Raw genomic sequence first — 144,179 nt, 5'->3', positions numbered from 1 at the left:
ATGCGGTATCTGTTGCAATGATGCGTACTTTGCTGTAATAGCATAAAAGACATCACAGATAATATATTAAAAAACGTGGCTGGGTAAAGATTGATGGCGAATCCATTAGGGTGGTTGGAAAGAAAGCCAGGTTTGGAGGGCCAAATGATTTTATGGGGAGATGAACTGAATTTTGAAACAGTTTGGAAACATTCAAATGGAGATGGCTGATATGGGAGGGCATGTGGGGCTATAGACCTGGGTCTAGGTAAGAGCTTCAATTTTGAAACTATGAGAGTGCAGTAATTAGTAAATGAAGTTAGGAATGTGATGCATTACATCTGGAGGCAGAATGTGAAGAAGAAAAGGCAAAGAAACCAGGGTAAGCCTTGTATAAAACTTTCAGTTAGGGTAAGTAACAATTAGAAGCTTGTCAAAAAAAAAAAAAAAGCATCTGAGAAAGAATCAGAAAGGGGTAGTGTCTGTGAAACAAAGAGAGTTTCAGGAATAAACGGGTGGTCAAGAGAGGTCAAAGGGAGTGAAGAGTGAGACCAGGTCACGGAGATGGCCAGTGAGGGAGACATTGTTCTAAGAATGTCAAACTTAGCCTTTAGGCAAACTCTCCTGTTTTACACACATTCAAAATACCTTCATAATTAGAAACAGTGCAAAGAGACACGCAGCAACATTGCTTAGCAGTGAGTGTAAATCTTTTTGCTAAATTTATATTTGTCATTTGTAGAAGAAAAATCAACACCATCTACAATTAGCATGCGTTTTACTCTTTCCAAGGCTTCTTGGTAACTTTTGGAAAAGGAATTTGTTGGGAAATAACAACAGTGAACAAGAAAGCAATACAAAAATGTTGTAAGCATTTGAGGCAAAGCCCTTTTTTAATTTCTAATTAATGTTTTTAAAATCCAAATGTGGTTTCCATTATCATATCTGAATTATTTTTAATTAACACATATTAATTGTATATATTAATGATATTTCTACACATGCATATAGCATGCACTGATCAATTCCAGCCTCCCTTTCCCACCCTCCCTCCCTCTACGCCTTTCTCAATATCTAGTAATCACTATTCTACTTTCAGAGGCTTACCTGAATTTTGAGTTAAAAAAAGAGAAATTAGGTTCTTGGTTTTTTTTTTTTTTTTTTTGGTGGCACTGGGGATTGAATCCAGGGCTGCTTTATATCTCCAGCCCTTTTTATATTTTATTTTGAGATAGGTCCTTTCTAAGTTGGCCAGAATGACCCCAAACTGGTGATCCTTCTGCCTCAGTCTTCCTAGATGCTGGTGTGCACCACCATATCTTGCCAAGACTTTTAGTTCTTAATATATATTTATTGATTAAATTTAAGCGTTTAATGCAGCGTATATTATGCAGGTCTGTGGAAATGTCTTCTAAGATGACAGAACCAGAGTTTCAAAGTGGTCTCCTCACTATTACATTCAACAACTCAGCCATCTTCCAAGATAATAGTTATTCTTCCAAGGCCTTCTTTTCTATTTTTTTAAAAATTAAATTATTTATTTATTCTAATTTGTTATATATGACAGTAGAATGCAATTCAATTCATGTTACACATACACAGCACAATTTTTCAAGCTTCTGGCTGAACACAAAGTAGATTCACACCATTCTGTCTACATGCATGTACTTAGGGTAACGATGTTCATTTCATTCCACCGTCGTTCCTACCCCCATGCCCTCTCCCTTCCCCTCCCTCCCCTTTGCCCTATCTAAAGTTCCTCCACTCCTCCCATGCTCCCCGCTTCCCCCGCATCCCCATTCTGAGTCAGCATCCTCATATCAAAGAAAACCTTCGGCCTTTGGTTTTTTGGGATTGCTCACTTCACGTAGCGTAACATTCTCCAACTTCGTCCATTTACTGTAAATGCCATAATTTTGTTCTCCTTTAATGCTGAGTAATATACCTCTAAGTACTTCTATTTATCCCCCAGTGGAAAAACTTAGAGGTGATGCTGCCGAAGGATGATGGAGAGATTAGACAACACCTCAGGGGCTTTTGCTTACAGGCTTCTGATTTGAATACATTTGGGAAGACATCTGTATGAGTTTGCTAGAGCTGCGGTAACAAAATACCACATACTGGGTGGCTGAAACAACAGAAACTTATTTCTCACAGTTTGGAGGCTACAAGTCCAAGATCAGGGTTCCAACAAGTTTGGTTTCTTCTAAGGCCCCTCGGTGGCTTACAGATGGCTATTTTTCTGTGTCCTCACGTGGTCTTTCCTCTGTGAGTGCACATATCTGTGTTCTGCAAGTGTCTATGTCCTGATTCCATCTTCTTATAAGGACATCAATCTCATTGGATAGGCCCATCTATAAAGACTCATTTTACCTTTTAAAAACCTATCTTCAAATATAGTCACATTTTAAGGGCTGGGGTTGTGGCTCAGCGGTAGAGTGCTCGCCTAGCACGTGCGAGGCCCTGAGTTTGATCCTCAGCACCACATAAAAATACATAAACAAAATAAAGGTATTGTGTACATCTAAAAAACAAAAAATAAAAATAAAAAGATTGCCCATCCAAATATAGTCACATTTTGAGGTAGTGGGGCTTAGTACTTCAACACATGAATTATTGGGACATGATTTAGCCCATGACAACATCTACATTTGCACTCTATGACTTAAATGGCATTTTGCAGATGTATTTACCACACATGATTACAGTTCAGACTCTATAGTTTTGTGCTAATTTGCTATCTTGGGCAAATCATTTGGGTTCAAATAATTTAAAAAAATGTTCACAGTTTGTTTTGTGTGCTTGGTAAATGTGTGCTTGGTAAATGTGTGCACATATATGTGTATATAATATATACACATATATATCTTTTATAAATGTATATATTTTTATAGAAATCTTTTAAAGTTAATTGAAAGTAAAAATATCATGACATATATCCCTATATGTTTCATTTCCTGCATTTCTAAAATATAAGAACATTCTCCTACTGTATTTGCAATTGAATTAAATGTTTATTTCTTCTCAAATGTATGTATTAAATTTTGGTGTTTGCTTGAAGTGCTTTTGCTTTCTGCTTTTCGTCAGGTGTGCATCATATCTACTAGGCTAGAGTCTCATCAACAATTCTAAAGCATTCCGTGGTTGAATGAGAGGAAATGCTGCTGTAGGTGTGTCTGGAGGATGTGGTTATGTATCATCACACATCACGCCAGACACTCACTGTGTTGGTGTTAATCACTGCAGGTAAAATTTACTCAGGCTGTAGTTTGTGATTTCTGTCTATGTGAGATTTTAACAAAATCATGCCTTGGCGATACTAAGTTTTACAAATTGTTTTGGATAAAATTTTAAACTATTTTATTTTTCACCCTGACCTACTTTTTTACTAGAAGATGTTCTGGCTGTGTTAGTGTTTTCCTGGAAAATTTATTTATCTTTATCCTTAATATCACATAAGAACTAACTCAAGGGTTCTCAGGGAAGTTCTATCCCCTTTCTATCTTTATTTAGAATCAGTTTGGCAATTACAGAAGCATTGTGTTATTTGCTTGTGTCTTAGTCCATAAGTTGGGTGACTTATATACAACAGACATTTATTTCTTGTAGTTCTAGAGGCTGCAAAATCATGACCGAGGCACCAGCATATGTAATCTCTGAGAAAGGCTTATTTCCTGTTTCATAGAGGGTGACTGCTCACTATAGAAGTTAGAAGGAGCTTCCTTGTAATGGCACTAATCCTATTAACAAGAGGCCTGCCCTCTCGGCCCTTCCTAAACACCCCACTTTCTACCACTATAACCTTGAGGATTAGGAGGGTCAACATATGAATTTGGGGGGCACACAAACATTGAGACCATAGCAGCTTACATCTGCCCTCCCATATGAGAATCCTGCAAGGATATTCACTTTCTTCTACCCTGAACTTCACTAAACAAAAAGTTCTCCTATTATTTCTCCATCACCATTGCAAATTGAAACTCCATGGTCTGTAGTTATTATTTGTTATAAGTAAGGTTATTTGTGGAGCCTTTTGAATTTAGTCAGACAATGTATATGACAACTTTCACCCTCTCTTGCTGCCAAGTCAAGCCTTCACACCTGCCACTATCTCTGACCAGGATACCCGCCCAATTCCTTTTCAGAAGCACACTCATTCTTTAATCACAAACTATGACTCACCTCACTAGTGGGCCCTTTCCAGACTTGGCCGCTAGAATCCATATATACCTCTCACTGTAAGGGACTCATATGCATTCATTCTCTGTCTTCTAGACTACTTAAATGTTGGTTTAATTATATTTAGTTTTTCCCTCTTATTTGGGTTCTATAATAGAAAAGAACACAGCAGACATAATCTCTGGTCCCACAAAATTTAAAAGCTTAAAAGAGGGGGACATATATAGCCACCATGCTATCAACTTTAGAACGCAATATTTCCAGAGTATGGGCTGGATTTTTTTCTGAATAGTTTATATTTAGCTAATTTAATTTTTAACAATTATATTTCTAGCCATTTTAAAAAATTCACAATATTCCTGTAAGACAGTTGGGCAGGTATAGGCAAAGCTCATTTTCTTACTGGAGTTTCTTTAGAAACTACATCATAAAGTGAGTCATTATGAGGAAATTCTATTTTTCCCAAAGGGACAATGTTTAATTTGAGGGTCATATATCTTCTTAGAGACTCCCACTTACCTTAAAGCTATTCTAAAATCGATACAGTAGGAGCTCATTATGGTTTGGTTCTAAAAATGTCACCCAAAGAGCTCATGTGTTAGCTCATGTAGCAATGTTCAAAGGCAAAATGATTAGATTATGAAAGCTATAACAGCATCAGTGGATTAATCCATTTGATGGATTAATAGTTTGAATGGACCACTACGTGTTACCTGCAGGCAGCTGGGGCATGGTTGAAGGAGGTAGATCACTGGGGGTGTGTTCTTAGGCATTATCTTTTCCCTGCCTCCTCACTCTTTCCTTTTGCTTCCTTCTGAGCAGCTTTCCTCTGCCACATTTTCTGACATGATATTCTCTTCACCATGGGCCCAGAGCAGTGGAATCAACTGACCATGGACTGAAACTGTGAGTCTGAAATAAACTTTTCCCACTTTAAGTTGTTCTTTTCAGATATTTTGGTCACAGTGATAAAAAGTCAACTAACATAGAGTCTAATTTAAAAAACCTGAGAAAAATGCTTTCAAATTGTTTTTCTTACTGGTAATATGCTTTAAAATAAAGGACCAAGCCAAAGAGCTTTATATTCATCTTTTCTAATATCTTTAATTTATTAAAAGTTACTAATGAAGTTGCTTATACAGATGGATGAAAGCTTGCCATCTTTAAAAGATACTGGACCTCTAGACACTTCATTCACAAACATGAGCTGTCAGAACTACTCATTCTTCATGGATAGTCTATAAATATCATTGTTAGGCTATAGGACCAGAATCTTAAAATGGAATATTATCACAATAGTGATTCAATGGGAGTACTTCAACATGTACTTATTTGAAGTATGATTACTTAAGCCTATAAAATTAATGTACATATTAATTATCATCACATGAATATAGGATCTAGATCAGAAATTTTGTAAAATTAATTTTATTTTATCGAACTTCTACTGTGGTCTAGACAGTGAGGTAACAATCCTGATCAACAGATCTGCCCTGATGGAGCTTATATTCTAGTGGGGAAGATACACGATTGACAACTCAAGAATATATACATAATATGATTTTAGTTAGAAATGTAAATCAGAGCAATAAAGGTTTTTATGGAAAGGGGATGACTTTAAAAGTGGTATCTAGACATGTTCCTTTGTAGTTGTGACATTTGAGCAGAGGTCTGAATAAAAGAGGATGTAAACTATTCAAAGATCTGGGATAGAGCATTCTAGGAGAAGAATTGGTGCCAAGAAACCCAGCAACACCATTCAACATGTTCAAGGGACAAATGCAGGCAGCACTGATAGAGAAATATTTTTTAAAAAAATTGTTCTAATTATTTATGCATGACAGCAGAATGCATTTAAATTCATTGTACACAAGTGGAGCACAACTTTTCATTTCTCTGGTGGTATATAGTGTAGAGTCACACCATTAGTGCAATCATACATGTACCTAGGATAATGATGCCTGTCTCACCCCACCATAGTTGCTACTCCTATGCCCCCTTCCCTCCCCTCACTCCTCTCTGTCAAATTCAAAGTTTCTCCATCCTTCCCATGCCCCCCCTCCCCCATTATGAATCAACATCCACTTATCAGAGAAAACATTTGCCTTTCGTTTTGGGGGATTGGCTTATTTCACTTAGCATGATATTTTCCAACTCCATCCATTTACCTGCAAATGCCATAATTTTATTCTCTTTTAATACGGGGTAATAGTCCATTCTCTCTCTCTCTCTCTCTCTCTCTCTCTCTCTATATATATATATATATATATATATATATATATATATATATATATATATATATATATCACGGTTTCTTTACCTTTATATGAAATTAAAGGCATCTAGGTTGGTTCCACAGTTTAGCTATTGTGAATTGAGTTGCTATAAACATTGATGTGGCTTTGTCACTGTAGTATGCGTATTTTAAGTCCTTTGGGTATAGATGGAGGAGTGGAATAGCTGGGTCAAATGGTGGTTCCATTCCAAGTTTTCTAAGGAATCTCCATACTTCTTTCCAGAGTAGTTTCATCAATTTGCAATCCCACCAGTAATGTATAAGTGTGCATTTCCCCTCACATCCTCGACAACACTTACTGTTGCTTATATTCTTAATAACTGCCATTCTGACTGGCATGAGATGAAATATTAGACTAGTTTTGACTTACATTTCTCTGTTGCTAGAGATTTTCATACATTTGTGGGTGGATTGTATATCTTCTTCTGAGAAGTGTCTGTTCAGTTGCTTAGCCCATTTGTTAATTGGGTTTTTTTTTTTTTGGTGTTGAGATTTTTGAGTTCTTTATATATCCTAAAGATTAGTGCCTTATCTGATGTGTGTATGGTAAAACTTTGCTCCCATTTTGTAGGCTCTCTCTTCACCTCAGTGATTGTTTCTTTTGCTAAGAAGAAGCTTTGTACTTTGAATCAATCCCGTTTATTGATTCTTGATTTTATTTCTTACTCTGAAGGAGTCTTATTAAGCAAGTTAGGACCTAATATGACATGATGAAGATTTGGGCCTGCTTTTTCTTTTATTAGATGCAGGGTCTGTGGTCTAATCCTACGCTCTTGATTCATTTTGAGTTGAGTTTTGTACATGGTGAGAGATACGAGTTTAATTTCATTTTGCTGCATATGGATTTCCAGTTTTCCCAGCACCATTTGTTGAAGAGGCTATCTTTTCTCCAATGTATATTTTTAGTGCCTTTCTCTGAAATAACTATATTTATGTGGATTTGTCTCCATATCTTCTATTCTGTACCATTGGTCTACATGTCTATTTTGGTGCTAATACCATACGTTTTTGTTACTATAGCTGACAGAGCACTATTTATAAGGCAGAGAGAAGTGAAGCAGCGAGGAACCAGGTAGCAATGCAGACTGGGTGTGGGTCTGAATTCTCCAAGAATCAAATGTAAAAATGGGATTAAACATGGAAGGGTTTTATTCAGTGGATACCTGGGTGGGAGAAAATGAGGAGGGTCCAGTGAAGGTTGGGAGAGGCCTGAGACTGTGATACTATGATGCAAATTGACCTTGGGCAAAGAAGAGAAGGAGGAAATATGGCTGGAAGTGTCCTGGACCGCTGTGTGGTAGAAGAAGAGCTCATCAAGGTCATTGACGAGTCCTTGAGCCCAAGATGGCCATCAGAGGAGTCTTGTGTTTCCCAGGAGTGAGTCTTCTTTATTGTCAGTCACTGGCTGGGGACAACTGGTACAAAAGGTGTCCTAATGCAAAACAGTGATGAATTTCAGAGTGTAGAAGCAAGGACTTTCAATCAATTAATTATGTGCTCTGTGACTGGAGATCTGTGTGTGTGTTCCATGGCAGGCACAGCATGGCTGAGAATTTGGATGTATTGTCAATTGAAGGAAGTCATTGGAAGGTTTTGAATAAGGGAGAAAGGTGGTCTGATTTACTTACAAAAATGTCACTCCGACTCCTCCATGAATAACAGACTTTTGGGGTATAGCAGGATATCACGTGAATCTAAGTTGAAAGGTAAAGACTTTTGACTAGAGTAGTTGCTACAGAAATTAGGAGATGGAGTAAGGTTCTGGAAGATTTTGGAGACAGAGCTAAGAGCCTGCCAATGGATTGAATGTTGGTAGTGAAGAGTTAAGTATGACGTTGGAGTGTTGGGACTGAGCAATTGAATGATGCTATCTTTTCCCATTCGCTGAGATAGTAGTCGGGGAGTCTGGGGTTAAATCAGGGACTCAGTTGTATGTATGCTAGGTTTGAAATACCCAGTAGATACTTGGTATTTATGGAGCTATCTGGACGTGTGAGTGAATGAACACTGGAGAAATTTCCAGGGTAGAAATGTAGGGAGAGAATAGTAGAGAGACAGAACTGAGGACAGAGCCTTGGGAACTAACTCTTACAGGTGAGGAACAGAAAGAGGGCAAAGCAGTAGCTAAGTGATGTGGAAGAACTGGAAGCCGTGGTGTCCCAGAGAACACGGGAGGAAAGTGTTTTAAGAAAGAAGCGATCAACTATGTCACGACGTGCTGTGGAGAAATTGATGAGGGCTCTAAACAGGATGACTTTGGGATTAGGCAAGATGAAGGTCTTGATGATCATGACAAGGGTGGGTTTATCAGAACAGTAGGAGAAAAGGCAGATGGGTGGAGAAGGGGCAGTGAGCAAGTGCAGACAGAGAGCAGAGACAGTTGTTTGGAGGAAATTGTGATAAAGGGAGCAGAGAAGGCAGTAGTGTTAGCATGTTTCTATTTCTGTGAGAATGATTCAGAGCAGAAGGGAAGTTGCATATGCAGAAGAAGGGGCTCCAATTGTAGGAGCTCATCTTTGAGTAGCCTTCTGGAAAAGGGCTTTGGAGCACAAGTGGATGAGCTGACCTTACCTAAGAACAGGGTGAGATGGTTCATTGAACAGGAGGAAAGCTCAAATGTAGAGGCGCTGGCACATAGATGCTGGTAGAACAAAGAGGAAACTATTTTCAGATTCATAATGAAGTAAGAAGTAAAGCCACTAGATCAAAGTGAGGACTGGGGCTGATCTGATAGAGGTTTGAGAAAAGAGGGTAAAATAATAATCTCCAGTCCTAGACTTTCAGAGAGTGGGAAATCTTTTGACGAGGAGATAACGTGAAAAGGCCACGGCTCCCTTCTGTGAGTATGTGTGTCCACTGTGGATGTCTAGAATGAAGTAAGACCTCGCGGTGCTTCTCCACAAAGAGGGTCCATCTGAGACGGTTGTTAGCAATATTGGCAAGAGGCCATCCGAGGACACTGCTGGGTGCTCTTCTTTTTCCGTTGATCACAGCTGTGGTTCTCAACTGGAGGCAATTTGTCACAGGACAGAACATCTGACAATGACCAGGGACATTTTTGTTTGCCACAACTCTGAAGTGGGAGGACAGTTCTACTCACATTAGAGGCTAAAGATCTGTGTGGTAGATTCTTTAGGCAACCATAGCACAGTAAAGAATTTGGATTTACTGTTAAATTGATGGGAAGTCATTGGAAGGCTTTGAAGAAGGAAGAAACATGATCTGATTTATTGATAAAAGTCAGGCCAGGGATATTGCTAAATATCCTACAATGCACAGGATCATCCTCCACAACTAAGACTCAGGTGCCTCCCAAATTTCCATAGCATCTAGATGAGAAATCCTGGTCTACAAGTTCATAGTGCAAGAATTTTCTCAGATATTAATACTAGGTCAAAATTCAAGGGTGCCTAAAGGAAAGAGCTAACTGTGTCCCATTATTTAAAACAAAACAAAACAAAACCCATAAGTGCTTTATTAGTGTTTAACGTATACATCATGTTATCAGAGATTCCATCCATTTAGTCTGTATGAATATTCCACAGGACACTTAAAGTGTTCTTGAATTGCATGAGCTCATCCACCTCCAGCTTCTAGTGGCCACTTAAGATCAGGCTGATCCCAATGCCATGGGGATGCAAAGATTAGGAAGATCCACTATTTCCTTGGTTCATGTATGTCCTTCACCTTTGGGGTCATAGAACACATTATGGAGTTGTGTGTGTGTGTGTGTGTGTTTATCTACATATAAGTCTCTGTCCATATCTGTATCTGTGAATCTGTATTTTTTATAATTAATTAATTTATTTTAATTAGGTATATATGACAGCAGAATGCATTTTGATTCATTATACACGATTGCAGCACAACTTTACATTTCTCTGGTTGTACATGATGTAGTGTTGTACCATATGTGCAGTCATACATGCACCTAGGGTAATGATGTCCATTTCATCCTACCATCTTTCCTGCTCCCATGCATCCTCCCTAGTGAATCTTAGTTTAAATATGGATTTCATGTTTTAATTAGCATGCCTTTAGATTTCATTTTGATATTGACATCATCATTCTTCTTATTATTACCAATTATCAATTGTTAGGCTCTCGTTTTGTCATATTTATTATTACAAGTAAATTTTAGAATCACTTTTTCAAGTTCCACTGAAAATACCTTGGATTTTCATAAGAATTGCATTGCATATCACCTTAGCAAAAATTGATATCTCAACCAATGGAATCTGTCTAGACACAAAGGAATAATGTATTTTGGTATTTATTCACAGTTTTACAGAAGAGTTTTATGCATTTTCTTCTTGTTTGATCATTCTTAAATACATGTATATAAAAAGCTTTCATTATTGCTATTAAATATGATCTTTTATTACATTTGGTGGATTCTTATTGCTGATTTTTAGTAATGCCATTATTTTGGTATACTTGTCTGATATCTTGATCCTTCAGGAAACTCTTTGTCTCTTTGGTACTGGTGACGGAACCCAGGGCCACATGCATTCTAGGCAAAAGCTCTACCACTGTGTTAATATATTCCTGGGCCCCTGGAAATTCTTTTATTAGATCTTGCAATTGTCAAGTGGTATCTGGAGCTGTCAGTCTGCTCCCTTTTGTGAGTATGTGTGTCCATTGTAGATGTCTAGAATGAAGTAAGACCTTGCTGTGCTTCTCTTTTGTGGCCTCTTTTAGGAATTCTGCCTAGTTAGGTCCTCTGGAGGGACTACTTCAGCCAAAAGATATCCACAGTCATGCAGAGAAGAGATGCAGCCGCTTCAGCATTCTGCAGGTATTTCTTAATTTATGATCGCGATGATCTCATAGTTTTTCTGCTTCCCCTATTTGTGGCTCCAGAGCCTGCAGTTTCTCTCTGATGGAGTCCTTAGAGAGAGTGACTCTTGGGGAGATGGCTTTCCCACACCAATTGTGTCTGGAAGTTTTCTCTGGTTTGGCTTTTCTATCGGTCTGATCCCATCTGCTTTTTATTTCCTTAAAATTTCTGGTCTACTGATTATACTTTTCCTTGTTTCCAGTGCTGTTAGGGATTTTTTTTCTTCAAAAAGACCTTTTTCATACCTTCCTATGGGGTTTGGGGAGGAATGAGATGCAAGCATATGTGTCTCATCTGTCACCTTGATCTGAAAGCATTCTGAGCTCTGATAAAGTAGCAGTCATTGCTGTTGCTTTATTACACTAGTTAGGGCTTGGTCTCTTTTCTACCAAACATAAGCTACATAAGCTTTTTCTTCTACTGTTGATGAGTTAGTAATTAGAGATTGTTTTTTGTTGTTTGATATGTACTTTGAATGCAGTATTGGCTAGTGATATTTCTATGCATCATTTCTAAATTGTTAGACTCCATATTATGTCAGAAGCATGGACTTCGGTAGCCTATTTGGAAGGCCAGTCTGGAATGCAATCCCTAGGTAAACTAACAAAGGATTGATTTGTAAGCCCTCAGAAACAGGGATAGCCTGAGGAACCTACTGTCTCCGTCTTAGATCCCTAAGTGGGACATTAAGTGATGTTATAAAAGGACCATTGGGCTTGGAATTTGGAGTCCATACCTCAGATATTGCCACTGGCACTTACTAGCTGTGTGATCTTGAGCAAGTTCTTTAACATTTTGGAACTTCAGTTTTCTTATCTGAAAAATAGCAATGATTGCCTTTCTCAGAGGATTCTTGTGACAATCAGATGAGAGAATTGAATGTGAAGGTCCTTTAAGAAACTGAAGGGAGGGAAAAGGTTTGTATTACACATCCTCATCCCTTACCAACGATGATTTTCAAAAATTATATTTTAAAAATCTCAAGAATCTCTGATTCTCTTAGACATGATTCCTTGAATTCAAATATTTATTATAAAGGAGACTTTAAATGTGAGAAAAAGACAAATGCAGAAAAAGTGTTTTGTTTAATAAAATGGAACAATTTATTAGATCTGTTGAAAAGTAAAGGTTTGTTTTCATTAGTGCTTCAAAATTATGCTTCCCAAAAGGAACCAATTTGGAGATGTTTTCATAAAAACATCTGGATAGTGGGCTAGACATGTTTAGAATGTGCCTCATCTGAGAATACTTAATTTTTATTCTGGCTGGGTGATCCTTTTCTCTAGATTAGATGTTTGGAACTTCACCTTCCCTCTGTTCTTTACAACAACCTAGTGTCACCTGAACAGTCAGTTCTTTCAATTAGAATGCTTAACTGGGCAGTCTATGTGAGTCAGTTTTCAATTTAAGAATTCTGCCAGGCAGGGAATTGTAAAAGAAAAAAAAAAAGTGAAGGCAGGCCATGAAAACTCAGAATTTATTTGTGCCTGGCTAATTTGCCAGGGAAAATAACCGTGGGGTATATTTTTTGTAGAAGAAAATTAAGCATTCTAATGGATCAGGATTAAGCTTTTGGAAAAAGAAAAAGATTCATTAACCAAAAAAAAAAAAAAAAAAAAAGAAAAAAGAAAAAAATTCCTTTCCCAAGCTTCCCTTGACCTGAAGTTATGGAAACAGAATGCTCCAAAGAACAAAAAGTGTTGAAAGTTTGTTTGTGGTACTTTGAGGGGAATGGCATTCCAAAAAAAGTGGAACAGAATAACACCCTTGCTGGAAAGCCCAAGACTCTGTCCTGTTTTCCAGTGGCTAAAACTCTAGATGCTTAAAAAGTGATTCTTAAAATTTAAATATGCTTCCTAAATTTATCAAATTTCTTTGGATGATAGATGGTGCACATTTAAATGTAGAATATAACTGGTTAACATGTGAGTTAAGTTAAAACAACACTTTTTTTGAACATTTTTTGGGGGGTGATTCTTTCAATAAATTGGGAGAATATTTAGTTTTTTAAAAAAATAGAGATGGAAGGGTTTATTTTTTTAATTGACTATTTGGAAAGAATGCAATTGTGTTCCTTCACTTCATCTGCCCTTCCAACTAGAGCTCTATGCCTCTGCTCACCTTCACAAAAATTCTTAAAAGAATTGTCTATATTCACTGTGTTCAATTTCTCTTTTTTCATTCTCTTTTGAATCTACTCAATGTGAACTGGTCCCGACTGATTTGGTCATGTGTGACTGTTAGATTCCTTTGGGCAGATAATGGTAGCCATCAAGAGGGGTCAAGATGGCATTTCGTCAGCACCTCATTGCCAGCAAGTCTTAGGACACAGTGGAAATGTGTAAATTCTATTTAAAGCAAGCAGGCACAAAAATGGTATAAACCCCAAATCTTTGTCTTTCAGGTGTTCTGGCCATGGGTTATTTGAGAATGCCATTAAGGCAAACATGACAATATTCTAGAGGCATCATCCAGATGATCCAAATCCGTGAAACCAAAGCTGGATCCAGGCCAGTTAGAGGCACTGGGCTGCCATTCTGAAGTGCAGACTGAAGGACACACAGATTTTTATATTCTTCTTCAAAAGTGGGGGCAAAATAGTTTAGGCAACACACAATACCACAACCCTCACTAACTTCACCTGTGAAAACCCAAACACACATAATGATTCTAAGCAAGATCTGTTATTAACCAGAGATTCAGAAGAAATAAAACTGCAAGAATTTCAGTATCTTCATTATATTGAAATGAACAATATCTTTCAATGTACAAAGCCTCACTAACTTCATGAAAGTTTGTAGTTTTAAGTATAAAAGAATTTCCTGGAAGACTTGTTAAAAGATTGCTGAGTCCCTGACTCCAAGTTTCTGATTTAGTAGGAATGGGTGGGGCCTGAAATTTTTCATTTTTTAACACATTCCCAAGTATACTGTTTCCTGTCTGTGATCACTCCTTCAGAACTGTTGATATGATGCTTATAAGTAAATTCAAGTTCAGTATTTCTCCTTGAGTTGATTTTAATAAATTTAGAAAATGATATATTTCATCTCTGAATTTTCTTAATTTTTAATTATGACATTAAATGCCTAGTTAAGTATTATTTTATCTGTCATGCAGAACTGATATGTAGGTTTTGGTCAGCATTCAGTTATAAGTATTATATAATTTCCAATATGATTTTTATCTGCACCATAAATTATTCAAAACTGTTTTTTAGTTTCTAATTTTATTTATGTAAGAAGGAGCGTCACTAAGTTGCTGAGGTTGACCTCCAACTTGCTATCCTCCTACCTTGGCCTCCTGTATAGGTGAATTACAGGCACATAACACCCATGCCCAGCTTCTCTTTTTTTCCCTTTTTTCTTTTCTAGACTTCTTGTTGACTTCTAATTATGTTGTTTTGCTTTCAGAAAGTACTATCTGGATAATATCATTTCTTTAGTGTCGGATGAAACTTCCTTTGTGGTATAGGGTGTGGTGAAGTAATAAGATTCTGATGGGATCCTGGAAACAATTTCAGGTCCAGATATCTTCCTCTTTACTTAATCCTCCCCTGTGCTTGCTAGCAATTCTAGACCAGTGGTTCTCAAATTTAAGTATGCGTTACCTCCAGGCTGGAGACATGTCAACACCCCCTCTCTGGGCCCATCACCAAGAGTTTTGCGTTCAGCAGGTCAGGTGCAATTCAGGAATTTTGTTTTCAGCTGATGCTAACCTACTGGTCTGGGGATCACACTTGCAGAATTGCTGCTCTACACCATAACATCTCCTCTAATTCTCATGATTTGGGGGGTCTAATATGCCACTCTTGTCTTGGCAGCCCATTTCTGATATTTTGTGTCCCTAACACCTCCACCTGTTTGTTGGGGTTATTTCTTCCAAGCACTGAGCTCTGTTCTGCAATCTGACTTTCACTCCTGATTATTCTATTTTCTTTTTTCCAGACTTTGAGCGGTAGCTCTACAGATCATCTTGTCCCGGGTCAGTAATTTTCAACCCTCATTTTTACAGTCGAAAGACTCATGGGGGATTTTAAGCATATGCACTCATGAACTTCTCCTTAGAGATCCTAGATCGTGGTTGTCACCTGTGAAATTTAAATGCTTCATAGTTTATTCTAATGTGTAGTCAGGATCAAGATCTATTGACTGTGGGCTAGAACTCAATGGCTGAGATGTGATGCTTATTTTTGTGCTCTTTCTCATTTACCTCTTCCTTCCCCAAATCACTTGTTCAAGGCTTTATGTTTGCAAATTTGCCTTATCACCAAAGTCTGCAAACTAGTTCTCCAAGCCATTTGAATCCATCTTATTGCCAGATTAATCTTCTCAACTGACACTTTGATAATCTAGTTCTTGTTACAAGTTTCAGTGGATATTTTTTTTTAATCATGGTGATTACTAATAAGATAAACCATCCAATCTTTCAATCTCTATTTCCCCACTCCAGGCGAACTGTGGTTTATCTCACCAGTTTACTTTTGCTTATACCCTTCCCCACTAGTTGGTAGAATCTTTTCCAGCCTTGGAAACATAAATCAAATCTTATTTTTTTTCCTGATAATTGAACCCAGGTGTGCTTTACCATTAAGTTACATCTCCATTCCTTTTTGATTTTTATTCTGAGACAGGGTCTTGCTAAGTTTCTAAGGCTGGCCTCAAACTTGCGATCCTCCTTCCTAAGCCTCGTGAATTGCTGCGATTACTGGCATGTGCCACCCTGCCTGGCTCAAATCTTACTCGTTTTGGGTGTCTTCTTTAGGTCCATACTCTGAAGCCAGATGTCTGGATTCAAATCTGCTACTTTCTGTGTGACCCTGGACGAGTTAATTTAACCTTTCTGAGTTTCAATATCCTCATCTGATAATTGGGACAATATTACCTATCTTGTAGGTTGTTGTGAAAGTTAAATAACTTAATTAGAGCACATGATAAACTCTTTACACATGTTAAGCATAATGTGGTAATGGCCATGATGACAATGAAGCTGTACGTCTTCCCTGACGAACTTATAGCCTTCTTAGCTCAGCACTTGTTAACTAAATTACACATCTAGTAATCTATTCATTAAGGAAGGCAGAATGATGTCTTTTCTTGTAATTATCTTTTAAACCATTTGAGTATTATGTCCTTATTTAGATGTCAAACTTCTTATATGTCTGGCACTTAAAGATGATTCAAAAGGCCTAAAAACACCTACGTAGTGTTTGTGGATTTAAGTGAGACTGACAGTGGTCACTAAATGAAAAGTTGAGAAATCGGCTTATAAAGTAGAACAGAGTACTCTGACATTTTCCTAAGATGACCTGAGTAGATGTAGTTGCATATGCTGATGGAAAAAATAAACACAACCAAAATCCAATTCTAAGTATTATTTCTAGTGTTTTGGACTTTGTGATAATGAAAGAAAGAAATGAAACATGTTCTTACACTCTACAAATAAACACATTCAACATTATGCCTCATTGGAGGGAACACATAATTTCCTCAGGGGGGAAAAATGTCTTTTCTTTTCTTTGAGAAATTCTTTCCAGTCACAATTAAAAAAAATAGCAATCAGTTTACAGGGCATAGTAAAGGATCTCTGTGATTGCAGCTGCTAGGATTTGGCTGTAATCAGGGAAAAGGTACCAAGAATCCATGGCTGCTAAGAACTAATGATTCTGGTACTAATTGACATGTCTGGGCTAAACTGTCTTCAGAGACAGTGGTTAAAGTAACAAAGAGGTAATAATTATTTACTCCCCCAAACTACATGCCCAGTCTTGGCAGTCTAATAATGAATCAAGTATTCAATAGATTCTTTGAATTTAAGTGGAATATGAAACACTATCCATTAAATAAATGGAGGAGGAAGTCTTTAAGTGACTAGGCCCAAAACAAGTAGGAAAGTCAGGTGATAAGTTTTGGGAAATTTAGGCCAGCCAAGCTAAGGCTCATCCTCTATAGTTATAAATAAATTAATGTCAGACAAACAACCTTGTTTGACATTAATTTTCTTTTCTAAAGTGAGCATAAGCTTTGTCGGAGAAAAGACCTATTGACAACTTGCAGAATGACCTTGAGCTTGTACCACTTGAGCTGCAGTTGAACCAGCTGCAGTTTCACCATCTGCAGAATTGGAGTTGAATTCAGTAACCTTGAAAGGGGCACTTTGAGTCAAAGACTTCCAATGGTCCTGGGCTCTCTCCTCTAGCTCATTAGACTCTGTGGTTCTTTTCAGGCTCCCCAAAAGGCATTTCTTTCCCTTCTTTCTTCCTTCTGTCCTTCCTTCCTTCTTTCCTCTTTTTCTCCCTCCCTTCCTTCCTTTAGATCTTCATTTAATTTGCATGAAAGCACACATAAGTGAACACGCGCTCTGGGCACCTACCCTGTAACTTCGTCTTTGATTTCTTACCCTTTGTCAGAAAGAAGGTAGTGGTTTCTGTGTGTGGACTCTTTACTTCTCCTCCTTCTCTCCCTTCCTCTCTCCTTCCTTTTCTTCTCATCTCTCTCCTTCCTCCAGTGCTTTCTAAATGTGCCAATAATCTTTCTTGTGGATGGCACCATGTTAGATATTGTTCACATCATTCCATTTAATTCTCCTTATAAATTCTGTTATCTTATGAGTGAAGATCTGAGCCTGCAAGTTTTGTGGCTTGTCCCCTGTCACAGAACCAGGGGTTGGTGAAAAGAGGCTCACACTCAAGTGAATGACATCCAGTACTGTGTTTTGCTATCTAAGTGGCTGCTTTTTGTCTTTCTTGGTTTTCTCTATTTTGGTACCAAATCAACTATAGGATCCTTTTCCTATACAGTTCATGTGGCTGTGGCAGCAATAGTCACAAGGCCTTAAATCCTTCAGAGGATAGCATTGCTTCTGTTCTCACTTAATATATATATATTCCAGAATTGTGTATCTTTCTTCAACCCTAGGTGACCCCTTGTGTTTCTAGAATTCCTGTAGTGTCTCAATAACTAGTTGTTTTCTATTTGTCCTTTTTTTTTTTGGTATTAGGAATCGAATCAAAAGGCACTTTATCATTCAGCCACGTCCCCAGACCTTTTTATTTCTTATTTTGAGACAGGTCTCGCTAAGTATCTTAGGGAGACACATAAAAATTACTGAGGCTTGCCTCAAGCTTGAGATCCTCCTGCTTCAGCCTCCCTGAGTCACTGAGATTACAGGCATGCACCACCACACACGGCCTTCTATTTGTTCTTGAGTTTCACATTTAAGCAGAATTTTTAGCAAAATTGATCATTTCTTCCTAAAATGCACCTTTCCCCTGAAAGTCTGCTCATGTTTTTCCCTGAGTCCTTCCTTGGATACCTGCATCCCTGTTTGCCGTTGGCATATGCCTCTATCTTCCTCTCCTAACCTTTCCCATGGCCTCCTCCCATGTGCCAGTGTCACATTGGGCAGGCACACTTTTCTCTATCATTTCATGGAAGAAGAATAAACCCATCCTTTACTTCTGACATTAAAATGGAAACAAGCCCATGGCCCTCCCAAAAGCTTTGAACTATAGTAAAATATGAGAAGTACCTTAAAATCCCATTGACACCACTGTTCTTTTTGAACCCTTGGTGACAGTTCTGTATACCCATTAATGGATCTGAAAATGAAAACCAGTTCTATTGGATGCCACCATGGACTGGCATCTATCTTTGTTTAAAATGATAATGTTTGGGTGGGGCATATAGCTCAATGGTAGAGCACTTGCCTAGTTCTAGCATGCTTAAGGTCTTGGGTTCAATCCTCAGCACTGCAGAAGAAAAAAATAAATAAAAGTAATATTTGCTTATGAAAACATTTCAGTAATACTGTCACACTTTGTCCATGTTCCCGTATGTTTTTCTGCAACTGCACAATGGTAGCATCACCAGCATACATATTAACCTCTCTTACATAAGGGTTGAATAGTAAATTTGTCAAGATAAAATATTTGCCATCATTAAGAAATCCAAATGCAAGCAACTCCTTCCACAGGACCTCGACTGTTATCAATTATTGTTTAATCCGGCGATGAATGCTTTTTGGAAGTTACTACCAGAAACAAAGATTTTCTCCCTGGAAGCATCTGTATGTTTTTTTCTTTTCATTGGCGTTATATAACTCACTGTTTTCCTTTGGTCTTAGCTGCCAAGAAGCTTGAGGCCAAACGTGGAGCTCAGTGACAGTAACCGTATTATGCTTTGTGGTCAGAATATTTGTTTCTTTCTTCTTTTCTGGTTTTAATTTCCATTTCAACAGTATTATTTTATACCTGACATTAACAGCAAACTATATTAAATTCTTTCTCTTTAAGTATGCAAGTAGAAGTAAGAAATAGATAAAAATGGATTTACTCTCTAGATAAAATACAATTCACTTTTGTTTTTGGTTTTTTTTAGAGTCAAAAAACTTACTTCTAAGATCTACTTGTCAGGCACTAATTTGGGACTTCATTTAACTTTACCCTAAGACACGTGTGCACATGCTTTATAGATCAGTAACTAAGTCTTTAATTTCCTACCTTTTATCAGAAAGGAGATAGTGGTTTTTCTATTAGGTTCCCTTAATTATCCTTGGCCTCTGACCTTCCAAATGGCTTTCTTCAGAATCAAAGGGCCCAACTCTTTTTTGCTTCACTTTCTGATGGTTAACATCTGAGGGTAGCAGGATAGGGGTGAGTGAGGACAAGGTGCCCCTTTACATAGTTTCCCTCATCTGTCTTTTCAGACCAGCCTGGAGGTAAATATCATAGCAACCTAATCACTTATTCTACTCAACAACTTATCTCTTTAGATAGATTACACAGTTTAGCCTGGTGAATTCAAAGTTCACAACCTGCTTTAGATCTTAGGTCTTTACCTGTGCTCTTAAGGAAAATTACATACATACATGTTTTCATTTGTACTATAATTATATAGAGACCATTTATGAAAAACCTATAGCTAGCATCATAATCAATGGGGAGAACCTGAAAGGCTTTACTTTGAGGGCCGATATGCACTTTTATCCACTCCATTAAGGATGCCCACGGTCTCCACATCTGTTCCACATAGTACTGGAAGTACTGTAAAGAGCAATCAGACAAGAAAAAGAAATACAAGTCAGAAAGAATTAAAATTGTCCCTGTTTGCAGACGATATGATTCTGTATGTAAAAAAAAAACACTGAAACTCTTAGAACTAATGAATGAATTCAGTAAAGTTGTTGGATATAAAATCAACATACAAAAATCTATGGCATTTTTATATATAACATCTAGTTAAAGAATCACATTTATGATAGTATACAAAATGCTTAGGAATAAATGTAACCAAGGAGATGAAAAACATGCATATTGAAAACTATAAAACATTGATCAAAGGAATTAAAGATTCCACAAATACATGAAAGATGTTCCATGATCATTGGTTGGAAGAATTAATATTGTTAAAAGTCCATACTACCCAAATTGGTCTACAGATTCACCACAATCCCCATCAATAATTACAATGGCTCTGTTTACAAAATAGAAAAACGAGTCCTAAAATTTGTAGGGAACCAGAGGAGACATAAAATAACTGAAGTAATTTTATGTTCTTATGAAAACATGAATGTTCTTATGAATAACCTTGCCATATGTTTTGGAACGTCATTCCTTCCCAGCCTATCATGGCCACGTAGCCATAGTATTTTTGTGGTAATTTCCCTAAAATGTCACAACATTGAATTAAGTGTACTAGCCGGAAAGCCATGTCCACATACAGGGAGTGCTGTTTATGACTAGACATCCTGGATTTTAGTCAGGAGACATTACTTTTTCTCAAAGCCAAATGTCTTGAGGTTACATATTTTGAGAAGTCAAAGACCCCAACCCTTTCTTTCTTCCTGAGAAATTCATCCCCCCTCTCTACCCTCATTGGAGCATTGACCCCTGGCTGGGTTCCAGGAGCTCATCTCTGTTTGCGGCATGGAAAGGTCCCTCTCTTGACTTGGATAATTTTAGTTCCTGATTATCTCTGAGGGGTGTGTCTTAAACAAGCAACATTTCTGCCTCTAGAAGGAAAGATTCTATGCTTCTGCAGAAATCTGTATTGACAGGTCACAGTAAATCCAGTTCCCAGGAGCACCCTCTCTCTCGGTCCTTCATTCCTTGCCTCACCTGCACTTCCCTTCTCCCACATTTGGGATGTCTTGCTGCCCTGGCCTCCCTAACCCATGAGGTGTTGGGGTAGAAGAAACAAATGGTAGTCAACAGATGGAAACCTCAGTCCTATAAGGGCGAGGAGAGTGTAGCCAGCACCTCCAATTCCGAAATGGGTCAATAAAGATCTGGATTATAATTATAGCTGTGGCATGTGACTTTGAGGAAACTATTTGATCTCTAAGACTTTCTTCATCTTTAAAACAAGTGAAACAAATTGGACTCTGTCTATTAGTGTATCTAAGAATGGGATGTGGTAATGTAAATGGAGGAGGCTTAAACATGACTTACTTTATTAATCAGCTGTAGTTGGGGGTAGTCACCAAGGGCAACTATAGTAGCAGAGAGAGTGGATTTTTCTTTCAGGAATAGGATAGTGGAGGCAATTCTGAGTTCTTGTTATAGTTTCACTTGACTGGATCTCATGTCCCTTTCTATTTCTTTATTTCATTTCTCTAAGGACATTTTCTCGCCTGCTTTGGGGGTCCCATGGGTTTGAGATACTGTGTTACACTGTAGAGACTCTCTCGTCCTTCAGAGGAGCTGGATCACAAGCTTAACTTGGACCTGTAAAGCTGCCTCTCGTTGGAGCTATTTCCACTTCTTTCCATCCTATCCCATTTCTAATATTTATTTTGGCATGTGGTATGTTCTGGGTGGGAGAGAAAGAAAAACAACACAGTAAATATTTTAGTACAAATTCACAAATAATGAGAAAGATATATAAGTAACCCCACCCTGAGATGTGATAAAGACAAATTCTGATAAAGACAATGTGTTCTGAAAGTACAGAGGAAGAGAGATTAATTCCAAGTGATTAGCTCTAGAAATGCTTTGGGGAGTATATGGGGTTTGAGTGCTAAGAACCTAGCTGATAGGACTTAAAAAATTCTTTTTATAGTTGTAGACAGACAGAATGCCTTTATTTATTTTTATGTGGTGGTAAGGGTTGAACCCAGTGCCTCACACATGCTAGGCAAGCGCTTTGCCACTGAGCCACAACCCCAGCCCCTTGATAGGACTTTTGATGAGACTGTAAATGAGAATGGGTAGTATCAGCTCAAGGGGAAAGACAAACCTGAGAAGATGTGTTGGAAGATGGTACCCAAGGGTAGCAGGGAAAGTCTAGAATGGGAAATGTGGATAGTGGCCAACTTGTAGATGGGGTATGTTTATTTCTAGTGTTTTTTTTTTCTATTTGAATGAATTTACTAGTTTCATTCTCTAAATTTATATCAACTACTGGAACTAAGTCATTTTAATAATATACAATTCTTATGCTTCATATGATATTGGATTATGATGGGAGTTGGTCTTTAGAGTCTTTTGAAGTCAGCATCAAGAGGGAAAATGAGCCAGTACTTTTATGGGCTTAAATAACTCCACTTTTATCTTCTTGTCAAGAGCTAAGAATAACTGGTGATCATGGAGTTTAATGATATCTCATGGAACAAGATATCAGATACAGAGAACAGATACAGAGAATGTGGCTTACATTACAAGAAGGGCTGAGTCTCAGGCAAGAAGCTTAGAAAACATACTCCAAGGTCCAGCTGAGGTAACGGGGAAGAGCTGCAGTGGTTTTGTGAGTTAGATAGCAGTGGCAAGACTTTGAAATAAGCTAAGGAAGGAAATCAAGCAAGAACATTGCTACTGAACATTTAATATCATTGTGGAGAGGAAGGATTAATAACCCAGTTCTTCTTGCTCAGATGGTACCACTCTGGGCTATAAGTTCATCTGTTATGAATGCAGAGTTAGGAAAGTTAAGGCAGAAGGAAATTTTTAGGCAAAAGTATAACCATCTCTTTCAGCAAACTGCAAGTATACAATAAAGTATCACTAATTACAGAACAGTGATCAAGTACAGTGATCATGCTGTACATGAGATTCCCCCAAATTATATCATCACTGAAAGTTTGTACCTTGAGAATATATGTTAGGTGGTCTTGACACACACACACACACACACACACACGCACACACACACACACGGTAACTATGTGAGGTAATGAATATGTCAATTAAGATTGTGACAATCATTTCACAATGTGCGTGAGTATCAAAACATTACATTGTAAACCTTAAATATATACAATCTCTACTCAGTTATTCCTCAATAAAGTTGAGAAAAACATCTGTCTTATAAACTACAAAGGACATGTTTTGAAAGAATTATTCTTCTGGAAGGTCAGAAAATTATCTTCTCTTTCTATCTATCAAAGCCACAGGAAATTCAAGTTTGGTTTAGAAGCCTACAAAAGCTCTTTTAATGACACCTTCCCCCAACACTTACACCAGCTGTGCTTGGTTTTTGAGATGCTCAAAGTAGTTAACAAACATCTCTTTTATTTTCCAAATTTCTCAAGGGGTCATAGAATCAGTAAAGTGCAATTTAAGTTTTCCGTCTTGGGAAGGCTGAAGGGGGAGTTTTGGGGAAAGAGAGGTCATGTTCTCCACCAACCCCTTGTTTGAAAGCAATTATCAGTGTTGATGTCAGATGCCCAACCATTCTGAAAACTCATGGGGACTTCACAATCGTCAACAAACAATGACAGGCAGCCACCCGCAGCTAAGTCTGCCATTGTTACCACCATTGCCATTTTTACAGTCTCTACTAGTGTTGCTCCTGAAATTTGAAGAAAGTGCAATAAAGGGGCTCAACTAGTAGCCTCTATCACCCTGTGAATGCTATTTGCGTTCACTCAGCTCAACCTCTTGGCATTCAGTAGTTTGGTCAAACATCTTCTAGGTGTTGCTGTGAATGTGTCTTTGAGATGTGCTTAACACTTGATCATTTGACTCTGAGTCAAGCAGACCACCCTCTAAAACATGGCCGGCCTTGTCTAATCAGTTGAAAGCCTGAGAAGACTGAGGTCCCTGAGGATGAAGGAGTTCTGCCTCCAGGCTGCCTTCATCAAGACCATAACACCAATGCTTCCCAGGGTCTCCAGCCCCCTGGCCCATCCTGCAGATCCAGACTTCACAGCCCAAAATCACGTGAGTCAACGTCTTCCATATCCCCCTCCCAGGACATACCTTCTGTGGGTTCTGTTTCTCTGGAGAACCCTGATTAATACATCTCCTTGGTTTTTCTTTGCTGTTTGCTGTTGCTTGGGCGTTCCTGATAGAGCTGGACATTAAGTGTGCTCCACGTTACTGGTACTTTTTTCTTGCTGGTGTTGGTTTCCCATGAGGTCAAGAGTCTGACTGGTGAGAGGAGAGGGGGATGCAGGGGCTATGCGTGGAGCAGGCTGAGCAGAGAGCCTGTCCTGCTTAGCTTCAAGGATCTCTGTTGCCCATCTTTCTCTTTGGCCCATTAATGTCACGTTCCTTTTGAGGTTGAGCTGTGCTGCTCTTTGCTGGGAAGAAAGAATGTAAGCTTCTTTTATTAATGGCGCTCGTGTTGTCCTGACCTTTCTTTGTTTTTTTTTTTTTTCTTCTGAAGAAAGATGGCTGGAATTTTACAGAGGACAGTTCAAGATTTCACTTTTATATTTGTTTCAAAGTGAAATAAATCTTATATTCTCTAGTGTTTGTTTGATAACCAACCCTTCTCCAGTCCAGCACTGTTCAAGAGAATAATGGAAATGCTCTCCCCTTTTGTCCATTATGGTAGCCACTGGCCACATGTGGTTACGGAGCCCTTAGAATGTGGCTAATGCAACTGAGGAACTGAATTTTAAGTTTTATTTAATTTTAACTTTTAAATGTAAATGGTCACACAAGGCTAGAAGTCACCATATGGCACAGCACAAAGCCAGCTGAGATGCCAAATATCAACTTCCAGTTGACTTTTACCCAGGTCAAGTAATGAGTTATATGTAGATATAGATAGTATAAACGTATGTGTCTATACATTTGTATGTATCATCTGTCTAATCTGGTTTTTACCACTTGTGAGGTCTTTGGACCAGCACCATCACCATCATCTTTAAACTTCTTGCATGTTTAGAATTGCAGGGTCCCTGTAGACGTGCTGAATCAGGATCTGCATTTTGTCAAGTTCCCTAGTTGTGCTTATTAAAGCCTGAGATTGCGGATACAGAACATTCATACAAACAATCTAAGTGCACAGAGAAGCAGGATTTCTTCCCACTGACCTGTATGATTTCACCATGAGTCCTCCCTACATGCTCAGGGCCCTCCAACACTCGTTCTGGCCTGACCTTTTAGGACAAGTCTTACAATTTCCCTGTCATGTTTTTGGTTTCTCAGAATGTTATGCCCGATCAAAAACTTCTGATGTTTTTATTCTCATTTTCATGGGAAGAGGAGGAAGCAAGTTTGAATCTGAGGGGTTTCTTTAAACTAAAAATCACTGTTCCTGAATAAGCATCCAGTTGTGCTGTGTGATGCCGTCTGTGATACAGTTTATTGATAAAAGAGTTCTGCAAAGTACACAAGAACATCTGCATGGATTTTCTATTTATTATGGAGCAAATCAATAGTATCTTGCTGATAGTATTAAGTACAATGTTTACTGACACACACACACACACACACACACACACACACACACACATATATATATATATATATATATATATATATATATAGTAACTATCATATATAATGCCATTTTATAATGATTTGGGCTGTGAAAATTACAAGATATAATGGATACTAGAAATGGTCTACTAGAACTCAACCTGCAACCACACATTTATTAGCTTCTAAAATTGATTCTGAACGACTTGAATTTCCTGACCTTTTGGTGGGTGCATGTAAAGCAACTTGTCGCAAAGCCATCCTGACTTTTCAGGAAATAACCAGACAATAAGCAATAGATCATACTGACTTAGAACTTGAGTGGAATAACTCTAAAGCCTGTAAAACTTCATGAAAGAAAGAACAGCTATTGCATGGAAGGATGTCACGGCCTGTGATTTTGTGTCCGTCTCCATTCCAGCAGAATTTGGGGTCTCTTCCATTGGGTTGACTTTTCTTTCTGACCGACTTCAGATTCATATTATCTTGTTATATTTCATGCATCTTTGTAAGTTATTTTGTGGTAACAAAGTAGGATTATAAATGAAGAAATAATATTTTGCATAGAAAGTCTAGATTTATTTAATTCTGATTAAAATTAAGAAGAGCAATCAGATCCATGGATTCATCCACAGTGTTATTTAAGTACAAATTATAGGCAAACACTAGTACAGGACTTTCCTCACCATGGTCTCACCAGGGATTAGATGGAAAGAAGATGGAATTCTTCATATTCATAGGTCACAGGTTGAATTCAGCCTGAGATGCACAGTCTGATAGATTGGAAACCTGGCTTGTGCACTTATCTGCAGAGGAGTTAGCAATGCTTAACCTCAGGAGCTCCAGCTGTCACAGAAAGGACCGGAAGCCTCCTCTGTTCCTCCTAGGAAGTGGCCCTAGTAATTTAGAAGTATCTGGAATATAAGATTTTGATTACTGAATTTACATACAAGGTGTGATATTATGATTTTTTTGGGGGGAGATTTGGTCCCAGCTGTTAGTGTTAATAACTTCAATTCCAAGATAATCTACACGATGAGGAAACTGGAACTCCGTGCTCTGACTGGGGACCCAGTGTATGTCTGGGTTTGTTTCAGGTTCTTAAAACTGTTTGGCAGAAAAGTGAAGTTGTCTGAAATGTCACTACTTAGAGATAAGGTTTAAATTTTTGTATGTTTAATTTCAGGTTTGAGGGGGATACATTTACACATACACACACCTAATCACATGTGAATTGTATTGTTCTTTGGCATATTATATTGTGCTCTTTAAACAGTACAAGAAATAAAGGAACATATCCGAGTGTGGTGGTACACACCTGTAATCTCAGTGGCCCTGGAGGCTGAGGCAGGAGGATCATGAGTTCAAAGCCAGCCTCAGCAACTTAGTGAGGCCCTAAGCAACTCAGCAAGACCTTCTCTCAAAATAAAAAATATAAAAAAGGGCTGGGGATGTGTCTCAGTGGTTAAGCACCTTTGGGTTCAATCCCCAGTATTAGGGGGAAAAACAAAAACACCTAAGAAAACTTGGAATGGAACCACTATTTGACCCAGTCATCCCACTCTTAGGTTTATACCCAAAGGACTTAAAATCAGCATACTAAGTGATGCAGCCACATCAATGTTTATAGCAGCTCAATTCACAATAGCTAAACTATGAAACCAACCTAGGTGCCCTTCAACAGATGAATGGATAAAGAAAATGTGAGATACACACACACACACACACACACACACACACACACTGGAATATTACTCAGCCTTAATGAAGAATGAAATTATGACATTTTCTGGTAAATGGATGGAACTGAGAATATTATGCTAAGCAAAATAAGTCAATCCCAAAGAATCAAAGACTGAATGTTTTCTCTGATATGTGGATGCTAATTCACAATAAGAGGCGGGGTGAAGAATAGAGGTAATTTGGACTAGACTGAGGGGAGTGAAGAGAGGGGAGGGGGCGTGGGACTCAGAATGATAGAATGAATTGGACATTATTACCCTATGTGCATCTTTGATGGCAGGACCTGTGTAACTCTGCATCATGTACAATGAGACGAATGAGAAGTTATGCTCCATTTATGTATGATATGTCAAAATGCATTCTGCTGTCCTGTATAACTACTTAGAACAAATTTTAAAAAAAGAAATAAAGGAACATGGAAATTGCATATTATGAAACATTTTCTGAGAACATAATTTTTAGTGGCTACTTTCTTTTTCTATTATAAGGGGGTTGTAGTAACTCAACATGTTCTGTTGACCTTTGGGTGTATTTCTCCATTTGTTCACATAAATAGTACTTCCTTGCTACTTACTGTCTTATATGGTATGAATTTTTTCTTGATGCATATTGCTAAATTCAATTCCAGAGAGGTTGTGTCAATCATGCCACCAGTAGCAGTAACTGAAAATATGTATTTTCCAGGATTCTAGCAAGCACCAAGAATTAACATTTAAAAGGTGTCCATTTGATGAGAAAATTAACTAGCCATCATAACCACTAATTATTTTAACTGATTATTTGAATTGTACATCTTTACCTGGACATGTGAAACTTTGTATTTATTCTGTGAATCTTACTTTTGCCTTTTTCAAAATGTTTTTAGTGCATGATAGCTATATGTAATATTGGGGTTCATTTTGTCATAATCATATATGCATGGGATATAATTAGCTCCCCTTCAGTCCCCAGTGTTTCCTCCTGCCCCCTGCCCCCTGCTTCCCTTTCTCTACAATATTGGTGCCTTTTAAAATGCCATTACATGTATGTCAATTGTACAAGGACTCAAGAGTTGCCACAGTCCCTCTTGGACTGAGGTGCTATTAGCACATGTGATAAAATGTGTCTTTTTCTTTCTTTAGTTCACTTTAGTCATACATACTATTAGGGTTCATTTTGAAATAAATATGCAAGCATGGACTAGGGTTTGCTCTAGTCGGTCTCCAGTCCCTCCCTTGCCCTCCTGCCTTCCCTCCCACTGCTCCTTTTCCTCTTCTGACCTTTCTTCTATTTACTTACAGTTTTTTTAAGTTAGTGCCTTGTGAATATATATGGAGGTGGGATTCACTGTAGTACATTTATATATTACAATCACTATAGAAAGTAGTATGGAGATTCCTCAAAGAACCAGGAATGGAACCATCACTTGACCCACCTATCCCACTTCTTGGTATCTATCCAAAATGAGCTAAAATCAGCATACTATAGGGATGCAGCCATGTCAATATTTATAGCAGCACAATTCACAATAGCCAAGCTATGGAGGCAACGTAGGTGCCCTTCAACAGATGAATAGATAAAGAAAATGTGGGGCTGGGGATGTGGCTCAAGCGGTAGCGCGCTCGCCTGGCATGTGTGCGGCCCGGGTTCGATCCTCAGCACCACATACCAACAAAGATGTTGTGTCCGTCGAGAACTAAAAAATAAATATTAAAAAAAAATTCTCTTTCTCTCTCTCACTCTCCTCTCTCACTCTCTCTTAAAAAAAAAAAAAAGAAAATGTGATGTCGGGCTAGGGTTGTGGCTCAGTAGTAGATTCCTTGCCTAGCATGTGTGCGGCAATGCATTTAATCCTCAGCACCACATAAAAATAAATAAAATAAAGGTCCATCAACAACTAAGAAAAAAAGTAAAAAAAAGAAAATGTGATGTCTGTACACAATGGCGTATTACTCAGTCATAAAGAAGAATGAAATTATGGCATTTGCCAGTAAATGGATAGAACTGGAGGCCATCACACTATGTGAAATAATCCAGACCCAGAAATTCAAAGTTACAATGTTTTTTTTTTCTGATGTGTGGAAGCTACTACAAAATAAGAAAATATAAAGTGTGGGAAAGAATTCCATGAAAATAGAAGAGAGATCAGTGGAGTTGAGGAAGGGAATTGAGGGGAGGAGGAGGACAAGAAAAAGGGAAGACTGATGGAGTGAATCTGACCTAACTTTCTATGAAGATGTTCTGTGAGTTTTTTATTTTATTTAATTCATTATACTTCTGGGGATGGAACCCAGGGCTTGCATTGTGCTTAACATGCTCATCACTGAGATGCGCTCCCGACACCTTAAAATTTATTTCACTATTTAAAAAATATTGTAGTGTTGCGTTTTTATTTTTTAAATAGTTGTATATTTCTCACCAAGTTGTAAACTTTCACTGCAAGCAATTCAGACACTGAAGGAAAATATACAGAAATACCAGTCACTCATAATCCTATTGCTGAGTGGTTAAGCACCCCTTGGTTCAATCCCCAGAACAACATACAGGTGTTTTTGTTAAGAGCATGACCTTGGAGGCATCTCAACCTTGTCACTTATTAGCAATATCATCTTGAGCAAGTTACTTTCCTACCCTGCACTCCTTTTCCTAATTTGTGATAAGTGAGGAATGAGAATAATTTGGAATAATAGTAATGAAAATAATTTATAGTCTGTTCATAGAGTTTGAATCAGAAATGAAATAAAATATGTAAAACATTAATACTAAGAATAGTGTCTGGCCTCTAGTGAAACTCCATGAAAGTAAATTCTTAGTATCTTCTCTTATCAACAATAGATTTCTATTGGTAGGAGTAGAATGTGTTTTATTCTGTCAGCAGAGGCATTGTATCATCTATTGTATCTGTTGGTAATTGTCAAATTATGTTTTCCACACCTTTACAAAAGCATCAGGTATTATCACTTTTGAAAATTATCACTCTGAGGGGTGAAAAATGATAAATCATTGTTATAATTTCTATTTCTTTGATTGCTCATGTCTTTGTATGTAATTGTATGGATTTTTTTTTTTTTTGGTACCAGGGATTGAACCCAGGAGTGCTTGACCACTGAGCCACGTCACCAGCCCTTTTTAAAATTTTTTATTTCAAGATAGGGTTTTGCAAAGCTGCTTCGGGCCTTGCTAAATTGCTGAGGCTGGCCTTGAACTTGGTGATCCTCTTGCCTCATCCTCCCATGTTACTGGGATTATATGTGTGTACCATCATACCAGGCCATTTTATAGATTTTTTTTTTACCATATTCAGTTATCTTTTTTAAAAAAGATAATTTTTATGTTGACATAAAAAATTGTATGCATTCATTGTGTACAACATAGTATTTTGGAGTACATATACATTGTAAAATGGTTACATTTAGCTAATTAAATAATGCATAACTTTACATAGTTGCCATTTCTTTAGTGAGATCATTTAACATCTGCTCTTTGAGCATTTTTCAAGAATGCGATATATCATCATTAACTATAGTCACCATGCTGTCCTCTAGTCTCTTGGACTTACTTCTCTTGTCCAATTGTAAGTAAACACCCTTTAACGAACATCTCCCAAACTCCATAAATGTTTCTTTAGTGAATTGCCTAATTATTGTCTTTGTTCATTTCTCAAAAAATGTGAATTCTTATTTTGGAATAATTTTAGATGTATCAAAATTTGCAGAGCTAATACGAAAAGTTCCTTTATATCCTGCACAACATTTTATGTTACCACAGTACATTTGTCACAGCTAAGAACCATTGGTAGCTCACTCTTCACTGCACCTCAGGCTCTGTTCAGATGTCACTATTTTTTTTCCCCACAGATGTCATTTCTCTGTTTCAGAATCCAAATAGGATCCCAGATTGCATTTAGTCTTCATGTTTCCTTAGTCTCCTGTGGTGTGTGATTTTAGCCTATTTTTCATAGCCTCGACAGTTTGGAAGCATTCTGGTCAGATAGTTTGTGGAATATTTCTTTGGGCTTATTGGCTATTTTCTCACGATTAGCCTGGAACTCTGGGTGACTGGGAAGAATACGACAGGGCTGAACGGTCGGTCCCTACAGTCACATTGCGTCAGAGGCCACATGTTGTCAACGTGACTTCTCACTGGTGGTGGTAACCCCGGTCACTTTGTTCTGGTAGTGTTTGCCAGGTTTCTCCAACCTAAAGTCATTATTTTTCATTTTTTATACTCTGTCATTTGAAATATAGTTTCACTAAATTCAGCCCCTATACAAGACTAAGTGCAGAGATTAAGCTCCATCTCTGAAAAAATAAATCTGCTCGTTCCTAGGGCTGCCATAGCAAAATACAACAGACTGGGTTGCTTAAATAACATTTTTTTCCCCTCACACAGTTCTGAAGGCTGGAATTACAAGATCAAGGTGTTTAGCAGGGTTAGTTTCCTCTGAGGGCTCTCCCCTTGTCATGCACATTCTGGTCTGTCTCTGTGTCCTAATTTCCTTATAAGGATATAGTCAAGGCCATCCTATGGCCCCATTTTGACTTAATCATCCCTTTAAATGTTCTTTCCACAAGAACAGCCACATTCTGAAGTACTGGGTGTTATAGCTTTGACAAGTGTGTTTTGAGTGGGCACAATTCAGCCTGCAACAGGAGGAGTATCTCTATATGTTATTTGGAATTTTTCTGTATACAATATTTGTCTCTTTTCCTCCATTTATTTATATAGTCACCCGTTTATTTGTTCCAGCATGGAATCAAGCATTCTTATTTTGGACATTGGATTGTCATCTAACATAATGCCAATAGTTTCGTTGGCCAAGTTCTTCTAGCTTGGTCACTGGGAACTCTTATAGCTTGGCACATGTTTCTTGATTCTCTTTGACTTGCCCCCCCACTTTTTTTTTAGAATTTCCTGACTTTCTGATCTTACAAGATTATTCAGGCTCATCTTGTAATTTGGGGGATCCCAGGTCTAAAACCTCTCATTTATGCATGATCCTCTAGTTGCTTTTATTGGAAAATGATATTTAAAAGCAAAATCGGGGCATTGGGTGTGCCCATTTTTTCCCCCTTGGGAATGAAATAGTTTTCTTTTTGATTAGAATATATCCCCACCATACATATATTCATATATGTGTGATTTATTAACTTCCTTCCTGCCTTATATGTTGATTTCTTCATTCATCAATCAACAGAGACTTAGCATGCACTTACTTTATCTCTGGCATTGGTCAAGAGGCTAGAGATACCACACTCAAGAAGTTCATGGGCTAGACTTGCTTTGTAACAACCCACTCTTGGAATAACTCACCCAGTCTTGTAAGAACTACACTAACCCCTTCCAAGGCGGGTGCTTCCATGAGCTGATGTCCTTCCTTCACAACTCTACTTTTTCATGGGCCACCAGTTCTCAATATCATTATATATGGGACCAGGATTACAGCACATGAACCTTTGGGAGTACATGCTCACATCGTAGCACAGAGGAAATGGCAAGTCCACATGCCCTGAGAGAGTGCCTGCCTGTTGGAAAAGCAGAGAGAGGTGGGTGCGGTTGAAGCAGAGAAAGGGAGGGAGGCAGTAACTAAAGATGGCAGCAGGGTTGGTGAGAGGCCAGCTCCAGCTGGTAAGAACTTTGACCTTTATTCTGAGTGTGATGGGAAGCCATGGAGACTTCTGAGCAGAGGCATGACAGATCAGGTTTATATTTAAAATGATGTATTTCTGGCCATTGTATGAACAATTGGCTGGAAGGGGCTGTGAGTCGCAGCAGGAATCTCAGTTAAGAGGCCATTCTGGTGACCCAGCTGAGAGGTGTTGTGGGCCTGGATCAGGTTGTAGCAGCAGAAGCAAAGAGAAATAGCTGGGTTCGAGACACATTTTATAGCAGAACCAACAAGATTTGCTGGCCAATTAGAAATGAGATAAAAGAACAAGGAGGACACAGAGAGCAACTTAGAAAGTAACTTCAAGTTCTGCCTCTCAGCAATTGGGTAAATCAAAGACTATTATTGAAAAAGAAAACTCTGAACAGTTCTGGGGTTTGAAGGAATCTAGAGTTCTCTTTTGGATATCTGAAGCCTGTTTACAGAAAGGAGATGTTCAATGGGCAGATGGATAAAGAAGTCTGGGGTTCAGAAGAGAGGTCAAAATGGGAGACGCAAATTTGCAAATAACGTATACACAGAGTTTTGGAAATTAAATGTGTTTTTTTGATGTGCATCTCATTTAACTGAGCTGGGGTTTATTTGTCATATTAGTAGATATGTCTGTGGCTAACACTATCTAGGCCTTTTAGGTTATTATTTTAATTTACCCAACATACTCTTAATTTTTCTATATCTCCTGTTTCTATATCTTCTATATTTCCTACTACTGTCATATGAAAAGCAATGGGTTGTATACAGCACACACATGCACGTGTGCGTGCGCGCGTGCACACACACACACACACACACACACACACTTTTTTTAAGAGAACAGTACTAATTTATACTCTTCCAACTTATTCAACATTGAAATTATTTAAATTAGATTTTAAAAAGTAAGAAGGAAATACTGGCTATCAAGGACATTGTAATGTCCACTGTATTGGTTAGAACTGTAAACGATCAAGAATCCCATATAGACCAATTAGCCAAAGGAATATTTTTATTTCCTTGACTGGGAACTTCAAGTGGCAGGTCTAGTTTCAGAAGTAGTTGGATCCAGGGCTTCAGACAATCTCGTCAGCTCTCGGTCTCTGCTTCTGTTTCTCAGTGCTGCTTGTTATTCCTTGGTTTGATGGCAACATACCCTAGGTGGCCATAAGCATCCTTTCAGCTTGGTGTTCAAGAACGAAAGGAACAGACCCTCTCTCTCCAGCATCCATGTCAGTCTTCTGAAAGCACTGCTGACCCCTCTTTGGATAACTGGGTGGGAAAGAGATTATTCCTGTTGGTCAGGCTGGCTGACATCAGAGCTTACTAGGAAGACCAGGGAGAGGTCAGTCACATTTGAACCTGAACAGGAAGGTCCTGGGTGAACCCAAGCATCTAGGACTGTGAGGACTACTTCACCAGGGACAGTTCAGCCTGGACTAGGTCTCAAGTCTGCAGGGGCTGAAGGTCAGACAGAACAAACTATGTACTGAGGAAGACAGGAAGGGAGTGAGAGAGGACCAGAATGATTTTGGGGGACTTCATTCTGTCTGAAACCACCTCATAGAGGTGCCGCCATATTGGTGAGGGATTTGGGGTGACAGAGAACCCTGTAGTTTATCAAACTATATAGTTCCTAGTGCAATGTATTGTTAAGCTAATAAGCTCTGGGTCAGTGAAATTTTGTTCATTTTTTTACATTTTCTTTTTAGCCCCGTGATGTCTAGAAAGTTATACAACTTCACAAAGTGTTAGTTCCTTCATCATTGAAATGATGGACAATGGTCATATTCACGGCAGAAGGTTATAGAATGGATTATAAGAGTTAATACACACCAGTGCTTAATGCAGTGCCTGGAACACAATAATAGCTCAGTAAATGTTAGTAATTCTTTCTTACTATTACCGTGGCAGTAGCCTCTGTAATGTACCACCATCATTGCCATCTCTCTTGGGTCATCTAGGCTTCTGTCTGTCTCAGGATTAGGACATATTTTAAAAGTAGAACATAAATTTTGGGCTCTGGAATTTTTATGGGCTTAGAAAGTATGAGTCAGTAATATTCTGAGACTAGTACTTTGGATTCTTACATCAATCTGATAGACTAACCTTGGTATATAGCAAGGAGTCCTCATATGTCCTGGACAGATCTAGATACATACGACTTGTTCCAAATTCATCAAGATGCACAGTGGACTGTCAGTTCTCCATAAGGGCTCAGGAAGGGATGGCTCAAGGAATTTATGGAAAAAGAAATAAATTTCCCAATATTTCAGGTTAGCAAATTCCAGCTTTTCAGGAAGGAAATAAGTAGCTCCCTGTCCTCTGTTCAGATCATGCCCATTGTGATTTCTAATAATCATACAAAAATAAGATTTTAAGTAGCAAAGTCCCTTCAGAAGAACTTGGGGAGAAATTATAGCCTGCAATGACAATAAATTAGAATTATTAGGTCTATATAATGACTGGATATTGGGAGTCTAGGACCTGTTTTCCCAGAAGGGCATTTGAAAATCTTGTTCCTCAGACATAGAGTTCATGCCCAAAGAAAACACTATCAGGCCACAAATAGTACCTTAGTCTGTTTTCAGGTAAATTCGTTTTTCAAATAGACCCTCTGGATCATTCCTCTATATAGATAATTTGACCTTGACTGGTGGAAGAGAGAATGTGGTCAGCGCTCAAGGTGTTCTGAGAAATCTTCCAGGAGGCAGGAATTTAAAGTCTTTGGGGAGAGTGGCCACCCATATGGTCCTGTTAAAGTACTACTTCCTGTCAATTCTTTCAGAAAATGATGAGCCTCTATGTGCTGCAAGGAATTAGTCCAGCCATGCAAAGTAGCTCTTGGTTCACCCACTTCAATATTTATATTTTGCCTATAGAATGAGTCCTGCTTTCTCTCTTACTACTTTCTACTCTCTCTTGATCTCTTTTGCAAAACTGTTTTGTTAAAATTTAATTTTAGACTTTAGGGAAGAACTGTACATATAGTACAAAGAATTCCCCTGAAGTCTCCATCCAGCATCTGGCAATGCTAACACTGGTGGTAACCAAGACGCAATCAGCAAGATGAAAAATATCTAGCCTGAATTTCTTCAGTTCCACACCAATATTCTTTTTGTGCGTTCATATTCAAACCAGATTTTCACATTGCATTTGGTTCATTTTTCCTTCATCTTTTCAAATCTGTGATAGTTCCTTTTTCTTTCCTTGTCTTGTGTAACCTTGAAACTTTTTCAAGAATATTGGTATTTTGTAGATTGTTCCTCAATTTGAATTTGTCTGGTGTTTTCTCATAATTAGTTGAGGTTATGGTGTATCCCTACGCTTTTCAACAATTTCTTTCTTGGCTTCTTTTTTTAGAAATACTGGTGTTGAATATTGTAGAATCTATGTATCTCCACTAATGAATTCAGTTGTAATTGTGTCCCCCTTACAGGAGGATGATGGACTGTGGAAAGAAGTTAAATGTCTTTTTCTTTTTTTAAAAGATGGAAAACTCTTTTTAAAGAGAATAAGTACTTTTCATCCAAAACATACTTTGAAGCTGTTTTAGATATTTGCCATTATATGAATGTTTGATTGTTGAAGAGCAGTTTGTTCTGAAAGAAATAGGGGTTATAACAGCTACTGTAAGCAAATGTAGTGCTGGCATAGGAGACCTGTATGGTCATCATGCTTTGGGCTTTTCAGAAAAAGCAACTTAATGTTGGGTTAAAAACAGGTATATTATGACGCACCCTATTTCAACTTCAGGCAACATTCAGTTTATTCAATAGGCATTTATTACACATTTAGCTTGATTTGAGGTACAGGATTACATTTAGTGCCTGTTGGCATTTAATGTGACGTTTGTGGAAGCATGCATAAGTTATATATATAATTACTTCTCATTATTCATGTAGTTATGGCTTAGTTGCCAAGAACAGTAAATTATTCAATAGTGAACATTGCTCCTACAGGAAATACAGGATTGGGTTCCTGTGAGCCTCTGGTCACAATATTTTTATCATTTGATTAATAGATAACCCTTGTTGTTTATGCGTTTCTCTTTCAGGATACCTTGTTTGACAGGTGTTATAGATTGATTTCTGTGGAACTCATGGCCAACAGTGCTATACCTCATGCCCAAACGGAGATTAACTGATGTACATGTTTTCCATAAGGTGCATCACAGCCTTCTTGCATTCAGGGACACAAGACAGTGCTTTGGCACCAGCCTGGGGGCCATTTACACAGAAAACACCAACAGAGAATACAAAAATGTGAAAAATGTGGCACTAAGCAGTTCATATGAACACTTATTTACAAAATGAGAGCTGAAGCGAGTCAGAGCAATCCGTGCTGTTTTTATAAAATTTGAAAATATTTAAAAAACCTTATTCAATCTCAGGGGTATGTAGGTGGGGGCCTCAAAATCTTCCCTGATACATGCATACTTACAAATGATCCTAAAAAGTACAGGGAGTATTGATTTGGGAGTTACAAATACATTTTAGCATGTAGGCAAATTCACAAATACAAAATCTGTGAAAAGAATCGGCTGTAGTCCTCGTTGTGTGAAGTCAAATTTACCCTTATTTCACAAATTAAAAAACCCCAAGCTTCCAGGATGTGGAGCCATTGCCATAACTCTGGCCAGCCCATCAATCAAGGGTTCATTCAAGGTAAACCATGCTACTTGAATTCCAAAAGCAATGTTTCCACCTTGGCTCTCCAGATCTTGCAGCATTTGAGAAAGCTGTTATCTCTCCACAAATTCTGGAGTCAGCCAGGTGTTTGTCTCTGACCTGTGTACAATTATGATAAGTGAGTCATTGACACGTGGGTATTTGTCCCCAGCTTGGCTTCAAACGTGATTTAAAGTCTGTTTAAACAAATTCGTCTCCTTCTGAAACATGCACTCTTTCAAATAGTCCCTGTGCCTGAATCTTCTAGGAGTTGTGAGTCAGTATTCTAGGAGGATGTCATTGTACTGTCTTCATTAATAAGGCCTCTCTCCTCTTGAAGTTTATTTCTCCTCATTACAAAAATAATTAGTGCTGTTTTAATGAAACATGAAGATATTAAAAAACCCAAAGAATCAATACAACTTGCCCATATTTCTTTTCTTTAGGGGCGGGGTTTCTGGGGATTGAACTCAGGGGCACTCAACCACTGAGCCACATCCCCAGCCCTATTTTGTATTTTATTTAGAGACAGGGTCTCACTGTGTTGCTTAGCTCCTCACTTTTTCTGAGGCTGGCTTTGAACTCTCAATCCTCTTGCCTCAGTCTCCCCAGCCACTGGGATTAGAGGCGTGCGCCACAGCACCTGATTTATCCATATTTCTTAACAAAGAAATAACCCTGTTAATACCAAGTGTGACTTTTCCCCATTCCCCTCTCTTATTTTCTCTATGTATATATGTCTATTGAAACATAAATACCTATATTAATAATTGAGGTTGGACTTTATCTGCTATTTATTTTCAACTTTTTCCTGTAAGAACATATCTTGAAGATTTTTAAATGTATGGATATACCATAGTTAATTGAACTGTTTAGAATCCTTTTCACTTTTAGCTACTTCATGTATCTTTAATTGAGCAAAATGTGTAATGATTATTACTATATATTCCTAATTCTTATGTAGAAATAGAATTATTGCATCAAAATATGAACATTTTGGAGACTTACCAAATCATTGTTAGATTGCTTTCGGGAAACTCATGAACCTTCCCACTGGCTGTGTGTGACTTGCCCATTTCCTCACCTTCTTGCAAACAGGGTGTGTCCTGGAGGCTTTACCTTAGGAAGTTTTATTTGAGGCATGTAAATGCAGATTTAACTTTCCGAATGCTCTGGAATGCACTATTTAGTTTCAGTTTCCCTTGGTTGTACGTTATGTGCCACGTGGTTGTCTGTACCATGGAGTGAGAGAAGAGTGTGGAAGTGGGCATCTCAGGGAACACCCACAATATAAGTGGGGTGCCCTGACAGGACAGAGAAGGAAAGCCGGCAAGATGCCAAGAGGACCTGGGGAGCAAGATGTCACCAGGACAGGAGGAGGGAGTTTCCATCAAGCTGGCAGAACAACCACGTGGATTCTTCAGAAAACATTCAGAAGGCCAAATAAGACAAGGGTTAAAATTTGTCCATTTAATGGAGTGAAAAGGAAGACAAAAATCCAGATGACTGTGGGCACGGCTGTATGCGTCACAGACCTGGTGGTTTTTTTTTTTTTTTTTTTTTTGCATGTGCCTGTTTTTGTTTAGTTCCTGATGGATTTTTGGGAGTGTCTGTTGGGAGTAAATGTACAAACATGGATTATTCTGGAAACAGCTGGCACAGTTTGCTTCAGGCCACCTGCTCTCGGGAAGTAGCAATTCCATAAATGCAAAGAAGCAAATAATTGCAGATATTATCTGTCTGCTTTGGAATGACCATAAAAGGCCAATTCCAATTTTGATCTTAAAATAGGCAAAAATTTTCAACTGACCCATCATTGATGAGACATGTTAAAGATACATTTTCATGCTTTCGGTAGCCGTGCAGCAGAAGGGGGTCAGTTATTGCAGGAAGGAGTTGGGGGTGTTATTTTAGGGCCGCCCATCCCCTGACCCGTGGCTCCAATTAAAATGGTACTTTTTATTCCACTGAGTGGCACAAGTTTACATTCAGGATGGAATCATGTTTGCACAAACCTTTTTGGAAAGAACCACCAGGATGTGTTTTTTGGTAACCATAGAAATAAGGTTAAGAGCAATCTGTTGAATCTTGGTGTCAACTCTGATGCTTCCTGGTATCGGGGACACTTCCCGGTGAAATGAGTGACTTACACTCTGAAGCATCTGTTGGGACTAACCTGGGAAGTGCTGATTGAGGACAGAGAGGGCTTGGGGAGTTCTTTCCATTCTGGGCTTCTTTTTGAATATGAGATAATGGAAAAATAATAATGTCAGTAATGTCTTTAATAGCTTAAAACTGAGTAAATAGGCTTTTCTAGACTCTGTGCAAAGCCCTGGGCTAGTGTTATGTAAGACAGTCTTCACCACAAGCTTCATGAGATATGGGTGATTATATTGTACAGATGAGCAAAGTGAGGTCAGGCGCTTAAGTAACTTGCCTGAAGCCAAGAGGTGAAGTTGAGAGTGAGACCTTGGTCTCCTTGTCCCCAGGGCCCTCCTGCCATCCGTTGCTGCCTCTTAGGTCTATAAAGTGCATGGTACATAGTAGTTCTTCATGGGATGCGAGTTTCCTTCTTTTTGGGATAGTGGTTGTCCTAAACAGCTGGCCTGATATCTTTTGTCAGATAGGGTGGCCACACACCAGGGACACAGCCTGGATACTGGTCATCCCAGGCTGGAATGAGAGGCATGAAGAGGGCAGAGGTTGCAGGGCTCTCTGGACCCTCTGGGGGATTCGAGGACATTAAATAACCTTCTGAGTCATTCTTTGGTTATTTTTGTGGTGTTTCTTGCTCACATCTTTAGCTGTACTTTGTGATTCTTGTTATTAACTAATTTTCTTTTTAAAAACCTGGCCTTTCTTTACCAGTTGAAGGCGGATGGCTGCATTTTGAGCATTAGGGAGGCACTTAAAAGGAATATTCTTTTTATGCAAGACCCTAAAGTATGCCATGAGGGCAATGGAAGGGCGGTTCTTCACAGCAGTCGACACTGAACCAGTTTGATTTAGGGTCCCAGTTTCAGGTTCCAGAGGTAGGGGGAGAGGTTGGTTCTTTTTAACAAATTCCGTAGCTGCTTCCAGCTATGAAGCAGTATGAAGAGGAAAACTAGAGGTGATGGCTTCTTACTATCTTAGTCAGATTTTGCCCCTGTCCACAGGGGAGTCATGTGCTCAGAGTCAAAGCCACACCCTTACAGGACCGTGGGTAGAATGGTGCCCCCTACTGGTCTCTGAGGGAGCAGTAGTTACTTGGGAGACAGGGATATCAGTTCTTCTCTCACGGGTCCAGCTGGGACAAACAGTGTTACACGTTTCTGAGTGTAGAAGCATATTCAAGGACAGAGAAAACTTAACAGTCTTTAAAAAACAGAGTGAAAAGTCCAGTCACACATTCCTATTTTAAATTATAGCCCTGATGCCTAAATTTGAACTTCTGGATTATGATTAAGCTATATTAACCAGTCTTATATCTGTAAAGCCTACAGGCTTCAGGCACTTTGGAGTATATTCTGGCAACCAAAGAAGAAAAATGACTCCAGAGTCAGACAGTATGCATTCAAATCCTGGTTTCAGTATTATAGACCTTGGACAAAGCACTTAAGATCTTAATGCTTTTAGACCAGAGACCCTGTGCCTACTAGAAGAAAAAATGGGCCCAACTCTCCATCATGTCAGCTCACGAACTGAATTCCTCAACAAGACTCCTAAAGCACGAGAAGTAAAATCAAGAGTTAATAAATGGGATGGTATCAAGCTAAAAAGCTTCTTCACAGCCAGGGAAACCATCAAGAATGTGAAGAAAGAGCTTAGAGGATGGGAGAAAAACTTTACCACCTGCACCTCAGGTACAACATTAATCTCCAGAATGTTTAAAGAACTCAAAAAAACTTAACATCACAACAAAACAAAACAAGAAAAAAAAACCCAATCAATAAATTGGTAAAGGAACCGAACAGACACTTCACAGAAGAAGAAATACCATCAGTCAACAAATATAAGAAAAAATGTTCAATATCTCTAGCAATTGGAAATATGGAAATTAAAACTATACTGAGATTTAATCTCACTCCAGTTAGAATGGCAATCATCAAGAATACAAGAAACAATATGTGTTGGTGATGAAAAAGGCATATTCATACATTGTTGATGGGACTGCAAATTGGTGTAACCACTCTGGAAAGCAGTATGGAGATTCCTCAGAAAACTTGGAGTGGAACCACCACTTATCCCACTCCTGGGCATATACCCAAAGGACTTAAAATTGGCATACTAGGGGCTGGAGTTGTGGCTCAGTGGTGGAGTACCTGTCTAGCATGTGTGAAGCACTGGATTTGATTCTCAGCACTGCATATAAACAAATAAAATGAAGGTCCATTGACAAATAAAAAATATTTTAAAAATTAGCATACTACAGTGATATGGCCACATTGATGTTTATAGCTGCTCAACTCACAATAGCCAAGCTATGGAAACAAACTAGGTGCCTTTCCCTTCAACAGATGAATAGATAAAGAAAATGTGGTATATACACAATGGAATATTACTCAGCCACACGAGGAATGAAATGATGGCATTTGCTGGTAAATGGATGTAACTGGAGACTATCATGCTAAGTAAAATAAGCTAATCCCCCCAAAAAAAAAACAAAGATTGAATGTTCTCTCTGATATGTGGATGCTAACACAAAATAAGCATTGGGGGAACAGAAGTTCATTGTATTAGACAAAAGGGGAATGAAGGGAAGGGAATGGAGATAATCAGTGCTATATTTTGACTGTCATTTGTTGTTGCTTCTGTTACAAAACAGCACGTACATGGGATTGGAGGAATCCTTTACCAAGATATCAGCAAAAATTGTTTGTTAAAGAAATTAGTCCATGGATTTCTTTGTATTCAAGTTTTACGTAAAAACAATGGAAAATCCACAATGAAACATCACACTCACTAAGACAGATAAAAACAACAAAAATGGAAAAGAGACAATGGTGACAATGATGTAGAGAAATTGGAGCCTTTATCAATTGCTGGTGGGAATATAAAGTAGCTCAGTTCCTGTGGACAACAGTGTCATGGTTTTTTGAAACATTAGACAAAGTTACCATTTGATCCTACAATTCCACTCCCAGGTATACCTGCAAAAAAATGGAAAACGGGGTCTCAAACACTCACATGTGAATGTTCACAGCAGCAATTCACAAGAGCTGAAAGATGGGGTGAGTTCAAGTGTGCATTAGGGGATGAAGAGGTAAACAAATTAAGACATATATGATGAAGAGGTAAACAAATTAAGACATAAAATGAGTTTATCTACAATGGAATATCATTCAGCCATAAAATAGAGTTGAGTACCAATATGGGCTGCAAAGTTGAAAACATTATGGCAAATGAAAGAAGTCAGATGCAAAACATTACTTATGATTCCATTTGTATGAAATGTCCCAAGTGGGTAACTCCATAGAGACGGAAAGCAGGGCTGGGAGGAGGAGGGTTTGAAACTGTGATTTTTATTTTAAAAATCAAAATCAAACTTATTTCCATGATGCCCCCTTTTTAAAAAATTTTGCTATATTGAGTTAAAATTTGCATATAATAGAATGCACAGATTATTAGATATACCATTCATTGAATTTCAACAAATGTAACCATCCAAATCAAGATGTGGAATTTCCATTACCAGACAGTTTCCTTGTTCCCCACTCAAACAATTGGTTAGATTTTGATTAACAAAGAATAGTGTTGCTAGTTATAGAAATGAAATCTACAAATAGAATCAATATGTGTACTCTTTTGTATGTGACTTCTTTTATGCATATAATGTTTTTGAGATTAATTCATATAATTTTGTGTTTAAGTATTTCATAACTTCTATTGCTAAGTAATATTTCATTGTATTAATGTAACAAACTACTTGTTCATTTACTTGTTGATGGAAATTTGGATTCTTTTTAAATTTTGATTATGTTATAAATGTTTGTTATGAATGTTCTTGTACGGTTCCTTTTGTAGAAATGTGCTTTTTTAAAAAATCTTAGATGAAAATTTAGGAATGGAAAGTACTAGGTCAAAAAGAAAGTACATAGTGACTTGATAAGAATTTGCCTGGAACTTAATTCATAAGTTATAAATTATGCCGTGTTCTTATGAGCATGATGACATCTCACACTGTCCCTTTTAGTCCCATCCAGGAAATACATCACTCTTTGCTCTTTACTGTTTGGAAATGGTAGTTTTTGACCTATGTGGTGGGTGTATAGATAATTCAAATAATGCCAAGTTGCAAATGTTTGCCTTTCACACTTACGTGTGTCATATTTAATGATATTAAAGTAAAATAAAACAAAACTAAAAGCAAAACATTTAGTTAGCTTATTCTCTGAGGATGGCAGTGAAACTCCCTGCATGGAGCAAACCCCTGAATTCACAAATTCTTTAGTAAATAAATCTAAATGTAGACTTTCCCCCTAGTTTATCATAAAGCGCTAAATTTTGAAGACCAGGAAATGGGCCTTTCCTCAGACAAACTGCTCACTTGAAGATTTCTTTGTGGTTTAGCACAGTGCTAAACATTTTGTTATCTAAATAAACGAGTTAATGAGTGGAAAAGTGACCAGTGTAAGAGTATAAATGAAGAAAAGAAAGAGGACAGAATGTGTGATGAGTTGCTAATATTTTGTTTCTTTCAATCGGAGTAATTGGAATTCCATGCTGTCTACTTCAATTTTGCCTATTCAGTTTAAAAAAGTAGTTACAGAATTTCACGAATAGTTGAATGGGATTTTAAGAATCATTCAGTCCAACTGATGACTGATAGTCAGTCGACTCAGCCTGATGACTGGGCACTTTAGGAACACCTCCTGTAGGGAGTCTCCTTCTTTGGAGAGTTTTACATATTTCCATCTTCTTTTTGGCAAACAGCTGCATTCAAATCGCCAATTTTCAACCAAAAGCAATCTCGAAGATATGAGGCAACACCCTTACAATGAAAACATATTTGGGAGAAAGCATAATGCTTTTCTTTTAGTATTATTTTTTATAAACCCTGTAAGCAAAAGGCCCTGAATAGCTTGTTCATTATTGTGTAAGTAATTCAAAATAGCAAAGACTCAGTAGGGTCAAATGGCTGAATTCTTAACTTCAGTGAAAATATAGAGGTCACATGATGTACACCTTCCCATTCTAACCATCCTGATAGTTTAGTAAAAACCCCTAAGACTTAGCAAAGTGCTTACCTGAAAGGCGGGATAGATTTTATATTAAACATAGACATATAAATGTATATAAATATATATGTGTGTGTGTGTGTGTGTGTGTGTATATTCATACCAAGAAGCCAAACACACATGTTCCTCTATATCTAGTAGAAGTCTCTAACACAGGAAAATGTAGCCCGTGTGCAGAAGTGCTTGTCCTATTGATCTGTTGGCTTGAATTCAAGGCAGAACAACAACAAAAAAGTTATTAGTTACTTTCTAAATCCCCAGAGACTCACACTGGTATCTGTGCCTCTCAGTTCAGTGTGCCGTTTAACACCACACCACTGCGAACGGTGGTCTAAATTTGTGGGTGTGTCTGATGGCTGCTCAGGAGGTTGGACTGATTTCTAGGAGGAACAGCTGTCAGTTGCTCTTCTGTGAACACTATATTAAAAGAGAGGCTAAATTCCCAAGAGCAAGTGTTCATACAGTAATGAAAAGTTTTGAATATCTTTATATATCTTTTAATTTGGATTCTGAGTTCTCCCTTAAAAATACATATCCACGTATATATATATATATACACATATTTACACATATATATGCACAGTAATGTAAAAACTTCACACTATAGTATTATTTATTGCATAGCAGTGTGCAGCCCCTTTTAAATTAAATGTTCTTTCTTTCTTTAGCAAGGTAAAACTATAGGAAATTCTGAGTCCTGACCTTAATAAAGAGAAAGTTATATTGGCACAAACTTAGTTATTTGAAATACGTTCTGTTAATTTATTTCCATTAAGACATCATTGTCAACTTAATCAAAATTGAAATTACCCATGAACATGTATTTTACTTTCACAGAAGTTTTTTTATTATTTTTGTTAGAGGATAGTCAATGATAGGAATTAATATCTTAAAGATTCTTCCTAGCTTATAGATAGACAAATGTTGCATGGTTTTATTTACATGTAATTTCTAAAAAGTTGAGCTCACAGAAGCAGAGAACCAGATGGTAGTTATCAGGAGCTGGAGTGAGGCTAGGGAGAGAGGAGATGTTGGCCAAAGGCTGCAAAGTATCCATTAAACCTAAGAATGAATTCTAGTTATTTATTGTGTAGCATAATGACCATAGTTAACCATAATATATTTTGTGTTTCAAATTGCTAAAATAGTAAACTTTAAACATCTTCACTGCCAAAAAATAAGTAGATGAGGTAACTTAATCTTTCTACAATGTATCCTATAAATAAATAAATATGCACATACATATAGGCATACATAATTTAATACAATTATTTCTCAATTAAAAACCAAAAAATACCAGTTACTATTTTGGGTAGGGGAGGGAATCAACTAGAAAGATACCTGAGGAAATAGGTATCTGAGATTCGTGAGACTGTTCTATATCTCCATTTAGATGGTTACTAGGTAATAAGTGTACATAAAAATTCATCAATTGATAATCTTAAAATTTGTACCTTTTACCATATTGTATATCCATTAAAAATAAATCAGTAGAAGGGCTGGAACATAAATCAGTGGTAAAGCATGTGTTTAGTATATGCAAGTCCTGGGTTTGAGTCCCAGCACCAAAAAACCAAAACCAAAATCAAACCAAAACAAAACAAAACTCAAAAAACAAACAAACAACAACAAAACAAAAAACAAAACAAAACCAAAAAAACCCAAACACCTCTCCCTAGCCTAGACCAGATCAAGAGTTCTCAGGTTTCCTTTTTAGTGTCTTCCTTTATGTAAATTTGCAGACAAATATGTATCAACTGAGTTATTGTTTTAGTCTGTGTTGGTTGCTTTCAGTCATTATAACAAATGTCCCAAAAATCAACTTATAAAGAGAAAAGGTTTCTTTTGGCTAATGATTTCAGAGGTTCCAGTCCATGAGCAGAACCACTCACTTCATGGCTGAGAAGCAGAGAGAGTGAGAGGAAGGTACCAGGACCAACCATCCCTTTTGAGGGCACATTTCCCAGTGACCTAAGGACCTCCTGCTGGGATCGACCTTAAAGTTTCCAACATTTACCAATAGCACCACCCTGGGGATCAAGCCTTTAATACACAGGCCTTTGGGGGAATCTAACTAAACCGCAGTGTAGCTCATGTAAAAGAAGTGGTGCCATTGTAATGGCTTGCATACATTGGTGGAAGTCTCAGTCCTGCCAGAACTAAGCTGCATTTGATATGTCATTAGGCTAATATGTCAATCACTGACCCAGTATTAAAATGTCTGTGTGCTAGTTGACCTCTGAGGAAAAATTGGCACATAGGCCCTCAAGGGTGATGGGAAGGGTCTCAATATCATTTTTTTTTCAATAGAAAAAATTAAAGCAACAAAACTCTAGCCATGGACATTAGAGGATGGTGGAGAAGGCCAGTCAGTATAGTTAGGCTTTTTTCTGCCAAAATTTAATAATGGTTTTGGAAGAGAAATTTGAGTCACCAGATTATCTCAGTTTATCTGGACATTAGTTTTCAGACAGGTAATGGCATTATCTATAAATGGGGACATGAAGAATGTTAAAGCTGGACAAATCCATTCTGTATAGGGGAAATTCTAGGTAATCAAACCATTTAATTCTTTGCCCTTGATATAATGAACTTTAAATCTATGTACTGCCTAATTTTTCCCAAGACAATTTGTCAAGTTTGTCTAAGTGTGAAGACATTTAAAAAGACTGACATTGTTTCTCTTTCCTTTACATTAGTATTCTTATTACTGTTTTAATGTTGGTCAATAAATCCTGAATGTCTGAATTCTAACTAAAGGGAAAATTTAACTTTGAGATGATTATTTTTTATGTATATGAGCAGACATTTTAGATGAATGGTAAATATTTAAATTTTCTCTTCCTAAAGTAGTGAAATGTATTATGTAAATGTATATAACAATTTGAGTGGTACTGATTTTCAACAAAAATGATAATCAGCTATAAATAAGGTGGCATGCTTTTTGGAATTTCTATATGTAGTACTTAATAGAATGTAATTATTTTTGCCTTCATAGATTAAAAAAAACATATGCAGCCACTGTAGATAAAGAGACATTTTCAAACACAGTCATTATATTTGGGAAAGAGAGAGAAAGAGAGAGACAGAATAAAAATGGGAAATTTACAGAAATTAATCAAGATTCGGTAGAACGAAAGAATGTGAACTTCATACATTCAAATTTTATGCCTGGTGAACTACACAAATAGCTTTGACTTGTTTATGGAGAAAGTCCTTTAACTGTGAAGCAGGAGAGTTCATAATATGTAGGTACTCTATTAGGGATTTCTACTTGTTGGGAAATATTCAGGAATATCATCTTTGGCACAATAAAAAGAATCTACTCACCCTCACCTTTTCTCTGGTTAGAGTTTGGCTGAAAATTAAAGGATAAACATCAAGGATGGTGGCTTGTTTCTACAGTTTTCCTCCTCTGCTCTAGAAAACTGTTGACTTGTCCTAACCCCTGGCTGTATGTGGCACGAGTGGCTTTACTACGACTTTCATTCATTCACATGTTGATTCATTTTGTTCACTCCTTCATACAGCAAATATTTCTTATCAACTGCATTGTAAGCTAATGTTCAGTTGGCTGGAGATGTGTTGGTGAGTAAAGTGGACAGGGTCCCTTCCCTTAACGGGGACAGTTATATGACCCAAAACAACCAATCAAACGAATGAACAAAACACTTTCAGTGAGTGGAAAGTGCTATGAAGAAAATACAACTGCCGTGAGCGAGGGACTGGGTTGTCACCGAGGGAGGACGTTACTTAGAAGAGCCATCTGGGAAAGCATCCCGGAGGAGGTGACAGATCTGCTGAGTCATGAGTGACAGGTTGAAGCAAATCCTGCATCTAGGTGGGCAAAGAACATCCTAGGCAGAGGGGGTCTCAAACTGCAGGAACTCTAACAGGGAGCTCCTTTCACTTGAAGAATAGAAAGAAGGGGGAGAGAGTGACCATAAAAAGAAGTGTCAGGGGACGAGGCCAAGGAAAGGTGTGGCTGAACCACATAAGGTGTTAGAGGCTATGCTTTATTTATTTATATTTTTAGGACGTACACTGTCCACTTTGTATTGGTCAACATGATATCCATATACACACTTGTAAAGTAAAAGATCGACTCAATTGTTTTTTATACTTCGTTAAAAATCAATTGAATTAATTTTTTCTCATTAAATTGATTAAAAAAATTATTTATGCTTCAGGTAGACAACACCTGAGCCTAAGAAAAAGCAAAGAATAGAAGTAATTTAAGAGTTCCTCTATTCCCACAAGGGAAAGGGAGGGCTGTTCTTTGGCTCCACTGATCTTGGCTGCCAGAGTCTGTGTGGGCCAAGTGTAACAGAGGGCTTAGCACGTCTTGCTTAAGAAAGTTGGAGAATCTGTAACTTCATTGTGTGATTCATATTCTTGTGATGGAGTTGCTATTAAACTTTTGAGGCGAGTGATATATGGACAACAGCCCAGGGTGTTCGAGTGCGGGCACGCCTGGAGAGAGCAGGTTCTCCCTAAGAGAAATATGGGGAGGAGCAGGATGGGTCTACAGAGTCCTGAATTCAGTTAGCTATCACAAGCCTGGGTGGATCATGGGACAATAAAATCACCTCATTTTAAAATAGTTTACATAGTTTTTTTTTCTCTCCAAAGCTTAGAGAGAGCAATTTGTGACTTGAATGTGATGGGAAGTCATTTTGTTTTCCTCAAAGTGGTTGTACACTCACCTCTTTTTTTTTTTCCCTTCCTGACTATCCATGAAAAAATCCAGGGACTCTAAGGTTTAGTAAAAAGATGTATGTCATACTATGAAACAATAAAAATAGCCTTTTTCTAATACCCTTTTACTTGTCCATCTAATTCTTCACTCATTTCCTCAGGACCTATTTATTGTAAGAGACAATAGTTTGCCTAAAGCAACTTTTCTCCATTCTACCTCAATCTTAAGTTTCAAGGATTTTGATGTGTTTTCTCAGCTAACTCTGGTGCAAAATGCAAAGACTTTTTGATGTTTCTTTTTAATGAAACAAAACACTTCCTTCTCCAACATTACTTCTTTTGAAGGATGGCTTTATGAAGTTTTGGAGATGTGCTTGTTCAAAGTCCCAAAGCCCCAAAGCCCCCAAACCAGGAATTCCAGTGTTCAAAATGAGGAGCAGACAGATGTCCCAGTTGAAGATGAGAGAATTTGCCCTTCCTCCACCTTGTGTTCTATGAGAGCCCTCGACAGATTGATTGACACTTGCCTTCATTGGCAAAGGTGGTTCTTTATTTTTCTTTACTCAGTCGCTAATCACATTTGGAAATACTTTTAAAAATTACACATAGAAAAAACTTCTTACTAGTCATCAGGGCATCCTTTAACTCAGTAAATTTGACACATAAAAATAACCAAAAAAGTTGTAAAATGTTGATCAAACCTACCAGAGGGATCCAGTGAGCTTCAGCTAGATTGTATTCACATAGTTCCTGGTAAATAAAAATCATTTAAGAAAGGATGGCTGTCACTATTATTCTGTAAACCATTTAATTAATTAATAACATAACTGATTAAGCCTTGAGGAATTCAGAAGGGAATGATAGTTTTCTTTTTCTGGCCTTCTCATCCTAAAATAACATCTTTCTGTTTCTGTCTCTTTTAAAAAATATTTCACCTTTTGAATGATGAGTCTTAGGTGAATTTAGTCTTAGTCTAGGGTGAATTTTCCAATCTTCTCAGTACAAACTAGTCAAGGCTTTTCTAGTAGTTAGTTTTATTACTTCTAAACTTGGTATATAAAGGTAAAAAAGTTAGCTACATACAGTTTTCAGAAGAATTACATAAACCACTTATTTTAAAGAATCCAGCTAGAAGTGATGCAGAAGAATCTGGAAACAATTTTCCCTTTGGCCTTGGGGTTAATTTTCTCAGACACATGTGACAATCCACTTCCTTCATTTCGAAAGATTATAGCAGTTCTGTATGTTAAGCTTGTGGAATGAGCAACTATCTGAGATTGTGGCCTTAAGAGAAATGAGTCAGAATAAGAGGAACCCAACAGTTTGGTGAGCCACACAGACGATAGATATCGTAGCTCTGTTGCCATGTGTCTCCCAGAGTCTCCCGTGTGTATGGGAACAGTGATGGGTGTGACTAGTGGGCAGAAGCATTTTCACATAATAAAGAGGAATCTTGAAAGAGGCCAGAGAAAAAGATGGGAATTCTTACCTCAATATTCCAATGGATAAGAAGTTTAGGACTTAGAAATAACAGTGAAGAATCCTGTCTGGTGCTGAGCACCACCCTGCACCCAGGCTTGCAAGCCACCCATCCTGTCATGTTGGTTATTTATGTCTTTTATATTCTCCATGTTCAAATGGTCATAAAAATCCTTCCATCTCATGCTCGCACTCTCCACCATCACCACTACCCTAGCTCAGAATATTATTGCCTCTTATTTGAATACCTCCAGACTTTTCTTTCTTTTCTGTCACTCTTGCCTCAGAATATTCTAGTCACATCCTGCAATGAACCCAGCCTTCTAATCTTTACCAAAGACAAAGAGAGGCCTATTATTTGACCACCCATCACCACCATGTCCATCTGCTGCGGAGTCCCTCTGCTGCTGAGGTAGTGGGAGACTCCTTCCATGGCCCACAGGTCAGGGTCCCTACACCCACCCCCAGCCTCACTCTTCTCTGTGCTTCCCCCCTTTTCAGTTCACTGTTGTTGGATTTCTTTCTTTCTCAGTCAGCTCAGGTGGCTGCATCAGGCAGCTTGAACAACAGACATGGATTTCCCACAATTCTAGGAAGTTCAAGATCAAGGTGCCAGCACAGTTGAATTCTTGTAAGAAAATTTGTCCTGGTTTTCTCACGTGGCAGGGGGTCTTGTCTCTTCCTATAAGGCTATTAATTCCTTCCTGAGACCCCACCCTCATGACCTCATGACCTCGGAAAGCCTCCCCTCTGACGCGTGCCTTGTGGGGAACACATGCCCTTCCCATTGGTAAAATAGACCCTGCTCCCTCCCTTTGTATTTGCTTGTCCTGCTGGAAAGTTTGCCTTTTCTCTTCTATACTCTTAAGTACCTGCACAGCAAGAGCAGTAGCTGAAGTTGCTCATGGTTTACTCCCATGTCTGGCACACAAAAGCCACTCAATGAGTACCTGCCTGAAGACGGTAAGCCTCAGGAGGGCAGAGACAACATCTGTATCGTTCACATCTGTGAAACAATGCTTCTTGGGTGAATAAATACCAAAGCAATTTTCCATTTAATATCCTGTTTGAACTTTCCAATGACTCTTCAAGCTAAAGATGTAAGTGAGCAGCTCAGATTCCTTCCCACTCTCATAGTTTGGTGGAGCTTGCTCTTGCACATGACACTTCTCTAAATCTAGGGCTTATTTATTACCATGTTCTCCATCAAAGCATCGAATTTTGTTTTCTTGTCTTTCAATTCATTCTGGTATTTTACTACTAAGTACAAGTGTTTTCATTATCCATCATAAAATTTAGATGAGTATCCCAGATACAAGGGGAGAGAGAGGTTGGGGAGGAGTCTCATTAATTTCTTCAGATTGTTTTGAGTAGCTTTTAGTTGCAATAATGCTGTGAAACAAACCAACCACTGATGTCAGTGACTTGTGGTGATAAATCCTTCCTTCTTGCTGGTTAGGCGGGGTTGGCTGTGAGTCACCTCTGGTTATGTGTTGTCTGGGCTCAGCTCCAGGCCCTGGTTTGATTTAGGTGTACTTAGTGTCTCCTCTTCTTCTGGGACTCGGAGCTACTGAGAGAACACTAAGCTTATGGAGAAGCACATGGCTCAAAAGTCCTGGCAGAATCTCAGCCTAGCTATGGAATCCTCAGCTGAAACCAGCTCCGCGTCTCATCTGCCTACCTTCCATTGGTCAAAGGAAGGGCCCCACCCAGGCCCCATGTGAGTGGGGTAGGAACACATATTCTTGCCCAGAAGGGGAGAGGACAGTGTCAATTTAACTGAATGATAATCCAATCTATTAGGCTGATTAGTAGCAGGCCACATAAAAGGGGCAACTCTTGGCTTTGGCCTGGAGGATAGTGAAAATGTCATGGCATGGCACTCCTGGCACCAGCCTGCCACCCCTGTGTCATCTCCCAATGTGCTCTTTCAATAGAGTAAAAGTTCCCATAGGATGATTGTTTGGGGACACTTTTTCACTTTAGCATTAGTTTCACATTTAGTCAATCGATTAATGAAAATTCCACCCTCTCCTAATCCATTATTTCTTTCTCCTTTTTTCCTCCCGTAGCATATTCCCTGTTTACAGGCACTATTTCTACTTTGAGGGATCCCTCTGCCTTTAGATTAGACTGTCTGGGGAAGGACACAGTGTTTGGGAGGAAGGACAGAGGTTGATGGAGGCCCCTCCATATCAGCTGATTCACACAGGCAGTAATATCTCATTAGCTTCTCTCCATGTTGCTGAAAGCTTAGTCCTTGTCCCTGATGCCAATCGAATAATGAAGACATGGCTTTGAGAAAAAGGAAAAAGAAGATTTATTGCTTTGCTAGCCAAGGAGAAACACAGAGGACTCATGCCCCAAAGGCTGTGATTCTGCCCATCAGCAGGAAGAGGCAGTTTTTAAGGAGGTGATTCAGAGAAAATGAGATTAGGGAGGAGAGATCAGGAAGGAGAAGATCAGGGAAAAGAATCAGAGAGGTGAAGGTTGGGAAAAAGAAAAAAAAAACATTAAGTTTCAAAGAGACAAGGGATATGATGAAAGCAACAACTCTGATAAGCAATCTAGCAGAGATTTAATCCATATATTGCTTATCTCTCTCACTAGGATAAATGCCCAGTGCTGAGCTTTACTTGTATTTAATAAGTTTTTGTTGTGTTTCATTGATTCTGTATAGACATTTAATTATCTCTTTACTTTCTTCTAATGAACTGTGATTGTCTCACATTCAACCCATCACTTCTTAGATACCTAGTAGATGCACTCTTGCTACTTGTATGGGGGTCCTGGTATAGGTTTATTACATCCACTCAATCTTCCATATTTTTAAGTTACTCTTCCTTTTGGCTTAGATAGTCATTTTGTTGGGAGGCATAAAATACTTCTTGCCCCAAACAATTTTTATCTTTCAATCATGATTCCAGTTAGATTAAGAGAGATTGAGGCTCCAAATTCTATGTCTTATCATTTAAAAGAGAGACTTTATAATGAAAAAGAAAAAATGGGAAGGAGAATGGGGATAGAAATGAAAGAGTAAAAGTTAAACTCAACCTAGGTGCCCGGTGCCACTCATTAAAAAAAATATTGGTTGACCTATTCCAGTGATAAGCACTGGAGAGACTAATATTTCCAGGTTTCCTCTTATACATAGCTGCTGGGCACATTATTCAAGCTGTGTACTGACCAAGGGTGCCATTTTAAATGGGGTTGTCTTTGCCTACAGATATCTTGGAGCTGAAAGACATTATGTTTGTTTGTTTAGAAAGAGGAAAAATAAGTTTTAATGCTTTGCTAGCCAAGGAGAAACACAGGGGACTTCTGTCACAGAGGCTGTGATTCTGCCCATGCGGGTAACTGGGGGCTTTTAAAGAGGTGACTCAAAGGCTGCATTCCACGTATTCTGTCCAGAGAAGCAATTCACTTGTTAATTTGGGAAATAGTCATTTCTGGGATCTTCTGGTGCCACCCCCAAGTCTGAATTACTTCCTTCCTAACTCTTTGCAGGATGGGGAAGAAAGGTAATCCTGTTTCTCCTGAGATTAGGGAGGGGGAGAGATTAGGGAGGAGCAGGGAGAGAGGAAGAGAAAGAAATATGTCCATTTAAAAAATAAATTGCAGGATCTGGGGCCTAAACATGGATGTGTGCCTGAGGAACTTCCGGATCCGAGGGCCTAAACATGGATGCCTAAGGCATTCCGGATCCTGGGGCCTAAACATGGATGCCTGAGGTGTTTCTGGATCCTAGAGCCTAAACATGGATACCTGAGGAACTTCCAGACCTGGGGGCTTAAACATGGACGTGAACTGGAGGAACTTCCAGATCCTGGGGCTTAGACATGGACGTGCACCTGAGGAACTTTCGGATGCTGCGGCCTAAACATGGAGGACTGAGGAACTTCCTGATACTAGAGCCTAAACATGGACACACACCTGAGGAACTTCCGGACCTGGGGGCCTAAACATGGAGGCCTGAGGAACTTCCAGATCCTAGAGTCTCAACATGAACGAGCACCAAAGGAACTTCCAGATGCTATGGTCTAAACACGGATGCCTGAGGCACTTCCGGATCCGAGGGCCCAAAGATGGATGTGTACCTGAGGCACTTCCGGATGCTAACGCCTAAACATGGACGTGCACCCGAGGAACTTCCAGATCCGGGCACCTAAACATGGACGTGCACCTTTGGAACTTCCGGATCCGGGGGCCTAAACAAGGATGCTTGAGGCAGTTCCGGATCCGAGGGCCTAAACATGGACATGTCTCTGGAACTTCTGGGTCCTTGTGCCTATAAAGGGCAGGGCGTGACTCTCAGAAGGGACATGGCCCATGAAGGGGAGCAGAGTATGGGGCCTGCTGGGGGTCAGACTGAGCTGTCACACCCTGAACTTGAATGTGATGGTGGCCTCACTTCCCGGCCTTCCCCTGGATGTCACTTCCTCCCCTTCCAGGAGTGCCAGGGAGGAAGTGAGACCAGGCTCAGGGGCCAAGCCCTGAGGAGGGACACCTTTTTTCTCCTCGCTTAGCCAGGCGCCCTGCCTGGCTAGGGACAGGGACGTCTTGTGACACTGGCTGCCTCCTGCATCCCTGCCCCAGGACCTCAGGGACCACAGGCGGGGATAGTCATTGATTCTCCCCTGGCCACTGACCCTCAGTCCCGGGGTCTTCCCAGGGAGAGCTCTGTCTCCCAGAGGGTCAGGGGGCCCCTGTGACCTGCTGCTCCTTACCCACCGTCATCCTGGGCAAGCACAGGTCAGGACACCAGACGCTACTGAGAGTGACATTTCCTAGATGGGTGGCTGGAGACTTTGCCTCTGTCCCCAGGCCTCGGACACCGGATGATCCCCCCCAGAGACAGAAAATAACCCCACACTGCCCAAGACTTATTTTTAAGCTTTGGATTCTGAAATTTTCCTGCTTCCACTTTCTTTGTGAAGCCAGTTTTTCAACAGAGACAATATTCGGGGGGGAGGGGGGGAACAACATGGAGTTAGTTAATCAAACGAAGCTGACACATCTGGTCCTCCAAGAGAAATCTGGATTGGAGGGAGAACAGCCATTCTCAACTGGCGAAATAGTGAAGTTCCCTTGTCCTTATTTTGTGTAAGAAAAATAAATAATCTGATGTTAAATCATTAAATTATTTTTGATGAGTGCTCGGCTCATAGGAAAACTGATTCTGTTTCATGGAATGAAGTGTTACCTGATTTTAAAATAAAAAATGAAGCCAATTAGGATTGTTAAATTACACTGTCATAATTCTGCTCTTTGATAGCAGAAATAAATAAACCTTTTTAAAAAAAAAAATAAATAATAAATTGCAGAGGCAGAGCAGCAAGGGCTATATTCAAAGCACAACGTGGACACTGTGACGTCTCCCCCCTGTCAATTCCTACATTCTGTTCTATGGAAAAATGGACGATGACATCTCCAAGCTGCTTCCTGCTGAGAAAGGGTGAGGTCGTGGGGGAAGTAATCCAAAGTCTTTGTTCTCCATCAGGTGGGGTGTGGACAGTTAAGGGCATTCAGCATCAGAGCAGCCCAGAGGTCTACAGTGGCAGATGGCAGGTGACTGCACAAGGCACACAGGGGGCAGGGGTTGTATTAAGATGACACTAAACAAGATAGTACAGCATGGCTTTTTTGGTAAACAATTAGCACCGACCCAATTAGTATTTCAGCCAGTCTCTGAAAACTGTGAAGATGGTCACTCATAATTGTTATCAGTGAAAAACAGATGGAGTTTATCTACCCAGGAAGTAAGGAAGATGGTAGGCCTATGAGATCAGATTCAAAGAGACTGAGGACAGCCTTGTGACTCTAGAGACGTTTGTGATAGTTATTATTAGGCACTCCCACATGAGAACCCTTCCTTTATAGCCTCCAGCTCCACTTATTTTTGGTAGGGCTGACACAGTGTGCACCTGAAGTTACATTAAAAAAAAATGCCACATTGTCGTTCCCTTTAAATATCCAGGATTGTGCATGACTGTGCTTTGGTCATACTCTCCTCCAGGTGGTTAAGACCAAGTTGGTCAGAACTGGCTTTGTTCTTATTCACCCTTAGGGTCATCTCAGATTCCTCAGAGATCACTCGTGGGCCTGCGTGTGAAGCCTTTTGGCTCCTTTAGCCCGGAAGACATTATGTTGGTGATATCAAGTAGGCACAGATATACAGATTCTCCAAATTCTCCTTTAAACTCAGAAGCTAAAAAAGTTGATTTTAGTAAAGTATTGTCCATCAGAGGCTAGGAAGGGAAGGCCGCAAAGGGGTGGAGGGAGACAGGAGAGTGAGTGTCGACATTTAGTGAAGGAGGAGGAACAAGTTCTAGTATTTTGTGGAAGAGGGGTTGTGATAATTCCCAATAATTGATGATGTATTTTGTAAAGAACTAGAAGAGTTCAAATTTTCCAACAAAATAAAAAATAAATATATCAGGCAATGAAAATTACCCTGTATAATGTATTAAATTATCATTCTGTACCCCATAACTATGTACAATTATTTTTTTACTTGTTCTAATTAGTGGTGCATGACAGTAGAATGCCCTTTGATATATCATACATAAATGGAGCATAAATGCTCACTCTTCTGGTTGTAAATGACATAGAATTACACTGGCTGTATAGTTATGTATGTTCATAAGGTAATAATGTCTGATTCATTCTACTCTACTTCCCATAACCCCTCCCCTCCCTTCACTCCTCAGTACCTAATCTAAAGAAACTCTATTCTTCTCTAGCCCCACCCCCCATCCTTATTATGAATCAACAAGTGCATATCAGGGAAAACATTCAGCCCTTGGTGTTTGGGATTGGCTTATTTTGCTTAGCATGATACTCTCCAGCTCCATCCACTTACCAGCAAATGCCATAATTTGATTCTTCTTTAAGGCTGACTAATATTTCATCATATCTATCTATCTATCTATCTATCTATCTATCTATCTATCTATATGTATCTCACATTTTCTTTATCCATTCATTTGTTGAAAGCCACATAGATTGGTTCCATAGTTTAACTATTGTGAATTGAGCTGCCATAAACATGGATGTGGCTGTATCACTCTAGTAGGCTGATTTTAAGTCCTTTGGGTATGAACCAAGGAGTGGGAGAGCTGGGTCAAATAGTGATTGCATTCCAAGTTTTCTGAGGAATCTCCATCTGCTTTCCATAATGGTTGCACCAATTTGCATTCCCTCCAACAATGTATGAGCATACCTTTTTCCTCACATTCTCGCCAACATCTATTGTTGGTTGTATTCTTGATAATTGCCATTCTGACTGGGGTGAGATGAAATCTGATTTGCATTTCTATAGTTGCTAGGGATGTTGAACATTTTTAATATATTTGTCGATCAGTTGTGTTTCTTCTTCTGTAAAGTGTTCGGTTTCTTTGCTCATTTATTGATTGGGTTACTTGGGTTTTTTTGGTGTTAAGTTTTTTGAGTTCTTTGTGTATCCTGGAGATTAATGCTGTACCTGAGTGCATGTGGTAAAGATTTTCTCCCAATACGTACGCTCTCTCTTCATGTTATTGACTGTTTCCTTTGCTATGAAAAATCTTTCTAGTTTGAATCCATCCTGTTTATTAATTCTTGATTTTACTTCTTATGCTTTAAGAGTCTTGTTAAGGAAATCGGATCCTAAGCTGACATGGTGAATATTTGGGCCTACTTTTTCTTTCTTTCTTTCTTTTTTTTTTCCTACTTTTTCATCTATTAGGTGCAGAGTCTCTCTTCTAGTGCCTAAGTCTTTGATCCACTTTGAGTTGATTTTTGTGCAGGGTGAGAGATAAGGGTTTGATTTCTTTTCTTTCTTTCTTTTTTTTTTTTTTTGTTAATTTGGCTTTCCAATTTTCCCAGCACCATTTGTTGAATATACTCTATTTTCTCCAGTCAATGTTTTTGATTCCTTTGTCTAGTATGAGATAACTGTATTTATGTGAATTTTTTTCTCTGTGTCATCTATTCTGTACCATTGGTCTACATGTTTGTTTTGGTGCCAATACCATGCCATTTTTGTTACTGTGCCTCTGTAGTATAGATTAAGGTCTGGTATTGTGATGCCTCCTGCTTTACTCTTCCTGCTGAGGATTGCTTTGGCTATTCTGGATCTCTTATTTTTCCAAGTGAATTTCATGATTGTTTTTTCTAATTCTATAAAAAATATCATTAGGATTTTAATAGGAATTGCATTAAATCTGTATAATGTTTTTAATTCTGCCTATCCAGGAGCATGGGAGGTCTTTCCATCTTCTAAGGTCTTTTCATTTTCTTTCTTTAGTATTCTGTAGTTTTCATCATAGAGGCCTTTCACCTTTTCTGTTAGATTGATTCCCAAGTATTTTTTTTGAAGCTATTGTGAATGGGTTGGTTTTCCTAATTTCTTTTTCAGTAGATCCATCACTGATGTATAGAAACATGTTTGATTTATGATTGTTGATTTTATATCTTACTACTTTGCTGAATTCATTTATGAGTTTTAGACGTTTTCTGGTAGAATTTTCTGGATCTTCTAAATATAGAATCATGTCATTGGCAAATGGTGATAGTTTGAATTCTTCTTTTCCTACTCATATCCCTTTAATTTCTTTCTCCTGTCTAATTACTCTGGCTAGAGTTTCAAGGAAAATGTTGAATAGAAGTAATGAAAGAGGGCATCCTTGTCTTGTTCCAGTTTTTAGAGAGAATGCTTTCAATTTTTCTCCATTTAGAATTATGGAGAATATATAGCTTTTACAATGTGGAAATATGTTCCTATTATCCCTAGTTTTTCTAGTGTCTTGAACATGAAAGGGTGCTGTATTTTTCAAATGCTTTTATTTCATCTATTGTGATGATCATATGATTCTTGGTTTTAAGTCTCTTGATGTGATGAATTGTTTATTGATTTCCATATATTAAAACAACCTTGTATCCCCGGGATGAACTCTACTTGATCATGGTGCACTATCTTTTTTATATGTTTTTTTTTTTGCATGTGATTTTCCAGAATTTTATTGAGAATTTTTTCATCTGTGTTCATCAGCAATATTGGTCTGAAGTTTTCTTTCTTTGATGTATCTTTGTCTGGTTTTGGTATCAGGGTGATATTAGCCTCACAGAGTGAGTTTGGAAGGGTTCCCTCCTTTTGAATTTCATGGAATACTTTGAAGAATCTTGGTGTTAATTCTTCTTTGAAAGTCTTGAAGAACATGTCTGAGAATCTGTCTGGTCCTGGACTTTTCTTGATTGGTAGGCTTTTGATGGTGTTTTCTGTTTTATTACTTATAATATGTTCAATTATTGTGTCAATGAATAATAAAAAGGCCAACCTTTTAAAATAAATTTTGGAAGGCTAAAATAAATTTGACAAATAAAAACTCAGATCCTAACTCTTTTCTATAGATGAGTATGAATTACAAATTGGTCAATATTAAACAATAAAAGAAAAAAAAGAAAAAGAAAAAAGAACAAACAAAGCCATCTTTGTGATATTGAAATTAAAAGAATTATTTCAACTGTTGACTTCAAAAAAGAACAAACTGCATATTTGTTATGACCACTTTCTGGCTTTTGACAATAAGGAATTTTGCTCTGCCAAAATCAACACAGTGTGACAAATTCCCAGCAGATGGAAGAGTAGTGTCTTAATGCCCCAGAAAAGATTTGCATCATTCTCTTTACCACACACAAAAAAGGAATGAGCTTAATAATAATAGTAATAAAAATAAGTTGATCAAATAATGCCTGGTCCTCTAAATAAGAAACTTGTTAATCTTGCTAAATATCTTTTTTTTTTTAAAAAAAAAATCACCCACAGGTTTTCGTATGCTGGCTTAACTGAAGTTTATTGCCTCAACTAGAATTGTACTATTATATTATCAATTAATCTACAGATTCTTACATTATGACACAAATTACCATGTAATGATTGGATTTCCATTAGTAATCCAAATAGTATGTTTTACATAGGTATAAATGAGAGATTGTCATGTAACAAGTTGTTACATTTATAACAGCATTATTTTTCTGTTTTTTTTTTTTTTTGCTTTTACTAGGGAAAGGTTACACATTCTTCTTCAAATTTGTTGTATAAAATTTAAGAATGTTACAAATGTTTGAAAAAGATTGATATCCTCTCAGATGTTGAGGAGAAACTTTACATTATCAGTATCAGAAGAAAAATGGGAAATTGTTAGCAAATAAAATTAAAGAAAAACTCTGGCCAGATAAATAAATTTGGGAGGGAAGACTAGGGAGAATGACAGAAGATAAGAGGAAAGGATTTCGGAGTTGAATTTTTCAACAGAATGTAGTATACTTATGCCACCAATGGAATGGAAGCAAATTTATCTACCCTCTAATGTCAACTCATCAGTCAGAATTTCAAGAAAAATTAGAAGGGGGAAATCCATCCCTCCAAGAATCTATGAAATTGAAATACACACCCCACCCCCATATATATATATATATATATATATGTATTTATATGTATATATGACACAATACCTTTATTTATTTTTTATGTGGTGCTGAGGATCAAACCCAGTGCCTCACATGTGCCAGGGAAATGCCCCACCACTGAGCTAAAATCCCAGTCCTGATACTAGTAAATTTTAATTTTATTTTAAGAACAAATCAACTACTTTTTGATTTTGCCTAAACATTGAATTGGATTTAAAACACATGGATTTAAAACATTGAATTGGATTTAAAATGTAAAATAAAAAATCTTTATTAAATGTGATTGGGAAATTGATTGGTAATATGGTATCACTAAAAGCTAAATTACAAACAAAATGCTATACACTTTTTGGAATTAAGTGGCTTAAAGCTACCTAAATATATGGCAACATTAATGATATGGATCTGTAAAGTGTAGTAGCATGTACTGTTAATACAATAATATCTAGATAACAACAACATAATAATAATACATAATAATGTAATTATTGCTATTAATGCTTGATATGATACTATCATTATTTTTTAATGTCTTAAATATTAAAAGATTATTATGGCCTTTTGGGAGTTCTAGTTTATTTGTTGGCAAATGTTTTCTCTAAGAGTTCAGAGAGTAAGTATTTGGGGCTTTGTGGGCTGCATGGTGTCTATTGTAGACACTAAATTTTTCTGCTGTAGTGTAGAAGTAGATGTAGAAAGGACATAAGCAAATGAGTGTGTCTGTACTCTAATAAAAATTATTTATGGATATTTGAATTTCATATAATTTTCATGGGTTATGTGGCATTAATTCAATATTTTTCTAACCAATTAAAATGTAAAAGTGTTTGGGGGCTGGGGATATGGCTCAGCTGTAGAGTGCTCACCTCGCATGTTCAAGTCCCTGGGTTTGATCCTCAGCCCCACATATAAATAAATAAAATAAAGTTAAAAAAATGTAAAAGTGATTCAAAACTTGTTGGTTGTACAAAAATAGGTCGAGGGTAAGACTCAGCTTGGGAGTCATTATTAGCTGAAAACTGTTGTAGATGACATATATACTTTGAAAAATGGTGGAAAAGAATAATTGCAATTACATAAAAGTTCTAACTGGAATTGGCCAATACACTGCATATAATTCTAAATACTTACCTGACTCTTGTTGATGTTCAACTTTATCAATATCTGCTTCTAATGGAGCATGGTTTCTTGAACTGAAAAATAATTAAACATAACTTAAGATCTTCAGTATCATAAGAAATAATTGTCTAACCCAGTGATCATTTCTATAGAATGAGATTGAGTTCACATACAAATGGTCCCTGACTTATTACTGTGCAACTTACAATTTTGACTTGAAGGTGGTATGAAAGAAATACACATTTAGTTGAACTGCACTTCAAATTTTAAATTTTGATCTTTCCCTGGGTTAGCGATAAGCTGTATGATACTTTAGTGATGCTGGGCAGTGGTGATTCTCTGCAGCTCCAGGTCAGCCATGTAACCACAAGGTAAAACTGTACAGCATGCTGTGCTGCCAAGTGAGGATGTTCTTCAGATTAGGTGTATGAAATGCATTTTCAATCTGTGCTATTTTCAGTTTACGATGGGTTTATCAGGATGCAAACTCACTGTAAATTGAGCATCTATAAGTATTGCTATTCCTATGATACATTTATTTGCCATGGAAGCATGTTATCTTGTTGAGAGTATTGTTTTGTGAGTTATGACAAATTAGCTGATGCCCTTAATTGCTGACACTTTTGCATTATGTAATGTTCAAGAGTTTGATTTGTGATTTTATGAAGAATGACTTTATATTTGTCGCAACTGTTATAACTGAGAATGAAAACGTTCACATAAGGAAGAGCTGCCTTTTTCTAATTTGTAGAAGCACTGTGTGGACTAGTGGAAGCTGGTTCTGGTTGACAGGGGTGGAGATCCACTCACTGTCAGTCCTCAGGGAGAGGAATTCAAAGATGAACAAGACTTGGCTCCTGTCTTTCAGGATCTTCTAGCCTTGTGTGGAGCTGGCTGTTTTGCAGCCAGGCATTTATTGCAAAGCAATACTTCCTGTTATTGTTCTTTCCAAGTTGTGTGGCTGTGGCTTCATGCCCAGAATTTTACTCTAAAACAAAAACAGCAACGTAAAGCCTCCCCTGCCTTACGGCAATGAAGAGGAAGACAATGAAAAATGGAAAGCGCTCAGCATGCTGTTATGTACACGATGTTACATTGTGTGAGGTTTTGATTGTTTTTCTCTGTTCATATCTTTAACAGCACACAGGTAGAAGAAGCTTCACATACAATTCTGGGACTAGCCTCAGGCCTTAAGGACAAATATTAGTCAGGCTGACAACTTGTTACTTCTTTTTTGACAGGACCTGTCAACTCTATAATCAACAAAAACACATAACCCAAAGATGTCTTCAGGTACTAAAAGAAATTCCTCAAAGCCAAAGCTTATTGGCTTTTAAATAAAAATACAAACCCCTCCAGAATTGTACCCAAACAAAACTTTTTTTTTTTTTTAAAGAAATAAACTTTGAAACACATGGAGGCTGTTTGAAGATAAAAGAAGAGTTGTTTACAAGCCAATGATGAAAGTGTGTGAAGGACCACAGGTATTTTGCAATAGACAGCTGGAGATCTCATTAGAATTTGAAAGCACCTTGAAGAAAAGAACTTTAAAGTAAGGTTTGGCTGAGCGTGATGGGGTGAGTCACACCTGGAACCAAGGATCTGAGGGGGATCCTTGCTTCAGTGGGGTTGTTGTAGACTGACAGGAGTCAGTACTGCCCGTCAATCTAGTAATTGGTTCTTATTAAAACCTTTTGAAACCATGAATATGGGAAAGTCAACACAATCACCCCTGGTAAAGTTTTTTACATACCCCTGAACAGGTGAAAGTGTTTTTCTCCTCCCGCTCCTCCTCCTCCCCCTCCTCCTCCTCCCCCTCCTCCCCTTCCTCCTCCTCCCCCTCCTCCTCCTCCTCCTTCTCCCCCTCCTCCTCCTCCCCCCCCCTCCTCCTCCTTCTCCTCCTCCTTCTTTGTTGAGGGTCCTATGTTCCAGAATCAGAAAGACAAATAGGCCCGTGCTAGAATATCTGGTAGGATAACTCCTTATTCGTTTGTGGGATATCTTAGCTCCACCCTTGGTAAATTCCATTTTTTTTTTTATATGATGGACTTCTTGACTCTTAACAGGAATAAAGGTCCAGTTTTACTAAGCATTTTAGATGTCAATTTGGCTTTCTTTCTGTACAAATTGCAAAAGCTCTCCTTAAAATATAATCTTCTATAAGAATTTCAAGTAATTAAAAAAGATGTTGAAATAAAACTAACAGAGGTAAATAAAATGTAAAAATAATAAAAAATTAACTTTCTTCTTCAAAATAGCAAGTAAAGTAAGTAAACCACTGACATGATTTATTTTATTTTAGTTTACCTTTTGGAAGGGATGCTGGAGATTCAACTTATGCCTTACATGTTAGACAAGTGCTTTACCACTAAGCTACAACCCCAGTTCCCTGCCATGATTTATTTTAAAACTTTTTCTAATTAATAAGAGAGTAAATGTTGGTATGCAAATGATCATTGATAACAAAATGGATTTTAAATAATTTTTACATTTTTATTCCCAGGTTATATTAATAAGTTTGGTGATCAAGTTAAGTGATAAATGATAAGATTGATAGAAATACACCCAAGTATTAAGGAACATAAATTGATTATTAAGAGAGGAAGAAATAGAAAAGGCTATTATGCAATTTAAAATCTAACAATTGTTCTTGAATATTTATATAACTAAAATTCTATAATTTCCAAAAATATGTTATTTGGAAAATACACTTTTGTAAAATATGTTACCCGAATCATTTAATAGGATGAAATCTAGTTTTGAGGTCAAATGTGAAAATATTATCAAATTATAAAAGAAAGTAAAAGGACACTTAAGAAATATTTAAGATAAAATAAAAAGCTATACAGTAGCTGAATAATATGCTCTAATCAAACAGGGATGCTTTTGGGTCACAAAAGTACAATACATTAGGTTAACAAGAAAGAAAATAAAAGTCCATGAAATTAGCTCAATTATTCCAGGAAGATATTTGATAAAATTTTTATCCTTTCCTTATTAAACTAAGAAAGTATACAAAATTATTTTTAATAGTATCCACACAAAATGGAGAAACATCACAGTCACTTTAGAGTAACTAAAATTGTTTCTTTCAGCCAAGAGTAAAATGAGGACATGCCTAATGACTACTGCTATTGAACATCAAACTTGAGATGTTGTCAGTAGCTATTTGAGATGAAAACAGAATCAGGGTAAAAAATATGGATGAAAATATTTTAGGAATAACATTCTTATTCAAAATGCACAGATAAAATTAGAGAAGTTGAATAATCCATGAAAAAAAATGATGCTCTTAGAATTAATCAATGAATTTAGTAAATATTTGGGAAATATGATAAAGTCTTTAAAATATGACACACATATTACTATTTAGCTATTACTAATTTTCTTATGTGAAGATAAAAATATTCGGTATATGGTAATTAATCTTGGAACCTAAGAGATTGATCCAAAGAAATCTGTAAGTCACAATGAGGAAAAACCATAAGAGTCTAAACTGATGGTTTCAAGATCAGGTGGCCCAGATTCTGGGGTTCCTGTCATAAATTGAAAATTTTGGATGACATCTAGCTAAAACCCTGTGATAATTACAAGCAATATCCCTTCCTTCCTTCCTTCCTTCCTTCCTTCCTTCCTTCCTTCCTTCCTTCCTTCCTTCCTTCCTTCCTTCCTTCCTCTTTTTCTCTCTCTCTTTCTCTTTCTCTTTCCCTTCCTTCCTTTCTTTTTTTTCCTCTTTATTTTTCTCTGAAGAAAAAATAGTAAGGATCTGGCTCTTAAGCCCCTACAGCCCTTTTGGGTTATAGGCTAGGGAAAGATGGTAAGTTCTATCATAAAGAAAGCTATAAAGGGGCTGGGGTTGTGGCTCAGTGGTAGAGAGCTTGCCTAGCATGCACGAGGCACTGGGTTCAATCCTCAGCACCAAGTAAATGTAAAATAAAGATATTGTGTCCACCTAAAACTAAAAAATAAACTAAAAAAAAAAAGTCATAAAGAAAAACACTCTTCCTAATGAACTAACTAAAATGGGTGAAAATGCCAATGTTTTTTGGTTAATATAAAAAATAACTTAATACTAATTAAAGCTAATGTGGAAAAATTGTGAGCAACTTTGCAAAAGAATGCTTTAAAAGGAGACAGCATTGCTTGATCCTTATGATTTTAACATATTTTACAAAGTGGCAATTGTTAAAACTTCATGTCATTTCAGTTTGTACCTGTAAAGAGCCTTGCAGTTGTGCATCACAGTCTTAAAACAAACAAATAACAAAAAGGCAGAACAAACCGAAAGTCAATGGCTTTTCTTTGACCCATTAGAAAACAAGTCACAGTGCAAGTGCCACACCCAAACCTTGGGAGAGAGGTGAATCCGGAATCATAGCTGAGGTTGCTTCTGGAACAACTCTAACAATTGCTGAATGATCACTGAGAAAGTCCTGAAGCCACATGGGTGTTGGCTCTAGGAGACCTCTCTGGTTCTGACATTGAAGAGCCAAGAGATTCCACAATCTTGCTATCGTGAATTGTGCTGCTATGAACATCGATGTAGCAGTGTCCCTGTAGCATGCTCTTGTTAGGTCTTTAGGGAATAGACCGAGAAGGGGAATAGCTGGGTCAAATGGTGGTTCCATTCCCAGCTTTCCAAGAAATCTCCATACTGCTTTCCAAATTGGCTGCACCAATTTGCAGTCCCACCAGCAATGAACAAGAGTGCCCTTTTCCCCACATCCTCTCCAGCACTTATTGTTGTTTGACTTCCTAATGGCTGCCAGTCTTACTGGAGTGAGATGGTATCTTAGGGTAGTTTTGATTTGCATTTCTCTGACTGCTAGCGATGGTGAGCATTTTTTCATGTACTTATTGATTGATTGTATGTCCTCTTCTGAGAAGTGTCTGTTCAGGTCCTTTGCCCATTTATTGATTGGGTTACTTGTTGTCTTATTGTCTAATTTTTTGAGTTCTTTATATATTCTGGTTATTAGGGCTCTATCTGAAGTGTGTGGAGTAAAGATTTGTTCCCAGGATGTAGGCTCCCTGTTTATCTCTCTTATTGTTTCTTTTGCTGAGAAAAAACTTTTTAGTTTGAGTAAGTCCCATTTGTTGATTCTAGTTGTTAACTCTTGCGCTATGGGTGTCCTATTGAGGAATTTGGAGCCTGCTCCCACAGTATGTAGATCATAATCAACTTTTTCTTCTATCAGATGCCGTGTCTCTGATTTAATATCAAGCTCCTTGATCCATTTTGAGTTAACTTTTGTGGATGGCGAGAGATAGGGATTCAGATTCATTTTGATGCAAATGGATTTCCAGTTTTCCCAGCACCATTTGTTGAAGATGCTATCCTTCCTCCATTGCATGCTTTTAGCCCCTTTATCAAATATAAGATAGTTGTAGTTTTGTGGATTGGTTACTGTGTCCTCTATTCTGTACCATTGGTCCACCCGCCTGTTTTGGTACCAGTACCATGCTGTTTTCGTTACTATTGCTCTGTAGTATAGTTGAATGGATTAAAAAAATGTGGCATTTATACACAATGGAGTATTACTCTGCATTTAAAAATGACAAAATCATAGAATTTGGAGGGAAATGGATGGCATTAGAGCAGATTATGCTAAGTGAAGCTAGTCAATCTTTAAAAAACAAATACCAAATGACTCCTCTGATATAAGGGGAGGAAACAAGGTCAGGGTAGGGACGAAGAGCTTGAGACGAAGATTTTCATTAACAGGGTTGAGAGGTGGGAGGGAAAGGAAACGAGAAGGGGAATCGCATGGAAATGGAAGGCGATCCTCAGGGTTATACAAAATGACATATAAGAGGAAAGGAGGGGTAAGACAAGATAATTCAAATGGAAGAAGTGATTTACAGTAGAAGGGGTAGAGAGAGAAAAGGGGAGGGGAGGGGAGGGGAGGGGGGATAGTAGAGAATAATACAGACAGCAGAATACATCAGACACTAGAAAGGCAATATGTCAATCAATGGAAGGGTAACTGATGTGATACAGCAATCTGTATACGGGATAAAATTGGGAGTTCATAACTCATTTGAATCAAACTGTGAAATATGATGTATGAGGAACTATGTAATGTTTTGAACGACCAACAATAAAAAAAAAAAAAAAAAAAAAAAAAGAGCCAAGAGAAGTCCCCTGTGGCTCTGGCTGGGGGAGGAGAAGAGAAAACACTGTGAAATGTCCCGTAGCACCCCCATCACAAGGCCCACATTCCAGGGGAAAAGATGTACTTTCACTTAACGTAGAAGAAAAAGGCTCCTTTAGCCATTCTCACATAATGAAAGGAAAAAAGATTTTTTTTTTTAAAAAAGCTAGTGAACATTAGAGTTTAAACACAGTGGCCTGCGAAGATTGATTTAATTATAAGGTTATGGAACCACTTCTCCGTTCCCACACATCTGCCTCATCTCAGGGATCCAGAAAAATAACAGTGCAGAGTGAGCTCTAAGTCAGACTCGATTTGAGGAAGAGTTCTTAGGAAAGCCAGAGACAACAGGAGAATTCTAGAATTGAAGAAGGAGATCTACGAGATACATCTACAGCATCTGGTAGTTCCAGAAAGTAAGGAAATGCTCAAATCAATCAAATAAGCACAACCTATAGCAATGGGGATATGTGAAAAGAATCAATGAAAAAGCTCTCGATGACCTAATCTGGAATGATTTGAGCAATACAATAAATAAGGTAGTATTGGGGTTGTAACCCAAATTATAAAATGGATTTCTGTGAGTTCATGCTTTCAGATTGAAGGAGAAGAGACAGGTTCTCTTGTGTAGGAGAATTCCAAATAATTTATGCAGATACTCTGCCCTCAGTTGTAGGCTGTGCATGGTGAGTTCCTCCCCAAAGTGTAATATGGAAAGCAGGGGAGGGAGAGGCTGATCACTTCACCATGGAGAAACTCGGCAAACACTGCTACACCCACGTTGAAGGTCAGCATCAACAATGATATTTCATGTTGACGATATGTCCTCTTGATGTGTGATAAAAATGGCTTTTGATTTCTGTGGTATTCTTCCCCCATGCCCCAGTCTCATTATTAGAAAGAGAAATCAGACAAACCCCCAATGAATGATAAATTAGGCACCTTGGACTTCCATAACAAAGTGCCCTAGACAGTGTGGCTTAGACAATAGAAATGTATTTTCTCATAGTTCTGGAAGCAGACAGTCCATGACCCAGGGGCTCCAGTGAGGGCTGTCTTCCTTGATTGTAGGTAGACTTCTCACTGCGTCCTCACCTGCTGGAGAGAGCGCTCAGGGGTCTTTTTCTCTTGTTATGTGGACAACAGCACTATAAATTTAGGGTCCTCATTTAACCTTTATCACTTTCCCATAGGCCCTATTTCCAGATAAGTTAACTTGGGAGTTGGGGCTTCAACATATGAACGTGGGGAGGATGCAGCTCGATCTGTTGGTGGTGCATTCTATAAACTACCTGACCAATTCTTTCCAAAACTGTCAATGACATCAAAAGCAAAGTAAGTCTTAGAAACTGTCATAGTCAAGAGGGGCCTGAGGAAACATGATGATTTCAGTATAATCTGAGTCCTGAATTGGATGCTGGAACAGAAAGAGGACATTAGGTAAAGACTAAGGAAATCAGAATGCAGTATAGACTTTGATTAATGATCACGGGTCAATACTGGCTTGTTAATTATAAGAAATGAAATGTAATATTTTAATAATGGGGAAATTAGGTATGAGTTTTAAGGGAATTCTGCACCATTAAAATTTTTTAATTTGTTCTAATTAGTTCTACATGACAGCAGACAGAATGCATTTCAACTCATTGTACACGAATGGAGCACAACTTCTCATTTCTCTGGCTGTACATGATGCAGAGTCTCACTGTTCGTGCAATCATATATGTTCAGAGGGTAATAATGTCTGGCTCATTCCACCATCCTTCCCACTCCCCCAGCACCTCTTCCCTTCATTCCCCTCTGCCCAATCCAAAGTTCCTCTGTTTTCCCCTAGTACCTCCCACCCTCATTATGGATCAGCATCTGCATATCAGAGAAAACATTTGGCCTTTGGTGTTTGGGGATTGGCTTATTTCTCTTAGTATGATATTGTCCAACTCCATCCATCTACCTGTAAGTGCTATAATTTCATTCTTCTTTAAGACTGTGTAATATTCCATTGTGTATATGTACCACATTTTCTTTATCCATTCATCGATTGAAGGGCACCTAGGTTAGTTCTACAGTTTATCTATTGTGAATTAGATAAACTGTAGAACTAAACTGTAGTACAATGCTATAAACTTTGATGTGGCTGAGTCACTGTAGTGGGCTGGTTTTTGGTCCTTTGGGTATAAATTGAGGAGTGGGAATTTTTTTGTAAATGTAAACTGCCTTAAAAATCAAAGGATATTATGAAAGTACTGTTTGTCATTCGATTCAAAGGCAGAAACATAATCGCACTGAGATTTCAGAAGTATTCAAATATCACTTGAAGAGAATGGAAAATGACGGATAGGAAGCACTGTAACGACAGAGAATGTCAGGGACATTCCAGGCAAAACTAAATATCTCAGGGACAACTGACTGACAATTCGTACGGAAATGTACTGAATCAGAGACAAATGTATACCATGTTATAATAAGAAATTCCAGAGTTATAAAAAAAAATGTGCTAAGCCCAGGAAGAACAGCAGACAGTTCTTCCAACTCCCTCTTCTTTGACCGGATCTTGACATTCCACTCTGTGTACATTTATCCTTGGTCTAATTTTCTAATTCTATTAGACATTATTACATTGTGTGACTCCTCTGTAAGTTCTTTTTCCTACCTTTTCGTATAAGATAGAAAACTATTAATTGGAAAATGAATTCCCAACTGTAGAAGAAACTGAGGCTCTCGTCAGAGATAGGATGGAAGGTTCTAATAAGGTCTGCTGCCTTTTTCTGACCTGCTCCAAGTCTTTTTTTTTTTTTTTCCTACAAATCACAGAATAGCTCCATGGAGGTAAGAACTAGGGACAGTACTAGTGACCCAGACTTCCTTCAGTTTGATCCGTCCCTGAGTTCTCAGGTTCACCCTGGCATTTCTGATTTTGCCTCCTGATCAGCTGACTCTCTGGCTCAGTTCATCTCACTCAGGGCAAAGTTTCTTTGAGACTCTCCATCATGGGTTCTGTGTGGGTCTGTCCAGATGGTCTCTTTGGCCTTGCCCAGGGATCAGATCTGAGAACTGCCACACGGGAAGTCAGTTGGCAGCGGTCAGCTCCCCAGGTCCCGCCTGCATTCCTGGGTCTGGGTCTCAGACAAGGAACTTTATAAATACATAAAGTTAAAAAGGTTCTGTAAAATAGTAATAGGATAAAATTTCAAAGAAAGCAACAGAATGACAAAACAATAGATAATATTTGTTATAAAAATACATGTACTATGTATTAGAAAAGTATAATGCAAAAATAATATAAAAAGTTATAGATATTACATAAATTTATATCAGTGTGTCAGAGCACAGAGCTAAGAGCCAATTCAATATGAAGATGAGAAGACAGGATTATGTTTACAAGAAAAGTAAGAAATCAGTCTGTGACAAAATGTGTGACTTTGCTTAAAACTGAGGGTTTAGTTCAAAAATAGCATTTAGATTACTATTTTGTACCTGTTTAAAGACAATAACTCAATGATTGCAGTACAACACAATAGCAGTGGTCTTTTGGCACAATTATACAGAGCTGCCAGCTTTGTAGATTGATACAGTCCTTTGGAGAGTAGGTGGGCAAAGCATTAAAAAAGCCAAAATACTGAAAAACAAACTAAGCCAAACAAAACCAAACAAAACCCAAACAAACAAAAAACCCCAACCAAACCCAGAGATCTTGAACACTATTCTGCATTTACATGTGATCACAATTCTGGAAATTTACCCAGGGCAGTGAGGTTCTGACCAGGCTCTAAGGAGTCCTGGGGGAAAAGGGGTGGGGAAAGTTAGGTTAAGTTTCTCCTGGGCTAATGCTTGTGGTGTGTGTGTGTGTGTGGTGTGTGTGTGCATGCACATGTGTTTTGATATGTGTTTTGATGTTGATTAAATTTTGGTTAGACAAAGGGTTGAAAGAATGCTAAAATGTGGTCGAAGCTCTGAAAAGTATCTCTAAGGAAGAAAATGCAAACTATATTACAATATTAAAAATAACTCAGTTTAAAATAGGATACAATTTCAAATGCAAAAATAAGTAGATAAATAAAAAGGTGAAGAACAAATGCATCATGAAGGAACACCACATAACTATTCCATGACACAAGCAGGGCAAGGAGGGGGCCTTTAGGTACAAAGGCACAATAAAATGAAGAGAAAGAATGCAAAAACAGAGCCATTGCATCATGATACAGTGTCACAAAAATGTAAGAATGGATATACAGTGACAGAATTTGGAAGAAAATTTAGAGACACGTAAATCGAGCTTAATGGTCTTTAGTTGCTTTTTTCAATAAAAACAGTTAAATGCAATGTTTTAAAAACACTGTGTACATGTATAGTAGACTATGGATAATTTGAACCAATCTCGTATAGATAAATGATTCAATTAAAATTACTCTAATTTATTTGTTCATAAGGGCGATATACCTTCTTTTGTAAATTTTTATAAAAAAAATATAGAAGGCCTTTGAACATATTGATTGAATTAGCTTGGCTTTGTCCACCAGGTTCCCCAGACATTTGCAATCATATGTTAGTGTAGTCAGATGCATAAACAACAAAATATGAATCTTTTCCCATGTGGGAGTGTTTTAGCATTTCAAAGTCAATGTCCAAAGAAATACACAGATGTATATGCAGCTGGAGAACAGTCTTATTTTTCTTTCTCATTCCGGCAATGACATTTTCATTCTCATTTTTCTTCTGGACTGGGCTGTTGGGTTCCAGCATGGTCTTGATGAACCATGATTTTGAAGTCTCCAGAAGGGCTCAGATACTGACAAGTTAATCTGACATCTGAAATAATGAAATTCACTTGGGAGAAAAAAAACTCTCAAAATAAAATAGTGAAAGTTCTGATTAGATAACTGAATAATGGTGGTGCAGGCTGAGGTTAATTCAGGAATTTTGACTTAAATGGAAAGAGGCTAAAAGCTACTAGAGGATGAGATGATTTGGTAAGTGACTAAGTTGGAACACAAAATCTAGATTCCCTCCTGAAAAGAGACTGAAGACTTAAAAAAATCATCTTAAAAAATTATTTTTATTGTGTCTGCAATAAAAACAGACACAAAGCACCAGAAGAGCACCTGATGGAGAAGGGAAGAATTAGTTGACAGCTGCTGTCAGGGACACTGTGCCCTGTGGGTTAAGAAGGAAGAGAGAAATGCTGTTTCTTCAGTCACTTGCTTTCTAGGTCTGCAATCTGTGGCGAGTTATGTAACTTCTTTGGGCCTTTGTTTTCTCATCTGTAAGTGGATCAAGTGATTGCACCTACCTCACAGGGTTGTTACAGGATGACCTGTGATCGCAATATGCCAGGGACAGAGTATGCTCTCAGTCAATGTCAGCTGGCGTTGGCTTTGGCCAAAATCATGATTGCATTTTGTAGAATGTCTTGGTAGACTCAGAAATGCCATCGTAGAGTGGAGATGGTTCCAGATAATTTGGGTTACAGAAAACTTCAGATGCTGTTGAGTGGGTGCTACATTTTTTTCTTATTAGGGCATGCAAGAGATTTGTGGAGGACAACAAAATCACTGAACCAAATTGCAGAGGGCGCATTTAATGTGATGCAAAGTCTGGCCAAGGCCCATGTCACCAAGTGCTGCATTTGAAAAAGTTTCTTTATTGTGGTTTGGTCATGTTCTGTCCCCAGGAATTTGCAATAAAAACAGACACAAAGCACAAGCCTGGTCATTAGGTCAGCTGATGGTGTTGTCTTCCTGGAAGCTTGGAAAGCTATTTCTATGCAAGATCTGAGGAAAGAAGAATTGTTATAATTTCCTTCTTGACTTTTAAAAGAATGCAAAGCAATGTAGAGAAATAAGTTTACAAAGGTAAAGAAATCCTAAGAAGAAATATTTTAGTGGGAAGTCAATTTTTTGGCTGAGATTTTTAATGCTAACTGAAAGTGCCTACCTCTGTTCTAATCTTGGAGAGTGAATTTGATATTTGGGAAATGCACAGCCAAAACCACAGCCTGGACCACCCGTGGTCCAGGCTGTGGCTCACTGTATGGTGAATGCTCTTCTCTTTTCTTGTTATCAGTTTTATCTGGTATCCTCTCTCTGACAATGTGAAGACTTTCCTTAGTTTTGTTCTTTTTTTTTTTTTGATGGACCTTTATTTTATTTATTTCTTACATACATGACAATAGTGGGATGCATTACATTCATAATTATCCAATCACAGCACAATTTTTCGTAACTCTGTATATAAAGTATGTTCATGCCAAATTATGCCATTATACATGAGCTCTCTTTCTTGCATTATAATTCTTAATACACCTTTATATCACAATTTATCATATCTCTGTTTGTATATAAGGTATGTTGACACCAAATTTAGTTTTGTTCTTACTAACCTCTTCTATTTCTCAGTTTATTCCTCTTTTCATGCCATATGCTTCAGCTAACCTTAAAACATTGTTTCTCTTATATCCATGAATTGTTCTACTTCCAAGACGTTTTGCATTTCCACCTCCAAGATTATGCTAACATATCCAAATTCAGGCTGTCCTGTGGATGTCACCTTCTCATGGAGCCTGTGGTGCACCACTTCCTGTCCGTTTTCTATGCTGAGAAGAACAGCTACTCTCCTCTGAATTCCCTAGAGCAGCTGAAACAGTTTTGGGGGCAGTGATCACTTTTTATGTGTGCTTAATTCTTGGTGCTCACCTGCTTTGCCTCAGTGCATGGTTAGATGATCTGAGAGTAGGGTTCATGCCTCATTTACGATATTCAATGAACAAATGAATCTCTACCTAAAGCAATCTCTAAGTAATACTGACTGTACAAGATAGTGTGCCAAGATCAATGGATATAGTATAATGTGTACAAATGCTGGCTTTTCCCACTGTCTGTAAATGTTAGAACTGTACAGTTGCAGACATTTTATGATTGAGAGGATATGCAACCCTTGTAGATTTTATAACACAGAGAAGGATGAAGTAATACTGTATTTCAATTTAGATTTTCCATGAAAGTTTTTCCTTTACCCAGTAAAAGAATGGAAAGCAAGAATATGCTGCTATGAACTTATTTCCTAACTTGGGTAAATGATAATAAGAGATAATATTCAGAAATGTGGACCCTCCAATCCCTTCCCACCAGCTCTGACCATCTGAGCCATCAATCTCCCTTACAGGAGCATTGCACACACCTGGTGCTGTTCTGGTCTCCAGCTTCCTCTCTTGCCTGCCTAACACAGTAGCTAAGGTGATCTCATTATGGGGTAAATCATATCATCTGAAGACCCTGTAGTTTTCCTTGAATTGCTCTGTGTAAAATTCAGGTCCCCTTCATGCCACCAAGGCTCTTCATGATGGTCTGGTCCTTTGTTTTCCCTTTGACTTCTTTTCCTGCTCTTCTCCCCCCACTTTGCCCCATCCACGTTGGCTTCTGGGCTCCTCTTAAACAGTCCATGTACCCCCCTTCCTTAGAGCTCATGGATTGCCTATTCTCATGCCTACAAATGCTCTTTCCAAATACAATTATCTTCTTCAAGTCTTTGCTCAAATACCACCTTCTCTTGCTGGGGATCAAATCTCTGGTCTTGAACGTGCTGGTCAAGTGCTCTACCCTTGAGGGAAACCCAACCCCCCTATAAGGCCTTTCTGGATCAACTCCCTTCTCCTTCCTAACAATTCAATGCCCCTATTCTTTTCTATCCCATAGCATGGGTCACTTGTCACTTTTAATAGTATTGTGTTATTTACTTAATCTTCTATTTGTTGTTTCTTATCTGTCCCTCCTTATTAATTCTGGTAAGTTCCATGAGGGTGAGGTTACTTCCTATCACTAATCTATGCCAAGTGTCTATAACTCTGCCTGATATGTATAAGCACTATAAATATTTGTGAATGAAAGGGAAGAGTGCTTACTATGTGCTTAGTATTGCTGATCCCCTCCCAGTCCTCTACCACTTAAATCTCACAGCAACACTCTATGTAAATATTTTTACCCTCATTTGAAATTGAAGGATCTGAGGTTTTGAGAGGGTTACATGCTCAAGGTCACAACATTAGAGGCAAATCCAGGATGTGAATTAAGCTCATCCAACTTTAGATACTGCATCTTAGCTACTTTCCCATTGCATTCATATCTTGGTGGTGGTGGTGGGGGCTCAGTTTCTTCTGTATTTTAATTAATATTATATATGTCCATAAATGTAAAAACCAAAAATTAATAACAAAATTCAAAAAAAACCCCAGTATTTAAAAATTAGTAACAAAAACAGTATTTCCCTCTTGCTTCCTGCCTGCACCCCAACTTCCCTTTGTCTGGAAGCAATTACTTATTGCCTTTGTATTTTCTTCCAAATTTCTGAATGATATCTTACTATTTTTATTTATTGATTTCTCCCGTCCAGTTTTAGACCTTATCTATTAACTTCTCACATTAGAAAATGAGGATTTTAACCTTCTTTCTTCCCCTTTCTTCACAACTCTCTCTCTCTCTCTCTCTCTCTCTCTCTCTCTCTCTCTCTCTCTCACACACACACACACACACACACACACACACATGCACATAACTCACATACCTTCTTTCTATTTCTGGGGATCTTCTAATATGATTACATTGTAATTTTGGTTAGATCAGTAGAAAAGTAGGTATATTAGACTGTTTTCTGTTGCTGTCACAGAATACCCAAGACTGGGTAATTTATAAAGAACAGAGTTTAGCTGCACACTGGTAATTCCAGCGGCTCTGGAGGCTGAGGCAGAAGGATTGTGAGTTGAAAGTCAGTCTCAGCAATTTAGTGAGGTTTTAAGCAAGTTAGCAAGACCCTGTCTCAAAATAAAATATAAAAAAGGCCTGGGTATGTGGCTCATTGGTTTAGTGCCCCTGGGTTTAATCTCTGATACTAAAGGGGGGTGGGGAAGAAAAGAAAAAGAAAAAAACGAATTTAATTTGGAAATAATTTTCCTTCCACATTTGAAGGCATTACTCAATTAATTTCTAGTTTTCAGTTGCTTTGTGTCTTTCAAAGCTATTTTATTTTCTGATTCCTCTGCCTATGACTCCCCAGCCCCCTTTCTGGAACTGTTTGCTCTTCCCTTGGTCACCAGGGTTTTGCAATTTCTCAGTGATGTGTCTGGGTGTGGCCCTTTTTCCTCCCGCACAACTTGACACACAAACTCCTGTTCTTCAGTTCTAGGAATGTTTCTTGAATTTTTTAACTGGTGATTCCGTTCCTTTATATCTTTTGTCCTCTTTTTCATAAAGCTTGTTATTTATTTATTTATTTAATTTTTGTGGTGCTGGGGATCAAACCCAGGGCCATGTGCAGGTGAAGCAAGCCCTCTACCCACTGAGCTATATTCCCAGGCCCGACTTTGTTTTTTAGATATTAAATTCTTCTGGTCTTCTATTTTTTTTGTCTTTTTCCTAATATCTTTCATCTTTTATTTTTAAAAATGTTTTTCCACTTTCTAGGAGATTGCCCTGGCTTTATCTGACAACCTTTCTATTGGGGTTTTGATTTATCATCATGTCAGAACTCATGTTCTTCTGGTCGCCTGAGGAGGGGGCTCAGGATCTGATCCTGCAGGAAATGGACTGTTGGCCTCATGAAGGAAGTGTGTGAACCGCAGTGCCTCGCTCTTTGGTGGTCACATGGTAGGCCCATGATAAAACCCAAAGAGTGGGCTGGCCACGAGGACCAGGTGAAGGCAAAGGAAATAAAGCAAAGAAGGCACGCTCCATCTAGGGGTAAGATCACCTGGAAGGTGAGTCTACTCAGAATGCTCCATGGACTTCTGACTGACGCTTCTGTCAGATCCATAACCTGGAAAGGGTTTCTACCTGGGAATGAGATCAAGCAGCCCCAACTTGGAATAGAAGCCTGCTGGATCGGGAGAATGTTCAATTCTCCTACATGGGCATGCCACTTGAGAACCAGGCACTCCCGATGAAAGTCTGGACTGAAACCCCTCCAGTTTCAGAGGCATGGGTGGGATAAACTGTAACCCCTGGACGTGTCTAATACATTTCCCATTTGTTTCAAATTATGTTTTTCCCTTCATATTTCTAATAAAGTACAGCAGCTCGCTAAAATCGTGGAGTTTGCCAATAAGATGAAACGGGTCTGTCAATCCCAAGGAAGTATCTAGGTAAATATTTACATGTGCAATTGCATTTCCTAAGTGTCCCGGGCCCCTGATCTCTGTGGATGCTGCAATTACTTGTTAACACATAATTTAGTATGTTGCAGGGACGTGAAAACAGGCAGATCCTTAGTTCCTAAGAAGGAGCCTCACTGCTGGGCCTCCTGCCAGTGTGTGCCTGACGGGTCATGTCTCAACCCCTGGATTTCAGTCCCATGTCTAGTTTTTCTTATTTTTTCCCCCCCTGCCTTTTCCTAAAGCCCTAGGGATTTGGACTGTTTCTATCCCTGGGTTCTTTTCCTCCCAGGACTGGCTGCCGAGTAACGTGCTATCTTTCCATCTCCCTTTTAATTCGCTGTCACCAAAAATAAGCACCAGGCTCTTTTTATTTAAGGCTTTTACCGCTGATCCCCTCTTGTCTTGAGAATCAGACTCCCCAGCCAATTTGTAACAAACTCAGTGGCTCATTTCTAGTTAGAAGATTAATGAGCAGCATGTGGATTCATGTCTGCTACATGAATGAAAGCATTCGTAAAATTTATAATTGTTCCACGATTCCTGAAGGTTTCCCCCCAAAGGCTCCTCCTACCTGTTGCCTTTTCTACCTTTCTTTAAAACGTCTTTGACTTGATCCCATGAACATTTGATCAGAAGTTTGTCTTCCTGTTCCACGTCTTCCTGCCAGTGTGGATTTTCTAGTAACACTTTCTCTAAAGGAGTCCTTCTCCAACTTAAGTGTGCAAAAGAAAAATCACCCGGAATGCTGCTGGGGGACAGATTCCTGGGCTCGTCCTCCAGAGATTCAGATTTAGAAGGTGTGGGTTGAAACTGATACTGCCAGTGACTAACCCTAGACCAGACCATTTGCAAGGAGTGGCCTTGGTGTTGGATAGACTTGGACTCCCTCGCCTAAGTTCTAAGCCACAGTTTGGGCCCCATTTTTCCAAAGCCCACGTGGTTCCAGTGCAGCCCCTTCATGGTACAACTTTTCTCTCCAAAAATATAACCAGATCTTTGATTCCCTTAATGAAGGGAAGTGGGAAGAAGGGGTCAGCAGGGAAGGGAACTATTTGTTATGAAGGATGTCATCCATACATGTAATAGGCTACAACAGTCATGTATTAGGACATTGGATGCTCACAACTGCATTATGGTGTCAGTGTGGCTTGTCTAATTTCAGAGCTGTGTTTAGTTAGTACCCACTAGTAATCAAGAAACCTGAGCTTTGTACATCTCACACAAAGGGCAGCCCCTGCTTCCGTTACCACTTGGTCTCCTGTTGAACCTCCCTAAAAGGCTCTTTTCGTTCTGAGAAATGCTTCCAAGGAGAGCAATAACTGATATTCCCAAACCTAACGAGCAACCTAACTTTTCCTTATTCAGACAAAGAGCTCTGCTTTCCTCCGAGAGTCTCCATGACTCACTCAGTTGCCCTCTGCCCCCATGAAAGTACTCTGTAGAACTGCAGATCGGCAATGTCAGAAATAGCTCCTAACCCAAGGCAGCGATGGTCAGTTTCTCCTTTCTCCCGATAGAAGGATGTGATTTTCCAACAAGACTAAAAATACACTAGGTAAGAATCTAAGGAAAATCAGAAGTTAGGACTAATAAAATGGAGCCTACTGTATTTCTTTCTTGCAATTCCTTAATTTCTTTACAGTAGAGGATCCTGGGAAGATAAATATACATTTGCATATCAAACATAAGCCCATATAATTGCTACTATTAGTTGGATACAAGACAGTAACACTCAAACAAACTTAAGAAATAATTGCAACTATTTAAGCCTGGCATGAGCTGTGATTCATTTTGGTCTTGTCTCTGTCCTGACCCGTTAAGCTCTGGATTTCTAGTTTTTAGGCACTGAGTGTGGGAGCCATGGGGTTGTAGGGGCCTGTTTCCCAAGCTTCCTTAGTTGCCACCAGGGCTTGGTTATTCTTGATTTAGGGAGGTAGCTAAATCTTCACAGTATTCTTTTTTAACCACTACAGGGATCCTGAGGAAAGATGCTATTTCACCCTCTCTTCCCTTCTCATTTCCTCCAAATTGCCCCCAGGTTTTCTGCATCCAGTGTGATTCCATAGGGCTCACATTATCACGGATTACTGCTGTATTGTGGATTAAGGTGGCTCTCTTTCAGAAGTCTGATTACTCGTGTTCTTCTAATTCTGGTGTTGCCTTATATCTCATTGTGGGAACTTGAACATGACCCTTCTTTTCACTAGTTCTTAGAAGTTTTGTTTCCTGGCAAGTGAGGAAGTTATACTAAATTATTTTAAAATATAAAGTTCTATAAGACCAAAACTGCTATAAAGAAATTTAAATTTCTTTTTGAATAAGTCATCTATTCAAACTGTGACAATGTCCAGCTAAATACCTAAAACATTTTTTTTCTTAGTTGTTGGCAGCTCGTCAATTCTTCAGATTCAACTTAAAAAAAAAACAAAAAACAACCTTTTAAGCAATTAGCTTAAGTATTCTGGCCTGTCCCTTAATTATTAAATGTTTGAGCAGAATAATGGAATGATGGACAAATTGATTCTTATATTTCTCACTTAAAAACATTGCTTTCAGTATGTGAAAACTTTGCCATTTGCCAGTGGTGAGAAAAAGACATGAGTGCTTTAAGGCAGTTTCTTTAAATCAAAATTTAAAGCATCAGGGAGTCAAACCACAGGTCACCTCGGTGACTCAGTGGTGCCTTTAGGTACCACTTCCTGGAGAGACTCTGCATAGGAAGGGGGGAAATAAAAGAGCTCTCAATGTGGGGTAGAGAAAACTGGGAAAAGCTGAGCAGCCCAAGAAACCACATGTCTGACATCTGACTTTCCATGAGATCAGATAAGCTCTTAGGATTCTTTTTTTTTTTTTCTAAGTGTTTCCAAACATGGACATTAAATCAATGATCACTATTAGAAGTGCTGCTTCTCAAGTCTGTGCGAACATCATGAGCATCTGGGGTCTCCCTGATGAGGTCCAGGTAGTACTGCTGTGACCTCCTCATGTTCTGTTCTAGAACATCCATCCCAATGGCAGATAGTGTGGTCTAGCCTTAGTGGAAAACCATGTGGTATCTAGGTCAGTTTAATGACTAAAAAGAGTTTAGTGTACTTTCTAGTTGGGGTCTCCATATACTGTATCTCACAGCATCTCATTTATATACAAGTGACTGACTGATACAAGATCCAACAAAGTCTTCTTGAGAACCCTGGCCTGAGGTCAACCAGGGCCCTTAACTTTGTTCTAAAGTAGCATTTCCGGAAGGAGACTAACTTGGTAAAACTGTTGTGTGTGTGAATGTATTTCTGAATCTACACAACTTTCCCATTTCTGTTCCGCCACCTCTCTCTATTTACCTATCATCTATTTATCATCTATCTATTTATCTTTCTATCTCCAGGTTAAGAAAATAGTATGCTTTGTTGAGAGTTACATGGATCTCTTATTTAAGATATTTTGAGATAAAATATAATACACTAACATTAAAATTAATTTGTTCTTCCTTTGAGGGTTCCTGGCACCAACAGCCTCAATGTAATCATGATGGAACTTACATGCTGTAATTGAGCATCACAAGTGTGTAAGATGTAGGTAATTAGTTCAAGGCAACCTTATGACCCTCTCTAAAAGCAGGAAAACAGCAACAGTGCAGAAACAAAAATTGAGCCTGTGACATGTATTCCTTTACTTGTTGTGTCTCTATTTTACTGAGGAAAAATGCAGGGGAAAAACCCAGTTATCTGAACTTTTTGGCTGTTTGGGTTCTTTAAAGACAGGAGTTACGTAACTTAGGGCAAAGGAATCAGACAATGACTTGTAAAAGAAGAGAGAAAAATACCAGTCTCTCTATCAGCTGGATCTTAGGGTGTGGGTATTTTGGAATTGGGTGTGTCCTAGTTCCTGTTTCCTGCATTCATCTGCCTGCTCATGAAGAAATTTTATCCCAAGCTGAATCTTTTTCTTTTTTTGAAATGGACACCCAAAGCACAGTGAGACTGAGAACTGTGCTTCAGAAACATTACTCAGCATGTTCAGAAGCATGCCTTAATCGGGGCAAGTTAATACATGCTCAAGAAAATCAAAGAGCAGTCAAACCAAATGTATCTTGCTCAGGACAAAACTGATTACTTTGTAAATGAAAGCCACTTTAGTAATGAATTTCTAGCTAAAGGAGGTGCTAGCCTGAAATGTCAGCAGCATAGTGGCGTATGGAACATTTAACAACCAGAATGATCTTGAGACGTGGCTTGGACCCAGAAAGAGAAAAGGAAGATCTAAATGGTGGGAAAATCATTGTCCCATGAGATCGATCTCATGTGTATGTCATAGCTTTCTCAGTTGTGGCTTTCCTTCCTTGACATCCTTGAGAGATAAATCATGGCTTTGTTGTTAACAAGACCAGCTGGACTTCTGTGGCTGAGGGGTCAGCATGCAGGAAACATTGTTGATATTGGCTCATCATTTCCTGCAGAGGGAAGGGTGGCTTCTGTGGTGAATCTTCTTCCCTACATACATTTGCTAAAATACTGCTGTGCATACATTTTGCAAAGGATTCTCATGAGAAACATCTAAAGTTGCATTGTGGATTATTCTGCAGCTTTTGGCCATGAACCTGTGCATGTGATCATATCCTTCTGATAGCACTAAGGCTGAACTTGAGCTGCCTGATGCAGAGGAGAAATAAGAACAAACTCAGAATGGAACCAGAAGGATGACATAATATGGAATATGTTGTTTTTTTAATCTCATTAGCTAACTTTCCTAAAAGACTTTTTCATTCTTCTATGATCAATAATGCTTATAAGCTGACCACTATTGTTCAAGATGGAACTTTTTGAAAATTGAAGATTTTGCCATGTAACATCTCTCATAATTTCAACAATGCTAAAGCAGAAAGTGTCTGCTGTGAACTCTCTCGAATGCTCAGCCCGCTCTTCTCTCTATCTAGAGCGTTCACTGTGCCATATGGACAAATCAGCTGCCAGATGCTGACTCTCGCTCAAGGTCCTGGGAACGTATCTCCCTGAGTTTGATCTCGCTTTATTAACTGCTTGTACAATTTCCTTTCAAACTCTAGTTTAATGAACCTTTCTCTTTCTGGCCTTATCGTCTCCTTTCTTCCATCCCCCCACTATTCTTGTCCTTGACCCACACTGCTTATCTAGCTGGGATTTATTTGATTTCTCTTTCCCTTCCCCCTCTCCTATGGGAAAGCTCAAGGCTATCCTCCCTTAAACATTTATACACTTAGTTTATGCATTGGAGTTCCTTTGGATAATTCAGGCTTGACCCCTGTCTTTTAAACAAGACTTGCTTTGAGTGCTTTAGAACAGTGCCTATAACAAACGCCTTTGATTGCAGAGCCGTGAATTATGTTCAAAATGTAGAACAAAGAAGTAGACATATGTACCATTTCTTCCGTGTTCAAAATCCAAGGGGAAAGTGATTCAGGATATTCTAGGTGAGGGGTCCCCCAACTTCCACACTGAATGTGATTTTGAGATGATCCACACCATGATCACTGTTGTCACCATTCCTCACCCTGCAGTCCACAGAAGAATAAAAGAAGAGAAAAGTGAAAGAGAAGAAGCAAAGGAAAACAGCCCTGGAGTCTCCTGCTGAAATATCATATGGACTCTAATTTGGCATTTGATCGTAGCCCTTAAGACACCCTCTGCCTTTTGTGTTGTAGATCTGACCTCTAGACATTTAGGAGTTCACTGTGTTTATTTGGTCACATATCTTGGTTTTCTTTAAAACTGCTGATACTTACTCTCTTGGAGTATGTGCTGCTTTTTGTGATTGATCACAATTTATCTTGGCAGTGGTAGGAAACTTTGTCATGGGCTTTTTTTTTTTTAACAGTTCAGGCAATGGAGAATGAGGCTCTAATGCTGCTGAGTATATTGGGGGGTGGGGTGGAGACTGTAGGAAAGAGTTAATACAATTCTCGTTGGCTCTAGACATTTGGAGTGCAGAGGCAGGAAAGGGGAAGAAAGTTTACTATTTCATAATGAAATTTTGGACAGCGTTTGAATAGGGAATAAGAAAAAGCACCCTAATGTAATTTTATAGCCAACTTCCCATGTCTTCATGTCTGCCGGATAACTTCAGATCTGTTGGTTACACTTCCCTTGCAATTCAGTTTGCTGATGTTCCAAGAGAAATAGGAGGAGGGCTGGGAAAATTCCTTGTGATGATTGGAATATGCAAAGTTCATTACAGCCTGCTTATACAATAGGGTTATCAGTATGATATTTTTGATGACCTTTCTGGGTAAAGCAAACAAAGACCATGAGCAGAATTTCTGCTAAAATGGACACATTCATGGTAAGTGGTTCTAGGAACAGCAGAGGAGTGCTCGTGTAGGCAGACAGATGGTCCTAATTTATAGTTTTTCAGCTTTATGTGATGTAAAAGTGATACCCACTCAGTTGAAACTAGGCTTCAAATTTTGAGTTTTGATCTTTTTCTGGGCTCTTGTAATCAAGTACAATGCCCTGGACGCTGGGCAGCGAGCAGTGGCTCCCCCTCAGCCCCGTGATTGTGAGGGGAAGCAGCCCATGCTCACAGCAGACCATGTGGATGAGCTGGAGGTTCAGCAGCTTAGGAGCATAAAATGCATGTTTGGGTTTTTTTTTTTCATTTAAAAATTTTTGTCTAATTTGTTCTTTTTAGTTATATAGCGTGTATTTTGACATATTATACATACATGGAGCATGACTTCCCATTCTTGTGGTTGTACATGGTGTGGAGTTACACTTATATGTAATATGACTCAGCCATAAAGAAGAATGAAATTATGGCATTTGCTGGTAACTGGATGGAACTGGAGAAATATCATGCTAAGTGAAATAAGCCAGTCCCCCAAAACCAAAGGCCAAATGTTCTCTCCAATACATGGATGCTAACTCATAACAAGAGATGGTAGGGCGGGGACGCATAGAAGTTCATTGAAATGCATGTTCGACTTATGTTATTTTTACGTTTATGGGGACACAACCACATTGTAGGTTAAGGAGCCTCTGTATTCCTAATGGTTAGGAATGTCTTCCTTGACACTTCACTGCCCCAAGAGACAGGGCCAGAGGACAGTGAGGAGAGAGACTTGAAAGTCATTTGTCTTGTTCTGATTTTCCATGGTATGTGTGCCATTATTTCTATTTAGTCATCTTTATTTGAATAAAGTTCTAAATAAATGTCATATGTTGTGATTGTAAAAAGGAAAAAAAAAGGCCCATTTTCTTGTCCCCTTGGAAGTGAGTAGACGAGAATGAACATTTAAGTTGCCCACATGCATTTATCGCACCTTATTTTCTACATGTGACTCTCATCTCTTGCTGTCCCAATATTTGCAATATTTGGACACTTTCTTTTTCCCCTCACCAGGGTTTAACACAGTCACAATGCCCTTGGGCACATTTTCCATTCCTCCCAGTCCTAAGTCTCCCAGACTGATTCCAACACCACTGTCTCCACAGTGATGCTGACCATATTTTCTGAGGAACAATCAGGGCACAAAGTATGACAAATACAAATGTGTTGGTTGACAGCTAAAAATGAGATGGAGGTCCTACAGAGGAGGATGAAATGAAAATCCACCTTTTAACTATAGGACTCCTCTGGCTGTTCCCTGGTCTGCTCCCAGGACACTGGCAGGAGAGTGGGGGAAAGAGATGTGGATACAGGATGGCCACATCCTTCAGACAGCCTATATGGAGCCCTTTATTGGGCAGATCATGCACATGAGCCCTCCGGTAAGGATGCATGGACTAATCTTTCAATAAGAAAGGCTTGCCATGAAGAAAAGTTGTAATGTAAAGACAGGAACCAAAGTGAAGCCACCAACAGGCAAATAGAGAAAAAATACAATGCAGGAATCACAAAAAAAATGAACACACACACACACACACACACGATGATCATTGATCATTCTCAGAAATAGAAGACACTTATATAAAAATAAAAGTCTTCAAAGAATATTTCAAGGGGGACTAAACATTTATTTATTTCTATTAGGGCACTGTAGTTATACATAACATGGGACAAAACATTTATTAAGAGCTAACATTCATGGAAAATAAGTATTAATAGTAGATATAAATAATTCAATAGGAGATTTAGAGAGTTTGAGGACTTCCTGAAGGAACAAAAATCAGAATTGAAAAGTAGAAGAGAAAGATAAAAAGACTAGAAGGTAATTGAAGTGTAACACCCAAGAAATGGGTGCATAAGGAAGAGAGAATACCGAAAAGGGGAGAAGAATTATCAAAGATTTATTTGAAAAAAACCCCAAGATTGAAGGACTTGTGTTTTTAGTTGTACAAGATCACTGAGTACCCAATATTATGACTGGAAAAAAAGACCCAATCCAGATATTTTTGAATTTCATGAAATTTCAGGAATGTGGACATAAAGAGGAAATCCTAAATGGTTCCAGGGAGAAAACAACTACAGAAGCAAGTTACATACAAGGACCTGAACTGAAAAAGGTATCCAGCCTCCCCACTATAAGACAGGAGGCTAGCAGGCACAGTGCAATGCTTCAAATTTCAGGGGGGAAAAATAAAAAAGATTTCTCACTTAGAAATCTAAACCTCATAAAATAAACAATCAATTGTAAAATGAGCATACAGACAGTTTCAAGGAGGCAGACTCTTTTTATTATTTTTGACTCTCCCACACATTGTTTCTCCACAAGGATGTATTTCTGCAAAACAAGGGGAAAAACGGAAAAAGAGGAATACACAGGATCCAGGATATGAGGCCTCCAGCATGGGAAAGGGGAGAAGAAACACCTACAGACCTGGAGCATCTTGTCCAGGATGACAGAGGGCTCAGGAAAAGCATTCCCAGCAAAAAATGGAAATGATAGATATAGGACACTTTGGATCATGTAGAAAATTGAATGGAGAATTATTGATGAGTACAGGAAGATTTATTCAGAGCCTCAACGAAAGAAACACAAATAAAAGAGAAGCAGTTATTCTTCTTGTCTTGAAAAATTGTCTTTGTATAAACAAGAGATGTCTGTGATTCTGATAGCATGTTAGTAGTGAAGACCTGGAGCAGTTGCTGGGATGGGCTGGTGACCTGAAGGAAGAACCTAGAGGATTTGCTGACACATAGATGTTCTGTAGAGAAGGTTCTGAAGCATGTGAGCCAGGAGAATAAAAGCTGATATAAATTTGAGATTTAAGGGCTGATGCAATTTCTGTGGTTGACAAGATCTGGGGCACATCCACAGAAGTAGACAAAAGATCATTATTCAAGAAGGGAATGTTATGGTCTGAATGTGTAGGTGCTCCCATAAATTCATTTGTTGAAATTCCAACCACCAAGGGGATGAGAGTGAAGAGGTGGGACTTTGGGGAGGTGATTAGGTCATGAGAGCAGACCCCTCCAAACGTGATTAGAGGTCTTGTAAAAGAGGCTGAAGAGAGACTCCTTAACCTTATGTCAAGTGAGATTACAGTGAGAAGATAGCCATGTAGAACCAGAAAAGGAGTCCTCACCACACACCAAACCTGCCAATGTCTTGATCTTGGACTTTCCATTCTCTAGAACTAGGAGAAAGAAATTTCTATTGTTTAAAAGTCACTCCGTTTATGACATTGCATTCTAGCAAGCCCAAATGAACTGATGGATAAATAAAGATGCCACTTGACTCAATGATGAATGGTAGGTATGGAGTCACAATATCAACATGAAATATTGATTCATCCCAAAGTGATCACAACTGTGTTATGAGAATTGGGAAGGAAAATGTGTCTGTTTGAGGTCTTGTTTAAGGAGCCAAATTCATATTACCTAGGGTAGAAAAAATACGTATTATCTAAATCGAAAAAAAGAAAAAACCGTTTATAAATGTCCAAGGCAAATGGTGTCAGAAGTAGTTAAAATAGTAAAACGTGGTGCTCTGCAGGAGTGCAAATGGTATGGGGATGAGATGGACAGGGGACTGGGAACTGTTCATTAAAATCCCTGAAGCTGAGCAGCACAATGAGGCAGGACAGAAGGGCAGGAGAGACTGCTGAGAAAACTTGTCTGAAGGGGGCTCATGAGCTATCTTAGCCCACAGACATTTTCTGGGTGCCACAGCATTGTAGGTCCTTCAGTCCATAGTGAGGGGTGTTTGTGGTCACTTACAGGAACCATAGAAATGTCATCAGGTGGGCAGGAAGGAGCAATGATACAAGGCCTCCTAGTGGCTTGGACCTTGACGAAGGACATCCTTGACAAATGGCAATGCAGAGGACAGTCCTTACCAATCACGGTCGTGTGAAAGGGTTAGGAGGAGCCTGGATTCTTCCCTTCTTTTTCTCCTTCTCTCCCTTCCTTTTCTTCTTCTCTCCTCACCCCTTTAATTTTCCCTTTTTCTCCACGAATAATCTGTCATTCTATCTCTATCATCATCTAAATATGTATCCTAAATAAATACATATGTATGTATATATATATATATATATACTCTATCTATCTATCTATCTATCTATCTATCTGCATATGTAAGATATATGTTTTGAAAGAAAAAAGTAGACACTTGTTTTTAAATGTCACACTCCCCAGTGAATCAGATCCTGTCTCAAGGACTCTTGAGAATTTTCTCCCAAGAGCCCTATCAGTGTTACTTCAAGTGAGATCAGCTGGCCAGCAGTACTAGCCTCTACCCAGGTGCTTGTTAGGAATGCAAATTCTTAGGCTCTACTCAAAGCCTCCGGGGATGGGGGCTCAGGAATCTGCACTTTTACTAGCCTTTCAGGGAATTCGGGTGCACTCTGAAGGTAAGAAACCCTGTTGTAAATGTCATCACTTCTATGACAGGAGGAAAAAAATGTCAAAATGTCACAGCATCTTTCTTTTCTGTGTCTGCTCCCGCTTAGTTTCTGGGCAGAAGTTTGTTATGCAGAACTGAGTTAATATAAAGGACTGAATCTAGCTTGATTGATTAGGGCTGGGAAAATAGTTACTCAGAATTGAAAAGATTAAGAGAAAGAGACATGAGAAAAAAAAATCTAGCATGGGTCGTGTTTCAGAGAAAATTCTGAGAAGTTGTGGAGACAGAGAGGAAGCTGGGGGATGGTGACTAGATCTGGTTTTGTAGATTTTTGAGAGCAAGGAGTTTGAAATGGATTAAGGATGAATTCTCCTGGTAGTATTTTGTGAGAGTTTACTATGCGGATTCCAATACCTGTCCAGTTTTGAATTGGTTGGTGTTGGAGGAATGTCTATCTGAGCATCCAGACTGGCTTCCTGGCAAGAAAGTGCTTTCTCATGGGATCTTTGAGGACCCTGGCACCATGTTTTCCTGTCACATATTATGTAATAATGGTTATTTTGACTTATTTGTTTTTTCATGTGGCTCTTGGGCAAATCTGTAGAGACTGCTCTTTGCTTAGAGGACCAAATCCGATGGACAACACAGGAGACACTGCTTCCTTGTGCCACCCTGATCACTGCTGATTTGAGGGACCCAAGATTTATCCCTATTTATGTACGAACTTTTAATTTCTCACTTAGCACCATGATTTCCTAATTTTGCCCTCTTTCTTTTTTGAACATTTTTGTGATGCTGCTGCCATAGCCTCTGAGACTTGTCAACCTCAGATCTTGCCAACCTCAGAAATTGCACCACCTCTGAAATCTCCAATCTATACCACTTTTGTTCTCCCGGCTCACTTGCTTTGGAACCTACTCCACAGGACACCTCTGTGTCAGCAAATCCTTGGTTCTTCCTTCAGGTCACGTGCCCAGGCCAGCAACTGTCTTCACAACTAGCGTGCCATGGAAGTCACTGTCATCTCCAGTTTACACCAACTAGTCTCCCTACGTATTCTCACTTTCTCAGAGACGACTTATTACAGCATCCAAAGCAATCCTTTCATAGCGTAAATTATTTTAATCCTTATTTAAGACATTCCCCCAAAGCCCTTATGTGAAGCTTATAAGGCCTCTCCTGTCTGACACTTGGTTTCTTCTTTAACTTCACTCTCCTCTGCTAGCTCTTTGCCACTAGGCTCTATATTCTTTTTTAAAAAAATTTTCTTCTGTATTCGAACTCCAACACTTTACTTAACATATGCACTTGTATCTTTCTCAAACTTAACGTGTTTAACACATAGACCCTGAACCTGTGCCTTCCTTACCCACCTACCTATTCAAAGGAGAAATATATCTTATCCTTGTTTTCTTCCTCAGTGAAGACTGTCATTTCTGCTTCCAAAAACCTCTTGAGTTCATCCTTTCCCCCATTTTCATTTCCAAAACTGTAGTGTAAATAACTACTGTCTCTGGCTTGGACTATTAGAATAGACCCAGTTTTTGGTCTCATCATTTAAACCCTTGCAACACTCCTCATGAATTCTGTATAGCATTCATATGGTTCAGCTCTAAATCAGAAGATTAGTCCTAATGACATGTAGTTTGAAGAAAGCATTTGAACTCAAGACTATCCTGGAAAACCCAGGCTAATAAATCAGGTACATATCAAGTTCAATGAGGACTAAGAACTACATGGGTATTGGGCTGTTGCCAGAAACTTGGTCCTTGAACTATAACCTTGATCCTTTTAAAAAAATCAGATTAGGAATGTGAATTTTAGAGAAAATAAGCTTAGATCTAGTCTACCTGAGAGGTAAAAAAGTAAAAAGGTTCCATCTCCTTTTTCTCAGAATTACTGGAAGGAGTTAGGGACATGCAATGTGAATATCAATAATTCCCTTGATTTCTCCATTTTTTTTCTGTTATTAAGTAAGAAAATTATATATCTTGAATCTTATATTAACTACACAAAAATATCAACCCAAAGTGGTTGCTTTTTAAAATGAAAACCACCCCAAAGTGACTTTATTTAGCTCATGACACTGGTGGTTACCAGTTAGAGTTGTCCACATTTGGGCTTTTCCTGGGGTCTCACGCAGCTGCCCAGTTTTCTGATTTTCTGGAGTTGGGGAGCCCAAACAGGCCTCATGCACATGGGTGGCAGTTGATGTCAACTCAACTGGGCCTCTTCTTGGGTTGTTTTTTCATCCTCAAAAAGCTGCCCCGTGCTTCTTCCCATTAGTAGAATGTGAGAGTAGAAGTTGCAAGATTTCATGAAGCCCAGCTAGGAAACCATAGACATCACTTCTATTGGTGAAAGTTGGTCACAGGGCCAGCCCAGATTCAAGGGGTGAGAAATAGACTCCACTAGTTGATGAGGGAGTGACAAAGTTGTATTGCAAAGTGTTAGCGCATGAGAACGGAAGGAATTGTAGCTATGATTGCCAACAGTCTATACAACCCCATTATTTTACTCCTTTAGAGCAGCTTTCATCTGAGTTATTTCGTGTATGTACATATGCACATGTATGGATATATGTGTGTACATGAGTGTGTGAATAACTTAGAAACATACATGGATGTGTGTAGCATAATTATGCATAAATGATTTACTAGTATCTTCAGACATATTAGTAAACATATAAACACCATCTGGACAGGGGTTGTCTGTCTATTATGTTGTCTCAAGTCACTTGCAAAGGATTCATGAAATAAGTACTCGTTAGATGATGTGTAACTCTTGAATATGTAACATATTTTTGTTTAGATAAGAAGTGTGAAATTTGTTACTGGCATCTAGAAAACTCTGAGTTAAACCTAATGACATTGCCCATTCTTGGTTATTAGCTTAGGTATAATCATCTTTCATGCTATAATCATCTTTAGCATTGTTTTTCTATTTCCATTTTAAACTTTTTTATCATGTATGAATATTTATTACAAGCTATCTCCATCATTTTTGAAATTAGATGAGTTGCAATCAAAACATTTAAAATTACATTAATGTGCTTTTTTTTGTAGTACCAGATGAATTTTCACTTTAGAAAATGATGCTAATGCACTGTAGGCAGACAGAAGAATGAACTGTTGGGATCATTTCAGTTTGGTAATATTTGTAGTATTAGACTATACAAAAAAAAAAAAAAGTTCAAATAGTAGAGGCGAGTTCCCCAGAGAGCTACTGGGCCCAAATGCTTCTTTTTCTTGCACTTTGTAATTAATCATCCAGAAGAGCTCCGCTGACTCATTCTTAAAAAAACAAATAGTCATAGATTTGATATCTCCATTTTCATCTGTTCTTCAATTTACTTTTTCCTTCTTTTAAATTCAAAAAGAATTCCTCATGGAGGGACAAATCATTAATGTGGTTATTGGCCAATAAAAGATTACTGTCTCACATGTGACAAGTATCCTTAAATGCAGGTTCTTTTTTCTACTTTTGATGTTTGTCATTATTTTCAGTAAGTTTTTGAATTGTTTTCCTTCTCTACTTTTCTACCTTTCCTTTTGAATTATTTTCCTTTCTACAAAAAAATCAAATATATTTCCCACATAACATTACATTAATATTTAAGCTTTCATTTGTCTTGTTGCTTTTAGACTAGAAGTGCCAAGAGTTCAAATGGGTAGGAGGGGCTACCCCATTTTAGCCATTTGGTCCTCTGATCATACTTCACTCATTCAGGGAAAGCTTTCCTGCTAAGTCTTCCACCCTGAAGTAAGCAATGACTGTCTCCGGTGGCTAAAGTAGTTGTCATCCTTCTTATTGGATTCCCTCACAAGGAGCCTGTCCACTTCTACTTTGCACATGTTGTTCCATGATTCTAATTTTCTAGCCCATAGACAGATTAAACTGACAAAGTAGAACAAGGCTGTGAGTTGCTTAAGGAAGTTTCCCCAAGAAACTCAAGAAGTAGAAATTTGATTGCCTGATAATGATAGAACCAGAAAACAAAAACAAGAAAACAAAAAACAGACATAAAACTTCAAAATGCACAGCAATCTCAGGCATCTGAGCAAAGGCATAAACTGTATTTTTTCTCTCAGTTATTTCACCTGAGCAAAATCATACATTGCTGATACTGATCATAAGTACCAGCAATCTCTAAGAATAGCATTCCACTGTCATAAGGCATGATATCGCTTATTATTATAGCCTCAAGTTGCTGGGAATGTACTATATTCCATTCAAGTAGTCAATCTAAAAAGACATGATGAGATTACCAAAATTTTTGTTGTTGTTATTATTGTGTGCTTCAAAGAGTTAAGTTCTATTTATTGGAAAAACTGTTGCATGACTCATTCACCATTCTTAGCACACATTTTTAAGGAGCTGTACCATATGTCAGCCCCTGATTAGAGCCTGATCCATAGTGGTGTGCATGACAAACATCATTGCTGCCCTGGTGTGCCACAGCAAAATAACTGGGGGCCGGGGGAGGGGGGTGACGAACAACTTGTGTACATTGATACAGCAGGAGTGGGAGCCGTTTATTGTAGGACAGGAGGAGTATATATACATTCCACACAGCTTATCTTAATTAACATAAACTAGATACAGCAGTCAACCAATAAGGAATCTCCACACTTAATGGCTCACTGGCGTTACTTCACAAACCACTCCCTCTGCAAAATGCCAGGCGCCATCTTGACTTGTTTGCAGACTCTAACACTGGTGGAGTTTTCTAGATTATACTGAAATGGATTTATTAAACAAGTAAAAAAGAGGAAAAAAAATACATAATACAACTTGAGCAAAGGGCTGCAGGAGAAAAGAACGTGGGTGAGTCAGAGAACCCCAAGAGTAGAAGAATCAGAGAGCATAATTATTTACTTAGACAAGGGTGGAACCACAATGTGGAAAGGGGAAGAGAGCCTCCCCCGTAGAGACAAATCCCAGGCATAGGATGTGAGATAGGATAGACTTTTGCACACAGAGGAGCTGCAAGGAGGATAGTCTAACCAGAGTCCTGGGCAGAGGGAGAATGGAATAATTTAGGATTGAAGAACAAAGATCTGTGCAGAACCCAGTAAAGAGTTTGGATTTTATTCAAAGTATCATGGGAAGTCTATGAAAGACTCCAAGTAGGGTCCCTGGGTAACCAACCAGCTCTGAGTATTTTGTTTCTTTTTGCTTTGTTTATATTTATAGACATGATATATAGTGCACAAGTGAATCCCCAAATCCTAAATTTCGGGGTTCTCTATGAGAATAGAGACTCAAAACTACAAATATAAAACTAGAAGCAGAATTGTCCTTTGAGGGACCCCAAGCAAGAGAAAACCCCAGGAGGTTAGTATTGTGTCACAGCTTATCCACTTGTTTCTGGCATGGAATGGGTTTTTGGATATTTCTGGCTTCAGATGGATCCAAAGTCAATTTTGAAGTTTGAGACTTTACTTTCTTGAAGCACTCTCTCTCCATCATTTATCAGAAATTCTGTCTTATTTTCTATTTTATCCTAGTATTCCACTATCCAATACCTATGACTCAGGTTAAAAACTCTTGTTTTTGTTTTGCTAGTTGTCTTATGATTTGACATGGAGTTTTTCTGTTTAATTATTTCATCTGTCTAGGCAGGTGTATACATCCTTTGAAACAATAGACCTCTGAGATTTGGCATCAGTGAATATGAGATGCATGGAAAAAAAGAGACGATGAGATTTATGTCATGCTTTGGAGAGTCCACTTTCTCAGAAAACAAAACAAAATAGTGCTGTAAATATTCTAGAGGAGTATTATAATGATATTCTAAACCTTCATTCTTTAAGATAAAAAAACTCTCAAAGGTTCAGGTGCTTTACTGAGTTAGAACCCCTGCCTCTTTTAGTTCAATATCCCTGTATCCTTTGAAATCTTAATGAACCCCCTTGTATAACTCTTATCCTATTTGTCAAGCTCTTTTTATGGAAGAAATGATGTCTATTCCATGCAGCTCACTCTCTAAAGAAATAGTGCTTTGCTTTTTATGAAACAGAGGGAAAGATGAGCTGGCTAATTTATTCCATTCCCAATGCTTTGTAAAAGAAGTTGAAATGAATGAAAATGATTGAGTTTGTAGGTCTGGTCTGCAGATATGAAAAACTGCTGGAAACCGTTGAGTGGGGAATGGCTTTAATTTGCTGTGTGGATCTCAGCCCATGATGTGCCTGTTTTTCGTTTGCTTTCATAAAAGAGAAAGAAACGCAGAGAGCAGAATCTTTCAGAATGAGTGCAGTTGAAAAAAAAAAAACAGTACTTGAAGCTCTTGTTATTTATATTGAACAATGGGGCATTGTTCTGGAAGAGCAGAAGAGGAGGGGGATGGAATGTGGGGAAAGTTAGACTGACATCCTCATTAGTGAGAATTCAAATGGCTTCCTCTGTTAGCCGGTGGGCCTGTAGAGGCTGTGGACAAAGCAAGCTAGAAGCTGGTTTGATGAATAGGAGATTGTCTACACTGAGAATATGATCTCTAGACTCTCTCCACGGGACTTACATATTGACATGTTTGGTATTGATTAGACCAAAGGATGATAACTGTTGCTCATTCTCTTATGTTTCCATGCCAATATGGACGTTCATTGACACTGTGATGTTGCCATGTGGATACAGGTGAAGAGAACCTTACAGTGTTCTTGTTCTTCCTGAATTTTTACATTCTGCTTTAATTGCAAAGCCCAGCAGTGTTGAGAACTCTAACCCCAGAGTTCCTCCAAAGTACATAAGTTGAGCATTCTGTATAATTTATAGAAACCTTCAGTCATCAGTCCTTAATGGGTTTAAGGTCTTGCAAATAAGTAGAAAAGCAGTGCTTGCCTCCATCTCCTAGAGAGGATGGAATGGTTATTCATGTCTCATTATCATTCCCTCAATCTCCCCCACCCTTTTTTACAAAAGGTAGTATTGAAACCATCTGGATTGCTTTGAAGTCAGTTTATTTTACTAAATTAAACTTTCTCAGATTGTGCCCTTTCTTTTCACTATGCCATGTAACTTTTGATTAATTCTGGCACAGTACACCTGTGTTTATAAAGCTGACAATTTAGTCTGTAAATGAAGGAAGTTGGAGTCAGAAATTTGTGCCAAATTAAGTCTATTGGTAGGCTCCAAGGCTTTTTTTCCCCCCCTTCTTTTAGTGTTATTTTAGATTAAACGGTTCCCCGTGTGGATAAATATCTTTGGTTTTGAGTATTAGGTTATTTAAAGGGGCAGTAGGCACAATGATTAAGAGCATAGGACTTAGAACCAGGTTTCATTGTAGGTTCACAATTTATTCTGTAACCTTAGGAAAATTACTTGATCTCTCTGGACACCGTAGCCTTAACTGTAAAATGGTGATGGTGGTAACCAGCCTCCAGGATGTCCCGTGGCCCCGGCCTCCTGCCATTCATGCTTTTCTGAGCTGAATGTGGTTGACTTCTGAGGACGGGTAAGATACCACAGAAATGAGGGTGTGCCACTTCTGAGGCTTGGTATCAAAGCCATTGTGGGCCCTGCTTTGCCCTTTCTCTTGGATCTCTTAACCTGGGGAAGGCCTGCAGTTTTGTAGTAAGGAGAATCAGTCCATCTAGCCCACATGGCTAGAACTAAGGTTTCCTACCAAAGACCAGCACCATGCAAGTAAACCATCTAGGAGCCTGGTCTCTAGGCCCAGGGAAGCCGTTAGATGTCTGTCATCCTGGCCAAGTCTTGACTGTGACCTCTTAAAGACTATGAGCTAGAACTGCCTCGTTAAACTCTTTTCAAATTCTTGACCTGTTGAAGCGAGTGAGATAATAAACAGAGTTTGGGTTTAGTTTGCTATGTAGTAGTAGGCAACAAATATGATAATAATGCTAGTACCCCATTATTGGAGTGTTGGGAGCATTAACTGTAGTATGGACTTTGCACTGGGCCTGCACATAGTAAGTGTTTTTCAGAAATATCAAAGCATTAGTTATAGATGGCATTGGCACCAGAGGACAAGTTCTCCTTTTCAGCATCTCCAAAATGCTTTTTCTGCTTTTAGTGAATGAATAAATCCAGATTTACAGTGAGCTCTTGAGTAAATGGAAATGGAGTAGCCTCTCTTGATACATCGTGTCTTCTGCCTTTCATGTTTTTATCCTGCTTTTTAATTTCAGCATCACTTTTGCAAATAGTTAGGAATAGCATTAGCTTCTAGTTCAATCCTGGGCATGTCTGTGGCTATATTTTGGCACATCTGCTTGGACGCTTTTGACTGTTGGGGATTCGTGTGCTGCCTGGATGTTCAAGGGAGTTACTAGCAGGGCTCATTGAAAATGGGAAGTGATAAGCCAATAGCCTTCCTTGACTAGACAATTCTAAGACACCTCTGCATGACTCCTTGGAATGTCCCTAGTGAAGGTAAAGACCTGCTACTCACAATGGAAATCTGCACCGTGGTGCACCCCTGGATTGGTGTTCCCTCTCTCTCTTTTCCCTCCCTATCCCCCTATTCCCATTCCTTGAGCTCACTGCCTAAAACAGACTACATGCACACCACCCTGGCTATGATCAGCAGAGGAAACTCTAAACCGAAAAAGATGACTTTAACAATGGTTTTCTGAGTGTCGTTTGCTTGATGTGAGTTTTCATGAAATCACTAATGTGATACTTGCTTTATCCCCTTCAATAGTTTCCCATTGTTCTGAGGATAAAGTCTCAAACATCTCAGATGGTGTCAGGGCCTTCCACAAACATCCACCCTGCTGCTTTGTCTTTTCTCTACCTTTTGCTTTACTATGTTTTTCTGAATTGCTTTTGCACAACAGTCTCTCTGTTGCCTCTGGACCAAGAACATGCTGTTCTGATCACTTTTCTTGGCAAATTGTCATGCATTGTTCAGGTCTCATCCCAGGAAGGCTCCTAGATGTCCTTTTAAATATCCCCGTATCATTTTGAATTTTTTGTAACACCAACTGTATGTACTTGTATTTTTCTTAATTTATACAATTCCTTCTTGAGTATAAACTGTATGGATGGGAGGGACCGTGGCTTTCTTGTTCTTTATTGCTAAATATTTGGCTTCAAGAACATTCGGATACATGTTTATTCAATGAAAGAGAAAATTTACCTGGGCAAAATTTCATTTGGCTGGTGATTTTCTGTTATCTTTTTCTTTTAAAAACATCTTCTTCTATCCCTTTAAAACATGAATAATATCCCCAAAGATCTCAAGCTAGTAGAACAAGGTATACCTTTCATAACACAAATGACACATTTGTTGTTGGTAAAAGAATTTGTATTTTTCATCACTTTACAAAAGGCAATGTCATACAATCACATCGACTGACAGGCATCCCTAGTGCTTTAGATTGCAATTTAGTTTACAAAATAGGATTGACAGACAAATTTTAGAGATCATTGCTTTGGAAAGAGTCTACTCCTGCTTGTTAATTCATGTAATATAAGCTCTACTTCAATAGAAAGGGCTTTTATCTTCCAATATAAATAGGATAAGAACTCTATTGATGGGCCAATAGGACAATAGGAAGTGCTCATCCTAAAAAATAAACTAGCCATTTTAGACAAAGCAACACTATTCAGTTGGCTCCTTTGGGATGATCCTTGTTTGTAAAAGGTTGGAGAATCTTTTTTTTTTTTTTTTTTTTAGTTGTAGTTGGACACAATACCTTTTTTATTTATTAATTTTTATGTAGGGCTGAGGATTGAACCCAGCACCTCACATGTGCTAGGTGAGGTGAATGCTCTACCACTGAGCCATAATCCCAGCCCCAAGGATGGAGATATTTATAACTGAGATCATATATCCAAATGCATTAGGATGAAGTCTAGGGCCATCTTGTATTTCCCAGCATTGAATGGCTTCAATTTGTAAATTAATGCTGAAAATTTGGAATTGTATTTTAATTATCTTATGGTACAGGTGAGACATCTCTAAATACTAATATATTTGAAACAATTTTCATTGATCAGAATGTTTGTAAAATAAAAGTCAACTCTGGTAGATCAATAACAAGCAAAGATGGCCCCCCTCAATATTTTACAAATGGGTGTATAATCGATTAATTATGTACTTCATGATCCTAAATATCATATACTTTACATGGCAAAAACTAGTAATTAGTTTAACAAATATTTATTATTGAGTAATGACTATGTTCCAGGTACTTCTGTGGGTAAATAAGAGGTACAAGAACAAAATTTGGCTTGTAATCCTAGTGGCTTGGGAGGCTGAGGCAGGAGGATTGCAAGTTCAAACACAGTCTCAAAAATTTAGGAAGGCCCTAAGCAATTCAATGAGGCTTGTCTCTAAATAAAATATAAAATAGGCTGATGATGTGGCTCAGCAGTTAAGTGCCCCTAGGTTCAATCCCTGACCCTAAAAAAAAACCCTCAAAACCCAAACAAACAAAAACCCAAAGGGCTTTGCAAAACCTCATCAAGAGAAAGTGATTGACATCATCAGGAATTAGTGTCAGTGTAGCTACAGAAAATTGTCGATAGATTATCCATAGTGTTTTCTGAAGAGTTAGGAACTTCCAAGTAGAAGCAGTGTTGTGTGTTTCATCTAGATTCAGTTCTTACAGTAGTCTAGAAATAAAGTCCTGAAGTCTAGAAATGTTCTTTTTCTCTAAAGAAATTGAGAGCACTGAACTAAGCTAATTGAACTCACTTCTCACTCTTTTTAGTGGAACCATCCCTTTCCCTCTTTCCTTTCTCTATGATCAGTGGAGACTCAGCCAGACATAGTGAAAGTTGTTGCAGTGTAGAGAATCATCTTATTCAGAGGAGGCAAAGACTATTATCAGTGCTGGAAATTAAGGACAAATTACATTTCAACCCAAATCGGATAAGGTAGGATACATCATTGTTTTGAGGTACTAGGAACTGAACTCAGTGGTGCTCTACCACTGACCTGCATCCCTCCCCCCCTTTTTTAAAATTTGAGGCAGGGTCTTGCCAAATTCCTGAACCTGGTCTCAAATTTGCAGTCCTTCTATCTCAGCCTCCTGAGTTGCTGGTATTATAGGCATGTGCCACTGTGCCTGAGCAGGATAAGTCAAAGTTAATTTCTGTAACAAAATGCAAGAGATCTTGAATGTGTGATCTGGATTGGCAATTCTAGATTGGGCAGGCATCAGAATCACCTGTGAAGTACACTAAACTGTAGGTGCTTCAACTCAGCTGCCATGATCATGCTACATGTATCATGAGATACATGAGAACCATTCATCCAGATGTCAAAATCCATTTGGCAATGAACTCCCTGTGATACTTTCTCAAGGATTTCCAGAGTCATTCTTTTTGAATTTTTACTGGTTAGTAGACTATGTTAACTAAGGGTGCTTACAGGTGCTGTGATTCAATCTTAGATCAAATACTTCTTTGATAAATTGGGAAACTATACAATTTTCTACCTGTTTTTTTTTCCAACATTACAATGGATGATCTGGGTTTGGACAATGCACCTTTCACTGTGGAACTAGGGATCTTGAAGCCTTAGAAGAGCCTTCATTTTAAAAGCACACCAATAGTGTATGAAATAGAGTGAATCATTTAATTGTGGAGTTGTGAACTGCATTAACAAGGTTGTTACCACTCTTTGGCAAAGCCACTGTTCTGAAGATTTAAACCCAAAGAGAATCTTGTTTTCTCTTTTTTGAATGTGGCTCAATTTAATGTGTTTCTTAACTAAATAACAAACCCCTTTAAAAATATTAGATTACATAAATCCTTGGTTAGCCATGTTTGCGAAGATTTCTTTCTGAAAGATGGTGGGAACAGATTTTCCTTTGATGTTTCCTGACTAATGTTATGAATTTGATGTGTGAGGTATATGTTTTACAGCAATCATTCTTTTCCAAAATTGGTTAGAGTTTTTTTTTTTTAATTTTTATTTTTAAAAAACAGCAGGGGACTGTGGCTGTGCAGTAGCGCACTTGCCTAGCATGTGTGAGGCACTGGGTTCGATCCATAGCACTGCATATAAATAATTAAAATAAAGGTATTTCAACAACTAAATATATGTGTGTGTGTGTATATATATATATATGTGTGTGTGTGTGTGTGTGTGTGTGTGTGTATGTGTGTGTATAAAACAAAACAAAACAAAAACAGAGCAGCAGAAATTTACCCAAGTAAATCATGAAGCAGTTGACTCCGGTAAATTGGTGTTGCACAACAAAATAAGCAGATGACTAAAAAAAAAAAAAAAAAAGAAAGAAATTAGTGGGCCTCATTATTGTTTTAAACACAGTTTAACTCCAAGGGAAAATGAAAAATAAGTTACAAGTTGAGTTATATATTCTCTAAAGTAATGGGGCCTTGAAGTGCTACAGAGTTTAGAAATGTCACGATCCTCAACTAAAGCAAGAATTTCTCTCCTTTGCAGTGTTTCCTTGAGTTAGAAGCCTGTGGTTAGCAGCTGCTACAAATCAATTTTTCCTTTATTATAGCATTTGACACTATGATACCTTAAAGTGGGTGTTATTTATCTGGGGAGTGATGGTAAATGGATATGGGAAGGAATTGGAGTTATTTAACAACTGTTTGCAGAAGTTCCAGAGTTCTTGGGAGGGAACAGGAAATATTAATTTTAAAATAGTTCCCAAAGCCAAAAAGAAGAGAGAAGAAAAAAAGCACTTTATTTCTTAATGTGTTTGGATTACCTCTTAAGAGATGAGTAATGAATGAAATCCAGGATTAGTACACAGGAAGAGCTCTGAAGAGACTGTCTAGACTCCAGGTCATCTCTCTCTCTGTCTCTCTCTCTGTCTCTCAACTACTCCAAAAAATTTTAGAGAGAAAATCCTCTGCTGTATTCTTAAATACTTGGAAGGGAAGGAAATGAAGAAATTATCTGAGTGATCAGTGCAGTGTCTAATAAACTCCACCATAAAAATTATTTTCTTTGGAATACTTTTTTTTGGGGGGGGAGGTACCAGGGAATGAACTCAGGGGTACTCAACCACTGAACTACATCCTCAGCCCTATTTTATATTTTATTTAGAGACAGGGTCTCACTGAGTTGCTTATCATCTCACTTTTGCTGAGGCAGGCTTTGAACTCGTGATCCTCCTGTCTCAGCTTCCTGAGCTGCTGGTGGAATACTTTTTAGCTTCTCCGATTGCAGTTTATATTTTCTTACGATCTATAGATTCAATCACTTTATATCTTGGGTTTATACAGCTTATTTTTATGTCCATTTAAAAAAGTTTTGGTCAAAACTATTTTAAATTCTAAAACTCTTTGCGAAACTATTACAAATTTTTTCTTAAAATTTCAAGCCATAAGTTAATTTAGCCATAGTATTTCCCTCTCTCTCTTTTTACTGGAGCTTTATAGTTATACACAGTAGTTGGGTTCATCCCAATGAATTCATACATGCGTGAAAATCTATTTCAATTCCTGATCCCCCCTTTAACCTCCCCACTTTCCTTCCTGTCCTCTCTCCTCTTTTCCTTCTTCTACTGGACTTCCTTCTGCTTCTCTATTAATTTGTATTTGATTGGTTCTTCATGCTATCTTATCGTCCCTGTCCCTGTATTTTACTGTAGCTTCCACATGAGAAAAAACATTCAACCTTTAAGTGTCTAAGTTTGGCTAATTTCACTTAGCATGATATTCTCCATTTCCATCCATTTACTGGAAAATGCTATATTTCACTCTTTTTTATGGCTGAGTAGAACCCCATTGTGTCTCTCTGTGTGTGTATTTATCACAATTTGTTAATCCATTCACTTATTGACAGACATCTGGTTGGATTCCATAATTTAGCTCTTGTGAATTGTGCTGCTATAAACACTGATGTGGCTGTGTCACTGTAGCATGCAGATTTTAGATCTTTTGGGAAAATACTGAGGAGTGGGATAGTTGGTATCCTATGGTATTTCCATCCCTAGTGTTTGGAGGAATCTTCAAACTGCTTTCCAGAGTGGTTGTACTAGTCTGCATTCCCACCAACAATGGACAGGTGTACCTTTTCCCCACAACCTAGCCAGCGTTTATTGTTGTTTGTTTGTATTCTTGATTATTATCATTTTGACTGGTGTTTGATGAAACCTTAGTGTAGTTTTGATTTGCATTTATTTCCCTGATTGCTAGAGATGTTGAACATTTTTTCATCAATTTGCTGGCCTTTTGTGTTTCTTCTTTTCAGAAGTTTCTGTTGGTTCATTTGTCCATTTATTGATTGGCTTATTTAGTTTTGGGGTGTTAAGTTTTTTGAGTTCTTTGTATAGTCTGGATATTAATATTCTATCGAAAGGGTAGTTGGCCAGGATTTTCTCCCATTCTATAGCAACCAGAGCTCCCTCTTCATCATTTCCTTTGCTGTGCAGAAGTTATTTTAGTTTGATGGCATCCCACTTATTGATTCTTGGTTTTATTTCTTCACTTTGGGGGTCTTTTTAAGGAAGTTGATGCCAGCACTTATATAATGGGGTGTTGACCCTCTGTTTTCTTCTAGCACTTGTAAAGTTTCTGCTCTAATTCCTAAGTCTTTGATCCATTTTGATTTGAGTTTTGTTCAGGGTGAGAGATTAGGGTTTAATTTCATTTTTCTACATATAGCTATCAACTTTTCTTAGTACCATCTTTAAAAAGGCTGTCTTTTCTCCAGGATATATTTTTGGCACTTTTGTCAAATGTCAGATGGTTATAGTTTTGTGTATTGTCTCTATGTGTTCTATTCCATTGGTCTTCCTGTATGTTTTTATGCCAATACCTTGCTGTTTTTTGTTATTACACCTCTGTAGTATAATTTCCAATCAAGTATTGTAATGATTCCTGCTTTGCTTTTCTTGCTTAGTATTCCTTTGGCTCTTCTGGGTCTCTTGTTTTTCCAAATTAATTTAAGAATTTTTTTTCTAATTCTGTGAAGACTGCCATTGAAACTTTGATGGGGATTGGAGTGAATCTGTATGTTGCTTTGGTAGTATCCGCCATAATATTTCTCTAAGTCATCAATGGAGGTATTTCTTTCTATTGCCACTGATACATTTTTGAACTACTACTATTGAGAAAATTTTCTAGTGAAATTATTTCATATTCTCCGCATATATTCAGGGTAGTTGAGAAAAATTTAAGCACAGAATTCAACTAGGATGGCCCTTAACTATAGGTTGAATTCTCTCTACATCACCCCAAATCTAATGCTACTTAAAGGGAGAAAAATATTTTAAAAAATTGCTCATAACTCCTGCAAATAATAAGAAGGACTATGCTGTCAATGTTGATGAACATTTATATAAATTTCCTTATTGACATACTGGGATTGAAAACCAACTACCTTTCCTTTTCCTTACAACTCTCGTGCTGAAGAGCCTGGCTCATTCACTTTTATCCACTTACAGTGAGACAGAGGGATTTGTTGCCTACCATTTGTCCCCCACCTAGTACTACTCTTCAAACAGTTTCTGCTGTTGTAGAAAGAACAGTTTTCCTTAATGAGCATTTTTGTCTGGCTATGAAGTAGGTGGGACTCTGGGAAAAACCATTTATTCTAATGTACTTGTTAGTATGACAACTTTCTTTGGCAGATCTCGATTGAGACACATGGTAAAGCTTTTTTTTTTTGAGGCTCTTTTTAAAAATTAGTATGTATTAATTACGTAGAATAACAGTTTTCATTGTGGCGTATTCCTCCCTGAAATTCATTTGCATCTATTCTGAACAGTTGCCTAGACATCAGGAGGCTACTGGTGGCTGATTCTTTTTGCTTCCGTTTGGTTTCTAAATATTGCAGTCCCCCTACTTTTCGTGGAATGTTTATACATACAAATATAACACTGTTTGAACACTTCCTACTTAAAATGCTCATGTATGGGGGAATGACTGCAGATTTTGACATCTATATCTGTTCAATAGTATGTAATCATTAAAGACATGAAGTTTGTTAGTAACCTAACATGCTTACGTTAAGTTGAAAAGAGCAGAATGCAAACTTGTATATATAGCATGTCCATGCTCAAGTGAAAAAAAAGGAACTCTGCTTCCTTCTAAATTTTTTAAGTGATGACTTGATTTGTTGTTACATATTCGAACATATGCACAATAAAACAATATAATTTGGTCAATATCATTCCCTGTTGTTTTCCCTTTACCACCCCTCCTCCCTCACCTTAGTCCTTTTCCTCTACTCATCTCCCTTGGAGTTTCATGAGATCTGCACCCCTGCAACTTTTTTTTTCCCTCTAGCTTCTACATATGAGAGAAAACACAACCTTTGGCTTTCTGAGTTTGTTTTATTTTGCTTAACATAATGCTTTCAAGTTCCAACTATTTTCTTGCAAAAGACACAATTTCATTTTTTATTATGGCTGAATTAAATTCTGTGTGTATATAGACCACATTTTTCTTTATCTAGTCATCTGTTGTTGGGTATCTGGGCTGGTTTCATAATATGGCTATTGTGAATTTTGTTGCTGAAAACATGGGTAGACGTGTATGACTATAGTATGATGACTTTACTACTTTTTTTTAAAAAAAATTAAGTATATTTATTTTACTATTTTGGTTATAATACTGTTACAGTGATAGGGATTTCCAGAAAACTGAGTCAGTGTAAAGACCTCCCCTCCTTTCAAACCCTGATTCTTGTGATCAAGTCAGAAAGATTTCAGACACGTCACTAGGAGTAACAGGCAGAGTTAACAAAGGGATGGGAAGAGGGAAAGGGGACATTCTCAAGGGAGAGAGTGGGTCCTCTCAGAAAGAAGAGGGAGAGTGTGACTCTCCTGAACTCCAGTTTTATTGGGGATCCTAGAAAAGTTTCCCCAGCCCAGGTCCATGTCTTGACTTTTGACTGATAGCAGATGACATCAGACTTTCAAGTCCCTACTGCCATGACAACTCTAGGTGATGACTTTGATTCCTTAGGTTAAATATGTGATATAGCTGGGTCATATGGTGGTTCCATAGCTAGTCTTTTGAGGAACCTCCATACTATTTCCATAGTGTCTGTACTAATTTACAAGAGTGTAAAAGTGTTGCTTTTTCTTCACATCTTCTTCAGCATTTATTACTGTTTGTATTCTTGTTGACTGCCATTTTTGAAAGGTATGACATGAAATCTCAGTGTACTTTTGATTTTCATTTCTGTAATTAAATATTTTTTCACATATTTGCTGGCTATTTGTATTTCTTCTTTCAAGAACTGTTTAGTTCATTTGCCCATTTATTCATTCTTTTCTTCTCTCTCTCTCTCGCTCTTTCTTTCTTTCTTTCTTTCTTTCAAGTTTTTTGAGTTCTTTTTATATTCTGGATATTAATCCTCTGTCAGAGAGTAGCTAGCAAAGATTTTCTCCCAGTCCACAGACTTTCTCTTCACATTCTTGTTTCCTTTTCTGTACAGAAGCTTTTTAATTTGATGTCATCTCATTAATTAAGTCTTTGTATCATTTCCTTTATGGGCTTTAGTAGCTCTACTGAGCAAATTGTTGTCTGCACCTATGTGTTGGAGAATTGATACATTTTCTTCTAGGAGTTGCAAAATTTCTGTCTAATTCCTAGGTCTTTGATCCATTTTGAATTGACTTTTGAGCAGTGTGTGAGATAAGGATCTAGTCTCATTCTTCTACATATGGACAACCAGGTTCCACAGTACATTTGATTAAAAGGCTATCTTTTCTCCAACATGCTTTTGGTACTTTCGTCAAGGATCAAATGACTATATCTATGTGGTGTGGTTTCTGTTTTCTCTGCCGTTCCATTGTTGTATGTGATTGTTTTTATGTCAGTACCATACAGTTTTTGTTACTACATCTCTTTAGTATAATTGGCAATCAAATATCATGATGCCAACAGCACATTGCTTTTTTTTTTTTTTGCTTAGAAATGCTTTGGCTATTCTGGGGTCTTTTGTTTTTCCAAATGAATTTTAGTAAAGTTCTTTCTAGTTCTGTGAAGAATGCTATTTGTATTTTGATAGGGATTTCTTTGAATCTGTATGTTGCTTTTGATAACATGGCCATTTTAACAATTTTAATTCTGCCTATTTATAAACATGGAAAGTCTTTCCATCTTCTGGTGTCTTCTTAAATTTCCTTTTTCTATGTTCTGTAGTTTTCATTATAGAGAACTTTCAACTCCTTGGTTAGATTTATTCCTAGGGTTTTGTTTCTTTGTTTTGTTTTTGGCTATTGTGAGTAGAATTATCTCACTGATTTCTTTCTCAGCAGATTCATTATTGATGTATAGGAAAGTTATCGATTTTTGTATGTGATTTTTTCATCCTGCTACTTTGATGAATTTGGAATTTGTCTATGAGCTCTCGTAGTCTTCTGGTGGAGCTTTTTGGATGTTTGAAGCATAAAAGTAAAATTTCTCTTCTTCCTTTCCTATTTTATCTTTTTCATTTCTATCTCTTGCCTAATTGCTCTGGCTAGAATTTCTAGTACTATATTGAACAGAAGTGATGAGAGTGGACATCCTTGTCATCAGGGATATTGCTCTGTAATTTTATTTCCTAGATTTTGGTATCAGGATGATGTTAACTTCATAGAATGAATTTGAAAATGCTTCACTCCTTTCTAATCCATCGAATATTTTGAAGAGCATTGACACAAGTTCTCCTCCTCCTCCTCCTCCTCCTCCTCCTCCTCCTCCTTCTTCTTCTTTTTTTTTTTGGAAGTGCTGGGGATTGAACCCAGGAATTCGCGCATGCAAGGCAAGCCCTCTACCAACTGAGGTCTGAGGTATATCCCCAGCCCCTGACATTAGTTCTTCTTTAAAGGCTGGATAGAATTCAGCTGATAATCCATTTGGTTCTGGGCTTTTCTTTGTTAAAAGGTTTTTTATTACTGTTTCTTCTCATTGCTCATTTTTTGGTCTGCTCAGATTTTCTGTATTCTCTTAGTTCAATTTTGGCAGGTTGTATGTGTCTACAAATGTATCAATTTATTCTGCATTGCCCAATTTATTTAAGTATGTTTCATAATGATCCTCTGAATTTCTGTGAAGTCTGTGGTGATTTCTCCTTTTACATTTCTAACTTCATGAGTTTCAGATTTTTTTCTTCTTTTCTTTTGATTCATTTGGGTAAGGCTTTATCAATCTTGATTATTTTTTCAAAGAACCAACCAGTTCTTTCTATTGTTGTTTTTTTTTTCATTCTCCTATTTTATTGATTTTGGTTCTGATCTTAAAAATTTCCTTCCTTCTACTGGTTTTGTATTTGGTTTATTCTTGTTTTTCTAGGGTTTTGGAAGACATAATGAGGCTATTATTTGGGAACTTTCTGATTTTCTTATGTCAGTACTAATAGTTATAAACTCTTAGAACAATCTTCATAGTATCCTAGAGGTTCTGATATATTGTATCATTATTCTCATTTGATTCCAAGAATTTTTAATTGTCTCCCTTAATTTCTTCTACCATTCATCCATCATTCAGAAGGATATTGTTCAATATTCCCACGTTTATGTATTTTACATAGATTGATTATATATTTTACATAGTGTTGATTTCTAATTTTATTTCATTAGGAACTGATAAGATGCAAGGAATTGTACTGATTTTTAAAATATTTGCTAATAGTTGTTTTGTGGCATGAATTTGATCTATTTGGAAGAAAGTTCCATGAGCATTTGAGAAGAAAGTGAATTTGGCTGTTGAAAGAACTACTCTATATCTGTTAAGTCCCTTTGATTCATAATATTTTCTTTGTATCAATTTCTTCTACATTTTCCAGTTTATTTAAGTATGTTTTCATAAAGGATTGTTCCCTTTGCCAGTATGAAGTGACCTTCTTTGTCTCTTCTGATTAATTTTGGCTTAAAGTTGACTATGTTGCATGTGTGAACGTAGCTACTCCTGCTTGTTTTAAGGCTCCATTTGCACAGTGTATTAATTTCTGCCCTTTCATTTTCAGTCTGTGACTCTCTTTGCCTGTAAGGCAAGTCCCTTGCAAACAACATATGTATTTGGGTCATGATTTTTAATCCATTGTGCTAGCTTAAATATTTTAATTGGGTAGTTGAGATAGTTTATAATAGGTGTTATAGAGAGATATTTATCAATTCCAGCCATTTTGTTTTATTTACAATATTATGTTGGTCCCATTTTTCTTTTGTTTATCTAGTCTTCAAATGAGGTTTGTCCATTTGTGAGTTTGGACAAACCTCATTTGAAGTTTTTTTTTTTTTTTTTTTTTTGAGTTCTTGTGTGTGTAGTATTTCATTAAGTATTTATGTAGTGATGGCTTAGTTGTATTGAATTATTTTAGTTTCTGCTTCTCTTGGGTGGTTTTTATTCAACATTCTTCAATTCTGGAGGATAACTTTTCTGGGTGTAGCAATGTTGGTTGACAGTTACTTTATTTTAGGACTTGGAATACATAATTCCAAGCCCTCCTGGATTTTAAAGTATTTGCTGAGAAATCATAATCAATTTGGATTGACTTGCCTCTAAACATGACCTGATTTTTTCTCCTGAGACTTTTAAAGTTCTATCCTTGTTCTGTATGTTAGAAATTTTAATTATGATGTATCATGAAGAAGTTCTTTTTTAATCTTGTCTATTTGGGGTTTTGAATGCCTCCTGTACCAGGATGTCCAGTTCATTGCAAAGGTTTGAAATATTTTCTGTTTTTCTTTCCCTGAAGAGGTTAACCATGATATTGACCTGTATCTCACATCTCTCTTTGATACAAAAGATTCTTAAATTTGAGCTCTTAATGATATCCCAGAGTACATGTATATTACGGTCATAGATACTTTCTTTTGTTTAATACTCTCTAAATATTCAAGGCTGACCACTTTGTCTTCCAACTCTGAGATTCTGTCATCTGCATGGTTTAATCTATTAGAGAGACTTTCAATTGAACACTGTATTTGATTTATTGTGCTTTTCATTTTCAAGGTTTATGTTGGTTCTTTTTCAATATCTCTCTCCTTATTGAATTTCTCATTCATATACTATACTAACTTTCTTAATTTATTCAGTTTTTTTGTGTTCTCTTGGAATCCATTAATCATTTTGATAATCATTCTTTTGAATTCCTTATCTGATATTTCATTTGTTTCAATATATTTAGGGTCAGTCAGTAGTAAGTTATAAACTTTAGGGGTTGTCATGTTACCTTGTTTTTTTATATTTATTGTATTTCTGTGTTGAGTTTTGTGCATTTGTTGGAGTGGATTTCTCTTCCACTCTTGCAGTGGACCTTTTTAGAATACAACCTTCTCTGGCAAAGTGTTCTATTATAACAGGTTGTTGTGAATTTTTATGTACTGGAGAAATGAGATCAGCACCCCCCTATGGCCAGGCAGTTTCTGATCTCTGCTGGGTGTCTGGATCTCAGGAATCTCCTGAGATTTCTGTTCACAGGACAACACTACATAGGTATCACATACTCCATCACCCATGAATGTGGCCTTCCCAGGCTCAGTCTCCAAATGTAATTATGTCCACCTTTTCAGTTTTCCAACCCTATTCAATAGTGATGTTAGTCACCAGACTTAAAGGGAAAGCAAGTTGCATTCCCCTCCATATTGCTGACTTTTGAATCCCTCAGTGTATAATCTTCTCTGTGCCTGTTTCACTCATATTCTTCTAGGTACATCCTAGGCCACACAGTAGGTGCCACACAGTAGGTTCTTTATGGCAATATTTGCTATGATCAGCCAGGCTCCTGCAGCAGCAAGCTGCAGCATGGCCTCCTTGAGATGGCTCCTGCCTCAGTTCTCTACTTGCCAGTTGAGTATACAGAGAACTTTCAGGCACCAGCTCGCTGTGCAGTCTCTGGTTCGCCTAAATTCTGACTGTTTTCTATGCCATATTTGTCTGTTGTGTTTCTCTGTGTTTGTGTGAACTGGCATCACTGCTGCCACTGCCACCGGCTTGCCTCCAGTGTACTCTTTCTTGTCCTTTGCTTAAAGCACTCAGTTTTCTGGGTCTCTAAGAGCCTTTGGCTGTCTGATATTGATTTCAGTGAATTCCATCTTTAACCATTCTTGCTGAGATAAGTGCACTTGCTACTCAAATCCCAAGCTCCTGAGCAACCGGAAATGCAAACTTTTCCCATTCCATCATCTTGAATCTCTCCCTTCTAAAAAAATTATGCCTAGACGGTGCCTGAAGGGAATTACTATATCATAGTTGATGATGAGTGCTAAAATCTTTGGCAAGTCCCTTTTTTTCTACTTTGTTTTTAAATTTTGGTTAGTAGATATGATATCACTCTACCAATGTAAACAAAAATTATTTCAATACTTTCCCTTTTAAATTAAGCAGACTGTTATTATTGAATTCCCTTTTGCTTTCCCAAAGCAAAAAATAATTGGAAAAATAATTCCTCATTCTATAAGTGGATGAGAGAAATAGAGAGGAAACGAGGTATGTAAATAAAAATAATGTTTTAGTTCACCCAACTTCGTTGGAAGTTTAGAGACTCATATTTAATGGATAACTAAATCATCAAGATGGCTCCTCACTTTAAGTAACTTCACTTTCCAATCCTGGTTCAGACAATAGAAGATAGTTTTTCAGTAAAACCCTTTCTTGATGTAAATATTGAAAGCTGTTGAAGATATTAATTTGAGATGCTCTATTTAAATAATGATCGTCAAATTTTAATCTTGGCTAAATTCTTCTATTCATAGGTTGACTGACTGAGACTCAGGGAGCTGAGTAACTTGTCCTACTGAAAAACAGTAGAATCTAGAATGCACATCTCCAGCCTTGCAGAAGAACTCCCCTCTCACCATGGCTCTGACTCTAAAAAGCTCAGCTACATTCAGAGTCTTCTTTGGTCTAGAACAGTCTTAGTTCTGCATTGCTGTTTCATCTGACATGCAAAGGGTAAGAGCCAAAGAACGAACATGAGAACACTTTTCCATATGTCTGTCCTGCCAAAGCCAACATGCATTGGCAATTGGATCACCAGAGAAATTCAGATGTCTTCAATACTGGGGCAAGGCCCTCTCCCCAATATAAATCACTTGAACATCAGGTTGCAGACAATAACCACATGCTGTTTGCCCTAGAGAGTGGAAAGTGGCTTTGGGAAAGGATGTTTCCAAAAATGCAAAGATTCAAACAGGAGATCTTGTAGGAAATAGCTCTCTCTCTTCTTTGGGCATCTCTTTTCCATTAAAGAGAAGGAAAGATTGGACATGTATTCATGCTTTCTGTGTGTGTGTGTGTGTGTGTGTGTGTGTGTTTTGTAGCATTGTTGAGGAGCTGCTCTACTTATTGCTTCTTCAGAAAAAGAATTCCTTATCACAGAACAATTATTTTGGTTAGTTGGAAAGAAGTTTGAATTTTCTGACTCCTTACTAGGTGGGGAATGGAGGGAAATGTGACATGCTTCCCATTGCTGATTGGCAGGTTCTTCGTAGAATATTCAGCCTTGAGATCTGTGCAGTTGAGGCCAAAGCTAAGCTGGTTGTAAGGTGCATGTATATTTCTTTTGTTATATTAAATGATGCCCTTATAGTTTTGTCCTCAAATTAACTTTGAAAATGTGGGGTATTTATTTCCATGTGATCTTTAAAAAAATACTTAAAAATTTATAAATTTACAAAAATGTTTTTCAGGTATGTGGGTGACATATATTTCTTACAATACCCCTCTTTGGGCATGTATCATTATCTGTATTTTAAAGACAAGGAGAAACTACCAGGAAATGCAGCTAAAAACCAGCAGCACAATGTGGTTTCCCATGGCCTCTGATCTCAAATTCCATATTTTTTGCACTAAGGTTCATGTTCCTTTTGCCTTGGAAGTCCCAGAAATATTTTTGGAGAATGTACTGTGAAATCTGGACATAGAAGAGTGAACAACTTGCCCAATTTCATGATTAAAAATTATCTTGGTAAGGGCATGAATAAAGTAGATCTGGTAACCAAGCCACATACTTCCCTTAAGAAAAAAACTTATATTATGTGTCTTGCAAGTGTGCACAAGTCAATGTATGTAAGGCAGAGAGACAGCAGAGAAAACATATAAGGCCCTGTCTTCCCTCTCTCAGTTCTTCTCTTACAAAAAAATACTTTAAAGTAATACACTAGGAGTCACACAATTCAATGGGGGAAACAGAGATATGTTTAAGTGAGAATAATCACTTTTTCTGAACAAGAGAGTTTTTCTTAGTGACCTTTATTCCCAACTTTTGACAAATATTTTAATCTTCATTATTTTAAAACATGAAGGATATGATGATTAAAAATGACTTCTTTAATGTTGAAAAATACTAGAAATGAACTTCAGTGTCACAAAGATTGTTCTGCTAATTGTTATGGGAAGGAAGAAATATGAAACACAATACTTTGAGTTACTGCCCTAAGTCTGAGTAATTCAGAACAAAAGAAGAAAGTTGAACCTAAACCAATAAGATTCTTAGTGTGATCTAAGATTAGTACTCCTATATGGACTGATTGTGGGCAGTTTGTGACTGATTAGTTTAAAAAATTAAGAGTGTTTAGAAACTTTTAGTAGAATTGAAAGAAACATGAAGAATAATTTAATGTCTGTTGAATGTAATGATAAAACAGTGGAGCTTATATTTTCTAGGTCTTTTGTTTTTATTTTCTTTTTCTACTAATTCCTTTCTGTTTTATGTAATTAAAATACCTGTATACTTTGGATTGAAAATTTAAAAATAATCTGATCTTCCACCACTGATAATTTGAGAACCCTGTGCTAAACCACAACAAAGTCAGGTTTGTTATTGAATTGAAAAGAGTGTATTTTAAAACATACTGAGTGTAAAACACTAGGTTAAAAACAAATAAATGATCATGTTTGATATTTTCAACCCTTAGTCAAATAGGCTAACAGGAGCCAAAGGATTCTTAAGATCTGTAGTCATAGGGAGTCAATTTTTGTTTAATTTTGAGTGAGAAATTTTGATGAAACTTTTGGAAGGAGCAAGTCCTACTAACTAGCCTAACATTTGAATACTTTAACAAAAATACAAGAATATCTTCTCAGCCTCTTACACAAGGAATTACTATGTATTCATCTACCCATCCATTAATTGACAATTGAACACCCCCCGATATGCCCAGGGCCATTGTCTGGGTGTAAGAATATACTTTAGGAATACTACAAAGGGTCACATGTATATTTTCCTAAGTTATAAATATTATCAAATATACTCAGAGATGAGTACATGGAAGCCCTCTCAATTTCTTAATGTAAACTTTGAAAACTTAGACCCACTAAGCTCCGATGTAGACTATTCTTAGCTGATTGAACTTCCACTCTGTTTTCCTGGCCCCACTATCTGTCACCCCAGATTCCTAGTTTGGGGATAAACCCAGAAAACAAAAAATAGATGGGAAAAGTCAGTGGGAATCAGAGCAGAATGTGATGGCTCACGCTGAACACAGATGTAGAGCCACCCCCAGCACAAGAGTCATTGGCTTTGGATAAGGAGGCAGGGAGGTGTGGTGAGCAAGAGACCCCTGCGGGCATGGTGGCCTACAGGAGCCAGTGCGATTTTGAGCCTAAAGGTAGCAAAGTCCATATACCACAGCTATTGATCAGTCCATACCCTATTGCTGAATCAGCCAGTCTGATTCTCTGTCTGGAGGAGGAAAACAGAACTGCAGAGAAATTCCTTCTTGAGCCCTGTTTGGTAAAGTGTAACCTCTGACATTCCACCGTGTGGTCTTTTGGGAGATCTAGACCTCAAAGGTCTTTAAAACACACGCACACACATGCACACACACAATCTTTCCTTTTCAGTTTGACTTCTCTTTATTTTTCTCTTGATTTATCATTAATAGGCCTGTTGCAATCACAAAAGAGAGTTTCCAGCCAAGATGTCATTTTGATGCCAAGTTGTACAATGGTCTGTTGTACTGATGGATATCCAGTTAGCCTTGAGTGGGGGGCCTAATCATTCACCCTCCATCAGCAATTAGGCTGGATGCATAAACAAGAACATATGTGGAGACTGTTGTATTAATTGGAACCGCTAGCGACTTCATCAGCAAGGTTTGCAGAGTTGGACTTTTTCTCCACGTGGTATATGGGAGAAGTTGGGGGAGTTCAAGAGAAAACAAGCGTAAGTCAAAGGGAGACTTGAAAAATAAACAGCAACATCTGGCAAACGACTTCCTCCCATGTACATAGGAAGGACTCTTCAGGCAGTGAGGGAGAAATGTTTCTCTTGGCACCGTGTTAGCTTAGTGTCCATCAGATCTGGGAATGAGCTTCGCTTAGGTTTATAATATTTCCTTGGTGAGGGTGCGGGCTCTGTGGCCTGGTGCTTGTGACAGCAACCTTTCATTTAGTCTTTCCTAAGAATCATTAACTTTACTTGAAAGTGTTTTAAAAAGATGTTTAAAGACCTTGTAATTCTTCATTATCTAAAACTTTATGTCTACTTGATGAACTATATTATTTACACTGAAAAGGTCCAAGACTGCATCTTTTTGTTCAGGTAAAAGATGATCATAAAATTCTAACGATTCAGTCAGTCACTCCAGACATATCAGTGTGGTAGAAGGCTTCTGTAAGTCCTTGATACGTGGCTATTCACATTAAATGACTAATAAGGTATTAGTCTGCAATAACATAATAACTAGTTTTAAAGTACACTTTCAAGACTTTTCTTAACAAAATAAATATATTTTTCCTTATTTTCACAGAGTAAAAAGAAACCAATATAAAAAATAGAATAGAACAGATATTTGTGAAACAGAAAACTTCAGAGTCTTCTGTCCAGGCTACATGAGTAAAAATTTCTCAGCTTTGTGAAACTATAAAACTAAATATTTATAAAACACATTTTTTCATGTGCTATTTACTATTTTAAAGTTGATGTAAAGATAGAAAAACTTGCAAATTCTATGGTGGGAGTTCTATAGATGATTGCTTCTCAGAGCAGGAGGAATTGAGAGATGTTGTCTTTGTCATGGGGAAGAGAATGGCATAATAGCATATTCCTCCGGAGGGAAAGTGGGATAGAATGTCCATTTAATTTCCCATCTCATTTCTCTTCCCTTCTTCCATTTCTGAATCATTGTCTTTTATGAAAACCAGATGGAAGTCAAGTGATTTACACATGGAATAATTCTATTTTATGTTAGGAGAAATGTGGATGCCCCGGTTTCAGGATTTTTACATGAATGTTGTTTTTCTAGGTGTAGGCTATCTGTCCAGTGAAACCATCTGTTATTCTGTTAACTTCTTGACAAACAACTCTCAGAAGGACTCACAGACTTCAGGTGGGGATCTGGGTACATGTCCTATAAAGGAAAGAGAAAAATTCTGGGATTTCCAAAGGGGGAGATTGTCTGAGTAGCAGTTATCTAAACAACAGGCCTACAGAAACTAAGCCACCTGTGGACCATTGCCCAGCACTCCTGATGAGGGAGAAACACTCTCATAGACATATACACCTACATTAGTCACCCGACCTCAGGTCGTTCTAGAATAAGCAGCATAAATATTATAATTTGCCTTGTTGAATGAAGCACAGTGGAATTTGGAAAGAGAGAGTCTATCTCTACTGAGAAGCATTAGGTGTTTGACACAAGGACTATTTTTGAGTTGGTAACTGGTGATGATAGGGGAGCAGCCCATAAAGAGACCATTGTGGTCAATAGTCTTTTACTTGATTTTAATTTTTTTTTTGTGGTACTGGGAATAGAAACCAGGACCTCACACATGGTAGGCAAGTGCCCTACCACTGAGCTATACCTCCAGTCTCCATTTATTTTTTAAAATGATGCAAGTTCCTGTGTTCCCAGCTCTGTATCTCTCTCTAGAACTCTATACCCACACAATCCACCGGCCACTTCACAGCCCTCCTTAAGTGTTTCACAGTGCCTTCTATTTGTTATGCCACTTTACACTAGACAGCAGCTCAAGGGAACTTATTATACAGACCTAGGGCTCTTCAATTTACCCAAAGAGGAGGAATGCCATCCACAGTCACCAAGGTTTGGTAGGCAGTCTAGGTCTTTATGTCTTGTCTCTGCTTCCTGTTTGTGTCTGTAGATTTTACTTTCCCTGCTCTGCTGCGAATGTGGTTGATAGTTTCATTTTATTTTTTTTTTAATGGCTTCTCTATTGCTCACAAGTTTATATATCAGAAGACTACATGAAAAGGTTGAGTTAGTTTTCTCTTGGACCTCATTCTTCCTAACAAGGCTAAGAAGGAGTCAAACTCATCTGTATTATCATCTCAATTGATCAAAATAATTAGTGAAAGAATATGTAAACAGCAGGGCAAATATGTGGCCCAGTAATAAAAAAAAAAGAGGTGGGAGGAAATTCATTTTTTCCCCCCAAAAGATCAGTGTGTTCTCTGGAAGTGGTTTAATTCTCACCTGATGGACCTGGTCAAGGAGGCCAGAGGTGCCACATGTAGCAAGGCTAACCGTGGAGGAGTGGGAAGGAGCAGGCTGGAGATGGCCACACACTCAGGTCAGGCTAGGTTCCTATTTCTAGAAGATCTGGATTCTGCATCATTTACTAAGCAGCATGTTCAAAGGAGGAAGGCAGACACCAAGGCATCAGAGAGGTTGTGAAAATGAAGATTTAATTTTAGGAACATTTCCTTGAGCCAAAGGGTAGGATGGCAATTGCAGTAAAAGTGAATTTAAGTATCAGTTTTAAGGACTGGTGTATCCAAGAGCCTTGCATGTAATCCCCAAACCCATGGTGGGGAAAAGGGCCTGGGAATCTGAGAACAAGGGAACGGTTGGTGAGGCCACTGCCTGTAAATTAGTAGCAAAAACTTCTGACTCTTCACAAGAGTGTGCCATTGTAAGCTGAGAAGAGATGGTGATGTCATCGTGTTTATTTGCTTCATTATTTATTATTTTTCTTTACTATAGTCTTTACGATAGAGCAATCTTAATTGTCCCTCAAGGGCCATGTGTTAAAAGTCTAGTCCCCAGGTTGGCACTAATGGGAGGTGATGGAGATTTTAGGGGCTGAGGTCGAGTGGAAAGTCTTAGGTCTCTGGGCACATGACCTGGAAGGGGAAGTGGGACTTTGGTTTCTTCCTCATCCTTTCTTTGCTTCCCAGCTCCCTGAGGTGAGCACTCCCCATGCAGCCACCATGTGCTGCCTTGCCACAGGCCCCAAAGCAATGGAGCCAAGTGAGTATGGACTAAAACCTCTGAAATCATGAGCCAAAAGAAATCTTTCCTCTTTATAATTTGATTATTTCAGTTATTTTGTTACAGTAATGGAAAACTGACTCATACATCCTTCTTGAAGAAATTGGCTCACTCAGAATTCTAGACACTAATATCATATTTTCAAAAACTGGAACATAATATCTCTACCTATATTAGTCATGGTCAAGATATAGAGGATCTGTGAAAAATTAATTCTCTAATCAATTTATACATAACTTAGAACACTCATCATAACTTTAAGTTTATCTTTTCAATGACTTATAACCCAGAGAAAAGTTACTTCTACATAAAAAGAAGTATGATCAGAAAAATTGATAACAAGCAGTAAACTGTGGAAAGGGAAAGCTTTATTTCATTGGGGGAATCCTCAAATTTATCTTTTTCTTAAAAAAAAAAAAAAAGAGTTCAGTCAAAGGTACCTGTTCCGGATCACCATTTCTTCTGTCCCTTTTTACTCCTTATAGTTTCATTTCTGAAGGTCATGAATTTAAATATCTGTGTAGAAATGGAGTACTATATGCTTACTTAAAAAAAATCTCTTTAAACTCAAAAAATTAGACAATAAGATAACAAATAACCCAATCAATAAATGGGCCAAGGACCTGAACAGACACTTCTCAGAGGAGGACATACAATCAACCAATAAATACATGAAAAAATGCTCACCATCGCTAGCAGTCAGAGAAATGCAAATCAAAACCACCCTAAGATACCATCTCACTCCAGTAAGATTGGCAGCCATTAGGAAGTCAAACAACAATAAGTGCTGGAGAGGATGCGGGGAAAAGGGCACTCTTGTTCATTGCTGGTGGGACTGCAAACTGGTGCAGCCAATTTGGAAAGCAGTATGGAGATTTCTTGGAAAGCTGGGAATGGAACCACCATTTGACCCAGCTATTCCCCTTCTCGGTCTATTCCCTAAAGACCTAATAAGAGCATGCTACAGGGACACTGCTACATCGATGTTCATAGCAGCTCAATTCACGATAGCAAGACTGTGGAATCAGCCTAGATGCCCTTCAATAGATGAATGGATAAAAAAATGTGGCATTTATACACTATGGAGTATTACTCTGCATTAAAAAATGACAAAATCATAGAATTTGGAGGGAAATGGATGGCATTAGAGCAGATTATGCTAAGTGAAGCTAGTCAATCTTTAAAAAACAAATACCAAATGACTCCTTTGATATAAGGGGAGTCAACAAGGACAGGGTAGGGATGAAGAGCTTGAGAAGAAGATTTACATTAAACAGGGATGAGAGGTGGGAGGGAAAGGGAGTGAGAAGGGGAATCGCATGGAAATGGAAGGCGATCCCCAGGGTTATACAAAATGACATATAAGAGGAAAGGAGGCGTAAGACAAGATAATACAAATGGAAGTAATGATTTACAGTAGAAGGGGTAGAGAGAGAAAAGGGGAGGGGAGGGGAGGGGGGATAATAGAAAATAGGACAGACAGCAGAATGCATCAGACACTAGAAAGGCAATATGTCAATCAATGGAAGGGTAACTGATGTGATTCAGCAATCTGTATACGGGGTAAAATTGGGAGTTCATAACCCACTTGAACCAAACCATGTAATATGATGTATTAAGAACTATGTAATATTTTGAAAGACCAATAATAAAAAAATATATATATATAAAAAATCTCTTTAACAGATATTTTCCTCAGTTAGCTCCTTTCTGGTTTCCATATTATTTATAAATGATAAATACCAGACTATCTGCTCTTCCTCTAATCCTTGAAGGCTCTCAGTTGGGTCCTGTAAACTTCATAGAGACTTCTTCAACTCTTACCCAGTGGTAGACTATTCTCTAGCTGAATGCTTTTTGCTCTTATAGCTATCGGATACAACTTAATTCTTAAGATTTATTTCTGTGTTTTATAAAAGCCATTATTCCTCCTCATAGAGGCTGAAAGACTCCAAAATCTATGTTCTTCTATGTCTTCTGGTGCAGTATACTTACTTTTCTTAGAAAAATATTCCATCTCATTTTAGATCTTTCATGGAATTTCAAGACCCTGGTTCCTCATACGTTGGTCCCTTCCCAAATACTGTATAGATCTTGCATTTCTATTGCCAGGCTCAGAATACTGTCCCAGATCATCATCATATTTATTTCCTGCCCATTGGTTTCTATTCTCTACCACTCTCTCCACCTGTTTGGATGCACAGCCTCTTAGAGCCTGTATTAGGTTGCCCTCACAAGACAAGTTTCAACCTTCTTGGATCTAGTGCTTCTTGCTATGCATATTTTACCTTTTAATGATTTTTTTAATACTCTGCCCTATATTATAGATATTTGGGTCTATGCCTTGTCTACAATGTTTAATGTAATATTTGTTGTTGTTATGAGCACAGCAGTTGTCCTCATTATGTAGTTGATAAAACAGGAACTTTAAGAAGGACCATTGTACCTAATAGGTACACCTAGATAGTCAAGCAGTGATTCAAACCTAGGTCTTCTTTCTCCCATATTCCAGAAAAAGACCACTTCTCATTGATGAGGAACGCCTTCTAGAATGTGGACGATCCTTGCAGTTGATGGCTTCTTGAGAGCTGCTTTGACAATGATAGATCAGCTTTTTAAAGTCATGTTTCTAATAAGAAAATGTAATTTTAGTTACTGCTTGTATACTTATGAGAAATCAGTTTCCTAAATGTATATACCAAACACTTTGAAATAAGAATCTCAGGTCTCATTATTTAAGTTCTTTCTTTTTTTGGGGGGGGGGCGGGAATTTTAAAACGACGTCAACTATTTATACTTTTTAAATTGTTCCTAGGAAAATACTAGGTGTAGATGGTATTAAGTAAAAAGGGTACTATGACTTGGAGAACTCACATTTTGGGGACTCGTTAAACTAATTTTCTAAGCCATTTCTTATTGAAGAAACATTAAAAAGTGTCTCCTTATTGATATTTTTCACTTAACCTTATCCAAAATGTCCAAAACCCAGTTCCCTATTAATCACAGTTTTCATAATGTATCATTTTAACTTCAAAAGGTGAATATGTAAGTAGGAAAAGTAAAGGAAAGGATATTTAAGAATTATATGATGGTATGAATTTACATGAATTTAGGAAATTTGCTTTAGCTGTTAAACCTTTGGCTGATCAATGTATACAGGCAAAATATACAAATACAAATTTAAATTATAAGGTAATAAAGGAATCATACTACATTTGAGTTTGTCAAGAGGGAAATTTAGAGATTTGATAAGTCTTGTAGAAGATTATCATATAATAGGAATATAAAATGATTATAATAAAACACTCAAATGATATTAATTTATATTTAAATATGTAGCTAATATTTTAAAAAGTCTCAATGGTTTGTGAAAAGGAGGTGAAGAAAGGGACTCAGAGGACTAAACACCAGTCGAGCAGGGCAAGAGAGTGTTAAGGAAAAGAGGCTTGCCAACAGGAAATATTTGTAAAGGAGAGAAGATTGTCTAGCAAAAAGGCTAAGTCTGGCGCTGTGGTACACATCTGTAATCCCAGTGGCAGGGGAGGCTGAGACTGGAGGATCAAGAGTTCAAAGCCAGCCTCAGCAATGGTGAGGCACTAAGCAACTCAGTGAGATCCTGTCTCTAAATGAAATACAAACTAGGACTGGGGATGTGGCTCAGTGGTCGAGTGTCCATGAGTTCAATCCCCAGTACACCCTCCACCTGCCCCCCCCCCCAAAAAAAAGAAGGCTAGATGGAGAGGTAGGCAAAGGAAAATTCTGTTTACCTTTGATTGGAAAGATCCAAGCATGCTTAAAATCAATGGCAAGATTTCATTTTATGGGGAAAATTGAATACTGAAGAAAGAAAAGTAATCATAGTCCCTGAGGTTCCTGCAGTGGTGGATGAGCATAGCTTTCAATGCATAATGGAGGGATTGGCTTTATGCAATGCCAAAGTCACCCATGTCACTGTCATAGAAAAGGAACAGTGAGGATAGTTGGAGGGAGATTTGTATACTGGAAATGCTTAGATATGAAATTGGCGAGAATATCATGGAATATGATAGACCACAGAATATACATTTGATAAGGAGGAAAGTGATGGAAGATGAAAGAAAAAGCTGATGGATTGGATCAAAGTAACAAGACCTATGAAGTTGTGAGGGAATGACCCCATTCCATCGTGTTAAGGTCTGTAAACAAGTCAGGATGGAGCCTGGCATTTTGCCAGAGGGAGTGGTTTGTGAAGTAACACCAGCGAGCCATTAAGTGTGGAGATTCCTTATTGGTTGACTGCTGTATCTAATTTATGTTAATTAAGATAAGCTGTGTGGAATGTATATATACCCCTCCTGTCCTACAATAAACGGCTCCCACTCCTGCTGTATCAATATACACAAGTTGCTCCCCCCGGTTATTTTGCTGCAGCCGGACTGTGGAACATTGGAAGAAGTGGTCATGACCTGTGTTAGCTTTCTCTTGCTGTGACAAAATACCTGATATAAGTCAACTTAAGGGAGGAAAGATTTATTTTGGTTTGTGGTTTCCTAGGTTCCCGTCTATGGTCATTTGGCTCCATTGTCTAAGTCTTATCTCCTAAATGTTCATCGTTTTCCAATGGCTCATTAAATTATGAACCAATCAATAGGTTAATCTATTGATGAGTTTAGAGTCTTTATGATTCAATGAACTTCCAAAGGCCCCACCTCTGACCATTGCAGCCTTCAGGACAAACCATCAATACATGGGTTTTTGGGGGGACATTTCAGATTCAAACCACACCAGGAACAGAGAGTGGGATGCTTCACCTGGTGCTTTTGGGATTGGATCCATTCCAAAGAGTGACAGGGTTCAAGGTGTGATCTAGGAAATATGTGTTGATGTGAAGCTTTGGAAGGAGTTACTGGAAATATGGTGGTTAAGAGAGAAGCCAGGGTTTTAAATGGATTATCAATATGGTGGTTGAAGTCCTCCCAAGAGATAACAACAATTTGAAGAGAAGAGTGGGCAAAGGATGACGGATGAAAGATGGTGAATGAAAGGTTTGAAGCCCAGAAGAACAAGGAGTAGGGGGAGTCCTGGAGTCAAATGGCATGGTCCCAAGAGAGCAGGGTGCTTTACTAGAAAGGATGGGAAGAATGCAGCTTTACTACCTTATACCAGTGTCCTTGGGATGTAAAAGATAAAGCAGTCATTACTGCAGAAATTTGCAAAGAAAGGTGTTTATTTAGGGGAGAGCTGGGGTTCCTGGGTGGTCAGAAAAGGAGGAGAGCATTTAGAGAAGATTGAGGTAGGTACTATAAATTATCACTTTTTTTTTTTTTACAGATGAGTAGAATGACCCACTTACTTAAAGATAAATTTAAAGCTGACAGAGAGAGCAAGGTATGAGCCAAGAACCATGATCAGACTGACATTCTTTGCAATTAATGTGAGGCATGGTCATTTAGTTTTAAGAGTCTATACAAGGGGCTGGGGATGTGGCTCAAGCGGTGGTGCGCTCGCCTGGCATGCGTGCGGCCCGGGTTCGATCCTCAGCACCACATACCAACAAAGATGTTGTGTCTGCCAATAACTAAAAAATAAATATTAAAAAATTCTCTCTCTCTCTCTCTCTCCTCTCTCACTCTCTCTTAAAAAAAAAAAGAGTCTATACAAGGACAATAAGCATTGGATCTGGTGGCCAAAGATCTTATTTCTTTTGATAGGTGTTAGTCATCTTTTTCACCACCGTGAAAAAAAAAAAAAAAAAACTCACGAGAACAATTTTAGAGGAGGAAAAGTTTATTTGGGGCTATGGTTTCAGAGGTCTCAGTCCACTGATGACCTACTCCATAGTTGTTGGCCTGGGGTGAGGCAGAACATTATGGCAGAAAGGAATAAAGGAGGAAGGTAGCTCAGGACATGGCAAACAGAAAGCAAAGAAAGCCCTGCTCACCAGGGACAAAATATAAACTCCAAAGGCATACCCCTATGACCTACCTCCTCCAGCCTTACCCTACCTGCCTATAGTTATCATCCAGTCAATCCCTATAAGTGGATTAATGCACTGATTAGGTTAAGTCTGTCATCACCCAATCATTTCACCTCTGTACTTTCTTGCATTGTCTCACACATGAACTTTTGGGGACACCTCATATTTAAACCATAACAGGAGGTACTTGAAATGTTTTTGAAGAAATTAATATAGTATTTCATTGTTACAATAATCCATTGGAATGCACAGGGTATACTGTCACATGTATAATCTCTCTGATGAGCATTTGCAATGATCTCTTCTACTTTTGGTTGACTTCCATTTTTATAGACCTGGTTCTGAATTTAAATTTGTCGTTACATGATCTAGCTAAATGCAGTCATTTGCTTTTTGATTTTCACAAATTGTGCTTGTGTTTGGAATCAGGGTGGTGGCATCTCAGTTTTCCCATGCCCACTATATTACATTTGGAAAAATAATGGTTCCTATCTATGGTTTGGTTATCTTTAGTACCTATTTATTGTGGCTATTTGGTACTTGTTAAATCTTTCATAGTCGTCTTGGGGCACCCCAAAGGACTCTTGAAACCAAAATTATATTGGTGGCAACTGGAATGTAATATCTTCATCAACATCAGATTGGCAAGCTAATAATATTCTTTTGGCAAATTGAGTGTATTATTTCCAGTTCAGCTTTCATTAGATTTCTTCCTAAGGGGATCTAAAAAGAAAACAAGGAGTAGAAAGTGGCTTTATTTTTCATTTAAAAAGAAAACAAAACTTTTTTTTCCTTTTTCAAGACATTCATTCAATATCTAGAAAAGAGTTATTACCTAAGGCAAGGGATTCAAATGGGAATTGAAACTCAGTCCAGTAAAAGAGCCCATCCTTTAGTTCCTGAAATGGTAGTTAGAAATTTCTTATTGTTGTTCTTATACCCAAAGGTAGAGGACTTGAAGGTGTTTCAAAGATCATATATCATTATTGAAAAATCTGGTCTTAGATCTCTGCCAGAAAATATGTTCATAGATGAAAAGGGTGCATGTCTAAGTTGTTTTTAAATAATAAAGCTTTTTGTCAATATTTTCTTATTGAAGTCACATTTCTGAAATGAAACTCTGAAAAGAGTAAGTGGAATAGAAAACTAAGATTTGGTAAGTACCTAAAGTACGCTGCACCCTCACTCAGTTCAGTCACCTTATGCCTGGAGCAGTATCTCAAACATCTCTGTAGGTTGTCTTTATACAAGGCAACTTCAGCTTTAAAGAAATGCTGAATGCAATAAAAAAGCAGTAAAGGAAATGAAATAAATATTTTTAACCACCAATGATATGCAGAGAGTACACAACTTGTACTGACATTCCTATTCCAACTAATTTCTTTGACTTAAAGGATAGCTTTCTGACTTATGTTTCTACCAGGAGCTATTATCCTCTACTTGAAAAAGTCTATAACAGTCTCCTAATTCAGTTTTTAAAGTTCCATATGATTTTTATCCTGTAATCATGAATTTGACTATATCACATGACCCCATTTCAAATGGCACAGCACTGAACAGTAATAATCCTCTTAGAATTTCTCTGGGAAAGCATGATTTGGAAACTCTTGGGCCTTCAAATAGAAATTTTGTCAATTAATCAAAAATATTTGTGAAGCATGCACCAGGTCATCAGCAAATATTGGCAGCATATTATTTCATGGGTTAATATTTAAACTCTGTCTGGGTCTCTAGGATCTCAGTCTCAGCAACTCTGGGTTGATGACCATGTTTTAAGCTATTGCTCTGAAGTGCATAGCCCAACTCAGTATATCACCTTTAATTTATAGCAACATTTTAAAACTGAAAAAATACTTTACTTATATTCATGGACCTACAGTACACGAAGGGATAAAGCTGGCAATGCATCTGATTTTGTAGAAAAGTAATATGAACTAAATATAAAATGGTGGAGAAGAACCATAGGAATTAGGTGGATACTGAATAATGATGAAAAAAAACTGAAAACAAAAACTTTCGGTTCTTTAAAATATAAGTACATAGCTTCCTGTGTTCACATCTTGGTTCAAATTCTTCATTAAAGTTGTAGTCAGTTACAGTTGACTGCAAAACCTCAATGCTCATTTCAGAGTTCCTGAAAGATTGTTCCCTCTAAAAAAAATTTACTGGCAGACTATAAACACAAAAGAACAGTCTTCAGAAGTTAAAGATAGTTAAAAAAAAAAAGACAAAGAAGAAAAAAAACATGAATGCAGCTAAAAATGTTTGTGTCATTGTTTGGTTATATGTATTATATATATTCTTCAACTCTCATGAAGTATTTTCAGAAGTTTTCTGCTCTGGTCAAAAGAACTTTAATTCCTTGCTTTTTGCAAAAGTAAAATTATTCTTGGAAGACTATTTTATTCCTGAAGACTATGTTTTTTTTAAGAACTGTTCATATTTCTTTCCTTTTGCATTTACTGATGGTAGGGAGGGGTGGATGGGGAGACCTACAGATCAAGTGTTGGATGAATCCTGCTTCACCTTGTTATATATAAGGTGCAGGAGACAGAGTCTCCATTGCACTTCCTGCTACCAATGACCTGGAGGCATTTCTCTGTCTAGTTATCATCCGGTAACAGCTTCTTTCTTGCCAGGTCATTAAGATCCCTGCAAGCCTCTGTGACAAGCTCTGCCTCTCAGGAACTCAAGATTAATACTTTAGGGAGAGTTGGGGAATTCCTTGTTATCAAATTGATCTATGAGCATTTTTCTTTATCCTCTGGTGTCCCGACAGCAGGTTGCTGTAGAATGAGTCAAGCTAACATAAACATGCATAGATACACATTTTAAATCCAGTCTAGTCGTTCTCTTCCTTTTTATTTACCCGAGTAGTTAATTACATTTGTAGGTGATTAGATTCTGTTAAAGAAAAATAAAATTTAGCTCAATACTAGATGAGGGCTGATACTGAAGCTTGGAGTAATCTTTCAATTTGATTTGGATAGAGCTGGTGTTACCCTAAGGTGATTTTCCTATTAGATCTCCAGAAACCTTCTTAATTGACTGGAGTTTTCTTTAAATCAAGTATTTGCCTTTTTTTTTTTTTTTTTTTTTTTTTTTTTTTTTTTTTTTACACTGTACTGCTGTTAGTGGAGAGGATCCTGAATGGGTAGAAGTGATCTTTGACAAAGTCACTTTGCCTTTCTGGGCTTTGGCCACTTTACCTGTATGATACAAATTTGGATTGGATGATTGCTAAAGGGACTCTAGTGACCTGGGAAGACATACTATAAGCTCTGCATGTCAACATGCCACATATGTTGCTCTTTCTCTTAAACCCATATACCATTCACAGCATGTCAAATAAATATGTGTGATTTCTGAGATATATTTTTTTTTTGGCAAAGGTCAGATGGTTTATCAACTGTGTCTCAAGATCTTTTGACTTCTATTTTACACCTATTCTGGTATTTATGATGAAAGAAGGAGCAGGGTAGATCTCAAGGGGATGATTGTTTCAAGTTAGGTGATAATTATAATTTAAATTGTAATGACATCTGTGATAATCATGCAATAAGCACCTATTTGCTGGTGGCATCATCCTGGTTAAAACAGACTGATAAGTAGAGATCAGGATATGGGTGACTTAGCCAAAATCTTGGTGGTTTCTGTGCTAAACTGTGAAAAGTTTTGGTTCAGGGAAGGAAGTAGGAAGCATATCACATAATCCAAAATACGAAAGGTGTTAGAGTGGTCCTGAATAAGCGGGAGATTTTTAAAATCCAAAACATCTAAACCCAACAGACTTATTCTGTGCATTGTGAAAAAAAATTATGTTGGCAATGAGCTAAGAAATAGCACCAATTATAAACTATCACAGGTAATCATAATTAGTGTGTAGCTGCTCCCACCAATGAGTCAAGAGGAATATTCAAATAGAAGGCAATTACTCCCACAGCATTTTCAGATCCCTTATATTCTATTAATTAAATTGAAGGAAGCAAAATGAAGCCCAATAGGCCTGTACAAAGAGTGTAGCTATTCTACACCAATAAAAATAGACAGGAGCCTAGTGTGGGAAGGGTGGAGGTCAATTAGTCACCTTTTGGAGATGGATTAACTTCTTTAGGCCCCTAGGTACCATTCAGTACATAAGCTTTTATACTAATTAACACCCTTGGATCCAAATATTAATGTGGGCCAAAAGGGGAATGGTTTGCTCCCAGGCATCAAGAGCATAAAGCCCATTATTATTGCTTATGATAAAATGTACTTACCCTCCATCTTTGATCCAAGCTCAAAGACTCCTTTTATTCCCCCTTCCAAACACTCCCATTATCCCTAGCATCATCACTAGGATTAAAGGGGCTGAAACATTGCATTATTATCTCCATTTATTGAAATGGAGAGGACTAGCCCAGGGAGGCAGGGACTCGGTCAGGCCACAGTGAATCCTAAGGGCCAAAGCACAAGAAATCAGGACTCCTGACTTTCCTTCTTAGGTGAAAAGTAACTTAACTGAGGAAGAGAAAGGATGCCGGGACTGAGTCGAGAACTCAGCAAAGGCTTTTGTTTCTCCTGCTCATCTGCTTCTTACCAGAAGGACTTTTATTTCTAAAAAATTTACATGTTTATTATTTCCATAAATATTATATTATTTTAGTTAAGATAATGATAGACAAACTTCAAAATTTAAAATCCAGCTACAGAATTGCAAACACCAGCACTGACATCAGTGAAAACAGAGATGAAGGGTTTCACAATGAATGGCCTTTACAATTTGTGATGCTTGAGTCAGAAAAGCCGTGTGTAAGAATTATTTATTTATTTATTTATTTTTGTTCAAATTGCATCTGTTCCAATGAGACTAACTACAATATGATTTATTATTATTATTATTATTATTATTTGTTTTAATTAGTTACACATGACAGTACAGTAATCTTGATATATCATACATTTAAATCAAATGGGGTATAATTACTCCTTTTTCTGAGTGTACAGGTTGCTGAGTCACATTGGTCGTACAGTCACGTATATACATACAGCAATAGTAGGGTCTATTTTTTCTACTGTCCTTCCTTCCTATCCCCCCTCTCCTCCCCTCCCCTCCCCTCACTTCTCTCTACCCAATCTAATGTGACACACTTCTTTTTTTTTCCCCCTCACATCATCATACATGTGATCTGTATAACCTCTCTTTCCTATTTAGAAGCAATTTTCTTCTCATGCTCTTCCTCCCTACCCCATTTTGAGTCAAAGAAAAATTTAAAGAAAATAAAGTGGGCAATCTTAAGAATTTTCAACAAATTCATAGTGAATTTGATTAGAAGTGTCCTCTCAGAGATCAAAAGAAGTTAGTCTGAAATCAATATTTAATGCTCAAAAAATTTTAAATTTTTAACAGAAAACTTGTATTTTTGGCTACCTAGACAATGGCACACACACATACACATTCACATCAACCCCCTATCCCCCCCCAAAAAAGATACATTTTAAATAGAGAGACTGTACCAGTGCTCCACTTTATGCTTTGAATATAGCCCCTGCTGCTCTGCCACTGCAACTTAGTTTTAAAATGGACATCTTTCTTTCTCTTCCTCTCTCCCTGCTCCTCCCTATTCTCTTCCTCCCTGATCTTAGGAGAAGCAGGATTAACCTTTCTTCCCCATCCTAGGCAGAGTTATCTGTCCCTGAGTACACACCCACCATAGGAACAGAGTCATCCAGACTTTGGGGGTGGCACCCATCTCTGAGAAGAGATCTCAGAAATGATTGTCTCCCAAATTCACAAGTGATTGACAACTCCAGATAGAGAACACCTGGAATGTAGCCTTTGAGTCACCTGTTTCAAAGCCCCCTGTTCCTGCTAATGGGCAGAATCACAGCCTCTGGGACAAGAGTTCCCTGTGTTTCTCCTTTGCTAACAAAACAATGAAACTTTTTTTTTTCCCTTTTTCTCAAAACTGTGTCCTTGATATTGGATTAGCTTCAGGGACAAGGACAGAGCTTTAGGCAACAAGATGGCAAAAAATATCATTTTAGTTACTAAAACTTAAGTAGAAAATTATGAGTAAAGACCAAAGCATAGTAAAGAAAATCTTGGTTTAGACGACTCTTTGGCTGCTAAGACTTGCATTTGATCCAAGAGCCAAGGGGAGCTTCTCCATTCCCCAGGATGATTGAAGAAGGTCACTGGTCCACTGACCACCAACACCTTTATTTTTAAAAAACTTGCAAGTCCATTTTACTATGATATTTTAAACTTAAAACAACAACAACAACAAAAATGACCATGATGGAAAACATTCCATTTGTGAGACATACTTAAGAAGTGCCAGTCCTCTGAGTGTGGAGTAAGACAAGAGACCACTTCAGCAATGGCGGCCACTGAGCTACTGCAAAAAGCATGGGACATGGAGAAACGTGTGTGTGTGTGTGTGTGTGTGTGTGTGTGTGTGTGTGTGTGTGCAGGAACTCAGCCTTCTGCTAAATAGGCAAATGCTTCTCATCCATGCCATTTAGTGCCTTATTCTCAGCAAGGTTCTTTATGTTTTCCTGTCCAGTTTCTAAGCAATGTCTTCATCCCTTAAATTATGGGATTTGTCTGAGAGCTGAGCTGTAGTTTTAAAATGGAAGACTGTTCCTTCCCTGACAAATTGGTCCCCAGAAGACCCCCAGGAGTTTAGATTTCCTGAACTTACAAGTGTAGATTTCCTGAACTTACAAAAGTACTTGCAACTTCAGGGAACTGGAAATCGCTCATCATAGCTGGGGTGAGCCAAATTGACAAGAAAAAGTACTTTTTGGACAGAAATAAATTTATTCCTTTTCTCCTCTTCTCTATGTATATTACTACTACAGCTCACAACTGGCTTATCATTTAATTCTCTGATATTATCAAATAGATTGAGAACATAGACTTTCAAGTTCTTAAAGGTCATTTGTGACTTTCAAGGTCATTTGTGTCACTTCAGATATTTAATCTTACTACATCTTAGTTCTCTTTTGTGAAATGGGGTAATAATCCTATGTACAAGTAGCAACAAATGAGATAATGCCTTTAAAGCAATTCACACAGTGCCTGACACATAATGAGAGGACAATTAATGTTGGATATTATTCTTAACCTCTGGCACTCTGGACTTGTAAGTCAACAATTACAGTTTAAAGGCATATTGACTGATGCTTGAAAATGTCCACACACAGATTTCAATGTTTTACTCAATTGCTTTGCCAAGGAACAAGAAGGGTTCTAGCAAATCCATGAAATCCCTATTTCTCAGGGTTATGTCCACTTATTATAAAATCTAAGCTTTCTGTACAGATCTTTCCTCTGGTCTAAAAGAATATCATCACTCCTCAGATGGTTATTTGAGCTACTTCAATATCAAGTCTTTGAGTTGCCTCACTTAATCAGAAAATCTTTTCACCTTTTTAGTAGTTTTTGGAAATAAGTCACAGAAACATGCCTGTTTGGTCATCATGAGCTTATGATCATGTTTCTATTTCTACATGATTAGAAGAAGAGGCTGTTATTTGGAAGAGATTCCGCTGCAGTCATCTTATGCTTTGCCTAAATATTAGGATCTTGTAAAGATGATTCTCAAAAATCTTGATGCCCAGGTTGCACACCAAACAATTCGATGTTTCTGTAGGCGGGGCCAGGCTTTGCTAAAAGTGAAGCTTTCTGGGTATTTCCAAGGTTAACACCCACTTTAGCTAGTATTGGTCCTACACTTTAGCAAGCTTCCAGAAAGTGTGGCAAACCTCATGATGCTAAAGATCTCCCCTCAGAGATTCTGTAGTTGGTAGGTCTAGGTTAAGTCTTGGAGATTTTCGTTTTTTTTTTTTTTCTTCTTTATTTATTTTTTTTATTTATTTATTTTTTATTGTTGGTCGTTCAAAACATTACATAGTTCTTAATACATCATATTTCACAATTTGATTCAAGTGGGTTATGAACTCCCAATTATACCCCATATACAGATTGCTGAATCACATCAGTTACCCTTCCATTGATTGACAAATTGCCATTCTAGTGTCTGATGTATTCTGCTGTCTGTTCGTTTTTAACAAGCATATCCCCAATGAGGACCCCTGCCTTCTCCCAGTGATTCTAGCTGAGTTGTCTTAGGACCATACATTGGGGAACATTGATGTCCACTGGTAATCAATTAAGTGATCCCATTTTAAAATTTACAAGATTCTAAACCAGTGTAAAAACCTCTACCAAGATATGCAGTCTTCAGTTTCTTCCAAGTGGCCATATAAGGAACTTTGGTTTGCTTTTAGAAGTGTGGTTGAGTTTAAATGAACACGCCACAGTTCTGGCGTTGGCTTCTCTTGAGCACTGTGAAGCTTCCTTAATCACCAGACAAGAAACAAGAGGCTTCTGCAGACTTCTGGGGAAGCTCTGGGAAAGTCTCCAAAAGCTGGCCGAGTCTGCTTGCAGAGCTGGGTTTGCCTCTGGGGTTCAGCCCTTTGTTTAATTTTTATTAAACTTAAGAGTAATTATCTTTTGGGTTTTCAGTCATCTCCTGAGATTTCTTTAACTTTACCAAAGTCCCATTGAGCGAAAGCCTTTCTCATCGAGTCTCATGTGCTATAGTTACATTTAATATTGGGCTTCCTGTTTGCTTTGTAATAAAATACTACTAAGATTTTGCACATGTCCCCTTTCAGCATCTTGAGCTTGACATTCCTTGGAGACATACCATGCAGTTCCCCTCCTGTGAAATTTGATCTGCAAGCATACTCCATGTTTAACCCCCCACTGCCAGACTCCAGTATAAATTGTTCCTGGGAAAGGCCAACAGGGTATGATCTTTTTTTTTTTTTTTTTAGATCTTTATTTTATTGAGTTTTAAGCCAAGTATACAAGGAAGCTTTAAAAAATGTACACAGAAACCCCAAAATGAACAAACAAAAAATATTATTAAAGCCTTTAGATTTCTATGGTAAAAAATGGTAATAATGTTCACTAAACAGCACCAAATATACGCACAGTAATGTAAATCAGCTTTGTATGGAATTAAGGTATTTTCTAGTTTCCATGGCAATGTGATGATATCCTTGGCCCTTTAGACACAGCTAACCCTATAATTTATGGCCTCTTGGGACTGAGATTTTGTAATCTGAAAGTGATCAGGCAAATTGAATGGTCATTTCAGCCCTTTATCCTTGATTCTCAGAATAGTTAACTTTCTGGTTACTTAAGCAGATGTTCTCATTTTTGCTGTTCACAGTGTAGAAGTTGTGAACGATACTTGTGTCTTAACCATTGTTCTTAAGTGGCTTAGGCAGAGGTGATTGGTGAGAACCAGCTTTCAGCCCCAGGGGTAAGAATAATTCTGAAATTAAAGTATTCCTGGTGACACATGAGCTCAGGACCTAGGAGAAGGTACATACCCACTGAATTAAGATGAGGCTCTGTTACTGCAAGGATACCCCAACTTTGCCCAGACTATAGTATTACTAAATAGCTGTGCATTGAAGTGACTTAGGTGGAGGGAGATTATCTTAAAATACACCCATCCTATAAACGTTTTAGATCACCTCTCCGTGCCAGGTTCTCTGTGGGTATTAGGAAACAGTAGTAAGCAAAATTCCCTATTATCATGGAGATTCCACTCTAGTGGGAGGAGGTGCCAATAAGTAAAATAAAAAGAGAATTACGTGGTTCTTAAGAGAGTGAGAAGCATAAGGGAACAAGACAGAGGGAGAGAAGATGGGGGGATTGTTGTTGCAATTTTAAAAATAGAAATAGGAAAGGCCTTCTTGGGAAAATGACATGTGAGTAAGGTCCTGAGAGAGGAGAGTTATATGGGTATTTGGAAAGAGCAGTCTTGGCAGAAAGAGGAGGTCCTGAGGCAAGAGAGTGTCCTGCCATCCAGAAGCAAGTGCCTGGATTTTTAGGATTAGGTGGAATTTACTACTGGTTGGAGTTAACCCAGGGGACTTAGCCACTGAGGCTTCAAATTGCTTATTCATTAGGTTTGAAAGTAGAGGCTCCTCCTAACCTCCCACCTCTCCCCATCGCCCTCTGCTGCTCTCCCCTTCTCTTCTCTCTCTCTCTCAGACTTATTCATGGTGCCATGAAGTCACCAAGTCTTCTCCCTCCTTCTAGCAAGAGACACATGGCCATGGCCTTGTTCCCCATAGGAACTGTCCACATGCTGGCTCTGCCACCATATAATTGAATACGAAGACACTCCTAGCCACAGGAGAAATGCCTGGGAGAGGCAGCTACAGCTGATAACCCAGCTCCATGGTGAAACGTGTAGATGCTTATGTGCTGCAGAAAACTGGCCTGTGTTCTGGCCTGATGATAGAAGGGATTAAGCCAGTGTGGACATCTCTGGGAGGTGTTATGGTATTGTGGGAAGCAAAACATAGACAGGGCTTAGTCTCAGGCAAACATGATCTTGGAGTCTATGATGAAATTTTCTGAACAGGGTTTTCATCATTGCAGATTTTCTTGAAGGTTAAATCTATGTCATGCACCTCCCGTGTAACTGGTGGTCAGAAAATTGTAGATTTACCTTTATAAATGTTTAGGCATACAGAGTAAAAGGGATGCAGTGAAAGCAAAGGAGAGAGAAGAAAATAAGAGCAAAGAGATTCCTTTCTGGAAAGCCGAGAAGAACCTATCTGTAGGATGGAGGCCAGAAGCTGGCCGAGATTTCCAAGGTGAAAGGCCACACCCTTTGGCTTTCACACATTCCTTTAGGGAAGGCTGTAAATAGGACACTTTTGTCATCACTTCCTCATAAAGTTGTCTCTCTGCCTCAAAGCTGATGAGAGGGTCATGAATTGACTTAGGGTGGACTTAGAGGGGCCACTGAGAAACTGGTGGCCCCTGTTTACCATTCTTCTGGGTGTAGACAGAGTTGCTGATTACCTTAGGTTTATTTAGCTGATGTGGTTTATGGCCTGTGAAACGTGACCTTCCATGAGAAAGAATTAGTCCAAGTCAACTTTGGTGAAGAGGGAACTTTTAGTTTGGCTGCTTTAGTCTTGGCTGCTTTGATGACTGTGGAAAGATGTCTCTGTATCTCTTGGAAACAAAAGAATGAGCTGGGCTTGGTGATGCATGCCTATAATCCCAGCAGCTTCCAAGGCCGAGGCAGGAGGATCCAGAGTTCAAGGCCAGCCTCAGCAAAAGTAGGGCGCTAAGCAACTCAGTGAGACTCTGTCTCTAAATAAAATATACATAGGAGTGGGGGTGTGGCTCAGTGGTGGAGTGCCCCTGAGTTCAATCCCCAGTACTCCTCCTCCCCTCCTCTAAAAAGAAAGAATGAAAAGCACACGCATAAAGTCTGGCACATACAAAATGTTCAACCAAAGGCTCCTGGCTGTTAAGATAATTTCAATATCATATTGTTTAACTATCATTAAAGTATTATTGATTTTTAAAAACTACAGAACTCTTAAAGAAAGAAATTGAAGAAGACCTCAGAAAATGGAAAGATCTCTCATGTTCCTGCATAGGCAGAATCAATATTATCAAAATGGCCATATTACCAAAAGCCCTATACGATGTCATGCAATTCCTGTAAGGATTCCAATGATATTCTTCAATTCAGTCATGAAATTCATTTGGAAAAATAAGAGGCCCAGAATAGCCAAGCAAATCTTAGTGCAAAAAGTGATGCAGGAGGCATCAAAAAAACACTACTTAAATTATACTACAGAGCTATAGAAAAAACAAACAAACAAAAACAAAACAGCATGGTATTGGCACCAAAACAGACATGACGACCAACGGAACAGAATAGAAGACACAGAAACACACCCTTGTTTTGAGTTAGCATCCACAAGTGTTGGAGAGGGGAATGATAGAGATCCACTGGGTTAGACAAAGGACAGTGAAGGGAAGGGAGTGGGGAGTGGCATTGGAAAGACAGTAGAATTTACTGGTCATAACTCTCTTAGCCTTGTATTTGTATACATGACCAGGAGAACTCCACATCATGTACAACCACAAGAGTGGGATCCTAAACAGAATAAGTTATACTTTATGTATATATAATCTACCAAAATATATTCTACCATTATCTATAGCTGAGAAGAACCAATAAAAAAAGTATTATTGATTTTTTTATTCTCAATCCGGTAGAATAATTTCTTTAATAATCAGGTAGTATTGCTTAATGGGCAAAATTACATCTGATATCAACAAATCAGAAAATAATAACTCATCTCAATTGTTGTAAGAACAGGAGACAAAACCATGTACTAAACCCAAACACACTGACAATGTGTTACCTAGAGTTCATCTATTCCTCCCATGCTCCCTCTCCCCATCCCACTTTGAATCAGCCTCCTTATAGCAAAGAAAACATTCGGCATTTGTTTTTTTGGGATTGGCTAAATTCACTTAGCATTATCTTCTCTAAGAACTCTAGATAGGGCAGAGGGATTGGAGGGGAAGGGAGGGGGCATGGGGTTAGAAATGATGGTGAAATGTGATGATCATTATTATGCAAAGTACATGTTTGAAGACACGAATTGGTGTGAATATACTTTGTGTACAACCAGAGATATGAAAAATTGTGCTCTCTATGTGTAATAAGAATTATAATGCATTCTGCTGTCATGTATAAAAAAAAAGTGTTACCTAGAGGAAAGAAAAATACAGCATCAAAAGAAGCTTGAGACGTTTTTGATTTAGTCTAAAAATAAAATGTCAAGATTTAACTCATCCTCTGGTGTTTTTTTTTTTCTCTCCAGAAACATCTAAACTCTTTTAAACTATAATTCATCATCAACCATGTGCAATGAAAACTTCTGCCTTTCATAATAGATGAGATGATGCTATAATCATGTACATGTGGGAATGGAAATGAAATCCAGAAAAAGAAATACGACTTACTGTACTTGAGAGATGTGTGAGGACACACTGAGTTCTTCCTGCTTAGTTGGGAAGATTATGCAACTTAGAAGAAAAAAAAAAAAGATGCTTGGGAAAATGATCCAACGCTTTCCTTCTGTACTCTAAAACTCCTGTGCCCGTATGCAAAAAAAGTCACAGAATTTTTTTGTTTGTTTGTTTCTTACTCTGTGCTGCTAGATGTTTTGGTATATTTCCTACATTGAACATATGCAACAATCCCATGAGAAAAACATCTTATCTCCATTTGCATAAGAGAAAAGACACAAGAATATTTATATATCTTGCAGCAGATGATACCATGCTTAGCACCAGAGATGGGATTTGAATCTCTGTCAGTGGGACTAGAATTAGGTGTTCTTTCCACTCCACCATTTTTGTTGGCATATGCCTGAAATGTTTTCTCTTCCTTTCCTACTTGGTTTCTACCCACCATCTCTTCCTTCCCGTGAATGTGCTCTGCTTTCTATGCCACTCTAGCCTACATCTGCCATCTACTCCCCCAGTATCTCTTTTATAAAGATGTTCATGGATCAGGGCAATTGTTGACAAATGACACTATTATGCAGGAATCTCTTCTAGGGAATACAGAGTGTGGTGTGGGCAACATCTGGGAACTAGTTAGATAGTCTTTGAAATTTAGCAACTTGACAATAAAAGTTGGTTACAAATACTAATGGCTAAATATTTCAGTTTTATGGGAAACGCGGAGGGGATCATATAAAATGAAAATCAGAACTTTTAAGGAACAGCGTCAGGGTCTGAGCCTTTTAAAATGTACTCTCCTAAACATGTCTATCTCATATTCATGAATTTAATCACTTTGATGTTTTCCAGGAGTTGGCTTAGTAAAGGAGACATATGTTTTTCATGCAAGATTCTCTCAAAGCACTCCAGATGCTCATCAGAACTCAGAACTCCTTTCTGAGAACCTCATCATGGTGAATGTACACAGAGATTTTTCCTAATGTGCAAGGTGAAGCTTCACCTCAGTGGTAACAGTCTATTTCCTAGCCCAGAGTGAAGATCTCTGGGAATGTTTTTGTAGCTTAACAGTCATGGAAAGCTGCCCTCTGCAAATCATCTCACTGTGGGCCCTTCACTGTTTAATGCTCCAAGAAAGGAGGGCAATTAAGAGCAGCTTCTTCCACTTGTGTTCAATGGAGACAATGCTATGAACAGTCCCATCATTGTTTTGAAGGATGATGATTAACAGAGAAGTCACTTGAGCTGCCTGATTGATTCTCATTTGTGGACGGTTGGAGGACAAGTTTGCACATCTCTCAGACCTGGAATTCATTGTGGATTCCTCTGATGTCACAGCTCATGCAGGCAGTGTAGAGACACACCAGAGGAGAGCACATTCCCTTTCATTTCAGAGTTATTTATGACAACTTAATATCCGCAATTTGAAAAGACTTGAAAGTATGTATTTTCTTTTGAGAGAACATGAACCTTTGACTTTTCCTTCTGGAAGAAATAAAAGATGGAAAAACTTTATTTCCATCTTCACCATGGGTTTAATTACTTTGGGGGTTTTGCATGTGCTTTTGGTCTATTTGGCAATCGTGTTTATGAATCACCTGAAGAACAAGTACACAAGCAATTACAAATGATTTTGACAGACAAAGAGAGAATTGTGAAACATTTGTACTTCATGTAGCTCAATTTTAGCTATGCGAAACTTCCTGATGTTTGGAATGTTATTATGATGTAAAACCATACAGGTAATGTAAAATGTTTTGTTTTTAATGATTAAGTCTAATATTCTATAAACATTCTATATGGAATACCAATCATAATGGAAAACTGTTTTATGTGCTGCAAGAATATTTGTTTCTTCTTCTTTCTGTGTGTTTTTATTGTATACCCTATCTAAATATAGCCACAGCAATAAAGTCCTTGTGTATGTATGGTAAATTAATTGGTAAGTTGTATTACTAAATGGACACTAAATACATATCCTCAAATATTAATTCACACTTAATGTAATTTATTTTGAAGATTGTAAAAATTTATAGAAGGAACTGGTTCTCACCATCTTGTGTTGGAAAAAAAATCCACTTAGCAGATCACACATACACACACACACACACACACACACACACACACAAAATGTACAGCATAAATGAACATCAAAAGCCAGACTGATGAATCAATGGATAGATTAGGGTCAGGTTGCAAATATCTGAATGATATAAATAGATTTTTTTGCATCTGAAAATATTTCTACTAGTAAATCAGGTCTTGCAAATCAAGTCTTCTGGCAGTTTTTCTGCATCTTCCTTTATGATTTTTGTAGTCTTCATATATCTCAGTTTTTTAGTTGATTTGTCCAGATATTCCCAACAGTTTTCCCTATAATATATAGCAAGTATTAACCAACAAGACATTTTTTTCTGGGTTAATGTTCACCATGCATGGAGAGAGAAATTTAAGAAACTGTCTATACATATCTGCAGGTCTGCAGAGAATGGAAGAAAATCACAAACAAGCAACAGTCATTAGAAAAATACGTTGGGAACATACATTAATTCACCGATGATGGTATCTTGTTACGATGCAATATTCGTGTTTTAGTCAACTTTGTCCTCAACTGTGACCAAATGACCTGAGGAAAATTTTAGAGGAGGAAAGTTTATTTTGTGCTAACAGTTTCAGAGGTCCCAGTCCACAGACGGCCAACTCCATGGCTCTGGGCTCAAGGTGAGGCAAAATATCAAAACGGGTGGGTGTGGAGAAGAAAAGCAGTTCAAAACATGGCAAACAGGAAGCAGAGAGAGCTCTGCTCACCAGGAACAAGATAGAACCCCAAATGTCTACCTCCTCCAGTCACACCCCACATGCCTATTGTTACCACTCAGCTAATCCCCATGAGTGGACTAATGCTTTGATGAGGTTAAGGCTCTTGTGACCCCATCATTTCATCTCTAAACTTTCTTGCATTGTTTCACACATGAGCTTTAGGGAGACACCTCATATGGAAACCATAGCAATTACATAATCAGAATGCCCCCATACTGACTCTTGGGCTCCTAGAGGAGCTGAAAGAGAAGTTCTAGGCTAGAGGCCCTAAACTTGAAACTGATTAATGATCCTCACTTGTAATCAGGGAATTTCCAATCATCCCTGAGTGTCGTCTTGCTAAATTTAGTTACAGTTATGAGCCATTGGCCACGTCACCCAGAAAGAGAGAGACAAGAGTAAACAGATGGGAGACACACAGAAGAAACTCAGATAATTCAGGAAACAGAATATTCCACTTCATTTATTCTGAGATGGATAAGGATTATCATATGGATTAAAAAAATCAAGCAATGTGGGGGCTGGGGTTGTGGCTCAGTGCTAGAGCGCTCGCCAAGCACGTGCGAGGCACTGGGTTCGATCCTCAGCACCACATAAAAATAAAGGTAAAAAAAATAAAAATAAAATTTAAAAAGATAAAAATAACAAAAAAAATCTCATAAAAAATCGAGCAATGCTATGTATAATGGAGAAAGTAGAAAAAGTGGAGTCTTGTGAGTTTTATCTGTGATTGCTACAATAAAGATTTGAGTAAAATGCTTAGAAGGTGGTTGAAAAAAAAACTCCAAAGAGTGAAAGAGAAAACGATATTGGTTATTTTAGAAAAATAATGAAAGAGTTTATTGACAGCATCTAAAACTTGGATAAAAGGAGTTTCAGAAATAAACTACAGATAAAGGAAAAGGAGAAAAATCCTCACAAAGTAATAGGATAATATTTCCTAAAAGTAGAGTAACCTTTTACTAAATAATAGTTCCTAAGGGATCACTGAGTGGCTAGAAGCGTGATTTTAAAAAGAACCACCCCTACTGAGAAAAGGGAAGGGGACTGGGGGCAGGGAGGAGCGAGCTGAGCTTGAGAGGGCTTTAGGGAGGGTGGACATGGTTAAAACACCACATCTGCATGTATGGAAATGTTGCCATGAAACCCATCTGTAAAATTAACACGAGTTAATATTTATAATAAAGACCCACCCAATGCACTTGCACTGCACAGACACAGGGGAAGAGCCTAAAGTTTCTAGTTTCTAAAGTTTTCCAGAGGACAACTAAAACAAGTCACAAATAAAGATATAAGCAACAGAATAGCCTCTGGTGGATAGCAATACCAGGTACTAGAAGGCAAAGGAGTATTTTGTAATTTTGAGATGACAGCGATTCCCTATGTTCGATTCCATATCCAGCCATTGTACTTTGGTTCAAGTGAAGATATTTTCACAAGTGAGGAGTTGTGTATTCATGCTTTCTTTGGAAGCTTCCAGAGAAGGTGCTTCAATGAAATGATGAAAATGAATAAAAAAAAAATGCAAACATAGTCTCTAAGAAATAGTGAATACAAGTCAGAAGAACAGTAAAACGAATATTCAGTGTGACACCTGAGCTGGCCATTAATTCAGATTGGAGCTGGAGGATGGGGGGAGGGGCGGTGGTCCAGGAAAGAGGTGACCTGGAGAAAGAAGAAAAGGACTTGATTGAATATATAACATAACAGGCAGGGAGAACACACAGAAGGCAGATCTGATGGAGCATTTGGAAAAATTAAAGATGAGCATCGAAATTATGCAAACCAAGAGCTACAGCAACTCTAAAATTTAGGAAAAGGGACATACAGAGTGTAAGTAAGAAAATGCAGTCCCTTTGCACAATCGTTTGTTATTACTTGGTGTACAGTGAGTACTGTTGACCCAATATTGCAAACAATTATTAATTTAGTGAAAATAGTGATATCCTGATTTAGAAAGAAGGTGAGGAAGTCGGTGGTATGTAGCACATGACCCTATTGTAGCACAATAAAAGTCACTGGTGAAAGTCTAAAATCAATGAAATAAGAACTAGTCATATAATGATATTATACAAGAAAATGAAGATAACTTTCAGGATAAATATTAAAAGAGTTAGTAGTCATTGGCAGTAGGGAGTAAGCTGGGTATTGGGGTAGGTCAGGAACATATTTTTCTTTAGAAGAGCAACTGAATAAATGGTTTACCTGTGACAATTCTAGTCTATGGCTAATGTCTCATATCCCATTTGGTTTAATATATGTGTCAAACAGAGAAGTACCAATTTGGATAATAAATTAGTGGTCACCTTAATCATAAGCATTTTCAGTTCAACTTGAGTATTTAAAAATTATATACTCCTTTGTTATAAATAAATTAATACTTGAAAAAGGAAAAAATTCATGTAGGCTTGTACTCTTGTCTTTGCTCAAAGAGGGTAATAAGCACTGAGAGGCATGTGTAATGTCATTTGGAGTGGTCTCGGGGTGTGGGGGGGCAATGTTCGCATGGAACATACATTACCCTTTTTCATGTCCAAGCATGAAAGTTGTAGAAATGCCTCATAAAGATCTTCTCATCTGATGACTGATAGGAATAGACCCTGGGTCAAATTAGCCCTATTTCAGGAAAGCAAGAAAAGTTGGAAAACATGCAGAATCGATTACTTTGGGGATATCAAAATAAATCCTGGCACAAGAAAAAGAATACAATGGTGACAGTAGGAAAACCTAATTTATGTGTGATTTGAACTCTGCTCAGAAGAAACCTAAGTCATTTTATTTAATTACAGCATGGCATGTGCTGGGAAGACCAAAGGGGAAGAATGAGAAGGAACCTATGTTCCCTGGCTCTGCATAGAGGTGTACTTGAAGAGTGTGCAGTTAGCAGGTCAGTCTTTGGGAATGCCTATGTCCCAAATCCCAGCAAACAACCTAAATTTCTTTGGGGAAGAAGAGGACGATGAAGGTGGAGGAGTCTGGGTGAGGATGTTTTTGGAGTTCAGCTTAACCTGTTGCCTGAAATCAGCAGTGGGTTTCATGCCAACCTCAAATTCTGTTCCACGTGTTTTATAAACCTGGATTGCACTGTTAACAGGACATGATTTTCTTTTCCTTTGGGAACAATAACATAATTTAGATGTCTTTTGAGGCAAGATAGAAGAAATAAGAAAGAGGTAGAAAGGAGACATAAAGAAAGGACAAGAAAAATAGGATTTTAATTCAGATGCATACACATCCAGGCCTGTCAATTCTCTCTTCCAGGCCTGTGACTCTCAAATTCCTGAGAAATCTGTTTATCTACCTGTGTGATGTTCATTATCCCACCCCCATTAGAATAAGCAAAGAGCAATACCATATCCTAAGGAAACTATAATTTAGGAAACCTCCTAGTGCTCACTATTGATCGGATATAAAATAACTTTGGTAAAGTCAAATTTACTTTTTCTGTATTTTGTACTTAAGAAATTGT

The sequence above is a fragment of the Urocitellus parryii genome, chromosome 10 (genome assembly GCF_045843805.1).
Source record: "Urocitellus parryii isolate mUroPar1 chromosome 10, mUroPar1.hap1, whole genome shotgun sequence".
In the NCBI taxonomy this organism is placed as follows: domain Eukaryota; kingdom Metazoa; phylum Chordata; class Mammalia; order Rodentia; family Sciuridae; genus Urocitellus; species Urocitellus parryii.
The sequence above is the reverse complement of the archived record's forward strand: the minus strand, read 5'-3'. Positions refer to the sequence as shown.